Genomic DNA, 144179 nt, shown 5'->3' with positions numbered 1-144179 from the left:
GACAAATAAATCAAGGACCAGAGGGATTGGTCAACTGGCCTAAAGTAACACTCCTGATGTGAGGTAGTGTTGAAAAGAGAAGTCAAATATTGTGATCATACATCACTATTTGTTTTTTTCTACACAATTCCATTTCAGATATGTGTACATGATCTTTTAAATAATTAGAACTCTAAAAACAGTGAAGATTATATATATATATATTTTTTCAAAAGCATAAGAATAGATTTAAAATTTGGATTAGTTTATTTTGTATAAGAAGAAATGAGTATAAGAATGCCAGGAAGGATTCAAGTTAGACATAGGAAGATTATCTGAGGGGGAAATTGAACTATGGCTCAGAGAAGTGGCTGAATTCTTTAAAGAAAAGATGATTTTAAAATGTCTTTCTGAGTTAGTTTAAATGATTAAAGATGTTAAGCATGGTGAAGGTGACAAACAGAAGATGACTTTTCAAGGCCTTTTCTGGGCAGATAAATTTAATCGTGAATATTTATATCATATCATTTCATTGAAATGTAGGTGACAGCCTCAGTGTCTACTTCTTCACCCAAGGACTGTTGTGTCATTGAAACGAATGTGAAAATAATTTTTCAGAAATATTTGTAACAAAAGGGTGAGTTCTTAAATTCCGTATGGTATATAGCATGCAAACAGAAAGGATGCACTTTTCTTGTTTAAGGCCTGGGTAAAACAAATAATTCACAGCAATTATTTCAAAATATAAGCAATATAAGTACAAGAAGCCTTACTAGCATCATCAAAGGATTTTACAATTCTTCAAATGAAAATCATAATTTGACTTTTAGGAAGTCAGTTGCCCTTGCATTTTTTTTCAAGTTCAGTTATTGTTGAGCTTCTTCCAGTTATCTCCTTTTGCCAAGTACAGACGGCAAAATTTAAAGCCACAGCATATAGAAAAATAGATTTGAAGCTTAGCCAGGGCCACTTTGGATATTTCCAGAAAAATAAATACAAACTTTATTTTAGTTGGTGGGGCAGGGGAGGCATGCATAAAAGATAAGTGAATGCATTTTCATGACAACTATAATGGGCTAGCATAGAAACAGTCTTGTGGATTTCAGAAGTTAGAAAGAGATGTAACTATGACCCTTTCCTCTCTACCTACCATCTTTTCTTTAAAAAGGAAGGGGGAGGGCTTCCCTGGTGGCGCTGTGGTTGAGAGTCTGCCTGCCGATGTAGGGGACACGGGTTCGTGCCCCTGTCCGGGAGGATCCCACATGCCGCGGAGTGGCTGGGCCCGTGAGCCGTGGCCGCTGAGCCTGCGCGTCCGGAGCCTGTGCTCCACAACGGGAGAGGCCACAACAGTGAGAGGCCCGCGTACCGCAAAAAAAAAAAAAAAAAAAAAAGAAAAGTAAAAAGGAAGGGGGAAAATGAAGAAAGAATAAATTTCCTCTGAGTTCAAAGGGACGAGCATCTAGAAAAATTAATGTAATTCTGATGTTTTCCCCAGGGATCATTTTGAGGCTAGAATGGCAGTTTTGATGAAGTTGGCTGAAATTACAAGGTTCTTGGTCTGCTTAGGACCCTCAACGCTGGACACACTTATCTACAGTATGTGGGTTTTCACTAAAGTTTTTTGAGGAAGAACAGAGGAGCAGACAACAAGCTCAGAATACTTTCCCAATTTTTGGATAGAATTTCACTTAATACGATTGTGATGCCAGTGCTGTGGATGGGATGGTACAGTTCAACATGTTTGTATAACATGGCTGCATGCCTTTGAGAGTTTTAAATTCTTTCCTGAGAGATTCAGTCACTTGATATTCATTCATCCAAAACCCTCATATTCTCAAATATCTCAGTTTCACCATAAAAGCCAAGCACTGAGTAGAAGGAAGAAAATAAAAATAGATGTAGATATTTCAAAGTTTCTATTTTCCCCTGGATTCTTAAAGACTAATGTGGAGAAATATTTAACACAATAGTCCTGATACTCCAAAATACATAGCTTTCAGTCTCACGCTAGCACACAAAACCGTAGAGTTTGCCTAGTGCCTTGGAATAATCATTTCTTTTCCGTTTTTTAGCATTAGAAAAGACTTTGACTTCATCTCATTTCACCATTGAAGAAATTAAGACTCATAGCCCTCAGGTTATTTAATTTATCCGCAATCAGGTAAAACGAGAATCCAGTCATTATTCTTTCAAGTTCAATGCTCTTTGCACCACGTAATACTACCTCCCTGTTTAACAAGAAGTTCCGATCTGGCTGGGAGTCATAAATATGAGCATTTCTTGTCACCTAGATGTTCAACAGGCAATGTCAAATGAGTTATATTCTTCCTAGGTATTGACTGCATTCTGAAAATCATTCAATTGATAACAATTAGCAGTTTTAGATGAGTGGATGAGTACCATGAAGTGGGGACTGAAGCTAATTAATGAGGAATTCTGGGAAGTCGTGTTCTTCCTTTCCTGTTGGATGGTTAGACATTAAACCTTGGGGCTGTCAATTGAGTAACACCTTTGCATCAGTATTAAATTCACACACAAAGAAAATTAATTACAGGAAAGCTGTCTCAAACCCACTTTGTCAACTCCCTCGACAGGAAATTCTCACTTAGGCAGGAAAAGTCAAGTACCGCTGTCTTAAAATATCCTTGTTTTTATAAGCCTACTTTTTTTTTTTTTTCTACTTCTGAAGGAGAGATGATGGTGTAGAGAGGCTTTTATTTTTTTGGATTAAAGAGAGACAAACACATCTGTCTGAAAGATTAAGGTTTAGTGAAACAACAAACCAGATCTTTAACTAATTCGCATTAGACTGTCATCAAGTTGTATCCCCGCTAAAGCAAATTGTGAGAACTTGAAATGCTCTGTTCAGCACTGAATTCATACGCGTATGCATGATCGCTGGGCCCTGGGAAGAGTCACGTGTTTCTTATTTTAGAAAATGGCTAGCAAAGCAGCACCTACATCCCAGCTAAGAATGGGGAAAATGTAATAATTAGCTGAAGTCACCCAGGCTCATCTAATTTTCGGTGGGAAGCTTCCATTATAACATAATTCCACTTAACTCTTCCTTTTCACATAAATATGTTGAGACATTTTATTTTAAAATTCTAATTACTCGAAAAAAGTTCCTTAGTTTGAGTAAATAATGGATTATGAGGTTTAAATTAAAATATGCTGAAACTGGGCGCTTCGATAACTGTGAAAAGGGTATCTATGGTAGTAATTTGCAAGTCTCTTCTTAGGATCCTCATCATTGTCTGGGAGTAATGCCCTCAGGAACCTCTGTGATGACTCAGTAATGTTTTCTGTGTTACACAGCTTACCCAGCTTTCCAAGGAGGGCATTCTGTTGTTCCTCACAGATTCCTGGGAGTAAAGGCATGGCTCTGGGTTCTTTATGTGTCTGAGTGAAAAGGGTAAGTCATTATACATTTACACTCACATTTCACAAACCCACCACCCACTCAGAATTTTATCTGAGATACAGTTGGAAAGATACCTTATTGGAAAATCTCCATGCATACTTAGGCCTTAGCAGAATAAAAGTGTCAATGCGCGGACTTGACAGAGCATAAACCACATGTTTGTTTATATCTGAAGCTGCTTCGGGTAGCAAATGTTGGTTTTGACCTGAGATTACTAATGTGAAGCCAATGGATCACACTGAGTTTTCAACTGTTCATCCGCCCCAAAACCCATTTAGATTTTGGAAGCAGCTCTTGCTTAAATGGACATTACATCTAATAACTATGTTGATAGGGGAAGACTAGTAAGATTATAATAAATGAAGGAGGCCAGATGTATATATATATTTTTTTGTAAGTTAAATTTTAAGGTTATATGTGACTTCATGTTAACACACAAAAAATAACAGAAGATGTACAACTCATAAAACAATTGATTTACTTGCTAGTTTTGCAAATAAATAATATAGTTACATATGTATATAGATATAAAGTTAAAAATTGAAAACTGTTCAAAGAAGGTATTTTTCATATACTAATCTTCTGCTGATAAAATATTATCCATTTGGAAAAATAATTAACACATTTTCTTTTACCATTCAGCAATAATTTACTTCACCAAACATTCAGTGAGATTTGAATCTATGTGAGTATAATGAATGGGATATAAAACTGAGTACTGAGGAGGGCCAGGCAGTATGAAGGAAGGTAATTAGGAGGGTTTTTAAAGGGTATGAGGAGTTCCATTTTCTAGAACATGTCTCACTGATGTGTAGAAAAAATACCTTCCAACATAGCACATATAAAAATGAAAGATAAAATATATGAAACATCTCTTTTCACAGCATGAATGAAGAATAAGGAAGTAAGAGAAATAATCAGAGATAAGAAAAGAGAGTAGTTCTGCAGAGGTAAGGTAGTATGGGGGTTGGTTTTGGCTTTGAAAGATTTGCCAATTTCTGGTGAGCTAGGGGCTGAATTTTGATGGGTCATGTGTGTGGAGAATAGGAGAGAAAATCTGTGTCCCAGCAATGTGAGAGTTCAAATCAGAGACTCCTCCACTAAGTAAAAACCTGCAACATGTGAGAAGCCCATAGGATGAGAAACTCATTTTTCTAAAGAAAAATGCACCCATTAAAGAAGAGCTACATGTGTCAACTGCTGCCCTGACAAGAGTAGAAAAAAATCCTCCCTGAAATGTGCTAATTATAAGCCCATACTTATAGCTGTGGATGGAATTCACAGTATTTCCATGACTCACAAAATATCAGGGGGAAAATTTAATTTAGTCATGCCAGGTTGAAAACATTCCAAAAGGCCTAGGAGAAGTAAACACAAAGGCTTTCCAGTGAAATATACTTTAAACTAGGATTCAAATTATTGAATACTTCTACTGATAAAGTTTCAAGGAAATTAGCTCCCATTGGAAAATTATGAAAATAAGATTTATGAATGTCCATAGGAACAATCTTAGCTATCAGATCTGCAACGATTTCATATATTGAAATGATAACATGTATGTAAATATTTTGTTTACTTTATTAAAGAAATAGAAGAAAGGTTTGAAAACAAAACATCATAAACAAGAGACCTAAACATTTTTTCCAAACACGTTTCCAAACATATTTGAAAAGTATGAAATTGAACACATGGATATGAAAAATGCAGTAAATAAAAAATTTTAAATTGATGAGTGCATTTTTGTTTCCGAGAACATGGCAGACTAGGCTGTTTGGACAAACCCTGTCATTGAAAATAATTTTAAATGATAGATAAAAATACTTTTAAACTATTAAAATCCATAGAGCAAGAAATTACCAGGTGAAAATATAGGGGAACCTAGAGAGGTAAACAGAGCCCTCAAGCTGCCTCACTCCTTAAATCATTTGATCATCTTGGAAAAGATGGACTTCATTTCATATAAACTTTATAGATGATGAATGAATAAGTTAAAGCCCAGAACTAGTAAGAGATTCTTGTCATATTAAGCTAGAACCTTTTTTTTTTTTTAAATTTAAAATTTTATTTTATTTTTTGTTTCTGCTTTATAACAAAGTGAATCAGTTATACATATACATATGTTCCCATATCTCTTCCCTCTGGCATCTCCCTCCCTCCCACCGTCCCTATCCCACCCCTCCAGGCGGTCACAAAGCACTGAGCTGATCTCCCTGTGCTATGCGGCTGCTAACCTTTAAGAGACTAAGGAAGAAGATGTTTTTCTTAGATAATGGCTAAGAATTTTCTATAAATAATGAGAGGAACAAGTCAGTTTAAAGAAGTCAAATAAATCCCAATACACACATGCACACCTATATACATGCAAGCATAGTTACATGAATAAAAATAAATACATGATAAAATCATAATATTAAGTAAATAAAAGAAATTCTCACCTGGACATAGCATTGTGAAACTGCATCCAGGAGTGAGGGTAGGAAAGGGATTACCTTCAAAGAATGACAAAGGACAGCTTACTTCTCACGGCAACAATAAAGCCAAAAGATAGTAGAATCATATCCTCAAAGTCCTGAAAGAAAACAAATTTAGCTTAGATTTCTATACCTAGCTAAACTATCTTTCAAGAATAAGAGTGAAATAAATGCAAGAGGGAAAGTAGAAGCTGCCAGCCCTCTTGAAACCTAGACTTGGGACTGGCACAGTATTATTTCTGCTGCATGCTGTTGACCAAAGCACATCACATGGCCAGTCCAGATACTACAGAGGGAAAATACCCATCTCTTGATGACTGCAGCAGTATTTGAAAGCAGATAAGGACAACATTGGTGGTGGCCATCTTCAGAGACTATCATCCACAATACAAAGAACTCCTCAGGATCAGTATGACATTGAGAAGTAACATAAGAAAAAGATGAGCAAAAATTTAAAAAATTATACCCGAGTCAAATATCACTTAATAGTAGAGTGGCTAAATATATTGTTTATGTTCTATGAGTGAACTACTATAGAGTAGTAAGAATAAATATACTAAAGCTATACTCAACAGCATGAATACATTTAAAATACAATGTTGAGCAAAAGAAGCCAGATATAAAAGAATGCATACTGCTATCTGCCATTTATATGGAGTTCAAAAACAACCTAATTAAACAATATATTATTTGTTTATAAAAATGCTTAAACTATAAAAAAAATCCAAAAGAATGACTAGATCAAATTCAGAATAGTGCAGGAGAGGGGGGTTGGGGGGTGAACTTCAATTCCTTACTTTGTGGTGTGGGAATGTAAATGTTTATTTCATATTATCATTATTCAAAATTGCATATATATACAGGTTTTTGTATGAACACAAGTTTTCATTTCTCTGGGATAAATGCCCAGGAGTACAATTGCTGGGTTGTATGGTAGTTGAATGTTTGGTTTTTAAGAAAATAATAAACAGGGATTTCTCTGGTGGCACAGTGGTTAAGAATCTGCCTGCCAATGCAGGGGGACACAGGTTCGAGCCCTGGGCTGGGAAGATCCCACATGCCGCAGAGCAACTAAGCCGGTGAGCCACAACTACTGAGCCTGCACGTCTAGAGCCCGTGCTACGCAACAGGAGAAACCACTGCAATGAAAAGCCCGCACAGCAAAACGAAGAGTAGTCCCTGCTTGCTGCAACTAGAAAAAGCCCACGCACAGCAAATGAAGACCCAACGCAGCCAAAAATAAAAAAATTAATTAAGAAAAAAGAAATGAATAAACAGTTTTCCAGAATAGCTAGATCATTTTAAAGTCCCACCAGCAATGTATATGTGATACAGCTTTTTCATATTCTTTCCAGCATTTGGTTTGTCACTATTATTTTATTTTAGTAACACAAATGTTCATAGTAGCTTTTATGTAATATAAACTAGGAGGGGGGAACCCAGATATTCTTTAATGGTTGAATGGTTAAACATGGTGTGGTATATTCATATTATGGAATACAACTCCACAACAACAAAAAACTATTGACACACACAGCTATTCGGATGAATCTCAAAAGAATATACGTTGCACTAAAAAATGCCAATCCCCATGTAAATTGATACAGTCACTATGGAGAACAGTATGGAGGTTCCTTATAAAACTAAAAATAGAACTACCATATGATCCAGCAATCCCACTACTGAGCATATACTCTGAGAAAACCATAATTCAAAAAGCGTCTTGTACCACAATGTTCATTGCAGCTCTATTTACAATACTCAGGACATGGAAGCAACCTAAGTGCCCATCGACAGATGAATGGATAAAGAAGATGTGGCACATATATACAATGGAATATTACTCAGCCATAAAAAGAAACGAAACTGAGTTATTTGTAGTAAGGTGGATGGACCTAGAGTCTGTCATACAGAGCGAAGTAAGTCACAAAGAGAAAAACAAATACCGTATGCTAACACATATTTATGGAATCTAAAAAAAAAAAAGGTTCTGAAGAACCTAGGGGCAGGACAGGAATAAAGATGCAGACATAGAGAATGGAGTTGAGGACATGGGGAGGGGGAAGGGTAAGCTGGGACAAAGTGAGAGAGTGGCATGGACATATATACACTACCAAATGTGAAACAGATAGCTAGCAGGAAGCAGCCGCATAGCACAGGGAGATCGGCTGGGTGCTTTATGACCCCCTAGAGGGGTGGGATAGGGAGGGTGGGAGGGAGACACAAGAGGGAGGAGATATGCAGATATATGTGTATGTATAGCTGATTCACTTTGTTATACAGCAGAAACTAACACACCACTGTAAAGCAATTATACTCCAATAAAGATGTTAAAAAAAAAAAGCCAATCCCCAAAGCCTACATACTGTATGGTTTCATTTATATCACATTATTGAAATGATAAAACTATAGAAATGGAGAGCAGATTACTAGTTGTCAGGGGTTAACAATGCATAGGAGAGAAAGGAGGACAGGAGGGTCATAGGGTGTCTATCAAAGCACAACATGGGATACCTTTGTGGTATGGATGTGTTGCATCTTTCACATGTTCATGTCAATATCCTAGTTGTGATCTTGTACCACAGTTTTGTAAGATGTTACCATTGGGGGGTGGGGCTGGGTAAAGGGTATTGGGATCACTACATTATTCCTTATAGTTGAATGTGAATTATCCCCAAATTAAATGTTAATTTTAAAATGCATATATGTTTTATGTATGATATTGTATATATCATATAGTTCATAGCAAAGGAAAAAGATAAAAGTATGATACCACCATGTTTTGGCTGGACATAGAAAATAAAGACACTTAACACAGTTCTGGTGAGAGCAGAAGTAAGTATCATCACATTTCAGAACAATTTGTCAATTTTTAGTACAGTTGACCATGCAAATTAAGTCTGACTCTAAAATTTAGCAGAAAATCTCTCAGGTGCAAAAGGGGACATGTGCAATGGTGTTTTTTGCAGCATGGTTTATAAAACTAAGATCCTAATAAGAAGGGAAACTAATTTTAAAAATTGACAGTCACACAATTGAGTATCATCATTAAAATTATTAAACTAGAGTTAATACCTCAAAATAGATAAACCTGGGGAAACAAAATTTAAGTAGTACAAAATTTCAGAATATAGAGAGTCTGATATCAATTAAGTAATTTTTAAAACATGCAAAACAGTTCTATATAATGCTTATAGATAGGTATGAATTAAACATATAAAAGAATACACATCAACTTTATAATAATGGTTAGTTCCTTGAAAACCCCTGTCTCAGAGACTTCAAATTACATTCTCCAGGTTACACAAAATTTTTGTTTCAATGTCAGTGATCTTTAAACTAGAATAGCTGTAAAATCAGGGGCTGAGGTATCAAGAGGATATAGATAAATGAAGAGTTGGGAAGTAGTGTTTATAGGATGTGGGAGATATTCCAGAAAGGGAAGCAAAGATGCATACTACAGAAGTTACTATAATTTTGTACAGTGTTTTATTCCTTCCAAAGCACTTTAACATATATTATTTAATATGTGTAAAGAAGGTTGGGCAGGAAGTATTTTTCTCATGTTACCATTAGGAATCTGAGGACCCCAAAGTTAAATGAGTTATCGAAGGTAATACAACTAGCTACTGATATAGTTCAGAATAGAATACCTTTCAGTCTCAGAACTGCAGTGTTTTTCATTGGATGACCTTCTCTCCCCTACTCTGTTGACCCACCTTCCAACTCAGAATATCACATACATTTTTATCTAACACAGTTTATTTTTATGTTCAGGAAAACTCTGAATAGAAAGAAAATAGGGTCATGCATTCCAATGATATCAGACGGGAGCGAAGGAAGTTCATAAATGAAGCTGACAGTAAATCTTCAGCAGTATAGAAGTTTGGGAGTGAGTAAAACACAGCTTCCTTTACTGGGATGATGATACCTGTTAAGAATGCTGCAGAGTGGCATGGACAACGTTGTGGCACACCTAGAAAGTGCCAGATAAAAAAGCAGGAGTCATTTGCTCTTCAGTATTCCAGGGAAAAGCCCATTCTACACACCCTTGCTTGAAGCTTAGGTGTCCTGAGAAAACAAACCTGTCTTAAAATGCAACCCCTGTCAATCTCTCGTCCAGAAATGAAGCACTTGGCCTCATGCGATTGAAGTCGTATAATTACGTTCATTGTGATTTAATAAATATACAGTATATGTGTTATCTGGCTTCACAATTTGATCTTCTTGGGTCTCTACTAATTCATCTGTAAAATGGGAACAGCAAAATATTTACCTTGTAGAGCTTCTGCAAAAATCTAAGAACATAATGCAGGTAGCAAATAGCAAGGTGCCTGGCACACAGAAAGCGTCAGAAAATCATTAGCTTTTCATTCATCTTTTCATGCAAACGTGTTACTATGAGCCCATTTTTATGCAGGCACCCACTCACTTCATTACAAAGTGTCTCCCTTCTCTCCTTCCTCTCTCATTCATAGGATACTCATTCAACATTAAGCCATAGAGAGACCCTACCTGGTTATGGGAATGAGCTCCACTGAGCGCAAGAATAATTTCAGTCTTAACCAAGACTTTAAAACATCAGTTAATGTTGAAAACAGTATTTAGGAAGCACTTAATCACTGCTTTAGTTCCTCCCACCATCTGAAGACATGTTTTATGATCAGGTGAAGAGAGGGGTGTGAACTAGCGGCAGCCGTATAGCTTTGAAGCTCAATACTTTGAGACTCAGTCTTATTCCCACAATACCTGACCACACCCTTACACCCTAACAGTACCGCACCTTTCTTTTCCACATGGAAAATTTCCATTATGAAATGTCCCCACTGCTTAAACTGAAGGGCTTTCTTCTTGAGAAACTCACATATTTAATTGCATCTCGTGCTCTACCAATTTTGAGAAGATGATCTAGATGCTTTTCCTTTTTCCTTTGGTTTCTCCTCATCATCTAGTCATTTTAGTGCTTCTCCAAACAGTTCACTGTGGTTAAGAAAGTTAGATAAGAGTATTTAAAGAATCAAGAGTATTGCTGTTTGAAGAAAATGAATATATATATATATATATATATATATATGAATATCTATTAACCATGCTTGACCACTCTAGCTATGGATCAGAGCGTTCTCTAAAAATCTGAAAGACCCACTGACCAGCTTGTGCTTCAGATACGCTCTTTTAAAATTAGGGTTAACTATTCTTTCAGTAAAGGCCACTCATTTATTCAAGAGTGACTGTCTGACTGGCAGATTAAAGATGGCCATCAATTCTTTGATATTCCTCCCATCAAGAGCTGAGTTTAACTCCCCTCCCCTTGAATCTGTGATACCTGTTGTGATTCTCTTGTAATCAATAGAGTGGGGTGGAAGTGATGCTGTGTGTCTTCAGGCTAAGTCAGAAGATATCAGATGGCTTCTGCTATGACCCCTTAGGCTACTCCCTCTCAGAAACTGGTTGCCAAGCATCGAGAAGCCCAAGCCATGGAGAGGTCACATGTGAACTCGGGTTCGCAGCTCCAGGTGAGCTCCTAGTCAGCAACTAGCAACAGGAGCATCAGCTGCCAGCCAGGGGAGTACAGTTGACCTTTGAACAACAGGCATTGAACTGCGTGCATCCACTTATACACAGATTTTTTTCAATAGTTAATACTAGAGTACTACACGATCTGTGGTTGGCTGAGTCCACGGATGCAGAGCCGTGGATATGGAGGAACCATACATAGGAAGGGCCAACTGTAAACTGTATGTGGATTTTCAACTGTGCAAAGGGTCAGTGCTCCTAACTGCCCACCCCCTTGTTCAAGGGACAACTGTATTCCATTTTGGTCATTTGGTCCAACTGAGCCTTCAGATTACAACAGCCCCAGTGGACATCTGCCATCTGCCTGAGAGACACTAAGCAATAACCACCCACTAAATGATGAGCAAATAAAATGTATTCTTTTAAAACACTTAAATAATTTTATTGAGGTACAATATTATGTCATATTCATCCATATAAAATATACCACACAACACATTTTAGTAAATTTATAGAGTTGTGCAACCACCACCACAAACCTATCTCAGAACATTTCCATCTCCTCAGAAGGATCCCTGATGTCATTTGCAGTAAAACCCTGCTCCCACCCTCAGCCAAAGGCAAAAAGTAATCTGCTTTCTGTCCCTATAGATTTGCATTTTCTGTACATTTCATATTAATGAAATCATACAATATGTAGTCTTTTGCCTATGGCTTATTTCACTTAGAATAATGTTTTTGAGCTTTACCTATTTTGTAGCAGGTAATACTGGATCTATGCTTTTTTAAACATAAGGCTTTTGGAGCCAAAACTGAGGTTGCCAAAGAATGAATTCTCCCTCAAAACTATTACAGAAATTCTGCCTGAGCTTCCAGCCCGCCGACCTGCCCTACATATTTTCACTTGCCAATTGTCTCAGCCCGTTCCTTAAAATAAATCTGTGTGTGTGTGTGTGTGTGTGTGTGTGTGTGTGTCCTATTGGTTTTATTTCTCTAGAGAATCCTGACTGATAGAACTATTAAATATGACATTAACTGTTGGTTTTTCATAGATTCCCATTAGGAGATTGAAGATGCTCCTTTATATTCCTAGTTTTATTTTTTTCAAGACCTGCTGCTGGAATTTGTCAAATAATTCTTCTGTGTCTGTTGAGATGATCGTGTGATTTTGTTCTTTATTCTATTAGTGTTGTCTGTGATACTAATTAAATATTTGCATGTTAAACCAACTTTGCAATCCTGGGATAAATCCCACCTGACTTTACAGTGTAGCGATTTATATATGTTGAATTTGCTACTATTTTGTTGATGATTTTTTCATCCATATTCATGAGGCATTATTGTTCTGCAGTTTCCTTTTTTTGTGTATTGACTTTGTCTTTGGTATCAGGGTAGCACTTGCCACATAAAATGAGTTGGGAAGTGTTCCATCATATTCTATTTTTCTGAAAGAGTTGTAGAAGTATGGATATTATCCTTTAAATTGTTAGAATTCACCAATGAAGTCATCTGGGCCTGGGCTTTTCTTTGTGGGTAGGTTTTTAATTACTAATTTAATTCTTTTACTTACTACAGGTCTACTCAGATTATCTATTTCTTCTTGAGTCAGTTTTATTAATTTTTATCTTTCTAGGGTTTATTCATTTCACCTAAATCAATACCTTTATTGGCATACAGTTGTTCATAGCATTATGTTACAGACATTTTAATTTCTGTAATGCTGTCACGATGTCTTCTCTTTGATGCCTGATTTTGGTCATCTGAGTCTTCTACCTTATTTTTTTTTTTATTTTATTTTTTTTTGTGGTATGCAGGCCTCTCACTGTTGTGGCCTCTCCCGTTGCGGAGCACAGGCTCCAGATGCGCAGGCTCAGCTGCCATGGCTCACGGGCCTAGCCGCTCCGCGGCATGTGGGATCTTCCCGGACCAGGGCACGAACCCGTGTCCCCTGCATTGGCAGGTTGCTTGCATCTTTATGCATCCTTCTCTCTTTATGTTTCCTTCAACATATTGTCTATCTGTATAAATCCATAACATTTTCATTCCAATCATTGTGGGGACAAACACAAATTTCATATAAAGTTTAGTATGTCTTAGTCCATCAGGCTGTATGTTCTGAATCTTAACCAGAAGAAATGCTTATCTTTTCAACTCCTGTGCCACTCCCCAATACCAAGGAAATTAGGGGCAGGAAACATGTATAACAGTATGTTACATGTATAACACTATGTTACATGTACATACTGTGTTGTTTTGTATTGCCTTTTTAAGTAAGATCACAAGACAAAAATGCTTTCAACTTGAAGAGCTCAAGAAAATGGCCCCTGGTCCTAGATTTGGCTCTATCAGCAACTTGCTATTCAAGTTTTGTCTACATCATTTGGATTTAGGGTCTTTTATACCAAAAAAAAGGGGTGGTGCTGGTGGAGGAAGACTAATTTTCCTTACATAGAGACTCAGGAGGCAAATTGCTAGCTTATTATAAAAATGCTTTCAAATGGCAAGTGCTTCTCTGTAAATGTGCATCTTCATTCATTTTTATGTAAAACAGATCACATCAAAAGAGACAATTATTCCTTGAAACTAGATGTTGCTGTCTTGATCACCTCTAAATTGAAATCCTCATGTGTGTGTGGATAGTAGACAGTGGAAGGAAGATTAAAGAATCAGACTTCTATTGGGGTGCTAATTCAATCAGAAGGAGACTCATCACTGAATTTGCTGCTTCAAAACCATTCCAAGGGATCAGAAACTCATGTAGCAAACCTTACAAAACAAAGAGTCTGAATTTCATTTGCCCCACATATGACAGTTTAATTTTATCAGCTATTGATTGGTGTGAATAGCTCTGATGAAGTTCATTATTATAACATCACTGGAAGAGTGATGAGATCTGCAAAAAATCACAAGAATGGGCTATTTCTCAAGAATGCCGTGCCTGTATCACTGTACAGATCTCGTCAACAGGGCAAACTGACCTTTAGTGAAAGAAGCATAGGGCAGAATTCTAGTTCCTGATTTGTGTCTTGTTTGAATCATGAGAGCACGACAGCCACAGCACATATAAAAGTGAAGTTTCCCCTACCTGATCTCTAAATGATGACCTGTACAATTATTCAGAGTCTGAAGCCCATTTGCAAAGCACTGTATGAACTGATACAGCTAAATCAGAACTCCAATTTGTTCTGAAAGAAACATGTGAAACTTCAGATAAAATCAATCTTTTGGGGCAATTTCAAACTGATGACATAAAAGGTAGGCATTGCTATTTTTTTTTTTTTTTTGATAATTCATTGAGTTTTAGTGCCTGAATTGCAAGTGAGCTGATAACTTGGGAAAACATTCATTCTTCTAGTTGATCTGAGTTGCTTGCTCTTGGACCTTTTTTTTTTATGTTTTGTTTTTAAAACTTGTTATTGAAAAGTTTCAGACACAGAACAGTGGGCAAATCAAAAGAGTACAGCTCAATTAATTTTCAGAGAGTGAACGTGCCTCTGTGACTTGCACCCAGATGAAGAAATAGAACACTACAAGAATTCTGGAAGGCCTCTCCTGATCCTTCCTAGTAATTATTCCCATCAAAGGAAATCATCATTATCTAACTTTTGATACTATATATTAGTGTTCGAACTGAATTTAAATGAGTTATGTAGCACGTATTTCTTGTGTTGAGCTTCTTTTGCTTAATGTTGTGTGATTAATCCCTGTTATTGTGTTCATCCTCACTGCTGTGTAATATTCCATTGCATGGACTTACAGTCAGCCCTCTGTATCTGTAGCTTCCATGTCTGCAGATTCAACCAAACACGGATCAAAAATATGTGAAAGCAAAAATTCCAGAAAGTTCCAAAGAGCAAAACTTGAATTATCCACATGCCAGCAACTATTTACAAAGCATTTACTTTGTATTTACTACTATGTACATAGCATTTACATTGTATTAGGTATTATAAGTAACCTAGAGATGATTTAAAGTATATAGATAAAGAACCTAAAAAAGAGTGGATATACGTATATGTATAACTGATTCACTGTGCTGTACAGCAGAAAGTAACACAACATTGTAAATCAACTATACTCCAATAAAAATTAAAAAAAAAGATTATAGGAGGATGTGCATAGATTACATGCATCTACTATGTCAAGAGACTTGAGCATTTGTGGATTTTCCTGTCCATGGGGGGTCCTGGAACCAATCCCCATTGATGCCACAATTTATTTATTCATTCTATTGATAATGGACATTGGTTTGTTTCTAATTATTGGTTATTACCAATAACACCACTACAAACACTCTTGTACCTGTATTTTGGTGAATATGTACCTATCTTGTTTGGGCACATACTTAGGATCGAATTTCCAGGACACAGTCAAGTGACTGCTCTGCTGTGGTAGAAACTGACACACACAGCAGGGTGATTTTACTTCTTGAAATCTAGAGGATGAAAGATACATCTTGCACAGACTCAAATGCAGGAGCTAAACACAGATATAAAGTGAAGATCAGGTTTTGCTTTATAGCAGGTTTGAGAGTCTATGCTTTGCACTTGTGCCAAACTGAGGAGCACAGCATGGTCCTCACCATTATATCCCAGTGTTTCTCGCACTGTTCTAAAAACTGGTTGCTTTTCTGAAGTCACTGAGCGCTCTGCCATACAGAACAATTAAATGCTGCTGGAAGATAGCTTTTTTTTGTTTGTTTTTTTGTTTGTTTTTTTTTTGTTTTTTTGTTTTTGTGGTATGCGGGCCTCTCACTGTTGTGGCCCCTCCCGCCGCGGAGCACAGGCTCCGGACGCGCAGGCTCAGCGGCCACGGCTCACGGGCCCAGCCGCTCCGCAGCATGTGGGATCCTCCCGGACCGGGGCACGAACCCGCATCCCCTGCATCGGCAGGCGGCCTCTCAACCACTGCGCCACCAGGGAAGCCCCAAGATAGCTTTTTGATATACCTAGATTTGATATTTGGTAGCTGAAATCTCCCCTGCTATTATTTATATATTATTTATATATTTTGTTAAGCTCGACAAACATCAAGGAGGCTCTAACAGGAAAAACCTTCCTATCTTTGGGGTCAGAACAGGAGGAGGGGGTGGACTTCAAAGAGTCCAGTTTTGTCTAAATGTTCCAAAAGAATCATAATATGATTGTAGTCAAAAATCTAAGTTACAACCCCTCATTTCATATCAGAAAAAGAATTTCAATTTACATGAGAAAAACGAAGTGCTAAGGGTAAATTTCTGCCATCCAATATATAAATATGTGATGAAGTCTACGGCTTGATCAGAAAAGAATACGAAGCAAAAGGGTTTCTATACACTGGCCTTTTCCAAAATGAAGAGGAGATGCTACTGGAAGACAGTTTTTTGATATAACTTAATTTGGTCCAATCTACTATCTATTTGGATGCAAATTAAATTGCTGGATAACATAAAGTTTGATCATCATCTGGAAGGATGTCAAAACATACCAATAAATGAAACCACTTTTCCTGTATGAAGAATATAGCACATGCAAGGTCTCTTTATAAACCCATGTTTGTAAGGTATGCACTGCCTAATTTATTATATACTATTTATGAACTGCAAAGCTCTGATACACAACTTCAGGAAATGAATAATTTATCAATCTTTGAAAGATATTCTGGTGAATTTCTAAAGGCAGATGGTAGAATTTGCAGTGTACCATACATAATTTCTCAATAATAATAGTATAAAATTAAATGATCATTGAGGAAGATATAGACATGAGATTTTAAGAGTTTACACTGTGATGGAAGGAGCCCCTTCTCTACTTGGTAAAATGGATTTTTATTGCCTGTAAAAATATCCACTGCATTTAGAGAGATTTCTTTAGCAGAGGGGTATAACAGTTATATTTGTATTACCCTTTTAATAATATTGAATTTAACTGACTTAAATTTACTTGATTTATATTCCTACCTAACTCTTCTCAGGGCATATGCTGCAACTTGACTTATATTGATTTCTTAATTTATTGCCTTGTTTAAATTGCCTGGGGAAAAAAAAATGATCATTTTTTACATTTCTAAATCGTAGAGAAGAAAATGGTAAAAAAAAAAAGAAAAAAGAAGAGGGAGGGATAGATTTATCACTTGATATCCCTGTGGTAATGAATGAATGAATGGATGGTCATATTTAATTTGACCACATGAAAGAAAACATTTCTTATAAGATAAAATTTAATTTTTAAAAATCAAAGGCAGGAAAGATTATACAGACAGAGTGGTAAAACAGGAAGCTCATGGATATTGTTGTACCGAGATTTAAAAATATGATCCTATTTAAATGTATGATAAGGTATTTTTAAATTTAATATTATTTAAAGACAACTACAGTCTTTAAGCACACCATGTATATTTTGTTTCTATAAATAAGATACCATGTTTATCACAGACAGGTTAAACTACTCGAGATTTGGTAAATGGGCCCTGTTAAAAAATTCAAAGATGTGGTTTAAAACTTAAAACTCTTACTGAGTCCATGAGAATCAGATGGAAATGACAATCCATTGTCCTTTGTCCTTAAAAAAAAAATGACGAAAAGTAAATCTACTATCATCAGCATATTAAAATGTTAAAAATCTCATTTTCCCTGGGAATAAAAGTGTGGTAAATATTCAGTTAATTGTAGCACTTAGTTTATTCATTAACCCATAAAATTTGCAGTGCTAATATTTATATTTACTGTCATAATGCTAATATTCCCTAAATTCATCTAAAGAAATAATAGTAATAAGAACCATTTATTGAGCATCTATTAAATTGCAAATACTGTAAGAATATACATACATATTTGTGCGTGTGTGTGTGTACATATACATACACACACATCAATGAAAATGCTGTTGATTTTCATTTACACTTGGTCAAATTTATTTGAAATCTTAGGTATGAATTCAAAAATAAGAATTTGAGAGTTACATTAACTCGTAACATACTGAAAACTAAACTGTAAGGCTGTTCTAAGATATTATTTTGCTTTTATATTTAGTTTTATATATAATAATAATAATCATTTATTGAATATGTTTATGTTAAGCACTGTACTTGGCATCCTATATACTTTATTAATAATACTCACATTATGCCCATCTGTAAGAGTATTTCAAATAGGGTGCCTACTCTGTGTCAAGATCTTTGCTATTTTAATTACTACAGTGTTAATTTAGTTACAGATTGTATTCTGATCAGAGAGATTAAAATAAGCAAATACAAACCAAATAAATAATACATAACAAAGGTAGTTTTAAGTATTAAAATGATACTACAAATGATAATAAATGATACTACAACTGATAATAAATAATAAAATAAGTAACAGAACAGGAAAAGGAAAAAGTGAATGATGGGCAGGGCAGCTATTCTAGGTAGAGTGGTCAGGGAAGGCTTCTCTGAGGAGGTGACACTGGAGTGGAGACTCAAAGGCATTGAGAGAGTGAGTTGTATGAAGATCGGGAGGACATCACTCCCTGTAAAGCCTGGTAGTGGCGAGGAGCTGGGCACTTTTAAACAAATACGAAGAAGGCAAGGATAGAGACGGAGTAAGAGGGAAGGCATTTGACATTTATTCTGAATGTGATGGTGGTTCTTCAGAGAGCTTTAACCCAAAAAAGTGACATGATCTGATCAGCATTTAAAAAATCCTCTCCGTGGCTCTGTGGAAAACTGAATGTGGAGGGCAGGAAGCAGGGGGATCAGAGAGCATCTCTAGGTGAGCGAGGGATGTGGCGGCTTGGACTAGGAAGGTCAGTCTTGAAGAAGGTGGGAAATGACTGAATGCTGGATGCATGTTTGCACCAATCAGAGTCTCAATAGCCAAGAGATGGTGCGCCCAAACCTGGATAATTCAAGGAGATTCTATTAGCAAGGAGATTATTTACAGAGGTGTGGGTTTATGGGCACTGCACTTGCGATGCACCTTCACCTTCCTCACACCTTGCTAAGTTACCATGTATATCAAGTTCTCCCCAAATTACACTATTTGAGTTTTCCTTCAGTTTCCTGCCAGGCCTTCATGGATATGTTACTGAACCCCAAGCATAAGCCTGGTCCATTATAAGTTCTCACTAACTATTGTATGAATGAATGAATGAATGAATAAATAAATAAACGAGTGAATCTGTAGAAAAGCTTGTGGTACGGATAAAACAAATATAATTTGCCACAGTACTCGCAGCCTCTCCAAGGGTTTGATTTTGTTATTGTCAAAGTAACTTCTCCCAGCATTGTCATTCATTCACTCCAAAACTTTATCAAGCACAATGTGAGTCACTGGGAAAGTTAACTACACAATCCTGCCCTCAAGTAGCTTCTGCTACTCATTGTGAGACATGATTACTGTCTTTACTCTGATAAGATTATGTGCCAAGGCTCTGGGTATAGAGGAAGATAAATTCCCATAGCCTTGGGGCGCCGTGGGCATTATCAGGAAGGATTCAAAGAGGTGAAATCAATGGCGAGTCTTGAAAGATAAGTAGGAGTTAACCACTACGTCAAAGGAATAAACAGCCAGGGTGAAGGGAGATATGTGGGGAGCCAGACAGAGAAATCTCTGTCGAGAAAATAGCATGTGCAGAAGAGGGGAGATGACGAGCTCTTCTAGGGATTCTAGTTAGCTGGGTTTTGGCTGGAGCATTTGGCCAGAGTGGTGGGGGATGAATTGAGAAAGTTAGTCACCTGATTATTCAGGACCTTATAGTCTTCATTAAGCATCTGCACTTTATCTGTTTGTATTAAGCAGTCATTAAAAGATTTTAAGCAGAGAAACATCACGTTAAAATACACTGCTAGGACAAAATAAGATTGGGGTGAAGTAAGCCGTTAGGAAATTGCTGTAGTAATTCAGATGAGAAAAGCCCTAAACGAGAGCATTTGTAATGGGAATGGAGCCCCCCAAAAAAAAAGTTCAAGAAGGGGATCAACAGGGCTTCATTGCTGAATAGTTGAGGGAAATGGGCATATATGTGAATTTAATTAACACAATTCATAGCAAACCCTGAATCATTCCCCAGGCCTTAGCACTTTCAGTAAATACTTCACCTTTAAAATACACATTGTGCTAGTTAATGAACGTGGTTCTGCAATTGGTGGATTGCAGGAAATATATGAATAGCTTGTTAAAAATTTGTTAAGAGTGGCTGGTGCTATCTGATTGCTCTTAAATCTCACCAAGTACTTTCAGCTTCTCCTAAGATTAGCTCTGGGGAAGGCCATGGCTAGATTAAAATAATGGCAGTTGGTATACAGTTACATTTGCTTTATGTCTGAGAAGGCTTAGGCTTCATTCTCGTGTGGTGGTTTTAAAAAACAATTTGCATAGAGCTATAGAAATGAATGACTCTTTCTGCCATGTGTACCCAGCAACCTTCACGTGGAAACAATGGGATGTATAGCTCATGTTGGACAAACAGGTTCTCATAGTGAGAATTCAGTGGTTACTGATCGTTCATCTGTTGGCTGATACGTTCCTTCAGGTATTCTTACTTGAGAGCTGCGTTTCTCTCACAAATTTATTCTTTTAGGTTGAAGTATGCAAAACATCAGCTTGTCATTTTCCCGGGTGCTGGTGTGGAAACTGGACAGGTATTATTGTTCCCACCAAATCCCCCCGGAATTTCTGAGGTGTAAAATACCTTTCCAGTTCACAGAATTTGACTGATGAAATCTACCATTCTAGGTATGTTTCTCAGATGATTTTACCGGGTGTCTTTTCAGTCCTCCAGAATTTGGAGGGACTTGACTCCACCGAGGCACAAGGTGCCTTTGTCTCTGACTTTGTTGCTGCTGCTGTAATTCATAGATGGGGATAGTTATCTAGAAAATGCTCCCCTAGATCTTCATTTTGTGGTTTGGTTACTACATGTATGTGAGATAGAGATAAAATATTAGATCAAATTTTAAGGATGTTTGTGAACAAGAATTACCCACTTCCTTATGACTTTTCAAAAAATGACTGCTTTTTCAAGATACAGCGTTTTTACACCGTCATTTTGACATGTTCTTGAAAGTACCTTGTTTGCAGTGAATTTTAAACAAATTAGGAATAACTATAAATATGTATTTACAACTTGTAAGCACACGTTTATATTTTAATCCTTCAGAGCTGATTAGATCCTCCAGTTAGCTGGAAGACTGCAGTGATCTTCTGAAAAAAATGAATTCTAACAACGATCAGCACTCACGCTACAGTGTTCAGCATTGACTCATTGTTCTTCCGATTCTATCGTTCAAGATAAAGTAGGTGGGATTTTCAGAGTTTTTAGTGGAGTTTTTCTGTTTTTCGACCCTGCTTTCTTCCCATTCCCCACTCCACTCTCATATGCCATCTCCCAATAGTAGTTCCCTCAAATTTTGCCAGAAATTCTCAATTTTTCTGAGAAGTACTGCATAACTGGAGTGGAGGTGGAAAATGCAAACATTTTTCAAAGTTAATGTACTGAATTAAATGCACACTAAAGATACACATCCTATCAGAGGTTTGCAAGAGAGGAGTTTTTAATGGTTTTGATTTACACTCAAAGGTGGGATGGGAAGAGAGGGCATAGAGCTGAAGGCACAAAATGGTGGCCTGCTGGATGCGGCCATAAATATTTTTTGCATCATATTTTATTTTTTAAGTACAAAGTATTGGTCAAAGCTCTGCTTTTTTCCCACTGATATCCCTTAATTAATTTGCATTACTTGCTTGGCCTCTGTAGGTTCTTTTAGTGTATGGTCCTGCGTTTATGAATACTGAGTGCCTAAAACTTGCACTTGGTGCCAGGATGAGATGGCAGGGCCTGAATTTACCCTCATACATTAAACAAGTACTAGAAAACCAGGCAGCGTATGTGAAACTATGAGTTTCATATATTGGAAAACAAGCAGCACAGAACACTGATTCCCTAGAAGAAGGAAAATGAGCGAGATGGGTCCCACAAGTACTTCAGCTCACCGCTGGGAGAGTCACCAGCACGCACATCAGGCAGGGGACATCCAAAGAGCATCCGGTTGTCTCACTGAGTTGAGTAGATGGGTTCAGAGTTATGGGGGGAATCTGCAAGGCAGAGTCCCAGAGAAAAGGTTGGTACACGTAGAGAGAAAGCAAGCTCTAGAAATCTGCAGAGTGTCTCCTGAGTCTTCGGCTACAGACTCATCTATTCATGTGTGTAAGGAGACAGAGTAGGGAAAGAATTGCTAGAAAGAAACAGGTAAGATAACCATGGACCACACACAGGGATGGTAATATTTTATGTTTCTGCCAGAGAGAGTGAGAAGATCTCCTAACACAGGGGAGGATTGCTTAGTGTCCTCGGAAAGGTTGAGTCTCAGCAGTGGTGCCAGATTAGACCCATCTTAGCACAGTTTAAAAGCAACCCTGGAAAGAATCAAACTTATTCCAAGTAACGTACCTGCATACCTGCATCATAGCAAAAAGCCCAAAAATAATCGAAAAAAAATTCAGCATCCAGCAATGTAAAATTTGTGATTTCCAGCACCCAACAAAAAGTATCTGGCATGCAAAGAAGCAGGAAAATGTAACCCATAAACAAAAGAAAAATCAATTAATAGAGCCAAAAAATAAGAGATGATGACTAGTAAACCAGGATGTTAAACAGAAATTATAAATGTACTTCATATGTGCAGGAATGTAGAAGAAAGAATATAATCAAAAGACAAGAAGATATATATATATATATATATATCTGCATATTTAACATCGTAGGATGAAAAATAAAATATGTGAAATGAAAATAAAACTGGATGTGATTACTAGCAAGTTAGACATTGCTGAAGAAATTAGTCGGCTTGTTAACACAGCAAAATATGCTATCCAAAATGCACTATGGGAAGTAAAAATGACTGAAAAATAAAGACTGAAAAAGAACTCATCAGTGAGTTTTGAGGCAGCATCGAGTAGCTCAAACACCTGTATAATTGGAGTCTTAAATGACAAGGAAAGAGATAAGGGAACAGAAAAAATATTTGAAGAAAAGATGATGGAATTTTTTCAAAACTGACTAAAAATTATACATCTATGGATAAAGGAAGTTCAGTGAACTCTAAACAGAAGTAAAATGAAGAAACTGTGCCAAGACACATTATAATTTAACTGTTGAAAACCAGTGATAAACAGAATATTTTAAATTAGAAGGGGAAGAAACACTGCTGTGTTAGTTTTCTATTGCTGGGTAACAAATCACCACAAACTTGATAGCCAAAAACAACCCCACTTATTATCTCACAGTACGTAGGTCAGAAGTCCAATTGGGCTCAGATGGGACCTCTGCTTGGGGTCTCACAAGGATAAATTCAAGATGCTAGCCTGTGCTCTTACCTGAAGGCTCTAGGGAAGGGACCTCTTTCAAGCTCAGTCAGGTTGATGGTAGTATGTATTTCCTTGTAGTTGGAGGACTAAGGTACCCATTTCCTTGCTGGCTGTCAGCAGGCCTGTTTTCTGCTCCTAGTGGGCAACTTGATTCCCACTGTTCTCTGCTCCCTAGTGGGCAACTTCTCATGCTTAAAATCTCTTTGACTTCTTCTTCTATTACTAGCCTGAGAAAATCCTCCAGTTTTATAGGCCTCTTACGATTACATTATACCTGCCCAGATCATTTCCTTTTTTCATCAACTCAAAGTCAACTGATTAGTAACTGCAAGTACACCTGCAAAATCCCTTTTGCTTTGCCATGTAACTTAATCATGGGAGTGATGTAGCTCTTCATTGTTCACAGTCCTGGAGATTAAGACAGGAAATCTTGGGGAACCATTTTAGAATTACAAAAAGTAAAACACACATTGAGTTCGTTAGGTGACAAAAAAAAAAGTACTGAGTGCCTGAAGGGTAGATGCTTGGAGCAGAGACAAATGTGTTGCAGTAGATAGAACATACAGAACGAGGTCACTAGTTTAATCCAGATATGTCACTTAAGCTAAAAGAGGCCCAGGGTAGAAGGATAGATAGAGTGGAGTTAGATGTGGTCTGACAGATGACAGATAGATAACTGAGGGTAGTGGCAGAACATGATAACTGAAGAAACAGCAGCACAAAGAGAAGTTTGTATCAGGGTTTCCAGCACCACCAGATGAAAAACTCCATGAGAACAATCCATCTCTTTGCCTAGTACAGAACCAGGTGCACAGAAGGCATGGTAGTAAATATTTTTGGTATAAAAAAATGAGTAATGGACCTGGATTGACAGAAAGTACACACAAAAATGAGGATCTGTGATAAGAGGTGATTGATATATCCAGGAAGGCAGGCAGGTCAGACTCATCCGAAAGTCCATTACCTAGGTCAGGACCACTTCTTTGGACGGCAATCATGAGAGGAGATGGTAGGGAAGGAACTAAAGCAATGTCTAATTGGACACCATGCTAGGTAATTTTTACATTCATCAACTCATTTGATCCTCATATCAACTGTGTAATAGAAACATTCTTTTACTCCCATTTTGTAGTTGAGGAAACAAAGTTTTGAACAGCACCAATAAGTAAATTTCCCAAGAGCTCACATTTATCAATCAAAAGAGCTAGGATTCATGCTGCCTAAACTCCAAACTTCCTTTCCCCCATTATCGCATGATGGCTCCCAGCAAAGCAAGCCCCAGTCCTAGGCAATTATCAGCCGGTGAGCGGCTCACCATATACATGATGTCAGACTGTTCATTTGGTCCAAAAACGTTTACTGCACACTTGTGGCAGGCACTATTCTGGGTGCAGTTAGTTGACATTTTCTCCATTAAGTGCAAATCAAATGGTGGTAAAAGAATGCTCCTCTTTCCTACTTACTGCATTCAGGTTGCATACTGTTATTGAAAGACTCCTTTTCATATTCATTTTAACCTGCTTTCTTCTGGATAACATGTGCTGGGAACGCTGAATATTACAGTCTGAAACACTCTCATATTAGGTGCACTAGCCCATTCTGCAGACATGCTGCTCTCCAAAAGTACACAAGGTAGGATGAGCTGGAGGAGAGAGAATGCTGGCAAGAAAGGGGGTGCCTGGGTCACACAGAGACATTTATGCTGCCTTTTGAGTTCAGTGAGGCTGGCAGGTACCCTTTCTCCCAGTGGACAGAGAACCAGCTTTACCGCATCAAAATATTTGCACTGTGTGCACATTAGCTGGAACTGTGACGTGGGAAAGGAGGGCAAGATTGAGACTTTAATTATACCAGAGGACTTGCAGGATGCAAAGGAAAGGTCACAACTACTGAGCCTTTGGGATTTTATAAAAACGTCTAGATTTTGGTAGTTGGAGGAGGAAACATTTTACCGAGAGGAAGCTCATCATGCTTAGGAGACCTGAAATGGAATGGTGGTTGCACTGGGGTGATGCGGGGAGGTCATTAGGGAGAGAAGTGAGAGAAGAGGATGGTTCAGCTGTGACATAAAGGACACTTGTAATAGGACTTAATGAGACCTATGAAAGACCCTTCAAAATGTAGTCATTTCATGTACTTTCATGTAAACATTTTCCTTGTGGTTAGAAATTCTTTCAAAAATGAATGGGAATCTTAATACACATTGCTACATACTGGATCACTATTACTGCTGCTGGGAAATTATGTCTCAAACATATTCATGCATGTTCGTGGAAAAATGGAATAAACATTCAACAAATATGAAAGGTTGTGAATAAATCAGTTCACCTGCTAATTGTTTATTGAAGTTAGGCACCATCATTAGCCTTGGCTTTCAATCAGACCGAGACACATATTGGAGGCTAAGATTTCCTGGGATGCTGGTGCATTTCTCTTTCAGCAAGACCATCTCTAATGTAACACAGTCATAAAAGTACATGAGCATCAACTAATACAAATAAGTAAAACAGATGTAGTCACTGTAGTCCGAATTGACTTATGGTCTAGAATATCCCTTTGGCTGTTTTTACTGTTGACTTATGATGGATGGTAACAGACTGATATGGTTCTGGAAGGGACAAGCCGCTGCTTGTAAAATGGAGCCTGCATCCATCATACACATATTAATTGATTCTTTAATATGAGTTACACAGTTTTTTCTTCTACTTGTTGTGTTTAGACTTGTTGTCCCTAACAGAAATTAAAATGCCTTGTTTAAAAAGCCGGGTAGAAATGGCCTTAAGCATAAGGAAGCAGTCTGGAAAAGTTTAAGCAAATGTTGTTCCCACTTTTTTTATTTTTTAAATAAGTAAACTTCGGTATTTCTTTCCTCATCTTCCAAATGTAATTTAAAACACAAGATACAAAATCAGGCATATTCCGGATTTACATGGTTTTCTTTAGCATCATTTCTAAGTAAAACAGGATGTTATGCTTGGTACCCTTAAAATTAAGTAATACACATGCTATTGTTCTTGTGGAATTCCCTCCTAAGGCAATAAATGCTCTGTTTATTGGGCATGTATTATATAGTTAGCTTGTGGTAGACCATCTGAGTAACACAGAAGAAGCAAAAGACAGGGTCTTTATTCTCAAATGCTTGTGATATAGTTGGAGAGATAGGAAAAAACATGAAACGATCACAAAGCCAGTAAAAGAATAGCATGCTAAATTACATGGTGCAGTAAGGGATGAGGGAGGGCAATTACATTGGAGCCTTGTGAACAGGAGAGTGTATTCTATGTTAAAAGATTCGACAGGGGCTTCCCTGGTGGCGCAGTGGTTGAGAGTCCACCTGCCGATGCAGGGGACACGGGTTCGTGCCCCGGTCCGGGAGGACCCCACATGCCGCGGAGCGGCTGGGCCCGTGAGCCATGGCCGTTGAGCCTGCACGTCCGGAGCCTGCGCTCCGCAACGGGAGAGGCCACGACAGTGAGAGACCCACATACCGCAAAAAAAAAAAAAAAAAGATTCGACAGGAGCAAAGACACAGAAATTAGTATGAGACAATCATATTGTGTTCATAATGATGAGACCCCTGAACCTGAGCTAAATATTGGCATAAGTGAGCTGTGAAAAGTTAAATATAAGGCAAAAAAACTCCATACTTTGTGAAAAGAGAGTTATTTAGAATCCTTTGTATGTGACAGAGTAGAAGAGAAGAAAATGGAGTAAATAAACATTTTTTTTGAAAACTAAGATCCGTTCACATATCAGGGTAGTTTTATCCTGGCATTACTAATCATATGACAAGTTAAAGTCTAGATACTTGAAGAAAAGTTCAATTTTATCTAAAGGGTGTGCATTTTATAAATCGGTTTTAAAATTTTATTAAAGCAATAAGAGTCTAAAAAATAGCATTAAACTCCAGGCTGTCTAAAATCACCAAAACTTGTAACACTCTTTGCTTTGCTTGAATAAGAGTGAGATTTGGATTTGTGTTTCACATCCACATTTATGGTTATTCTCTATCAATGCTAAGGTCTTTAACCTTATGAAGTATAAAGTAAACCTTATAAAGTATAAAATAATAATAAATAATAACTTCCTGCATATTTTGCCTCTAAATCCCCAATTCATCTATACAGCCACCCACTCTTTTGACAACTATTTATTCACTTGCAGTCATGGTGCTGGGCTCTGAGGATACATGCAGATTAACTGAATTCTGATAAACTGGTTAAACACTTTGGTTTGGGTTGGAACTAGAACAGTGAAGCATGGTTGAGGTTGGGCTGTTCTTCTTCTGTCATTTGAAAAGTTCCCTGTAAAGTAAATGGGATTCTAACTGCAGATGAATCTCTACTACACACATCACATAGTAAGTGCACTTTGATGTGAGTGGGTTTTAGGCATTTTCCATTCTATTAGAATTGGAGGAATAAACTAAACACATTTTGTGTTAATGTGATAACATATATTCCATTAACCTATAGAAGACTCACTAGAAATGGGTTGGAGGGATTTTTTTTTTCCCAAAAAGGAAATTTGATTTTGTTTTGCTATAAATTCAACCTCCCTAGTATACTTCCTGTATACAAAAACAACAAGACTCTAACTAGCGAACAGGAAAAACTCTGTCCCTTCTGAATTAGGAGCAACATGAGTCCATTTGTTAAACCTGGGCATAGTTTAACTTAAGAAAAGTCCTTTTCAGCTCAGAAATGATTACAAGAGTGTATGAACAGGCTGTAACTAGATTTGTTACAACTCAATAAAAAAATTGGGGTAAATTATGTATATTAGATGCTAAACAGCATTTGACTTGTCAAAAATACACTCCATTATTTTAATAATTATCTTCATTTTTTAGTAATTATTATGAGGGGAAGGTTAATTACCTGTTTTGGATATTCAAGCAGAACTTGGATTGGGGCAAACACAAAATAAAACATTATCTTTTGTTAGGCCCAAGGTTTAACTACTTGGCTTCAGTGATAAAATAGCATGAGGATTTAAGAACAACTGTGAGAAAACATTGCATAATCATCTTTAAAGTTGGCTTGGAATGATTTACATATGGACTAACTGCCTAGTCAACTCTTTTCAATATCCATTAATGTAAAAAAATAACTTAGGATGAGTCCAGTTATTGAATTCTATGGAAACCAGGAGCTGCTGCCATTGCTGTAATCCAACCCAAAATGTTAAGAAGAACTTAATAGGCTGTTCAGCCTGAACCATCACGCTTTGGGTTAAGAACAGTTTCTGGGCTTCAAGAACTTAAATCAGGGGCTTCCCTGGTGGCGCAGTGGTTGAGAGTCCACCTGCCGATGCAGGGGACACGGGTTCGTGCCCCGGCCCGGGAAGATCCCACATGCCATGGAGCGGCTGGGCCCGTGAGCCATGGCCGCTGAGCCTGCGCGTCCGGAGCCTGTGCTCCGCAACGGGAGAGGCCACAACAGTAAGAGGCCCGCGCACCGCAGGAAAAAAAAAAAAAGAAAAAAAAAAAGAACTTAAATCATTCCAAGGACATGGCAGTAAAAGGTTCATCATGTGTGTGAGTGCTTTTCTTTTCAGAGGCAATTATTCATCCTGTGTGGTGTGGATTATTATGGAAAGATACATCAGCCACTGTAGGGAAAACTCTGAATACTGGGGAGTCTGAGTCATTACAATTTATGGTGAAATTCACTACAAGTTTTATTTCTTTGACAATATTTAATAGGCATTTTATAACATTTGTTGACTATCATTCTCATCCTAAAAAGTATGTCAAAATCCAATTTTAAATTAATTTGGTAGAAAAACTTTGTCAAAGCATCATATATATATCAAGCACATGCATTATAAGCATAAGTATGATTCCTTGTCTTTGTATGGTACTGGACATTTAAGTAAAGAAAATCTCTTTCATGTTGTCTGCCTATATATTTATTCATCCATCTACCTATTTGTCTATATATCAAGTCTCCTATCATTTATAATATGTGATAATAGGTCTCTTACAAGGTACACAGATAGTTTACAAGAAATAAGAAAAATGAAAGGCTGTTATGGACTACAAGAGTAACAATTACTCCCACAATTTTCAGGGCAGAGGTGTTCTTTGAGCTTGTATCTGAGAGCTATCATAAGAACTGAAGTAAATATACAGAGTGGAAGTTTTGGATTCGTGAATTCCTGCATTCTTGTCCTGGTCCTGCCATTTACTTGTGTGATTTTATACAAGTCACCTCAATTCTCTACACTTAAACTTCTTCATCCATTATATGTGAACAATTCCATTTCCACTTCCTGATTCCTAAGGCCATAGCAACTCTACAAGGTGAATATTATTTAGTTACAGTTTAAATATGTAGATATGGACATTTACAGAGGTTAAATAATTTCCCCAAATTTACAAGGATGATACAGGGATTCAAGCCCAGCTCTTATGGATTTTAACTCTACTTTGTTTCTTTTTCCACTACGTCTTGCTTGTTCTCCTAGGAGTATCATGAGGATTAAAGAAAACTATTACAAATTGCTACAGAAACATGATGTGTGTCTGTATTGCTATGAAGATGACTATGATGATGATTATTTTGCAGCAGGATGTGGGGGGAAGGGTGCATGCCAATCAGTGTAAGTCAAATTGCAGAGACCTAACTTAATGTATCATATGTTCATTATGATCATAGTGTTCTACCAGGAAAGCAATTAAATAATAAAACTATTTTAATTTCTATCTTTTACAGTATGGACTTTATTATTTAGCAACTTGTTGACTATCAACTTATTACAAGCATGTGGTATCTCAAGGAACTTCTGGAAATCTTCGTCTTGTTAATCAACAGTGTTCATGCATCTCTTTGGAAGATCCTATTTCATAGACCCTGGCTCTCACCACCAGATGCTTTTGAGTTAGTTATTTCTTTAGCTAATGAAGTTCCCAGTTAACTTTCAAAGATGCTGTATCCTCTGAGCTGTGCAGAGGCTGGTGTATGTCTGAATGAACACCAGGCTGCTAATAGCACAATGTTTACCTACTGTTGAACCTCAAATCAATCACCGAAGAGTCCAAAAGGAAAGCCAATTGTAAACATTTCTGAAAGGTACTGGTTGCTACCATTTATTCTGGATAAAGGAATTCAAAATTGTAATTTAGTTTCTGCTAGAGTTTGGGAGAAAATTACTGATTTGTTATTCTGGGGTATAGGCATAATATTCTTAAATATGTATGTCTTCTTGAACTGTAAGATTTCAGAAATACCATTTTTATTTTTCCATAACTTCTCCAGGGTTTGTTTGGATTAATTCTAAATGGCCTATTGAAAATGGGTAAAATGACTGCTTTGGTTAGTGGCCTAAATATACCCATGCTCTTTCGTACATATAGGTTGCATTGCTGGGGGAAAAAAAAAAATCTCATTTAGCAGTCGGTGTCTGCTTAGGGTGGAAAAGGCCTTTTGTCACTTTAAGTGAATTCCATTAATGATCTAGTCATGGTGGGTTGGTTGAAGGCAGGAATGATGTTTATGTGCAAGTTCAGCTCTCCTTGATCAATTGTAGATACAGGAATGAAAGAGACAAACTTAGGAACTATCAAATCAGTGAACTGAATGATAGGTTCTCTAATCCTGCATGTCATACCTGGCCCATAGTTGGCTTTCCCTTGAATTATGACAAAGATATACCACATTCTCAGGAAAGAATTTGATTCCTATTTAAAAACAATTACCTAAACACACGTTTGTCTAAACATTCCCTTTAAAATGGGCTCCTGGGTTAGTTTACCTGTTGGTAGAAGCACATAGACCACCTAGGAAGTTCTTTCACTAGGACCTGACTCATGATGCTTATAATGGAGACCCTGTACATTTTCCAGTAATACAAAGAGCATGTAGCATTTTTACAGCAAAATTATATTTCTGTCATCACTTAATTCAGAAAAAAAATTGCTTTCAAATGAAGGAATACTGCTATCTCCTTAAAGCAATCTGAAAAATTGCATTGAAGTCATTTTTGTTCTTTTTAATCCTACGGTCTTAGCTAGTAGTTGCAGTAAAAAAAATTTTTCTGTTTTAAGGAAGATGGCTCATAAAAATTGCTGTTTCTAAAGAGATATGTCTTTGTATGTGTTTCTCATAAGACTATGTTATATGTCTATGTTATAAATTCATCCAGAATTTATATAAAATAGTGACACTTAAAGAGGGTCAATGTCCTGGATTTCTTTTCCCTAAAGCTCTCTGTGTCTGTTTCTTTCTCTTTGTCTCTGTCTCTATCTCTATCCCTCTCTCTCTTTTTCTCTCATTTTAAAGACCAAAAGTTATAAATAAAATCAAGGCTAAAATAAATCAGGTTATTAGCAGTTTTTTTAAAGGAGAGAATGTCAACAACTAGCTGCATTCTTTGTAAAAGATGAATGAACAGGAAGATCTTCAAGATGGCGGAGGAGTAAGACGTGGACATCACCATCCTCCCCACAAATACATCAGAAATACATCTTCATGTGGAGTAACACATACAGAACACCTACTGAACGCTGGCAGAAGACCTCAGAATTCCCAAAAGATATATATTTTTTTTGCTTTTTCTCTTTTTGTGAGTGTGTATGTGTGTGCTTCTTTGTGTGATTTTGTCTGTATAGCTTTGCTTTTACCATTTGTCCTAGGGTTCTGTCTGTCCATTTTTTTAAAATTACTTTTTAATTTTTTATTTTTAATAATGTATTTTCTCTTCTAAAAACTTCATTTTATATTTTTCTTCCTTTCTTTTTTTCTCCCTTTTCTTCTGAGCCATGTGGCTGACAGGATCTTGGTGCTCCAGCCGGGTGTCAGGCCTGTGCCTCTGAGGAGGGAGAACCAAGTTCAGGACACTGGTCCACCAGAGACAGACCTCCTGGCTCCACATAGTGAGAGTTCTCCCTGAGATCTCCATCTCAATGCTAAGACCCAGCTCCATTCAACGACCAGCAAGCTACAGTGCTGGACACCCTATGCCAAACAACTAGCAAGACAAGAACACAACCCCACCCATCAGCAGAGGGGCTGCCTAAAATCATAATAAGGTCATAGGCACCCCAAAACACACCACCAGATGCAGTCCTGCCCACCAGAAAGACAAAATCCAGCCTCATCCACCAGAACACAGGCAACAGTCCCCTTCACCAGGAAGCCTACACAACCCACTGAACCAAACTTAGCCACTGGGGGCAGACACTAAAAACAATGGGAAATACGAACCTGCAGCCTGTGAAAAGGAGACCCCAAACACAGTAAGGTAAGCAAAATGAGAAGACAGAGAAACATATAGCAGATGAAGGAGCAAGGTAAAAACCCATCCGATGAAACAAATGAAGAGGAAATAGGCAGTCTACCCAAAAAAGAATTCAGAGTAATGATAGTAAAGATGATCCAAAACCTTGGAAATAGAATGAAGAAAATACAAGACATTTAACATGGACCTAGAAGAACTAAAGAGCGAACAAACAATGATGAACAACAAAATAAATGAAAGTAAAAATTCTCTAGAAGGAATCAATAGCACAATAACTGAGGCAGAAGAACGGATAAGCGACCTGGAAGATAAAATAGTGGAAATAACTACTACAGAGCAGAATAAAGAAATAAGAATGAAAAGAATTGAGGACGGTCTCAGAGACCTCTGGGACAACAGTAAATGCACCAACATTCAAATTATAGGGGTCCCAGAAGAAGAATAGAAAAAAAGTGACTGAGAAAATATTTGAAGACATTATAGTTGAAAACTTCCCTAATATGGGAAAGGAAATAGTCAATCAAGTCCAGGAAGCACAGAGAGTCCCATACAGGATAAATCCAAGGAGAAACATGCCAAAACACATATTAATCAAACTATCAAAAATTAAATACAAAGAAAAAATATTAAAAGCAGCAAGGGAAAAACAACAAATAACATACAAGGGAATCCCCATAAGGTTAACAGCTGATCTTTCAGCAGAAACTCTACAAGCCAGAAGGGAGTGGCAGGACATATTTAAAGCGATGAAAGGGAAGAACCTACAACCAAGATTACTCTACCCAGCAAAGATCTCATTCAGATTCGATGGAGAAATTAAAAATTTACAGACAAGCGAAAGCTAAGAGAATTCAGCACCACCAGACCAGCTTTACAACAAATGCTAAAGGTACTTCTCTAGGCAGGAAATACAAGAGAAGGAAAAGATCTAAATGCTCTCAATAACAAACCCAAAACAATTAAGAAAATGGTAATAGGAACATACATATCTATAATTACCTTAAATGTAAATGGATTAAATGCTCCAACCAAAAGACATAGACTGGCTGAATGGATATAAAAACAAGACCCGTATATATGCTGTCTACAAGACACCCACTTCAGACCTAGGGACACATAGAGACTGACAGTGAGGGGATGGAAAAAGCTATTCCATGCAAATGGAAATCAAAAGAAAACTGGAGTAGCAATTCTCGTATCAGATAAAACAGACTTGAAGATAAAGAATGTTACAAGAGACAAGGAAGGACACTACATAATGATCAAGGGATCAAGCCAAGAATAAGATATAACAATTGTAAATATTTATGCACACAACATAGGAGCACCTCAATACATAAGGCAAATGTTAACAGCCATAAAAGGGGAAATCGACAGTAACACAATCATAGTAGGACTTTAACACCCCATTTTCACCAATGAACAGATCATCCAAAATGAAAATAAATAAGGAAACACAAACTTTAAAAGATACACTAAACAAGATGGACTTAATTGATATTTATAGGACATTCCATCCAAAAACAACAGAATACACTTTCTTCTCAAGTGCTCATGGAACATTCTCCAGGATAGATCATACCTTGGGTCACAAATCAAGCCTTGGTAAATTTAAGAAAACTGAAATCGTATCAAGTATCTTTTCCAACCACAATGCTATGAGACTAGATATCAATTACAGGAAAAAATCTGGAAGAAATACAAACACATGGAGGCTAAACAATATACTCCTAATTAACCAAGAGATCACTGAAGAAATCAAAAAATACCTGGAAACAAATGACAATGAAAACACGATGACCCAAAACCTATGGGATGCAGCAAAAGCAGTTCCAAGAGGGAAGTTTATAGCAATACAATCCTACCTCAAGAACAAGAAACATCTCAAATAAACAACCTAACCTTACACCTAAAGCAATTAGAGAATGAAGAAGAAAAAAACCCCAAAGTTAGCAGAAGGAAAGAAATCATAAAGATCAGATCAGAAATAAATGAAAACAAAATGAAGGAAACGATAGCAAGATCAATAAAACTAAAAGCTGGTTCTTTGAGAAGATAAACAAAATTGATAAAGCATCAGACAGACTCATCAAGAAAAAAAGGGAGAAGATTCAAATCAATAGAATTAGAAATAAAAAAGGAGAAGTAACAACTGACACTGCAGAAATACAAAGGATCATGAGAGATTACTACAAGTATCTATATGCAAAAAAAGGGGACAACCTGGAAGAAAAGGGCAAATTCTTAGAAAAGCACAATCTTCCGAGACTGAACCAGGACGAAATAGAAAATATAAACAGACGAATCACAAGCACTGAAATTGATACTGTGATTAAAAATCTTCCAACAATCAGAAGCCCAGGACCACATGGCTTCACAGGTGAATTCTATCACACATTTAGAGAAGAGCTAATACCTATGCTTCTCAAACTCTTTCAAAATATATATACACTACCAAACGTAAGGTAGATAGCTAGTGGGAAGCAGCCGCATAGCACAGGGAGATCAGCTCAGTGCTTTGTGACCGCCTGGAGGGGTGGGATAGGGAGGGTGGGAGGGAGGGAGACGCAAGCGGGAAGAGAGATGGGAACATATGTATATATATAACTGATTCATTTTGTTGTGAAGCTGAAACTAACATACCATTGTAAAGCAATTATACTCCAATAAAGATGTTTAAAAAAAAAAAAAAACTATCACACCATCTAGTCCCTCAACTGTTTTTTAGTATTTCCATTATTACATTGTTTCAAATAAAAAAAAATATATAGCAGAGGGAGGAACACTCCCAAACTCATTCTATAAGGCCACCATCACCCTGATATCAAAACCAGACAAAGATGTCACAAAGAAAGAAAGCTACAGGTCAATATCATGGATGAACATAGATGCAAAAATCCTCAACAAAATAGTAGCAAACAGAATCCAACAGCACATTAAAAGGATCATACAGCATAATCAAGTGGGGTTTATCCCAGGAATGCAAGGATTCTTCAATATACACAAATCAGTCAATGTGATACACCATATTAAAAAACTGAAGGATAAAAACCATATGATCATCTCAATAGATGCAGAAAAAGCTTTTGACAAAATTCAACACCCATTTATGATAAAAACCCTCCAGAAAGCAGTCATAGAGGGAACCTACCTCAACACAATAAAGGCCATATATGACAAACCCACAGCCAACATCGTTCTCAATGGTGAAATACTGAAACAATTCCCACTAAGATCAGGAAAAAGGCAAGGTTGCCCACTCTCACCACTATTATTCCGCACAGTTTTGTAAGCTTTAGCTGCAGTAATCAGAGAAGAAAAAGAAATAAGAGGAATCTAAATCAGAAAAGAAGAAGTAAAGCTATTACTGATTCCAGATAACATGATACTATATAAAGAGTATCTTAAAGACTCTACCAGAAAACTACTAGAGGTAATCAATGAATTTGGTAAAGTAGCAGGATACAAAATTAATGCACAGAAATCTCTTGCATTCCTATACACTAATGATGAAAAATCTGAAACAGAAATTAAGGAAACACTGCCATTTACCATTGGAACAAGAAGAACAAAATACCTAGGAATAAACTTACCTAAGGAAACAAAAGACCTGTATGCACAAAACTGTAAGACACTGATGAAAGAAATTAAAGATGATACAAACAGATGGAAAGATATATCATGTTCTTGGATTGGAAGAATCAACATTGTGAAAATGACTATACAACCCAAAGCAATCTACAGATTTAATGCAATCCCTATCAAACTACCAATGGCATTTTTCACAGAACTAGAACAAAATATTTCACAGTTTGTATGGAAACACAAATGATCCCAAATAGCCAAAGCAATCTTGAGAAAGAAAAATGGAGCTGGAGGAGTCAGGCTCCTGGATTTCAGACTATACTACAAAGTTATAGTAATCAAGACTGTACGGTACTGGCACAAAAACAGAAATATAGATCATTGGAACAGGATAGAAAGCCCAGAGGTAAACCCACACACATATGGTCACCTTATCTTTGATAAAGGAAACAAGAATATACAATGGAGAAAAGACAGCCTCTTCAATAAGTGGTGCTGGGAGAACTGGACAGCTACATGTAAAAGAATGAAATTAGAGCACTCCCTAACACCATACACAAAAATAAACTCAAAATGGACTAAAGACCTAAATGTAAGGCCAGGTACTATAAAACTCTTAGAGGAAAACATAGGCAGAACACTCTGTGACACAAATCACACCAAGATCCTTTTTGACCCACCTCCTAGAAAAATGGAAATAAAAACAAAAATAAACAAATGGGACCTAATGATACTTAAAAGATTTTGCACAGCAAACCATAAAGAAGACGAAAAGACAACCCTCAGAATGGGAGAAAATATTTGCAAACAAAACAACTGACAAAGGATTAATCTCCAAAATATACAAGCAGCTCATGCAGCTCAATATCAGAAAAACAAACAACCCTATCCAAAAATGGGCAGAAGACCTAAACAGACATTTCTCCAGAGAATATATACAGATTGCCAACAAACACATGGAAGAATGCTCAACATCACTAATCATTAGAGAAATGCAAATCAAAACTACAATGAGGCATCAGCTCACCCCAGTCAGAATGGCCATGATCAAAAAATCTACAAACAATAAATGCTGGAGAGGGTGTGGAGAAAAGCGAACCCTCTTGCAGTGTTGGTGGGAATGTAAATTGATACAGCCACTATGGAGAACAGTATGGAGTTTCGTTAAAAAACTAAAAATAGAACTACCATACGACCCAGCAACCCCACTACCGGGCATATACACCGAGAAAACCATAATTCAAAAAGAGTCATGTACCACAATGTTCATTGCAGCTCTATTTACAGTAGCGAGGATATGGAAGCAACCTAAGTGTTCATGGACAGATGAATGGATAAAGAAGATGTGGCACATATATACAATGGAATATTACTCAGCCATTAAAAAAACAAAATTGATTTATTTGTAATGAGGTGGATGGACCCAGAGTCTGTCCTACAGAGTGAAGTAAGTCAGAAAGAGAAAAATAAATACCGTATGCTAACACATATATATGGAATCTAAAAAAAAAAAACCAAATGGTTCTGAAGTACCTAAGGCCAGGACAGGAATAAAGACGCAGACATACAGAATGGACTTGAGGACACAGGGAGGGGGAAGGGTAAGCTGGGACGAAGTGAGAGAGTGGCATGGACATATATACACTACCAAATGTATAACAGAAAGCTAGTGGGAAGCAGCCACATAACAGAGGGAGATCAGCTCAGTGCTTTGTGACCACCTAGAGGGGTGGGATAGGGAGGGTGGGTGGGAGACACAAGAAGGAGGAGATACGCGGATATATGTATATGTATAGCTGATTCACTTTGTTATACAGCAGAAACTAACACACCATTGTAAAGCAATTATACTCCAATAAAGATGTTAAAAAAAAGATGAAATAGGAACAAAATATTTAATAAATAAAATTTTTAATAAATAATAATTCATTTTATTCTGTAATATTTAAAAGGCAGTTTTAGTCTTCATAGAATTTAGTATTGTTTATTATCCTACTCCAGTAAGATACAGAGTGATCATCTTAATGATTTAAGGGAATTAGAGATCGTCTAGCCTAACCCCTTAATTTTATTGAGGGGAAAGACCCCAAAGTTGTTGTTTCCCCAGTGTGACCTGGCCACTTTATAACAGAGCCAATACGGAGGCCCGTTACTCCTGGCATCCTATTTACAATTTCTGGGTGTGTTATTGGTCTACCTACTCTTCTATTTAAAGAATTCTATGGCTTTGTTATATCATTTTTATTATTATTATTATTTTTTTTTGCGGTACGCGGGCCTTTCACTGTTATGGCCTCTCCCGTTGCGGAGCACAGGCTCCGGACGCGCAGGCTCAGCGGCCATGGCTCATGGGCCCAGCCGCTCCGCGGCATGTGGGATCTTCCCGGACCGGGGCACGAACACGTGTCCCCTGCATCGGCAGGTGGACTCTCAACCACTGTGCCACGAGGAAAGCCCCTGCCCTTTTTTCTTGAATTATTTTAATTTATAAAAGTCTCACCATTTAGTTATTTGGACGCATCTTTATTCACAAATGCCTGGCCCTGAAGAATTATGGTGTAAAACAGCTGACTTCAGAGACGGCAGGCTGACTCTCTGCCATATTTTGGATAATCTTCTCTAGCCCTTTAACTATTAAGTTTGCATTATTGAGTTTGCTGGGGAAAAGTACATTCAAGTAGAAAAATCTGACTTCTGTCCGGATTTCATATAAAATTTCTCTCTTCCTAACTGCTCTTGAAGCACCATGATATTTTTGATTAAGTTTCTTAATTTTCAGTCAATAAATTCATCACTGGGCAATTTATAAAGTTATTACTTCTTCAGGTGACTGAACTTTAGGACACAGATGCACTATTGTTCTGGCCAAGGTAATTGTTTGAAAAGCTGGGGAAGACATTTGCAGATGAGTACATTTTGGGAAACTCCATGTAACATGCAAGTGTAAATAAGCTTCCTATGCATGACTCACTGCCATATCTTTGCAGACAGACCGAGGAGAGGAAATAAAAACTCTGCATTTTGGTAATTCTTTTCTTGCAGAACAACTTGTTAATACACAGAAAGGCATTTCAAATTTCGATTTAAATGGGAATAGGTGAAATCAAATGAATAATTGGAGTGCCATGTTCACATATTAACGGGTATAGACTCTTTGATACTTTACAAAATAGTTCCTAGCATTTTAAGCTGGTGAAGCCAAAGCTACTAGCCTGTCAGACAGGTAAGTGCTATTAAGTTGAAGTGACTAGAGCATAAACTGAGGTTGAAAAGGCTTAAGCTTTGAGTGACAGACACATTTATCATGATGCTGGTCAAAGATAATGAATCAATCAACTCTGTTTGATTAAATCACATCCACATCTTACTTCTTGTGCAAATGAAGGAGTGATTTCTTTGTAGTTATCCTTTAATTCTCACACAGGGATGTGTAATTCATGTCATTCATAGACTTAATCTGAAATTTTTTAAAGTTTCCTTTTTTTTTCAGGACTGCATATTCCTAATTTTAAAACGTTGGAGTGCTAAATGAAACATGTTCTGTCCTCCATTATTTAGTTTGCTAGACAAAATTGTAGAATGTAAAGTACATATGTTTAGTGCTTTTAACTTTAGTTGCTTCCATCATGGGTATTAATTCATATACAGTGCAGGTAAAATTTCACCAAAGAGTATGAAAAGTATTTCAATATTCAAGGCCCACTTGTTTAAGGCAATATTTAATTCATGCTGTTTACCAAATTGCATGACATCTGCTAATTATCAAACACTACATAATTAAGTGCAAGGTAATTTAAAAAGAAGAGCAAACATAAGAAACATACATTTCCTACCGTTGCACCTCTATAATGTATTGAAGCTAATGCACTGAAAGGAGCTATATTTCTGTATCTATTGAACGCGATTGTGGGAAAACGTCCTGCCTTTTCTCTTTAAAGTGGAAGACAAATCTAAAGAGATGCCAATCCAGAAGATCACATTCTGTCTTTGAAGAAAAAAATGTTGATGAGCCTTGCTTGCTTCCACAATTCAAAGAACTGAATGTGTAGAGCAGAAGTGAGAAGGAGGTTGCATATCTAGGAAGACAGCACCTGCAAGTCTAAGTAATCGGAGTTTGAGTCTTGTAATATTTAAATATTTTTCAAATATTGTCTTCACAGAACTATTTCACTCAGTCATTGCAAAAGGTCTTGAAATTAATTACTATGGGATTCTGTTCCCAGATTGACTCAGCTGAAACCTGCAGGTGTATAGCTCGGCAAAGATCATACTCTCTCCCTTTTTTTCCTCCATTCCTGTTATTTGAGTCACCAATTTGAAATGCACCATTACCACCAAATAACTATTTAGCAGTATACAATCACACAATTGTGTGAAGAGACAAACATAATGAAGGACACTAGGGAAATAGGATCCTTTATCCAGGGCACCTATCCGGCACTGGAATGATTGAGAGTTCTGTAGCTTTCGTAACAGAGTATCCTCTCAACAATTACCTTCAGCTAATGGTATGTTAACCTGAACAGGAAATCAAGTCTTGGGATGAATAGATCCATTGGTCCAAGTGACAAGAGAGCCCAGCACAGTTTTCAAATTGTTTCAAAAGAGCCAATGTTCTCATTACATAATTATAGTTCAACTAAATTAAGGAATATTGATACCCTCTTCTGATTTTACATTATTGCCTTTTCACTTCAGTATTAATGATGTATCTTATTGCTTGCATAGGTAAAGTTAGGTATCTAGCATTTATTGTCTCATTCTAACACCCTGCTGTTTCCTGGCTCACATCGTGTTTGTAAGCGAATATAAAATTAGGGTGACCATTTATAAAATATTGCTGTATAAAAATTATTTTAAAATTTGAAATCATTTTCTGTGAATGCTTCTAGAAGCAATATTTTAGCTGAATCCTAAGAGGGACTCAAGAAGATAGCAATGCTAAGTAACGAAGGTCAAGGACTCAAGGAATTCATATTTAAGATACGATTTTTCCCTTAATTACTGTTGAACCACATTTAGCCTTCAGAAGGAGGTTCTTTATTGTCTGTTCAAGTGAGAGAATTGCCCCTTTCTTTAGATCAGTAGTTCAAGTCTTCTGCTAGCCTTGCCACCAGTGAGTGCACTGCTATACTTTGTAAAATGAAATGGGAAAGCTGGACTGCATGACCCAGAGAACCCTCACAGCACTTTCCTAATAAACTTAGGAAGGTCAAATTTGACAAGCCATGAGAAACAGTCATTCCTAGAACTCCCCTGTTTCAAAACACAATTCATAAGACAACTGAAAAACAATTCTTTCAGAAATTAGAATTCAGAAGGCTTCTTCAATTCTAGTAGAAATATTTTGAGGAAAATTTGTAAGTTGTTTTGAGGTGTGCTGTTTTATTATTTTTCCCCAGTCACTTGGCCTTTCATGTAGGAGTACAACTAACTCAAGGGCAGACATGTGAGGTGAGATATACAGTATAAGGAAGAGTGAAAACGTCATGAAATCTACAAAGGGAGCAATTCAGGGTCAAGTTATAGGCAATGAGTTGGCTATATAGATTTTATTGGAAGAATTTCACAATACTAAATATAATTTCCTAAAACCTTCTAAAATCCCACATATCCATTAATAAAATAGATAACAAAATTTTATATATCCATTCTATGCAATGCCATTGCAGCTATTAAAAAGAAGTGAGTTAGATCAATGTGCACCAAAATATATTCATAAGGTATTAAGAAAAACCAGTTGTGATACACTACATAAATCGTGACCCATTAAAAAAAATAAACTCTAGATATGTATGTTTGTATATGTTTACTCAAGCCTAGGAAAAGATCTGGGAGATTAGAAACAGACTTTTAATCTTGGTATTTCACTGGCTATGCCAAACATGGGTTTCAGCATTTTGAAAAGTAATTATTTTAAAGGAGAATTTTTAAAAACTGTCAAAATTTTAAATTTTCTTTGAAACATTTATGTGAAAATGTTTTCTTGAGAGAACACATCTTATTTTTAAGGGCTTAATTCAGTCTGACTGCAGGTTTCTTAACTTCCATAGGATTGTTTCTCCATCTATGTAATGGAATAATAACATCTAACTCAGATGCTTGATGTAGCTATTTACTAACATTATCTAGGATTTCCAGCCAATATACGAGAGTAAATTCATGAGTTGATGTGCTTGTTTATACTCTAAATACCTAGTGATTGTAGTTAAAATCTTTTTTAAAAAGAAATAATAAATGTCATAACCAGGTGATTGAAAAGTTAAATATTTCTCTGGACTATAAGTGGAACTGAAGTACAAAATTCATTATTCTGGTGTACTGTACTACTTCTAGGTACCACTCCCATGGGGTGATGAAAACTAAGAGGACTCTATAAGAGAAAGAGGACAGGTGCTAGTTTCTCGGTTTAAAGTTGGATGTTGAGGGCTGCTACCTGCTTGAAGGAAGCTGAAAAATATTGCTGCCAGCTTATACAGATAATGTGGGTTAGAGGTCTAGGAAGACAGAAGAGCACAAATACATTCCTCCAACAAGAAACTGAATCTAGTCACTTGATTATAATGAAAAAAAATTGAAAATAACAATTAAAGGAGATGAAATTCCAATATATTTGGGAGCTAAACAATACATAACTATGTCACCCATGAGTTTAAAGGAAATCTCAATGGAATTTATAAAAATAGTTTTTACTAAGTGACTAAGAAAGTGCTATTTAACAAAACTTATTAGATGTAGTTAAAGTTATCCTTAGAGGTAAATATACAACTTAAACTGATTTTAAAAATTGAAAATAATTTGTCCAACTAGAAAAATTCACCAGATTAAATATAAAAAACATATACTATAAGAAATAAAAAATAAAAGTAAAAATGAAGTATAAAATGAAGTAATACTAGAGTGCATCAAGGAAATCAAATTATTTTCTGAATTAAATATATATTGGAAATAAATAAATATATACCATGTTCACAATAAGAGAACAAAAATCACAAAGATGGATATTCCAACTGAATTAATCTGCAATTCTAATAAAAATACTGACAGAAAGTTTCATGACATTTAATAAGATGTCTAACATTCATGTGGTGAATGGTTAAGACATCATGAAAGGAAAAGAAAACATTAAGTATAACTTCTCCTCCTGAATATCAAGACCTGCTCTAACACTGTAATGAATAAAATGAGATAATGCTGGAATAGGAACATAAATAAACCCAAACATATGTGGAAAATCCATGTACAATAGATGTAGAATTACCCGTGGATTATGGATCTCTATACTCTTGTTCGTTCTGAGTACTACTTAATGAAGTAGGAAACTTCATGGAATATTACCCACTCTACCTTCCATATTTTGAAAAGATCTGATTGATCAAAGGCTCTAGTGGGGATGACAATGGTGGAAATTTCCCTTTGGACCGAGAAGATATCTTGTGGGATTTGAACTTGAGTTCTTACCCCTGGGCAGCCTAGTTCTATTTGTAAATAGCACAATGTCAAGGTAAGACAAGTGAGCCAAAATGTATATATAGCCTTACTCTTCCTTTCCCTCTTCACTGAAATCAGTGGTCCTACATCTTTCTCAGAATGAACTGACTTTCAAGTGAGAAAAACTGGGTAGAAAGACCAATAGCGGTGGGTGAGTAACTTTCTCCCTACTATGTTCTTTCTTTCCCATGGGAGATTCTGGGGCATTTAGAAGTGAGGAGATTGAGAAAACCAAAGGCGTAGCTAATATTTCTAACTCCTTGTTGACAATCTCATACGTTAGCTCACATAATTAATAAATTACAAGTTTCACATGATTAGAAATTAATCTTGAATTGCTTTAGAAGTCAAAATATTAAACTTCTTTCTGAAACTAAAAAATGTTTAATTAGTGATTAATTAAGGTCTTGCTCAGTCCATGGGACTAATGTCCAGTAAATTTTATATATTTCTACACTCAGAGTCTTCCCTGGCTTAAACTAGAGATTATACTTTCAAGGTCCTTTTAATAAAGATCTTAAATATACAGTTTAGTGACTAAGTTGTTTCTTAGTGCTGCTATGAAGAGGGGAGATCCTTCAGTACTAAGTGAGTCTCAAGATTGTCAAGCCTGGGAACTGATGGATTAGATCATTAGGTAAAATGCCTCTATAAGTAAGATTTGCCAAGTTTCTAATGTTACTCATCTTTAGTGCACCATAAAAATTGCTGTGGATTTACGTGGAGCAATTATTTTGAGTACAAGGAAAAAAACCTCATTACTCAGAGTTATTACTAATAATCACCATCATTAACATTACTGGCAAGAGGGCAGTTATATGGCAAGTTATACTAGGTTAGTACCACAAACAGAAAACAAAAAAACCCTCCCCTGAAGGCCCATAGTCAGTGTACAATTTGCATAGACAGTCTGTAGTAATGAGCTGTCTGTTAAGGAGGTCTGGAGATCTGTTATGAGCTTCGTCAAAGAGGTGAATCTCCCAGTTTCTGTCTTTTAAGCACCTCTGAAGTTCAACTAACTGTAAATGCAATCGCTGCCTTTCTTGTTTTTCAGTTAAGTGAAATTTCAACCTCACACCAATATGGGAAAACTTTGCTAGTCCCTTAGGGGAAATGCATTGTGCAGACAGCAAATATAATACAAAAATTAGCTTCATTCACAAACACATGAACAAGCCTGTTTTCCAGAAAACTGTGTTCTAAGTAAATTTTATTGCTGATAGACATGTTAGTCCAAAATCCTTCCTGAGAAAGCTCAATGACCAAGCAATGTTGTACCTGAATTGCACTAAAATCGAAGTATGAATTGCCCTGTGAGTTGACAGGACAATCTGTAATAAAATACCTGCTTCTTCACTGCCTCTTTGTAGAACATACATTCAATTCCACCTGTATTTTTTTAAAAAGTATATTTTGCTGTAGACCCAACTATAAGTTTCACACATTAAGATTCAAAATTCTATTTTATTATGATGAATTAAAAATATTTCTTGTTTAAACTGAATTTTAAACTTTAAGGGATTTGAAACATTGCGAGAACCTATGACTGATATGTCAGTAGACTTCAGTTTTGACATCTTAACATGTACATGATCAGATGAAAGAAAAGAAATGTACTTACAAACACAAAGATGTTAAAGTGAGATTAAAACCACCAAAGGCTAAAGTGTACTCTGTGCACGATAACTATCTTTGTTAGAATCCCAAGAAAAGAAATGCCTACGTCAGAAAGATGGGTTTGATAAAATATGAGGCAAAACCAATTTGTGGGTTAATTTCAAAGAATTGTACTGTGAACTGAAAATTATCTAAAATCTCTTACTTATTTGGTAATACACTTAGAAATACTGATGACATAGAGTTTCTTATTAAAATCATATGTAAGCCAGGGTTTAAATATATATATATATGTATTTTATTTTATTTTAATTCTTTTTGGTTTTGCTAAGGGTTAAGATGCATATGTTCCCTTCTATTTAGATTGACATTCTTAGAAAACTAATCAGATAACCGTACCAATAAAAAATGTCTGCCACGTAAAAGCCTTTTTCCAGAAATATATTTAAATAACAATTCTGGTATCAGAGAATTTGAGATGAGAAATGCTTATTACATTTTCCTCCCCTGATAAAATAATCATAGATTTCCCCTGGACTTAAAAAAAGTCTTTAACTCATGGATTTTAATTAATCTAATATATTTCCCAGGATTTAAAGTTTGGTTTATCAGATTGCTTATTGACCTTTATTGATTTATCAGATTGTTTACTGCACAATTTATGTTATTTTAAAATATTCATTTAGATGTCTGTCTCTGAAGAGATGCAGTAGAGAATAGTGTTTTAGATGCTTTAGAGATCTGTGGTTGAATTCCAGTACTGTAATTTTACTAGCCAAACAATTGGTTTTATACTACTAATCTCATAAATTTGGTTAAAGGTTTAATACTACTAAGCTCATAAATTTGGTTAAAGGATGAGTTGAGATCATGCACTCATGATCTTAAGTAAGGTACTTGACAGGTAATAAACACAATTATTTCCAGCAATTATTAGTACCAATAAGAGATTGACTGTCTTCATTGCAATAGTCTGGGGGTGGTGGTCAGGTGGGCTTTCCAACCCTGTGTCAGGATTTACCTGTTTGCAAGTGTGCCATGATATTGAACTGTTCAGCCTTCTCTGCACTTGGATTTTAGGGCATCTGGAGCCCTGGACGACCACAAGCTTCCCACAAACTGCCTTATAATTTACCCTAGATAGGATGATTTAAAAATTTTTGTCTTTGAATAAAAGAGACTGGAAATTGTTGGCTAAGGAATCACAGAAGATAAAATTCTACATTTAAAAACTGAGGTAGAAAATAGGTAGAGAAATAATCACTACTTGAGAGTTATTTGTTTGTAGAGATGAGTTTATTATGAACTCCTAGGTGTCTTGATTTCCTTTACTATACGAGCCCCTAGTTTTCTGTCTTAATAGTCACCTCTTAGTAAGCATGATCGAAAGAAGGACTTAAATGAACATCGCTATTTGGGTAAAACTCTATTCATTGCTTCACTCATTTTTTTTCATGTTTATTTTGTGAGATGACTTCAAAATCTTAAAAAGGAATTGCAACTTGAGAGTTTCAATATTCTGAATGGTAAAATGGAAGTACTGTTTAATCTAACTTCTGCTTTGATCTACGTGATTTTTTTCATCAAGAATCTTAGAAATAGTATGAAATAGTCTCCTTTCAGTGTCTCAAAAATTTTACTAAGGCATGTAGACCCGAAAGGAAAAATGCTGGGAAAGGACTGAGCGACTGGGTTCTAATGTCTGCTCTAGATTTCACATGGATCGCTATCACCTAGACCTGGGTGCTTTGGGGAGAGGAGAATGAAATAGTGACACAATTAATTTAAGATAACTAAATGTATAGCTTGTGTTAAGCTAGGTTCATTTGTACTAGAGTCTAGTGTATATGCATTACCAAAGGCTGAGAGAAACCCTATGAGAAAAAAATCTGAAAATTGCATACATTATTTTTTTAACACTATTTTTTTAACACTATATTTTTTAACATTATTTTTTTTAACACTAATTGGCGGTGCTGTCACTTTCGGTAGATTGTCTCAGTTCAATGGGTTAAACACAGATGTTCCTCTGAAGCAGAGTTAGAAAATATCTGAACTAGAAAATTTATTAGATGACATGGGTCATAAGAGTAATTTCCCATCTTTTTCATTTTGGGGGAAAATAGAGAGTTTGAAAAACAAATCACTTACATAATTTCCTTTATCATTATTTCAGTTGGTAGGTTTATCCATAGCCTCGGTATATTCTCTTTCTTCAGCCCCACGTACGGCTTTGGTTTGATTCTTGAGTGTTTCTGAGTAAAACATATATACAAAAATAGGTTAAAGGTTTAATACTACTAAGTATTAACTTAGTATAACTAAGTATATTAACTAAGTATAACTAAGTATAGAACTTTTCTATGGAGACAGCATCAGGGCGCAGCCTTCAGTACTTTGGGGCCCTTAAAACAATATGTTTCTGAAATTCAGATGAACGTCTATTTTCTTGAGGATATTTTATTCATCTGATACCACTACCAGGTATGAAATATATTATTGCTAAAGGTACAAACTACATGGCAAATTATAATTGCATTCACAACAGTGTGGGAAATTTCAGTTATGCAGAGCCATAATTCTAGAAAACACAAATGCTAGAAATAAAGGAATTTGCACTGTTTTTGCCACTCGTCACCACAATAAAACTTCACGTTGGAATAGGTTGTATCACCTATTTTCCTTCTGTGCAACTTACATTTATATTCTAATTGAGAATTTTAGAGACAAAGAGTCTTTTCGTGTCTGCAGTCTGTGCTAATATGCAACGGTCTTTACATATGTCCAATATAAGTTATTTTAAGGCAATTAGGGCATTTATAAAAGTGGGAATGGAAGATAGTCAGCCTCTTCCTTACAATGCACATGAATTGATTGAAGATTTTCTCAGTCACGTGCTTTCTTTTCATTTGCCAGAATAGCTCGAGTACCCTCTCCTCCTCAACCCTGTCCTAACCCTTCAGTTTTCACTTCAGTGACCCTTTAGAGCTTCTCAAATTTCATGACGTCTAGAAACTGCTTCCCCATGAGAAAGGGCTGAATGCATTATCTTGGCAGAGAGACTCTCATAATTACTATCTATTTTTATATTTTATGACTTGACTATTTAAAAAATAATTATCTCATTGACAGATCCAGAAACGTATAAATCCCTCTCTGCCCTTGTCTTACTATTCCTTAAAGTCCTTAAGAGTTCATAACTCACCTCTGAGTCATTTCTAGTTCTTAGTGTTTTTGCTGCCCATATTTTTGATCATTTAAATATCTGTCAGTATTTTTGAAAGTTCACAGGAAGAACAAGAGAGAGGAATATAACTGGGTATTTTTCCCCCTCTTCAGTTCCTCTTATTAAGAATGACTAAAGTTGAGTTTAAGTTGATCTCTGCTATGCTCAGAATAAATGATAGTTGCTTCAAATTCTTGTGCTATAGCTGAAGTAGACACGTTTACTTTCTCATTAGATTATTTAAGATTATCTTGTGTGTAAAGTTGTTAAAATAATGTCACTCAGTGATTAACTTGTGCAATAGCACAAGGATTAAGGATCTAATAGCTTTTTAAGGTAATGATGGATGCTTTACTTGCTTAATACATGCTAGTTTATAATGTTCTATCTAAACTGCTCCTGTTCTTGAGTGGTGCATTATGTAATGGACTTCTAAATAATTCCTACATGTCCATTAATATCCTAGATTAACAGCTTCCATAACATCCTATCTCATCACTGGAAAGTTATTTATCTTCTTGGAAGCCAAATTTCTACATCTATAAAAATGAAGATAATAATACAGACTGGATAGTTATTGTGAAGCTTAATTTCAGTAGGGGGCATTTGTAAAATTCTCAGTAGATGACAGGTAGACACAGGCAATAATAAAAGTTTGCTGTTATGTTGCTAAAGGAGATGAAAGAGGACAACGTGAAGGAGAAAGAGAGAAAAATGACGCAAGTGGTTAGCTGTGCTCGGTGCCTTTGGTCTTTATCAGGTTTTCTCCTTAGAGGAGCACCCCTTATTCAGATCCCAATTCTTTTCCCCAAACTGTGCTCTCTCTAATCTCATTACCTGACTTTGGATGAGAGAAAGTGGTCTGGGGTTAGCGGAAGATGTTTATTAGAAGCCAAATCAGATTGAGTATGGTTTCAAAAGGGACTTGGCAGTGACATTATTTTTAAAAGATGTGATAAGAGAGGCAGAACTGAGCACACGTCCAGGGCAGGATGGTGGAGATAGGTATGGTGAATAAGACATGTGATGGAGATTATCCTGTGAGCTCGGTCATTAATAGTCCTTTTTGGTTTCTTTTTTTTCCCCATACTGTGGATCAAGATCCATTAGTGTGACCTGAAATCCATTTAGTGGGTTATAATCAGAACTTTTTCTTTCCAATAAAGTTAAGTAGAATAGAAAGTATTATGGGGTTAATTATGTGTTATGTGTGTGTGTGAGTAGTTATGTGTGTGTTTCACTTACTATAAGTTGTAAAAAAATCAAAAGAAAAATATTGAGAACATTCTTATCTTCACAACTCTTGGCAATACCAGGCCTTAAAAACATAGAAATATAGAAGAGCATTTTGGCTGAAATATGACTCTTGAAGATTTTAAGTATTCAGTTGGTACAAACCACAGTCAATCACTGACTAATATTTGTTTAAATGTCTCTATGTGGTCCTATTAATGTTTCCAGTGACTGCTTCTGAAAGCAGGGATACTATATTCTTTATGAAAGTTGGACCTTTAAAAATTCAATCAAGTGTGAAATAAAATATTATGATCCTCCCCCACCCTCAACCCCCCCAAAATCAAAAGGCATTTGCTTCAATATCACAGGTAGGACCAGGAAATTTGCTACATAGGTTTGGTAAGCTGACAGCTATGGTCTGAGATGAGCACCTTGGATAGCTCCAAAATAAGCTTAGTGGCTTTGGCCAAATGAAACTAACACTATTTGTTTCTGAAGTCAGCCTTGATCCACAAGATAGTACCCCCTCAAAGTAGATCCTTTAATCTTAAAGTGATAAATGCACTTATGTTAGAGCTTTGTCTTCCTTGAAGGAAGTCTCCTTAGACATTTTTCTTCAGGTGTTAATCTCTGTTTTCCGTAATAGCAATCCAAAAGTCCAAGGAGATCTTTAGACCCACAGTTGGATAAACAGGGATGTTGGTGTCATCCATTGAGTTCCTTGAGTTTGCCTTCAAAAGGTTTCTCTCTCTTCTGGAGTACAAAGTCTTTGCCTAGGTACTTCCCTGCCTTCGAAATAGGACCTATTTATTTCCAGGCAGGTGTACTGTAGTAAGTCAGTGAGATGTAGTACGAAAGTGCTGGATTTACAGTATGTGAAAAAGGTGTTCAGTCTCAGCTCCATCAAGTACTAGCTGCGTAACCTTACGATAATTACTTAAATTGCCTGAAATCTAAGCATTCTCGTCTCTGAAACAGAGCGATTAATATCTTATTTAATTTGTGGATCTTCGGTAAAAAAGAGATGATGTATATAAAGCCACTAGTAAAAGCTAAAGATGCTCACCCGTGTATATTTAAACTTTTATTTTTTTATATCTCATTATGGGATTAAGGTATTTTCTAAAAGTTCAGTTAGATTCAGGATTATCAGGGAAAATGTGGTAATATTTTAAAACTAGACTTTCTTGTTATCCTTTCTTTCTCTCCATGATATGTCCTTCCTAAAAACTTCATTATATTTCCAAGTGGAGACGATCTCATTTTTACATTTGGAAAATTATCTCTACAAGTTTTGGGGATAAACAGTAAATGGAGACTGAGTTTATGCATTGTTGGCTTCTTCTTGCCGTATATCTGGTCTAGAATCCTATCCTATCTGCTTTTAGGTTCATTCTTTAGGCTGTTCACTTGATATTTTTTATTCTTCTTTCTTCCTAAGCTCACATGTGATCTTTCCCAATTCCCCTCCATCTTCCCAAACTGTGTTAAGCCTGGGATCCAGGTTTGATTCTTTTTATGCTCTTTCCATCATTCTCTATTGCTTTTCCACCATCTTCCTCCCAGTTACCCTCCAGTAGGCTGATGGTGCACTGTGTAACATCATGATTTCTGTCCTATGTGGCTCACAGGATAAAATGCAAGTCTACTTCTTTTATATCCATAGTCTCCTCATTAGTAGCTAGAGCTCTGAGGCTCTGGGCCAGGCATTATTTCCATTATCCTTCCCAGGTATTTCTCCTTTGGAATACTAGTTGATATCTCTCATGAGGCTGTTCTTTTCTATTACATACCTGATATCCTCAATAGTACCTGGGTTTCATCGTTTGTTTGTTTAGTGTTTTTGGTCTAAATCATCTTAATCAAATCAGGCAGAATTTGTGTGATTTAATATCACCCAAACCCATGCCCACTTAGAGATGATCAACTGAAGTGTCTATGTGAGTCCTATGCATTAAAGAATGTTTTATTAAGTTTGGTTTCATACTAGATCCTATCCCTAATATGAAGAGGCAGAGATCACTGTTTATAGTGATTACTGTCTATAGTTGTAGAGATCATTGTTTATAGATTACATATTTGTCCCATAAATAGTGTCTGGCATTTTCTGACTTCTTTTTTTTAAACAGCAGACTTAAAAAAAAATTCCTTTGCTTCTTTTTAATACATAAGGAATAAGTTCTTAATAATGTTTCAAAAGCTATAAATCTCCCATTTTCTAAGGGGAATGTGAGGCCTGTACTTGTATTGTCCATAACAAAGGGCTGGAGAAAACAGCAAGTAGACAGATGTCTCTACTCTACTTATGGATGACAGAGAATATAGGGGACATAACAGCTGGAGTAAGGAGATCCGTTGTTGCAAATAAAATTTTGCAATGGAAAACATGAGAGAAAATAGTAAGAATTTTGATAAGAAGGAGAGAGATAAACTTAGAGGGGTCTTTTTTTTTAAGTCAGTAAACATGGTTTCAGGCCACAGATGATCTCTATTATAGAACTTTATTTCCATGAAGAAACAGAAAAATATAGTCTCCATGGTAGTAATTCAGTCACCTCCGATTTATACATTTATCCCTATGAGTAGTGAGTCAAATGAGAAGTTTTCCTTCCCCCTCCCTCTTAATTTCTGTCTCTTCTTGGTATCTCTGGAAGGGAAGAGGGGCGGGCACGTTCCTGGCATCAGGACTTGGGTGATGGCTCTGTCTGATGTTCATCTTGGATTGGACACATCTGCTCTTACAACACACCCACCTCTGGATGGATCTAGTTGCAATATGTTTACTATGCGGTATGATTTGTGCTGTGTACGCTGTTTTAATTCTTCTGTTGGAATCTTGAGGCCTCTTTCCATTGGATGGTGCTCTTGGTCTCTGCTTGGACATGAACATGAAACTTTCAAATGTTTACTTACAGTAGAAGAGAAAATTGTCCTATACCAGCCTTTACTCTCTGTTCTCCAATCAGAGATTTCTCTAGTCTCCTTCTCACAGGGCAGATATTATTATGACCCCTCTGTGTAGGAGAACCACTCTTAATTCATTATGTATTTCCTTCACATTTTGGTTTATTATAAGTTGAGTCTTCCAGCATTTAACATTTCAAATGATAAAGTAGGCTTTTGGAATTCAAAAATGTCTTTTTTTTTTTTAAATCTTGAGCCCCTGGCTTCCTGATCTATCGCTTACCATTGTGTAAACTTGGATAGTTATTAAGACTTGTAACCTTCTGGAATCAGAGACAACAATACCTCGCCTACTGAATTATTTTGCAGATTAAACAAAGGTAACACACAGGAGGCTCTAAGTAGAGCTCCTGACTATAGTAAACTCTCAATAAAGATTAGTAATTGACTTTGAAACAATGAGCACTCTTGAGGGGCATCCAGAAGCAATAGTACAACTGGACTAGTATGGAAACAGTTTTAAACTCAAAATTTGCAACTGAGAAAAATGCAGTAAATTCTTAGCACTTGAAATTATAAATTTTTAATTTTTGCAAAGTGAGTGCAGCATATTGTGATTTATAATTTTGCATAGCTGTGAAGTGGAAAGTACTAGTTATGTGATTATGCAAGAGTGAGTCACTTAGGAAATTAAATTTGCAGTGAGTGATATCCAACATCAGCACCTCAATAGAGCTTTCTGGTTTTTACGCTTATCACTTTTGGTACTTCGGGGACTCACTGAAGCTCTCCGAGTATATACTTCATGCCACTGGTCTAGCATAGTCACAGAAGTTGTTCCTGTTTTAACCACTGCCCTACTCTGTGAAATAGGTAGACAATTTTCTCCTCTTTGACTCAGTTTAGCAAGATCATAATAGAAACAAAGAGAAATACTTGCTTTATTACAGAGTTAACTGGCAATAGAAAATGCATTAAGATCCTTAGATATAATGTTTAAAAATAATTTAAAAGAAATTATTACATTAATATATTCCTATAACAATGTTCTTTGATTATGCTTAACTTAATTACTACTCTTGATGGTGTCTTAAATATACATTCATAGACATGATTATATTCTCCCAAAGTTTGTTTCCATTATCTTCTTATCCATTGCATTTTTGCTAATTAAACTTTTTATGGCATTTTCATTGCCTAGACATAAAAAATACTTATTACACCAAACATTCAATTACAATATAAGGATTCTTGAATTATGATAGATTTAAAACATCTTTGCACCTGCCTTTCTAACCTGTAATTACTTAATCCTATCTATAACTATAGGCTGATTTCAATACGTAAGCCATAAATATTAATTGCTTTATTTTCCAAAATTTAATTTTCCTCCATATTCCATGCTATTAAATCAAAAGGCAGAGATGCTACTTACACTCTTGATTTTAGTCACCAAATTGGAACTTTCCATATTGCATAGTAGTGCATCATCAATATAGCTGGTCATTAAAAAAGAAATTGGATAATCCTTTAACAAAACTAAGGTGCCACAACTCAAGAGGTAAGAACGAAATTTAAGTATGTGAAGTAACCTGACTTTGTGTGACCTGCCATTCTGGGAAACTGTCCAGTCATTTGGAATTGTGAAAATATTCCCAGCTTGCTTTGTTTAGGGAGTTAGGTGTTATGACCATCTTACTCAAATCACACATTTTTAAAATTTAATTAAGAAATGTAGCATAATACAGAAAAGCATGTAACATTTATGCATAGAGTTTAAAGAAGTTTATAAAACAAACCTATGTTTGCACCATCCAGTTTGAGATTTAGAACACTGCCAGTACCTTAAGAACCTCTCTGCTTTTCCACAATTGTGCTCTCCTCCTAATGTCAAGAGCACCACTTGCCTGCATAGTGTGCTGATCATCCCCCTGATTTTATTTAAAATTTTATCACCTATTTATACAGACTCAAAAATATATCTTTAGTTTTGAAAAAAATGAGTAGCAAGCACAAATGAGTAGCTGTATTTTTAGAAAAAGATGCTCACTTTGTTAGATGAAGACTCTCAGAATAAAGCTTAATATAATTTGGTTTCAGCTGTTTGAGCTGCTCTGTGGTGGACAAGGTTATGTGAGTCTTGGGGGTTAAGGAGGAGAACTTATCAATCTTGTGCTTCATTCTTAAAATGACTTAAAATTGTGAACTGAATTGATACGATACACCGGCCTCCAGATATTTAATTTGCAATGCACAGCACTGCAGAGTTGGAGGCGATCTTTATCTACTCTATGCCGATGATGGGGATTCTGTCTGGAAGAGCCCAGCAATTCTGATGCTCAAATGCCTCTAATGATGAATAAACCAACTACTGTAAATGAAAGCCCACCAGTCTGAGCAGTGGTAATTGCTAGAAAGTTCTTCATTTTAATAACCTAGAGTCACCTATTCATTTTTCTAGTATTATTTTCCAAAGACACTCTAATTAGTTCCTTATAAACATGATAACTTTTCAGATCTTTGGAAATCTCTATTTTTTGTGTTTTTATGAGTTTTCTTTTATTGAGATTAATCCCATCCTCTCTTAGTAATTGTATAAGAAAATGTCCTCAAATACTGAATATTTATGAAAATTGCTGTTGAAGATACTGGATTTTTTTTCCTGTTCAGTTTTTTACTTAGCATTTTATCCAACTCTATCAAGTTTATAATAAACAAAATGACAAAAGCACATTTTGTAGACTTCCGTGGAGAAATATAATGAAAATGATGAAAAGCTAGAGGCACAGGCAAAGCTCTACAGAACTCTATGGATCTTACTGCTTGACCATCTTGGGTACAGTTAGTCAATAATCGATGAAATATCCTGATTTTATTTTTATCTCTCTACTGGATTTCAAATTTCATTTTGTTTTTCTGCTCGCTTAAAAAATTTTTTTTTCAAGAACCTCTGTTTAAGTGGCCTCCAACACAGAACCCCATTCACGAAGACTGAGAGTAGAATTGCTCCAGAAGCAGAGGGAGGACCATGGTCCTATTCTCAGGACTTTACCTCCTGAAGTTGTCAAGGGAATTATAAAACTCTAAAACTTTGGATAAAGTTGCTTTAAGATCACTGATCTAGCCTAATTTACTTTGTCCTATCGAAAAAGAGGGAATATATATATATATGAAAAGGACTTTAGAACAACTTCCTATTTTTACATATGAGAAAATTGACATTTAGATGGTGCATTAGTCAGGGTTCTCCAGAGAAACAGAAACAACAGGATAGGTAAATAGATAGATAAAGAGGAGATGTATTACGGAAATCGGCTCACGTGACTATGGAGGCCAAAAAGCCCCAGATATGCTGCCTATAACCTGGAGACCCAGAAGCGCTGGTGGTGTGATTCATTCCTAGTCTGAAGGCATAACTGAGGAACTTTGATAGCAGTACAGCAACATATGGATGGTCCAGCTCAATAAGAGAATTAATTCCCCTTCCTCCATCTTTTTGTTCTATTCGAGCCCTCAATGGGTTGGATGATGCCCACCCACACTGGTGAGGGCAGTTTTCTTCACTCAGTCTATTGTTTCAAACGTTAATCTCTTCCAGTAACACCCACACAAAAACACCCAGAGATAATGTTTTACCAGCTCTCTGGGCATCCCTTAGCCCAGCCGAGGTGACACATAAAATTAACCATCAGAGATGGGCAAATTAATTATATCTTTGAGATATTTTCATAGTAGAGAAAAGCACAAAGAGTAACTATCGATAAGAAACAAGCAGAATGACACAGCTCATATATTTCAAAAAAAGTAGAAGGAAAAGTAAATGAAGAAAAAATATTAATACAATAGAAGGAAAGACAGGAGGAACAAATAATCAGAAAGTACAAATTATGGTAGAATTAATAAAAGGTTAGTAATAGATGTCAATATAAATACAAGGCTAAATTCTCCAGTGGAGAGACAAAGATTATCACACTGAATTAAAAAGGAAAGTTCAGTCAAATTGTCTATATAAATAATACCCTAACATATAGGGACTTAACAAATGAAAGTAAAGAGACTAAGAAAGATAAAACCAGAAAATTAGTGATGTAGTTATAACAATAAATTTTTTTCATTAAAAGCATAATTTGGATAAAATAATTATTAAATAGAAAAGGGATATCTTTTCAGTAACAAAATAATACAGAATTTTTAAAACTTTAACAACATAGTAACAATATGAAGTAAAAATGGGGAGAATTAAAAAAAATTGAAACTGAAAAATTGAGAAATTGAAAACCAGTCACAGTGAGATATTTTTATTATCATTCTCAGAAACTGATAGCTTAAGCAGACCAAAAACGCTAGAGTTTCCCTGTGATATTATGATTTATAGTAAATATATATTTGGTATTTGTCCAGTGTTCCTGACACAAAGCTCCTAAAACCCTTGGAATTTCCTAAGTATTGAGAGCAATCAAGGTATCTCTTGTTATACTAATGAGGTGACTTTTGGACCATTCCTAAGGATGGGGCTGGTTGTCAGAACCAACTTTGTGACTAGAAGGTTGGAACTTTTAGTCCCACCACCCTGACCTCCAGGGAAGGGAGAGGGGCTAGAGATTGAGTTCAATCACCAATGGCCAATGATTTAATCAATCATGACTACGTAATGACACCTCCACGAAAATCCAAAAGGACTGGGTTCAGAGAGATTTTGGGTTGGTGAACCTGTGGAGATTCCAGGAGAGCGGTGTGCTCAGAGTGTACAGAATCTCCAAGCCCTTCTCCCATACGTTGCCCTAGCATCCCTTCCCTCTGGCTCTTCCTGAGTTATATCCTTTCATACCAAACTGGTAATCTAGGGAGTAAAATGTTTCTCTGAGTTCTATGAGCTGCTCTAGCAAACTAATTGAATCCAAGGAAGGAGGGGGCTGTGGGAACCTCTGATTTATAGCCAGCTAATAAGAAGTACAGGTAATTACCTGGGCTTGCAGCTGGTGTCTGAAGGAGGTGGGGTGGAGGGGCAGTCTTCTGAGACTGAGCCTTTGACCTGTGGGATCTGGTGCTATCTCCAGGTAGATAGTGTCCAGATTGAGTTGAATTTTAGGACACCCAGCTGGTGTCCAGAGATTTGCTTCTTCTTGGTGTGGGGGAAATCCCCCACCTCCACACATACACACTGGGATTGAGTCCAGGAAGTCAAAAGATTCCCGTATGTTTTCTAATGGTTCTTTTAGAGCTCACCTTTCATGGTAGTTATTTTCCACTGGATATAGTTTTGATAGCCTTGCTTTGGGAGTAGTTTCATAGTTATCTCTGTCTATGACATGCAAAATTCACAGGTCTCAAACTAGGTTTTAATGTCATATTTCAACACAGAGTCATTATACTCTAATCAGTAGAATCTAATAGATTGAATAGCATGGATCTGAGTCCCACACGCTGTAATGGCACATACTCTTGATTCTGATGTAGTTTGAGGCACTATTTCTACTCATGGTCAGCAGCAGGTCTTTTGCATTAGCTGTGATCTAGGTACCTTGCTTGGGGATATTCTGAATTCCTACTTGTGAAAAGCAAAACATACAAACAAACAAACAAAAACAGTGAGTTGCTGGACCCCAGATTCATGAATGGAATTCAATAATCTATCTCATTTAGAACCAATGGTTACAGTTCCGAAAACTGCCCCACTGTCTCGGCACCACTATAGGCCACAAAAATTGAGCTCCTATTTACTGAAATATTTCCTTTCCATTTCTGACTCCTGGAAATTTCCTTTCTTACTTTCAAACCAAATTATTTGTTTTAAATATGTGTCTATATTCATATTTTTTCGGATTCATATATTTTCATAAAACTGCATGGTGCATGTGTTTGGAACAGAGGGAAAGGGGTCTACAGGTGCTCGATTTATCACTTTGTCTAAGGACTGGTGACATAACTTTTTAAAGTTACATATCACGTCTGAGAAAGAACTCAAACCAGAATCCTGTTCATTTCTCTCTACTTCTACTATATCCCATTGCCTCATGACTTTGAAAGACATTGACCAAAATTTTGCTAAAACTGAAGTTCAAGAGGTCATGGCAAATAAGTTCATCTCTAACCATTTTTCTAAATTCCACGTATAAGTGATATTATACGATATTTGTTTTTCTCTTTCTGACTTACTTCACTCTGTATGACAGTCTCTAGGTGTTTGCAAAGCAGAAATAAAGTCACAGATGCAGAGGACAAACTTATGGTTACCAAGAGGGGAAGGGGGTGGTGGGATGAATTGGGAGACTGGGACTGACATATATACACTACTATGTATCGAATAGATAACTAATGAGAACCTACTGTATAGCACAGGGAACTCTACTTAATGCTCTGTGGTGACCTAAATGGGAAGGAAATCTAAAAAAGAGGGGATATATGTATACGTATGACTGATTCACGTTGCTGTACAGCAAGAAACTAACACAACATTGTAAAGCGACTATACTCCAATAAAAAGAAAAATTTTAAAGTTGCTTAAGAACAACAGCAATTTAAAGAAAGAAATACCAATTTCTAATTTGGTATTGCTATCTATAAAACTTGAATTATAAGAAAATTTAAAAAAAGGTCATGGCAGTCCTCTGATAAACCATTCTAGTAATGTTGTCTAAAAGTGAGATTGGTATAATTTATTTTCAGTGAATTTATGCAAGTTTCCAATGGTCACAGTTTGAGGCTGGCTTTAGGTATATAATTTTCCCTAGAGAACTTTTAGATAAACTTAGATCATGTCTACATTGGCAAAGCAGAGTTATCTAATAAAATATGGTTGTAGAATTGTCTGCATTAACTTTCTAGGCTGTCCAGATGATTGCTCAAGCCTCTGAATTATTGACAGTTTAGATGTGGGTTTATGAAAATAGCATATTTTATTGCCTATTTCTGAGAGATTAAAGTACTGACTTTACTGCATAGATGTGCATCAGATATTATCTCTTTTGATGACCTTAGGGGCCAGTTCTGACCAACCTGAATTGATCACAAGTTTCAAGGAATAAAGGAAAGATTACGAAGAGGGAGTATTTACTATTATCTCCTGAAATAGTGCAGAAATATTTGTGAACATGATTTTTTCAAGTGATTCATAAATTGAATATCAACCTCTCTTTAAACTGCGAACTATTGAGAAACGTGTAATATTTACACTATACTCATGATAAAAAATATACTTGCTCTTGTGAGCTATGTCCTCCCCACTCAACAGTCATTGTTCCTGGATCCAGCATCTCTTTCATGATACAGGATTTTAAAAGTCTAGGAGAAACAGGGTACTCAAAGCAAGTGGAAATAACTGGTGTATTTTATTCATATTTCTAATATTCACATATAATTAGATCTGTGTAGGTACAGTCAGTGTAGCTTTAACAAGGGCAGAAATGCAAAAGCCCTTTACTTTCTCTTGTACCTTCATACAAATATCTCCCTACACTCAAGGTTCCTGTGTAGCCAGTTAGTATTATCAATCATGTCAGTTTATTTCCACCAACATTTAACAGTGCAAGTTCCTGCAAAATGGCTCTTGGTCCATCTCCCTTAATATACTGCTAAAGGATAATTTTTAAATGCTCTGAGGCTTTGATTTCTAAAAGTCATTTGCCAAAACAAAATCTGTTTTGATCTTCAAGCAGGCAATGGGGAAGCCAGCCTCCACGGATGGTTCCTCACTCCAGGTGGATGCCAACCCTTTCCAGAACACCCCGTGGAGGCTCCTGGAGAGAACCTGCCTCTGCCTGCTTGTGCACCATGGGTCCCACCAGCCTGAAGGATGCCAGGAAAGGAGACAACCTCCCTTCTACAAGAAGTTCAGGGTTATCCAGACAGCAGCAACACACTTCTGGCTACCAGCTTTATTTCCAGTTCTACGATCTTTAAAAGTTGCTTCGCTTAAAAGACTTCATAATGTGTATTTGAATGTAAGAATTCTTATGGCATTTCCTTCTGAGAGTGATTTCTAATATTGAAGTTTGGATCAACTCAGGCAGGGTGAACGAAAGGATTCAAATTAACTCTCATTTCTTTTATTTCCAAACACCATCAGAAATTGATTCTGCCCATTTCAACCATGTTAAAGGTTCAACTTATTTTCTAAGAAGGTAAAATCAGTATTCTTCGTGGAATATTTTTCTCTCTTCATTTTATTCTGGGAAACATACATTTCTGTTTTGGCTAATTACTTATGGCACATCCAGAAATCACGTGTTATAATTTCAGGCAAGTTCAAAAGGATCTCTGTCCTTTTACCATATAGCTCCAGCAGAGGCTAAGTTGTTTCTCTTAAGTCTTGTGCCTTCGATAGAACCAGGGTAGCTAATATTTGTTCCCGTTCCCGACATGTTTACCACTTTGTTCGCCTGCTTACTGCCTACTATCTTCTTCTCTAGAGAGACTGGCACCAGTCTGGTTTGGTTTGGGAATATTATCATTTGTTGATAATGTGTTTAAGTTTTTCTCACATGATTTAAGAACGTAATTATAACATATCATCTCAGGGTAATAAAAATGTACAATACACATTAAGTAAAGTTTTATTCAAGCCTTTGGCAGCCTTGAATTCCTTCCAGGTCTTTTTAGGGGAAATTTTCACCCCCAGGGGTTGGGGAACTTGGCAGGGAACATCCATTAAGTGTAACGAGGGCTTGGTTCCCAGGGCTCAGCAGTGAGAGCTTGCCTTTCAAAAATTCCCTTTGATTTCATTTCAACAGATTGAAAAAAATCTCTGCTTTGTGTTTTGGACTTCAGTTTATGATTGGAGGTAACTGGTATTAATCAATTATTTTTGTCCTTATACCATAACGTTGTTTTCTTCTGCATTAGTGTTCCAATATAGTAAAGCCCATTAGTGTCTATAGATATTTCATGAATTAAACAAAAATGTGACAAATGTTTCTTTTTAGCAACTTATGAAGGAGGCTCCTAGGTCCTCAGTGCTTCCTGCCCCATGACTAGGTCGTGTTAATTCTCCTTCAGGGAGGTTAAGCGGGGGCAGTGACAGGTGCGGGAAGAGCAAAACAAGGAAATTCCTGGTTTTCTACTAAAGCACGTAAGTTCATTTAGACAGGAACACTGTTCTGTCAGCCTCATTCTTAGCAGTTTTGCAACAAACCTAAATGTTTATGAAGTTATTCATCTAATACACATATTTTCATCTAATTTTATAAAAAGTAATGTTAAAATGGCTGTTGGAAACCTCACTGATAGTAACGAAATCTGGCAGGGACCTTATCCAAAGGGAAAGATGGGGGAGAACCCTCCTTGGTTCTCTTATGTTGAGCCCCCCAAACACCCTAACCTTCTACCTGAGATTTTTAATTTTATCTGCTTGAGCTCTTAAATAAAACAAAGTGATCTCAGGATAGGGGGTATGATATAACTGAGGTCCTGGAACTTTGAGTATGGGCAATATACTTTTTAAATTACAAAGCATGACAGTCTTCTTTTGACTGGCATTATTTGGGAGTTTGCCAAAATTGCTACATCTATCTGGAAATGTAAAAATGAGAAGGTACAACCTTAACAAGGAAACGGAGCCAGAGTCTTTATCTTTTCCTTCCCTTGATATCCTTTCTCATCAAGCTTATGTTTTACTTTTTCTTTTTTTTTTAAGCTTATGTTTTTCTTGAGGAAAGAATACCTAGCCAGTTTGAAGCTCAAGAAAATGAATTCAAATAGTAATATTTAAATGTTTTTAAAAAGCAAAGAAATGCAAAAAATCTTTTGGAGGTGATGAATATGTTTATTTCCTTGTTTGTGGTGATGGTATCATGAGTGCATGCAAATGTGTAAACTCATCAGAATGTATATATTAAGTATGTGTAATTTTTGTATATTAACTATACCTTAATAAAATTGAAAGAAAACTTTATACCTATATGGGAAATTTTAAAGGATGTTGGAAAGGTTCCATATTGAATATATTCCCCCTGTATGTTGATGCTTGAAATATACCTTAAAATACACCTCTTTTGGCTCAAAGGACTTCTTTTAAGTTAAAATGTAAATACAAATACTATAGAAAAAAAGTCTTATATGCAATAGTAATTTTGCCATAAGGGAATTTATCCATCCTTCTTCTGTATTTTGACAATACGCTAAAACCATGAGATCAAAAGTTGGTACTAGAAGAGGGAATGGTGGCAGGTTTAAAACCCAGAGTTACAGGGCTGGCCTGGCAGAGCAGATCTGGGAGGGACTTCTGGTCGGCCAGAGGGATTGTAATTTGTCACCTAAGAAAGAGATAAAGGAAGGGAGATATCTAGAGGATGGTGTGTGTGAGATTAGGATCCTGAGGACAAAATTGGCTTCATCCACAATTTTGTCTAGAGTTGGTCCTAAGCATTGTTTCAGATTCAGATATAGGAACGTGTTTTGTGCTCACCGCTACTCTGGGTATTATCTACTTTGATCTGCACACACACACACACAAAACTAAACAATGATACTGACATGATTATCCTCATTTTAGGGTTCAGAGACCAATTGTGGGTTGCCTGCTTTGGACACCCTGATGTTATGAACCTGCTTGTCGGAGCCTCTACTTGAAAGTCAACCATTGGAGGTCCCTTACTTTTTATCTATCTCGTGGCCTATTTTTTCAGAAGATAGTGAATGGAATAACTAGCTAGTGAGATAAATTTAGTTGAGGTTCTCGGGCTTGAATTTCTCTTAGTTCAATACTTCTGAAAGGTAATATTTTGAGTTTTTAAAGTTGTTTTCTTCCGTATTCTACTTTGAATTGTATGACTATTGAATAGCCAACTGGAAATGAATGTGTGAGGTGTGAGTAGGAGCTATACTGACGTACCAGAGCTGGCGAGTTCTCTACAGAAGTATCCATGCTTCTTTGTGAGCAAATCCTGAGTCTAGCCTGGTAAAAGGCTGTTTCTCAGCCTCCCTTGCAACAAGAGGATGACATTCTGCTAATGAGACATGAGCAGAAGCATGCAGGGCACCCAGGGATGTCTCCCGAAGGAGGGGTGGATGGGAAGCACGTGTTTGAAGAACACCCCTTCCTCCCTCCTACTGCTGGGAACCAAAGGAGTCTGAAGTGGGAAATTCAGGGCTTTAAGCCATTTTTCTTCTGGGTCTTCTGTGCTATGTAACCCAAACTAATTCTAATTGGAGAGTAACCTTGGAAGGTCCCAGAGCTCGTCACCCACACAGCCCCCTTAAGAACTTCGTCTCAAGTGGCTGGAGTGACTGCATGTGCACTGGAGTCAGGTGACCTGGCAGCTTCATTCATCCAGGGATTGGCCTCTGGCCCCCAAGTGGCCTTCTTTAATCTGGCCTTCAGCCCCGAGGTGCCTGGCACAAGAACTCTGATTGAAGGGCAGTGCTTCCGTGTACGACGGAGGGTAGTTGGGTTTCTGAAGCAGGTAGAGAGAGAAGGCGTAACGAAGGATGGAGCCGTACAGTCAGACCATGTCCTGATCCTCATTCCAGACCTCCAGGGAGCCTGGCTGGACAAACTTCCCTGCAGGCTTCTTGCACTGCCCAGCCTCCCTGCATCTCCTAAGGCCATCAGGGCCACCTATTATGAAGGACACCCCACCACCCAAGGTAACCTACCTATGTATGTTCTCTGTAAGTTCAGAGAACACATCTAAAACAGGGGTGTCCCTGGGGTCCTTCAATATGTTCCCTGGAGGACTCTGTTCTGTTTATGATGCTGCCTGGGACAGGAGTCTAACGAACAACCCTGTAGTAACTACTACGCACCAAAGACTGCAGAAGAAACATCAAACACACTCTTGTCTTTGATATAAGAACAGAGTAAGTCTATGTTGGTTTAAGTTACTTTACATAAATAAATTTATATGAATAATATATGAATATATAATGAATTATTTGATTTGTTTTGCTTCAACATGTGACTTCTCCACAGTGACTCATGAGCCTGCTGCCAAGCACTGTGGTAGAGTGTAGACGTACTGAGCTAGGAATCCTGCAGGTCTGTGAATGAACTAAGTCACACTTCTTGGCCCTGTTACCTAAAACTAGTTAATTAACTGTTTGTGAAACATCTTCACAGGGTCATCATAAGGGACAAAGTAGGTGCTTATGAAAGTGCTTTAGAAAGGGTAAATCTGAACACACCAACATTGGCTGTGCATCACGAGAGTTCAGAGAATTCCTAAATCTAGTTCAACTTAAATAAATTACAGACATAGAAATGGAGGCACTAAGAGATGAGTGTCCTGCCCAAATTCACACAGCTATGCAGGATATAGGTGTCATACTATATATTTCAGCCACATTATATTTCATGTTCATAACATGGTGAGGTAGGTTACATAAGGTCCCACAATTAGAAAAGGCAGAACTGGGGTTCCAACTCAGGATACTTTAAATCCAAAGTGTTTCTTCCTGCTTTAAGGTGCACGCTGTTGAGGGCACTGTAATTGGGTAAGTAGGGTTGGAGGTTGAAAGAGCTTCCTAGGCAGAGGAAATAACTTCAGTGAAGGCATGGAAGGTGTTATATGCAAGTATTCAATTACTTAGTATAATGTGTGAGATGGGATTGTCATAAGATTAGGCCAGGGAAAAAGGCAGGGTCAAATTTTATGCGTAAAGGTTTGGGAACCTTGGAAAGATTTTAAGCAGGAAGCAACACGATACGTGAAGTTCCCTTGGTGACACTGAGGAGGATGGTTTTGAGGGTGATCAGGATGAAGTTAGGGAGACCAGTGAGGAGTTCGTCATTGTAATCCAGGTAAGAGATAATAAGGACCTGTTACAGCATTAATTGTCTGAATGGAGAAGATGAGATAGAACTGATCTTTATCAAGGTGCAATGCAACACAACATAGGAACAAGAAGAGGTTTAGGAAGAACAATGTGGATTTTGAAAATGCAGTCATGAGATTCAAATGAGCAAGGGGTCTAGAATGGAAAGATAAACTTTAAAATCACCAGCATATCCATGGGCAGTTGAAACCAAGAGAGTGGAAGAGATTGCCTTTTGAGAGTATAGAATGATGGAGCTTTGGAAACTCTATCTGTTAGACTCAAAGAAGTAAAAAACAGCCAGGAAGCAGAGGTTAAGGGGATGCTCCCACATAGTCTTCCAGGCTCTCTGCTTCATTTCAGCCCAACCCAGGGGAGTTTAAAATGCCAATGTGGAGTCTTAAACTCAGGTTTAATAATCAGAGTCTCAGAGAGTGTCTCAGCTCTCTGAATTTTGAACAAGCGCCCCAGGCGGGGGAACCAGTGTTCTGGCATCGTAAACCAGATTTTTATGTGTGAATGGAACACTTTAGCTGGCTCTAGGTACAGAACTTCTAGACATGGAAATGAGAGGAGATTTCTAAAAAGTTCGAGGCACTGAGGGATCCTTTTCTCAGATTTAGGAACCTTATCAGACTCAACGCAAGCCACTGGAGTTGCAGCTGTTCTTTGTTTTCCACCAACTGCTAAAAGCTACCACCCTCATTCTGAGCTCATTCTAAGGGATAGGCTTTTCCTGTGGTCAGCAGGAGATAGAATTCATTTATGACAAAGTGTAGTGTTAGAAAGTAGAGTTTGTAGCCATGTCATTACTGTCCTTTTACAAGGGATAAAGAAGAGGCAGGGTACCACGACAGAGCAGTGGGATCCAATTGCCTCAGTCGGCACCTTGTCTGGCTGTGTGACCTGGGGCAGTCACTTAATCTCTCTGAGCCTTACTTTCCTCATCTGTAAATGGGGATAACAGTAATTGTCTCATTGTCTTGTTGTGAGGACTAAATGAGATTATGTATCTAAGGCGTCTAGCCTGTGGAAAGCTCTACTACTAATAAGATAAGCTATTACTAATACTTTTTCTATGGAAACTTAGTGGGGCCAGAAGCTCATAAATTCCCAGTGGGTACTTCACTGAGGTAGTGCTGAGGACTCTGAAATCTTTTCAGGTCCTCAGAGTCCCAGTGGAGGGTATGATCTGGGCAAAGATGATTACATTATTTTTCTGTCTTACACTTATTTTCCTAGAAGATATTTCTCAAGGAAAATGAGAGCCTTTGTAATTTTCAACCTTTAAAAATCAATTATTCCTGAGTTATTTTTGCATTTGTGAAAAGCTCCAAATTAATTTCTACTGAATTTTCTTTTCTGTCATCAACGAGGAGGTCAGCTGGTAGAAAATATGATATTCTAACAACGCTGTGTAGAACCTCAGAGTTCTAATTGCCTTAATTCTCTGTAATTCTATTCTGAGAACCATCTTTTCATACAGTCTTAAACATCTCAGCTTCTTAATATACGCATGAATGACAAAATGTTAATATGCAATTCATGTCGCAGGGTTTACATGTTATAATTCTGCACAGAGAAAAGCCTTAAAATCCAGAAGCCCTGGTCCCAAATGTTCTCCATTCCCATAACACATAAAGAGACAAAACCTCAGAACAGAGGTGCGGTCGTGATATTCCTCTCTCACTCATTGTATACAATATCTCTGCCCTGGCCTTTAGATTTCCCTGTACACCTTAAGAAAACGTGGGGAGATAGATTTGAACCACCGTCTAGAGGTAAATGATGCCACGTTGCGTTACCTGAGTCGTTATCTCCCCAACAGCTTTTTATTTCCTCTCCTTTTTTTTTTTCCAAAAGAGTACATCTTTGGAAATTGAGAATATTCAGTGGACAGAACTCATAAATCAAATCATTATCATTAATAATCAAAGTGAGACGTTGTAAGAAATAGCAAATTAATCACAACTGGCAGGTGAAGCTACTTCCAGTATGTGCTTTCTGCATACTAAAGGGAGCAGAATTTTCCCCAGTGGGTTTTTATTTTTTATTATTTTCTCAGTGAACACTGAACTTTTTGGTTGACAGGGAACTATAACCGAACCCAAATTTCCATACTACCAATATGACTGATTCTGCTTAACGCAAGTTTATTTTCAGAACCACTTTGGATCCATAATAAGCTACGTGATGATTTAATGTACTTTGCTAATACCGACATTGTATATTTAAAACTGGAGGCATGTTTCTAGAGAAGAAAAATAAGCAGTGGTATCACAAATTTGTATTTAGACTCACTACTTATGTCCTGCTTCCTGGGTCATAATTCTTTTCTTTTCTCACTTTTTTTTGATAATAATTATTTGATAGGCTATAATCTTAGTTTAAATGCCTTTTTGGGGAAAACAGAAGAAAAGTTTAAATATAATATCTTCTACTATCATAACAGATGTCAGGAGCATGAATAATGATGATGCCTTGAATTTTGAGAATGCCTTATTTCTCCCAGAAAAAAACAAAACTTATCTAGCATCATGTTTGCCTTTTTGGCTTTCCTGTGAAGGAAGAATTACTTCTTTTAATAGGGAGAAAGTGAGTTAAGAATAGTGAAAATTCTGTCCATGCCACATAGCAATTTTGGGTTCAAATTCTAGCGAACTTGTATTTCCTGAGCCAGCACTAGTCAATGCTGTCAGAATTTTCAGTTTTGACTGTCATTTACTGGCATGTAAATTTTTTAAGATAGTAGAAAATAAATACTAATTTCTGGAATGTAGTTTTACTTCTATATTTAATTAAAATTTACTGAGTGTTAAAAATGCATTAGAGATTTTAGAGGATACAGAAATGTACTAAACTCTAGAGAGAAAGGCAAACAAAAATATTTGGGGATTAGAAGAAAATAGAAATAAAAAGCAAAGTACATTGGAGGATTGAGAAACATAATATTTCAGTAATGCCCGTGTGGTTACGAGAGTCTGTGCTTTTACTAGGCATAACTTAACTACAGAATGAAGGAGAAACACTGAGACTGTCATTTTCTTTTACCCAGAATTATTTTTCCTTTCCATGACTGTTACCAATTACCTTAGCTCAATTCAATAATCCTCATCAGTACTCTAGGAGTTTAACTAGAAAGCAACATTAAGGATCTCAATGTTGGGGTTTTGTGAAAGTAGAATTCTCAAAATCTTTTCAGCAGATTCCTGAATTATTCAAGAGTTGTCAGTATCTATTTCTTTCATATTACCCACATATAGGTATTTTTTTCCATTTGAAAGCATCTCAATTTGGTAAAAAAGCAAACTTAAAGTGATTCTATGATGTGTATAATATTGAAGGCAGAGTGCGAAAGTGGTTTAAAAATAAACAAATGCATTTTCTTTCTCTAACACTACACATGTTGGTTACTATTCCCTGGCAATTCTCTGGACTTTTTTTTTTTTTCAGTTTCTGTTTGTGGCACAATTTGTCGTTCTCCTTGACTTTCTTTCTCTGCTAACCTTTCACCCGGGAAATCATTCAACATGATGAGGCTGTTTCCTAGGTCTGATGAGTTCTTCACTGGGGACTGAGACTCCTCTGGAGCACTTCTCCGATGCCTAGAAGTCCCAAAAGTAGTCTGAAGGGATAAAATCCCAAGTCTCTAATGATACAGAGAATAGATTTCTCAAAAGATGTGATCATTTTCTAACTGAATAGCTCATTACTTCAGTTAACAGTGAGAAAGACATTTGCTCCTTTTGGGAGGGAAGGTGCAACTATAATAATTCAATACTCAACCTTAAGAAGAAAAGCCAAGTAGCAAGTATGGCATAAATTTGTCCTTTTTGTTTGTTTTGCAGTACTTGAGACAACTTGTTAGATGACACCATGTCGCTCTTTCTTATTGGGTCCAGAATATGCTAGAAATGAGAGATGAATACACTTGGTTTCATAACATCTCCTCGATGGATTCTCCAAAGCATCCTATTTATACTCGCTGGACCCTGGAGAATAGCTTTATGGTTTGAAACCGTTGATAGAGGGGCCAATTGGTATAACTTCCAAGGATCACATAGGCAGGTTTCTTGACTGTCTGCTGGGATGTTTATTTTTACCTTTTTCTTTTTTGGGCTGTGTTGGGTCTTCCTTGCTGCAAGTGGGCTTTCTCTAGTTGTGGCGAGCAGTGGTTACTCTTGGTTGCGGTGCATGGGCTTCTCATTTCAGTGGCTTTTCTTGTTGTGAAGTGCGGGCTCTAGGCACGCAGGCTTCAGTAGTTGTGGCTCGCAGGCTCAGCAGCTGTGACTCACTGGCTCTAGAGCGCAGGCTCAGGAGTTGTGGCGCACGGACTTAGTTGCTCCACAGCATGTGGGATCTTCCCGGACCAGGACTCAAACCCATGTCCCCTGCACTGGCAGGTGGATTCTTAACCACTGCCACCAGGGAAGTCCCATTTTTATCATTCTTGACGTGTGAATAAGGAAAAAGGTTATTAACAAAACACCAAATAAGACTGCAAACCATGGACAAGCAAGAAGTAAAACGATTCTCTGACACGATGGATTGGCTAACACAGGTTCTCCTTCCTCCTTCTTTTCCTTTCTTTTCTCTCCCATCCAGGCACATCCTCAAGTCACTCACGCAGGGCTTCAGCAGAAACTTAGGCTTTTGTGGCCGGTTCCTTGGGATTTACCTGCATTGATGTAAAAAGTGCCTGCGAAACAATGCGCGTGAGGTTATTCAATAACACAAGGGACGTAAAGCGGTGCTATATCTCCCTGAATCAGGAACATTAATTAATCATATGATGAGAATGCCACATTCTATTTGCCAGTGCCAGAGGCTGCCAAGGTCTTCTGACTTCAATCATTGCACAAGCTGCTGCAGGAGGAAAACATGAATTTAGTTATTAAATTGGAGGGTGCTTGTCTCCTATCACAGAGAAACTGGAAAACAGCCAGGCCATAATGTTCATGTTATGAGGCTGGGGATCTGGATTGCTTTTACTAAAAGCTTTCTCCACCTTTAGTTACAGAAAAGTGTAAAAATCAGTGTTGGAATGGTACACAAAGCTTGTTTCTCACAAATGCTGATCACAAAACAATCAAGTTTCGTTTTCCTCTCGTTGCACGTGGACTGCAATGGGACGGTGCCTGCGAGGACGGCCCTTTCTCAAGGTGCAGATATTGGTTGCAGAAGTGCCTGCTGCCATGTGTCAGCTGCAGTCATACGACGGGAGCAGAGCCGGGCTTCACAGAAGTGTAACATTTCTGGGGAGCGCGGGTGTGTGCGTGGAGGGCTGTGGCAGAGAGAAATGTGGTGTCTTCCCGTTTGACTTACTTGCCTCATCGTTACATGTTTTCCTGTTCCTTTTCCTTCTCTACCCTCAGCTTTCGAATTCCCACTTGCAAGAATTACCTCAAGGGCCTCTACTGATTGGCTCAATCTGAAGAGACCTTGCTTTGGGTTGTTGCCCCATCCATCTCCTCTTCCTCTTTTTCTTCCTTTCCTTCTCCCATTACTTGAACTCAGTTCCATTTGCGACCCTTTCTCAGGCCACAGATACCATACATATATGCTCCATATTTATGTGTACATCGCCTTTTATCTCCTGCTAAACTTCTTGAGGGTGGAGATAGATTCTCATCAATCTTCGCAATCCTAAGTGTTAAGTAGAGGCCTTTTAACACATTGGTTTTAACCGCTACTTGGAAGGGTGAGAAAAGTGGGGTGGATGTGTAACTATCAGCCCCAGCAATTTATTAGCTAAATGTATCTTTTAGTAAGTCACTTAAGGATCCTGGTCCCCAGGGCTGTCATTGTAAAGAGTATTATTCCACTATATCGTTACTTTACTAATATTGTATGGTCTGATATTGTATGCTCATTTTATTTGGTCTATTCAAAGTATTTGAATAGTGTTTTTCCCAAGACATCTAGAAGTTTTAATAGAAATTCTTTAATAGAAATAGAATAGAAAAGAGTTTAATGGAAAATAGTTTAATAAAGTAGAAGACAAGACCTATAATTTGGGTAGAAGAAGTAACTATGTATTTTTGGTTACATAAATTTTGTAACATAAATATTATTTGTTACATAAATTTTGAATTTATATTCAACGTTGAATGTAATTTTTCTAGATTTTCTTTGTATCTAATAATTCCTGAATTAACCAAATTTGAGAGTGACTAAGTATAGATGCTAATGCATGCTGAATTAATAGATATGCAATTAATTGTAATATATACACATGTTAATATTCATAAAATATTATGTATGGAATCTAATTGGCTTTTCTTTAGAAAATATCATGTTCAGAGCTTCATTGCAAATGATTTTCCAAAGCCAACACATCTTTAAACATTATTTGGGACCCTCACATTTAGCCATGGTCTGCTCCATGTTAAACAATGTTATCTCAAATGTCCTTCCAGCTCCTCAACTTCACTTGAATACCCATCTTTATGTCCTGCTGAACTTTGAAGGAATTAAAAAAAAGAAGCATTTACCTGAAGCTAAAATTTCCATATTTCCTTCTCTCAACACATGTTTCCATACTTGCGTCTAAAGAATTGGATAGGAAGGAGGTTCATGGTGCTTTTTGAGGGGAGCCCTGAGTCTCAGCAAACATAAGCACTTAATATATAAACAACTTTAAAAAATCCAGACCCTGGGGCCAGTAATTAAAGGCAGCACTTCAAAACAAGTTTGTTAGGATTACCTGTGTGAAAAGAGAATCACTGCTTTGAGCTTAAGGGACACTGTTATATTCATTAAAAACTGACTACCACCATTCTGATATTTTGACAGACTACTAGATCATGGAACAGAGTAGACAGCCAAAAAATAAACTTATCCATATAGGGACAACTGATTTTTGACAACGATGTAAGGTCAATCCAGTGAAGAAAAAATACTCTTTCTATAAAAGGTACTGGAAAAATTGGATATCCATGTGCAAAAAAAAAAAAAAAAAATGGTGACTTTGATCCACACCATGCATCATATATAACACATTGACTATGAATCTATAATTCCTCCAAACAAACAAACAAACAAAAAACCTATTCCATCAGCCCTTCATGGACCTACCGTATAAGAGCGAGTTGAGGAAAAGTTTAGACAGTAGCAATCCTACCAACTTGTAGCAAAATAAGAAGGGAGAGTTTATTGGATGAAGAAAATTGAGAAGTTGGAGAGTTTGGGAGAGGTGAGGAAAAGCGTGTTGTCAGAAATTGGACAGCACGGATGGGACAGTTTTGTAAAGGTGACACATACCTAGGCTGCTGAGTTGTTGGCATTACTTGCAATCAGCCAAGACCCATGAGAAGACACACTCAACACCTGAGAAGGAGTAAAGATCAATATTAGTCTCTATTAACTAATACAGCGGACCCCAACCTCTTCGGCACCAGGCCCCGGTTCTGTGGAAGACAATTTTTACACGGACGGGGCGGGGTGGGGGGGATGGTTCAGGCAGTAATGAGAGCGATGGGGGCGGCAGGTGAAGTTTCGGTGGCTTGCCTGCCAGCACTCGCCTCCTGCTGTGCGGCCCGGCTCCCAACAGGCCACGGACCAGTACCGGTGGTCTGCAGCTCGGGGGTTGGGGACCCCCGAACTAATATAATATAACCAGTATCAGAATACAACATACAGAGTGCCTTTTATAACATAGTAGAAACAAATATTTTATCAGGCAGGTAAAATTTGTAATATCGGGGATCTGATAGATTTACAGTTCAGCTATCCTAAACGTTGATAATTCATCAATCTCTTATATATCTAGGACACAGAGAAGAATGACAAATTTAGTTAAAACTGGTCACTGAGAAGCCAAATCCAACTCATAAAGTCCAAGAATTAAAATTCATTTACTACTTAAAGGACTCGGGTTCCAGAGCGTGTTTATACATAATTTGAGCTCAATTCTAACAAACCTGGCAGACCACCTGCATCAAGAACTTAAAAAGAGGAAATATACTTCTAAGGGTAGTTACACTGACAGCAGCAAGTGACAGCTGACGTCTTAGTTCAAGGGAAGGGAAATAATTATAAAAAACAGAAATAGTCACTAAGAATGAAGTCTTCTGGGGCTTTTAGTGAGAATGTTAAATTCCATTTAGAAGTCTTCTGTTTTATAATATCAAGAAATGCTTGATGTATTTTAAAATATTTTAATTAAAATTATTTTCTTAAATGTTGCTTATAAGGGGCAAACTATTATTTAGGAAAACTATTGTGCTGAAAGGTTATTCTCTGAGAGTTCTACATAGCAAGTATTTTACTTTATATCATTTATTTTCTCATGCAATCCGTTGTTTCCTTTTGTGAAGATAAATGTTAATCAAAAATACTTATCAAAAAATTATATGGGTGGGCTTCCCTGGTGGCGCAGTGGTTGAGAGTCCACCTGCCGATACAGGGGACACGGGTTCGTGCCCCGGTCTGCAACGGGAGAGGCCACAACAGTGAGAGGCCCGCGTACAGTAAGAAAAAAAAAACAAAAAACATTATATGGGAAATAGTTTAAGGCACAGGAGAGAATTTTTTTTTTTTTACAAATGACTTTGTTAAGCAAAATCATTTTTGATTTTTAATTCCTTAATGTCATGTTAGCATTTTTAAAAGGGTACTAAATCTAAATATTTTGAGAACTGAATATCTTATTCTAAATTCAGTATCATATGTAATGACTTATCAATTTCCTAATCAATGAAATCCATTTTAAGCATTTTTATGAACAAAGTATTATGTCAGTCACTGTGGGTAATTCAAGTTGACTTAATACCCTGTTCTCAGACCAAAAGACTCACATTGAACGATGGGACAAAGCTATAAAAGCCATCAAAAGCTAACTAAGGAAAAATGGGTGGTTCAGGAATGGAATGGGCAATCTATGCTGCAGAAATCAGAAAGAAATAACTATATTCAGACACAGAACTCAAAAAACATCAAAGCCATCCATCACTGCCCATTTCAAATTTATATGTGGAGTAAAGGAGAAGGCACCCAGGTGGGAATCAAGAGACCTTGGCTTTATTTCTTATTCCTGTAATTTGGGCCGTGCTATTTAACATATAAGAATTCAATTCACAAATCAAGAGAGTTAAATCAGATGCCCCTTTCATGATGAAGATATACCTCTCTATAGACTTCTACTAAAAGTAATAGTTTGTTGACATGAACACCTCTTTATTCATATAAACCAAGTCGCAGATGGTACAGAGTTATTCCGGGACACTGTAAAAACCCCTTACACACATGATTCCTCAGTGCGTTATCTTTAATATGGATATAATGATCACCTTCTTTGCCAAAAGCCAGGAGCTCTGCATACTTTCAAGATCCTTTTCAGGTCAAGGCCCTGTGGGTCTATGAGAATCATTAACTTTATAATCATGCACAAGAGTTTAGTTTAGATGTATGGCATGGAAAAATATATTTCAAAATGCTGTTTAAAAAGGTTGCTACTCCAATGTTGATAATAGCTTCTGCTTCTTGTAGTTTGAAATAAAATGTCAAAATATTGACAAATTTCTTGTTTAGGGGCAACATACCAAGTACATTGCAAAATCCCGTGTCTTAAAATTTTTCTCTTCTCCCTTCTCCTCCCCTACCCTGCTCTCCTCTCCTCTTCTCTCTTCTCCTCTTGCATTGAGGTGCTCAATCACTCTCTCTTAAACTACATTAAAAGGATCTATATGCCAACAGAGAGAATGCAATGGAACATCAACTCAAATTTGGAACCACAGTCTAAGATTAAAAAAACTTTTTAAAGTGATAATTGTCAAGAAAGATACAGTTGCACTTTGATTTATGCAGACACACAAAACGAAGCATGGAAGTTTTGTAAATCAAAGGCTGTTTAAAATTTACTAGTGTTCTGGAAAAATAAATAACTTCTATTGGAAACACTGTTTAAAATTGCTTAAAATTAAGTAATAACTGTCTTCTTTATTGTTAAGGAAAATCTGGATGTCAAACTATCATATTTATTTAGAGAATTAATTTAAAAAGTTAAACCTGTTATTACTTTCACGCATCAAACCACAAAATGTCTGGAACATGTAGTTTTAGTTGACAGGCCTCAAGAAAACTAGTGGGGCTAGAAAAAAACCCCAAACTGCTCAATTTAAATTATCACAGGATTGTAGGGTCCCCCATCTGCACTCTGTATGCTAATGATAAATTCATGTGACAAAGCAACATCTAAATGGTGTGGAAGAAAAAGGGAAAGATGACAAGTACAAGGAACATTTTATAATTTATCAGGGTATTAGTACAGATCTCTGATTTTAATTAAGGAAATACATAATTAACTCAAAGTTATTTAAAATGTTTATGACATTATACTTGAGATAAAACCCATGGGATACCATCAGAGGGGCAATCTTACATTGATGCTGGTTTAGTAAACAGAACACGAAATGTCATGGAATTAATCACTAAATCCCAACTACCTAAGTGGCCATGATACTTTCTGACTCACTTTCCTCATCTGTAAAATGGGACATCTATGCAGGATTGTTGGACAGATTTGCAGCTCTGAGACATGACCCTTAAAGATTTCCTTGAGATCTCTTTACCACCCAACTAAAAAACCTCCCACTAAAGGTGCAAAGTCATCCAATCTTATGCTAAATTCTATAACCTCAGAGATAGTGATGGAGAAACCATCTCCCATGTTTCTATGCATACAATTTTTCTCATCAACCAGTGGATTGAAGAAAAACTTCAATATGCTCTGTTTCCCGTCTTCTTACTTGCCTTCTATTTTCCTACACTACCCCCAAGTCTGGAAGGTTTATTCAAGTCTTAATATTGCAGACAGAAACCAGTGTTATAATCGTGTTTTGGTTTGGTTTGGTTAGGTTTGGTTTTGGCAATAACTTCTTGAATGGCCATAAAATTTTCTGAATTCTATGAAATCTAGTATGTCACTATGGTATCTTGACAAACAATCCCAAGGTTATAAACTTGGAAATGTATGTGAAATAACCTGGTGATAAAACAATTTGATAGTGGTCAGAAAAGTGGGGTTCTAGCCTCGGTTCTGCCTGAGCAAGTCTCAGTGATTCCGGTTATATTTTCCTCAATAGAAAATCCTAGTTGGAATGGTAGTTGAATGGTCTTTAAGGACCTCTAGTTTTAAAAGTCTAGGAGAATATAAGAAACACCAAAGGCAGGGACTTAGTTAATAATATCAAAAAGTATTTGGGCAGGTATGGCTTGCTCAAATTACCTGTATCAATCCTGAACTTTCCTTTTTATGTGTGAACACATAAATAGTAAGTGGGATTATCCTCTACTGGCATCTATACTGCTTTTAGGAATACATGGGAAAGGTATCCTTTTTGAAATCTCAATATTACTCAGGTCTGTTGACATTAATATTAATTATGCTGCCTTGTATAATTCGTTATGCTAGCACTTTATTAAAACAGTGTTAAAGTATTGATAGATTAGCATAGTAGCTGAGCCAAATAACCTGATGTTTTCTGCTAGGAAATAATCACTTATAAGAATTCATAGCTTTGTTCCCATATAATCACTGAGTAGTGACTTTTTTTTTTTCCCGGAGTTTTTTACCTATCACATGCATTGAAGGTAAGATCATACCATCAATTCGTTTTCATAGTGAAGTGTTGGAAATGGTCACCTCTGCAACCATTTAGGGCCCCTGAGCAGTTACTGGTGGGCCCACCAAGATTGGCTTCATGTTGTTTCAATGAGATTGACACTAAGATTGACATTTCAGTGAGATTGACGCATCTATGGTGTCAAACAAATATTCCAGCAGAGAGAAACTCTGAATACTTATGCATCTTGACTGTGCTCACATCACAAACTAAGTATGGTCTTTTTACTTCAATGTTTTAATTCATCTCTATTTTCAAAAATTTTCTATTATTTCAACGAAATTATTTGAAAAAATCATAAGTTTCAAAGTTTTTTTTCACCCAGCTTTATTAAGCCCCTAATTGATGTATAAAATCTGATGAGTTTGGACATATGTACATATTTGTGTCACCATCTCCTCAATCTAGGTAATAAACATATCCTGAAAGTAACATTGCCACAAGGGAGCAAGTTGACTGTGGGACCCTTGATCCCCAGTGTAAAGTTCCCTGAAAATAAACTTGACCAAATGTTTTTATAAAACTAAAATCATCAGTTACATATGTTACTATCTATAGTTATGATTTTTATGCTCTTCAACTGATATAGTGGAAATAGGAGCTAGAATTCTGATTTCAGTTCCTCTCCTTTCAAATACTAGCTCTATGATCTTAGGAAGAAGTTAACGTCTCAGTTACAAAATGTATAAATTGACAAGTACAGCTATAACATAAGGTTATATTTGAAAATCAAATGCTGTAGTTGATGTACGAATCCATTGTAAGCACTCTAAAGGCAATTTAAAAATGGAAGGTATTATTATTTTCCCTGGCTGGTTTCTTCTCATAGTTAAATGAAGGCATTAGTGTAAACCATTGCCCTGCTAAGCTTTGCTCAGTTAATATTTTGTGAATATCATACTTAGGTAGATAAGTTACATTGTGCACATTACTTTTGTAATAATCTGTACTTTGTATAGGAGACATTGCTTCCCTTTATTAGCACAAATATGAGAACAGACCATAACTTGAATTTAAGAAGTTGAGGAAGGTAGAGGGCTAGTGAAACTAGAGTGCATTTCCCCATTCTACCATCATTGTCACAAAAAACAAACAAAAGACAAAGTGAACAGACAATAAACTAGATAGCCAAAAGGCATAAGAGGGGGTGCTGTATTTATAAATTGTAGAGAAATTCAGTTTTATAGCCCATGTTTTCTAAATTCTCACCATGAGACAGGAAATATCACTATCTTCCAGGGCTGACCGCATTGTTGGATTAGTTCTGCCTAGAAATCTAGTTGTGGGGCAAGAGACCCAGTGCTTTTCTAAGGTTCTGAGTGGACAAGAGCCATGCTGCAAATCAGAGAAAGATTTTCTGAAAAAAGCTTCAGCTCTAAGAAGCTCTCCATCGGCAAAGGGGATTGTACAAAGCAGCCTGTTCCGTAAGTGCATTTACAGGATTTGTCTCCTGTGATTAACAACATAAACAATAAAAAAATGATCATTGACATTTGGGGAATGTAGTCTAAAAAGATCCCATTTTAAGTGTGATTTTGAAAGGCACTTTTTGTAATCTCAACATTATTTAGGAAGACTTGAGGAAGGTGGCTTTGGTATTTCTTTTCCCCCGACGTTGTTTGTTTTTCACACAAGAAAACACATCATCCCTTCTGGTTTGTCCTGAGAACAAATTACTCTAAAATGGCTTAGAGAATATGGGAGATTGCTTATCTTGCTATATTTAATAGAATAATACAAAACTGCAAGCTTTGACTACTTAATAAGGAAAAGATCTTCTGCCATCATGTGGAATGTCGGAGAATCTTCCCTTGTTTGATGTTTTTGTTCCTTTGCTGGCTTTTCTATGAAATACATTGAATTTCCTGATGGAAGAGTAATTATTATTTCCACAAATAAAATGTTTAAAAATCATAAGGTAAACAAAGTGAAGGGATTTCAGAAAGTTAAAACTTGATAATTTTGGTTCTACCTTTCCCAGATTTAAGAGACAGATTTAAGGGAAAAAGAAACCTTCCAATTCAGAAAACAATCACAAACTAGAGATGAAAAATATCTTTTGTCTAGCCTCTCTTTATTCCACTGGGGATTTTTTTTTTTTTTAGTTGGGAAAATATTTGCTAGTCTGCCTCAATTGATTGAATGGTTACGGCTGCTTTATCTTGCTACTTCCTTGGGATATTATTTTGTAGCCATAGGTATCTTTTTTGCAGTATCATTCAGTGTTACCAGTGTTTCCTTTTCTTTTAACAATTCTCATCTCAGCCTAGTTATTAAATACATCTCTCCAGTTTCCTCACCCAGATCTCTCTTTTCATCTCATCAATTATTTTCAGGGAGGGGGGTGACCCACTTCTCTCTAATAAAGGTTAGAGGCATCAGCTAGCTTGGAAAAACCTCCTGCTGATAAAATGATAATGCTTGATTCTACCTGCCACACAGGGACCAGTTTCAAAGGAAATTTTTGACCAAGCTGCCATTCAAGCTTAATTTATATGCTAGAAAGAGCCTTCACCAGATGCCACGTATTTCTTGTTGAAGTGATTCATCATATTCCACAAGTAATGCAATCACCTCTCATGTGGGAAGAGCAGTGGGAGAAATGCAAATAAGGAAAGGGACCGCTTTAAATGAAAAGGAGAATGGGTCCAAATTATCCCTTATTATGGGGTGAAAAAAAATGATGTCAGCAGCAGGAAAGACATTGTTAAGAACTGCTGCTGACTTTGCAAGTACCTTTTTTAAACGAAATTTCCAGTTTTTCATGGAGGAATAATCTATATGTAGTTGGACTTATATGGCAGATGCAATTTTCTACTCCTTCATCTAATTTTCCACATAGATTCATCTCTTTTTCCTCCTTTAAGTACCTTATGGAAAACTCACTTTTTTCCTGAATTATAGCATTCTAGGAATGAAGGAGCTAAACCTATTTCTTTAAGTGAGGGGAAAGCTGTTTCCTGCAAATATATCTCAGTAGCCTAGGAGAAATGTTCTGCTAGATTAGGATGATTGAAAAACTCCACTGATAAAGAAGGAGATGAAGTAGTACCTGGAACCGTTTCCCTCATCCTCTCTAGAAGACTGGTCAATCCATCACTGTAAACTATCGCTCACAACTCATATTTTCCACAGGGTCTTCTCCAACTGAATTATATACGATCCACATTATATATATTTTTTATTTTTATTTTTTTAACATCTTTATTGGAGTATAATTGCTTTACAATGGTGCGCTAATTTCTGCTTTACAACAAGGTAAATCAGTTATACATACACACGTGTTCCCATATCTCTTCCCTCTTGCGTCTCCCTCCCTCCCACCCTCCCTATCCCACCCCTCCAGGTGGTCACAAACCAACGAGCGATCTCCCTGTGCTGTGCGGCTGCTTCCCACTAGCAATCTATTTTACGTTTGGTAGTATATATATGTCCATGCCACTCTCTCGCTTTGTCCCAGCTTACCCTTCCCCCTCCCCATATCCTCAAGTCCATTCTCTAGTAGGTCTGTGTCTTTATTCCCATCTTACCCCTAGGTTCTTCATGACCTTTTTTTTTTTTCTTAGATTCCATATATATGTGTTAGCATATGGTATTTGTTTTTCTCTTTCTGACTTACTTCGCTCTGTATGACAGACTCTAGGTCCATCCACCTCACTACAAATAACTCAATTTCGTTTCTTTTTATGGCTGAGTAATATTCCATTGTATATTGTGCCACATATGATCCACATTATAAACACCCAATTCCTTTACCTTCTTCAAACATATGCAATTTATTTTAAATACATCTGTGGACATTGCATGTGTGTGTATGTATGTGTGTGTGAGTGTGTGTGTGTGTGTGTGTGTGTGTGTGTATGCATGTGCACATGTTTTCCAGTAGAGATGACTATGCCAAACTTATGACAGGTGAAATGATTGGAAAAGAACATGGTTATTCAATTTTCATCCAGTATACCTTATTGTATACCTTCTCTGTGTTCCGTACACTTTTCACTGACCCACAGAAATACCTGTGATACCTAGTTACCAAGGATTTATCAAGCAGTTGGAAATTTAGGCAAGCAATTGGTTGGTAAACTTGTGGAGGGCTTTTCTTAGTGCATATTTTACAGAATCAAGTTCAATGTCTCTTATAAAATGAGTGCAGGAGGATAACAACTTATCAAATCGTAGGGGACTTTCTCTCCCCACTTAAAGTTCCTACAGTTATTTGTCTATCATTTGACCACAAGGCCCCTGTTAGCCTGGGAGGAACCGATCTGTGTTTGGAATATATCCTGTTGCTTCAGCTCTTATTAATGATTTTTATCTGGAGTCTTTAGTTATAAGCTGAGTTCCTAGGAGTCAAGGGTGAAATCCTCTCTATTTTGAGTTATGTGTCTGTACTGTTCAGTAAAGTGTTACGTCCACGGGAGATACTCGCTGTGTGTTTATCACAATGACTGTGTGATAAAGAGCTAAGAAAGAGTGCACGTGCACTGCAGAATTGCTTGGGCAAAGGGGCGAAAGACCAAAGAAGAGAAATATAAAAAATAAAAAGAAATGATATCGGAAAGGGCAAATTGTTGATATTTGTTGTCATTGCTATCACAGTGAGACCTATTTAAATAGAAGGGTACAGATAGGAATTTGGTATCAAGTCAATTTACTCTGTGCTCCAAAGTCGTTCTCGGTTCGTGAAATATTTGAAAGCACCCTCGACTTCTGATGTATGGCTTTCTGACTTGAACTGATAAAGCCAGAGGCCAGAGATCTTACCATTCTCTTTCTTTAATTCACCAGTGAACATAATGATCCTGTCCACTAATAATTAGCACTCGTTACGATGATGCCCATTTGTCCTGCATTCTTGGTGGGTTGGCTGGTGTGGTCCCTGGACAGTTTTAAGTTTTCTCAGTTCAAACACTGCCAAGCTGTCAATGCACACCCTTTCAAGTAAAAGCAATGAGTTTACATTTCCACCTCATAAATCAGAACACTCAGGATGCACAATTATCCTTCCTGGAAATTATAAGAATTACATAGCACTTGGGAAAATAGGGACTTCATCATTTATAACTTCATCAACTTTAAACTGTAGATCTCAATGAGTCATTTCCTGATGTTAACAAAAATAAATCCTCATTGTTTTGCACACACACACACACACACACACACACCCAAAAACCCATTAATCTGAGTTATTTGCAGATTTTCTAAGATGAAAAATAAATAAAGCATAGAAACCAGGTGGGTCTCAGTGGGACAACTGTCATTACCCTGACAGGAACAAGTGAAAATGACAGCATTTTAAAATAATGTGTTAAATAAATAAACTTGTAAACTATTTTGAAAGACAACAGAGCAAACTTTAATTATAAAACATAACAATCTATGTGGATGTCCTTTTGTGACACTCGGTACTTACTACTCTTTGGATATTCTTTTCTGTTAAGACCGGGTAGGCCAATTACAGTAATGTAAAGATTTTCAGATGTGACATTGATGACAAAGAGATCTGACCAACTTTTCTTAGGTAAGCTCTGTAAGAAATATACTCTGCTGGACTTTTACTTTTCAAAATACAATATAGAAAATTCCTATTGATTTCCATGTGGCTATCTACTTAGAGGATTTGTGGAAGTGCCTCAGTTCAGCAAACAAGCACAACAATAACACACACACACACACACACACACACACACACACACAAAGAATGGGGCCTGAGTGAAAGAGAAATGGAAATATAGTATACAAGGTTTACATCAGCATGGTTTTATTTTTCAATGTCATGCAGGCCATGCAATAAAGACTAAGATTTTCCTCATTATTAGTTTTTAAAAAGAAGTGTAGAAAAGCAAATTCATTACAAATAAAATTTTCCTCCTAGTATTCTCCAGACATTAACTTGACAAGTAAGATCACCCATGCCCTGAGTCGAAGGTTTTCTAGTTTAAATCAATAAATGAGCTGGAATATTTTAACTGGGATTAGACTAAGGAGCACAAACAGTTCCCAATGGACAGTCACAGCTCCAGCAACTGAAGTTGCTGTTTGGCTCAAACGTCATGTCTCCCCTGCGTGTCTTATTTACCATCCCCCAAAGGTTAGATACAGAGTCCAATAAGAAGCATGTTTATTTGGTGGTACAAAATGCCTCTGGGCCATTCCCAGTTTTCACAACTACTGTCTAAATGTTTTTGAAGACTTCAGATTGCATTGTTGTGTCAAAGTTCAAAGGTAAAGTTTACCATTAGCAAAGTAAGAATTACATAGTGCCCTGGAATCGGTACAGGAATGTTCTAAAGTTTATGTTGTAGCAAGTCCTTGGCAATGTGTGGTGGTGTGTGTATTTTTGGAGTGAATGCTAACACAGGTGTTTTGAGAACACTATGTACTTCAGCTCAGAATTGTTAAGTAACTGTAGCCAAGTAGCATAGCTGATTTGAATTTCGAGTGATCTTTTTAAATATAGATTATCATTGGTACAGAGAGACAAACGATTCACTTGGAGCTTGTATTCAACGATAGTTGTCTTTGCAAAAAATAAAAGTCAAATCCCCTGTGAGAGAGAAGATACTGATGTGCTGAGTCACTTATTTTTATACATAGATTTGCATTAATTAATGAATTAATTCTCAATAGGAATTTCTTAGGTGCTGGGAGAGTAAGGATGAATAAGATTAAAAGGCTCACAATCAAATGGGGAAGAAGGATTTGCAAACCAACAGCTACTATAAGAGAATATGTCTAAGGAACGTGGAGAGGCAAAGAGGGAGCCATTGATTCTGCCTAGAAAGAATGTTACCAGATGGGCTGGTCAAGGAAAGTTGTGTTTTGAATGAATTAGTTTATTTTGGGGTATTCTACATATAGATATATTCTAGATCTATTCTATATCTACATCTATCTCTATCCATTAGGGTTCAATCAAAGAAGCAGAACCAGGAGACATATGTTAAGGGATTTATTACAGTATGCTAAATAAAATAAGCCAGACACTGAAGAACAAATACTGTATGTTTACACTTCTATGCAATACTTAGAAGAGTCAAATTCATAGAGGCAGAGGGTAAAACAGAGGTTAGCAGGGGTTGGTGCAGGGGGAAATGGGGAGTTATTGTCTAATGGGTACAGAGATTCTGCTTGAGATGATGAGAAAGGTCTGGAGAGGGATGGTTGTGATGGCGGCTCAACATTGTGAATGTGCTTAATGCCACTGAACTGTACACTTCAAAATGGTACATTTTATATTATTTTTTTAAATAATATTTTTAAAATATTAATTTTTTTAAACTGTTTTTCTTCTTAAGAAAAGAGTTTTTGCAAGGAATTGTTCTATGCCATTGTGGAGGTTCGCTAGGCAAGTCCAAACTCCACAGGGCGGGCAGTGGGGAGGGATGGGCAGGGACTCCAGGCATGGGCTGAAGCCACCATCCACAGGTACGATCGTTCTTCAGGAAGCCTCGGCATAGCTCTATGGCTTCCAGCGGATTTCACCAGGGCCACCCAGATTATCTGGGATGATCTGCCTCGCTTAAAGCCAACTGATCATAAACTTTAATTGCATTTACAAAATTCCTTCACGGTAACACCCAGATTAGCTTTTGATTTATTAACTAGGGACAATAGCACAGTCGAGTTGACAAATTAAAAGACCATCATGTCATACTTCTAAAAATATATGGATGTCACCTAAGAAGAAAGAGATACAAAGAGAAAAAAGCTGGTATACTCTCTCTCTCTTTATTTAAATGTTAGAACATTCAAACTTTAACAAATCAATTATAATATGTTCTAACAAAAGAACATTACACTGTTTTCAAATGGCGATTAGATTAATTGATAGTGTCTTTCTCTAAACTGTGCTTTTTTGCATGAGAGTTTGTGTTGATATACATGTACTGAAATATCTGAAATCAGTGATTGCTTTTTTCTTTTGTAACCCCACACAATGTATTAAAGAGCTCTTCAAAGAGTATTGAAAAAAAGTTTTCCAGATGGCACTAAGCTCAGGAGCTAATTTTTCTGAACTAAATCCATAACAGACTCAAACAATTCTCAATGCATAGTCAAGTTTACATAAATTATTTTTTTTAAGTCTTATAATTTGTTATCTTAAAATATATTTTAAAAATTAACAGCTTGACTTAAAGATACTTGGCAATAATAAACTGCACATTTAAAATATCCAATTCAGTAAGTTTATTTACCCATGAAACCATCACCATAGTTAAGAGAGTAAACAGATCCATCACTCCCAAAAGTTTTCTCATGCCCTTTTGTAATTCCTCCTCACCACTTTCTCTCCATCCCCTGACAACTGATGATATAATTTCTGTCCCTATAGATTAGTAGTATTTTCTAAAATGTTTATGTAAATGGAGTAATACAGTTCGTATGCTCTCTTTTCTGGCTTCTTTGGCTCAGTATAATTATTCTGAAATGCATGCATACTGTTTGTTGTGTGAATCAGTAGTCTACCCTTTTTATTTCTTCATAGTATGCCATTATATGGAAGAACCACAATTTATTTATACATTTACCAGTTGATGAACATTTGAGTGGTTTCCAGTTTGGGGTCATTACACATAAAACGGTTATGAACATTTGTGTACTAGTCTTCGTGTGGGCATATGTTTTGATTTCCTTGGGTAAATACCTAGCAGTGGAATGGCTGGATCATATGATAGATGTATGCTTATCTTTTTAGTAAACTGTCAAACTGTTTTGCATAGTGGCTGAACCATTTTATTTTCCTACCACAGTGTATGAGAACTCCAGTCCTCCACGAGATCGTCAAACCCTGCTTTGTCGGACAGCTTTTCATTTTTAGCCATTATAAAAGTCTGTACAACTAATATCACTGCATTTTATATTTTCATTTTCCTAGTGGCTAATAATTTTGAGCACATTTTCACATTTCTTTTTGCCATCCATACATTTTCTTTGGAAAAATGTCTGTTCAAAATTGGTGCCCATTATTTATTGGGGTTTTGTTGAGTTTTGGCAATTCTTTACATGTACTGCATGCAAGTGTTCAATCAGATACAATTTGTAAATATTTTCTCCCAGTTGGTGGCTTATCTTGTTATTCTCTGAACAGCGTCTTTTAAAGAGCAGTGGTTTTTAATGGGATGAAATCAAATTCATCAATTGTTTTTCTTTTTTAGTTGAAGTTTTGGCCTCTTATCTAAGATATCTTTGTTTAACCTAAAGTCACAAAAATTTTCTCCAAGAGTCTTTTTAGTTTTGGGTTTTAAATTTAGATCTATGATACATTTTGAGTTAACTTTCATATATGGTTCAAAGTATAGATTAAAGGTATTTATTTTGTTTTGGTTTTGCACAAGAATTGTTCCAATACCACTTATTGATTTCTTCACTCAATTGCTTTTACCCAGATGTCAAAAATCAGTTGTCCCTATATGCATGGGTCTATTTTTAGGCTCTGTTCTATACTCTATACTCTGTTCCCTATTTCATCAGTCTGTCTTGACACCAGTACAACAACATCTTGATTACTGTAGCTTTAAAATAAGTTTTGAAATTTAGTATTGATATTCCTCCAACTTTGTTCATTTTCAAAGTTGCTTCGCATGTCTTAAATCATTCGTATTTCCATATGAATTTTAGAACTAACTTGTCAATTTCTATTTTAAAAAAGAACCTTCTGAGTTTTAAATTAGAACTGCATTGAAGTTATAGATCAATTTGTTGAGAAGTGAAATCTAAAGAATATCAAGTCTTCTGGCATATGAATATAGTATGTCTTCTCATACTTTAGTGTTTAATTTTATGCAACAGTGTTTTATTTTTAGTACACAGGTATTGCACATCTTTTGTCAGATTTATTTCCAAGTCTTTCGTATATTTTAATTATTTTCTAAATTGTATTTTTAATATGTAAATTTCTGACTTCTGGTTCGGCTCTGATAATTAAAGAGCTTAGAAGTTACTCTTCTTCCTTACAAGAAAAAGCTGAACAAATTGCACATCAAGGATATTTCTTGGACTCATCAGAGAACTGAGGTCTCAGAGCATGGAAATATGGAGTGACAGGTGCATCCAGAGTGTCTCAGCGAAGATCTGCTTACCTGCAGCAGAAGGCACTGCAGAAATGTAATAACAGGAACTATTAAATAATTTTGACAAATTGCTAGCAGTTGAATGTGAATTAGCTTGAGAGTAAGAAACCATTTAGGGCTGCAGTCTTGGAGAGGGGTCCTACATTTCTGTGAGTTTTACCTCTAGGAACGCATAAACCCCACCAGGTTTTCATAATGACAGTCCATGCTTGTGGCTCTGAGAGGGGAAGGGGAAGAGTAACCATGTGAAATATGTCCAGTATATTCTCCATAACTTAGGGAGATCACCAGGATCCTCCTGAGTGTCTTATTCATCTAAGAAACTCTATCAAGGTGGTTAGCTGGAGCAGCCATAATGCTAATTTTGCTGTTTTCCAGTCTCATTGATCATTGTCTCTCACAGCGTGAGATCCAGTGCCTTGAAAACTATCATTTCATATATTTTTCCAATTTTTAAGTTGTTTCCAGTTGAGGGTAAATCTGATTTTAGGTATTCCATTTTGGTCATATGAAGAAGTCTTAAATTTTCATTTAATGAGAGCAATTCAGAAATTTCTTTCAGTTACTATTTTAAACCTATATGTGCTTAGCAATTTACAGCAGACCTTGTACTAACAAAGAGAAAGCAGTTTGTGAAATTTGTTATTTATTCCTAGTTACACTTACGTCAGTGATTAGCCGTTGGTTACATCTTATTTGTAGTTTTTTTTTTGCTTGTGATTTGTTTATAGCTCCCATCAACAAATCTTTGTTCTGTAAAGCCTGGGATTAAGGGAACTCTTGAAAACGTTAAGGAGGTGCATTTGATCCAGGTGAAACAGTCTAACATTTATAACCACTGTTGCTTCATCTTTGCAACCCCGTCTAAACTCTGATGTCACTTAGTGTATATAATTTACTTAATATTTACAATAATATATTGAGATTATCTAATTACCTGTCAGGTTCCCTAATTGGACTCTAAACTCATCAAAGGTAGTGATCATATTTTATTAATATGTTTACCTCTGGCATCTAGCCTGACAGTCAGTAAGCTCTTAATGCATCTTTTGAACTAAATTGAATTATTCTAGATCCTGAGTGAGTATATTAGGTTATTGGACTCCCCCTTTCAAATGTAAAAGTTTCTCCTTGTATGTAAAGTATAAAAACCTTTCTCAAATTGTCTACTCTCTTATGCAAAAGAATGGAATTTTTTCAAAATATAAATCTTTCATTATATACTCTGATATTAAAACTACTTCTCTGTGGTTCTTCTCTTCTATTTTGGTTTCTAATTGGTATTTACTTGATTTATAAATCCCTTTGGCATTATTCTTCTTATAAAGGCATTTTGTCTATCTAAATTAAATCTCATTCACTTGATTTTCTTTTACATCTTAAACTCGCGAGATCCATCTGCAATTTTTCTGTTTTTAACTTTCTAGTCTTAAGTATGTCATCTCTTCATTTGCAATCATCTCTAGGGTTTACTCAAATTATTGCTTTTCCTTCTCTTCAAGTTAACCTATTAGAAGGATACTGACCATAGGATTAATGACCTTTTGAAATCTTCCCTGAATTTTGGGTTATTCTTGACTGTGATCATCAGTATTCACTATTTTCAACACGGAAGCATCACTGACGTGCTTCATGGCTATAACAAAAATAAAACGCTCCTTGCTTATTTGTATTTCAGAAAGAAGATGATTAATTCAGCCTAAGTTTGGATCACCACCAGAGATGACCCTGCTATCCAGAGAAGCACAATCTTCAACCTTCAAGAAGCTGTGGACTTATAATGACTACAGAGTTACTTGATTAAAAAAAAAAATCACAGTATCCTTTAGTACCAATTGCTTATTTTGAGGAGGATATAATTTTCTTGAACAACTCAAAAAGCAATTATTATGTTGAGGTAATTATTTAGAACTTGGTACAAATTTTAATACTAGCTTTGTAGGCACTTATTTATATTAAGGATTATTAAATTTGCTCATGGATTATTAATTTTCCTTCCTAGACAACCAAGAGATAGACAAGCCTGCAGGGAATATCAAATTCCATGCAATATTCTCTCACCAAACAGATAACAACTTTTTATCAAAATTCTATAATTCAACTTTAAATTTAAATCTAAGTATTTTTAAGTTATAGCAGTAATTATGCATGTCATTTCTAATGTCTGGAGGGATAGTTTATGTAGGGCTCATAATTTTCCCCTGTTGTAACAAGAATTTCCTAGTTGCTATGAAATCATGAGACTCCTGTGCAAGTTCAATTTGTTTATCATTTTTGTCTCAGACAATAGAGGCTGAAACATAGAGAGAAAGAAGTATATTTGCTAATAAAGCATTCTATGGGAGAGAGAAAGCAGATGGCTCCCATGGGACACTAATGGGATAATATGTGTGAAACTATTCACAAAATTACAAACAACAGGCAAACGTGAAGAATTATTACTAGTCATGCCCACTCTTAGTTTCCAGTCCAAGTTTCCAACTGGAGAAAAGTACCCCAAGCTTTTCTTTTCCATGAGAACCATTCAGAAAATTTAAATGACATTAATGATATATTATCATAATGATGTAATAATACACTAAGTGATAATGAAAAGTATATATGCTATTGAGAAGCTTGTTTGCATATATACATTTATATTTCGATTGCAGTAACAATTCAGTTCAACAGATATTGATAGAGTTGTGTCAGACTCTGTGCTTGACATTGTGACTGAGATATACAAACATATGGTCCCTATATTTGTGGAAATTACAGCCTGTCGGGGGAAGACAGATAATGACTGTTGTAAATAATATGATGTGACGACACATTTTTCTCATTTAAAAGACTTTCCCAGTAGTCATAAAATAATTACTGAACACTAGCAAAATGCCAGTTCCTCTCACAGGCTCTGTGGGGATGGAACACGGAACACAAAAGTCAAGTTCTTCAGGCAAGAGGGAATGATTTAGTTATGGAACTTGGATCTATGTAAATAAAAGAAGAGCATTAGAGAAGAGATAAATGAAGGCAAAATAAAATCGTCTATTTTTCTTATTCTTAACTGAACTAAAAAATAATTACTTAAAGTTATAACAGTAACAAGATATTGTATGATTAGAGCACATAGATAAGTGAAATGAATGTCAGAACGGACGGAGATGAGGAATTTGGAAGTCGGTTATAAGATACTGGCACTACACATAAAACGGTATAGTGCTATTTGAAGGAAGACTTAGATAAAACCATAAATTGTAACTCTAGAACAATCACTAAATTTTTGAAGAAATATATTTGATATCATAAAAAAGGAGATAAAATGGAATTATATAAAATGCTCAATTAAACCAGAGAAGACAGAGAAAGAGGGAAAAAAAGAAACAGAAAAAATGCAACTTCAAGACTTACTATAAACCAACATTAATCAAGAAAGTGTGGGATTGGTGAAAGAATGGACACATAGATCAACAGAACTGAATAGAGAGTCCATAAGTAGACCTACAGAAACACTGTCAAATGGTCTATGACAAAGGAGTAAAAGCCATTCACTAGAGAAAGGATATTTTCAGCAAATGGTGCTGTAATAATTTGATAGTCATATATAAATAAAGAAACCCAGATACAGACCATACGCTTTTCAAAACTCAAATAAAAATATATCATAGACATAACTGTAAAATGCAAAGCTATGAAACTTCTAGAAAAAACAGGAGAAAAGCTGTGTGACGTTGGGTTTAGTGATGAGTTTTTAGATATGACACAAAAAGCACACTCCATGAGAGAAAAAAAATGGTAAATTGGACGTTTAAAGTTAGAAGCTTCTGTAAAACTCGTGTCTGATGAAGGACTTGTATCCAAAATAAACAAAGAGCTCTTAAAACTCAACAATTAGAAAACAAACAACCCAATTAAAATGACCAGAAGATCTGAACAGATATCTCACCAAAAAAAATATACAGATGGTGAATAAGCATAAGAAACAATACTCAACATCATTTGCCCTTAGAGAAATGCATATTATAATAACAATGAGGCCCCACTACACAATGACTAGAATGGCTAACCCTTACTCACCCCACCCCTCCACCAATGTCAACACCAGTTGCTGGCAACAAGGCAGAGCAACAGGAAGTTTTATTTATTACTTGTGGGGGAATGCAAAGGGGAAAACCATGTTGGAGGAGAGTTTGGCAATTTTTAACAAAGCTAAACATAGAGCCTTACCATATTTTCTAGCAATCGTGTGTCCTAGATACTTTCTCAACCCATTAGAAAACCTATGTCCACACAAAAACATGCCTGCGATGTTTATAACAGCTTCATTTGTAATTGCCAAAAAACTGGAGGCAACCACAATATCCTTTAATATAGGGTTGGAGAAACAAACTGTTGTATACCACATGAATCTAAATGCATACTGCTGAATGAAAAAAGCCAGTCTGAAAGGCTGTGTAATTCTATTTATATGATATTCTGGAAAAGGCAGAACTATAGAGATGGTACAGTTCAGTGGTTTCCAGGGGCTCTAGGGTAGGTAGGTTACATAGGTGATATACAGGGGATAGCTGGAGAGTTGTGAAGCTATTTTGTGTGATACTGTAATGGCTAATACGTAACACCATATATTTGTCAAAATCTGTAGAACTTTTCAACAAAAAGAGAGAACCTTAATGGTAGCTACAGATGGTGGTGAAATGTTCTCAGGGGATCAACCGTGGGGTCTGGCTTCAGTGAATAAAAAAATTATAGAATTAGAGAGTGAAAGACTCCAGAAAAAGGGAAACCAATGGGGCTATGTGATAAATTCAGGTGCACCACACATAAGGATGTGGGAGAGGAAGTTGCAGGGAGAGAGAAACTTTCACTCAATGGCAAAAGCCATAGGATAGCGCAAAAGGGAGCATTAGAAAGAGCTGTATTTCTATTACAAATAACAGAATTGTTCTACACTTGGTTAAAAAAAGAAGAACCAGAATTCTCCCTGCGCTTATAAAGATCAGACAAACTGTACTGTTCCCTACATCATACATGCCGTGTGCTATTACAACTCCTTGAAGGATTTAAAGCAAAATATGTATCTTCACTCTCCATTTACTGAGCAGTAAAAAGATCTACGTTTTAAGAAAAACACCCAGAAGAAAAGAATCAGCAGGCATTTCCTGGTTCTACTAGTTCTTTTCAAATTCTTTGCTTGGGTACACTGTTTTTTCTGTTTCAGATCGTTCATAGATAAAATAACTTTGGTTTTAGGGATATTGAGACAATAAGCTATATGATTTGTGTAAACTTTTTTTTTGTTTTTTGCGGTACGCGGGCCTCTCACTGTTGTGGCCTCTCCCGTTGCGGAGCACAGGCTCCGGACGCGCAGGCTCAGTGGCCATGGCTCACGGGCCCAGCCGCTCCGCGGCATGTGGGATCTTCCCGGACCGGGGCACGAACCCGTGTCCCCTGCATCGGCAGGCGGACTCCCAACCACTGCGCCACCAGGGAAGCCCTGTAATCGGTTTTTAACTCAACATTTTTTGAATACCCTTTACTTGAAGCAGCATTGTAATTTACTTTCATCATTCTGGGTCTCTTCCTTACTGATTTTATACCCTTTGAGTGAAATAAGTGCTCTAAGCCTCAGTTTTCTGATCTTTCAACGAGCATAACAGTAATACATGCGTCACTGGATTGTGCTGAAGGTTGCATGAGATAATGCATGGAAAGGCTTTGCTCTTTTCCTGGCACATGGAAAGCATTCAAGAAATAGTGCTTGTGATGTTTATGACAGTGACGATGATGATCAAGATGACGGTTTGTTGTTAAATCCTTCAAGTTTTCTGGCTTCAAAGAGATTTACACCAGTGGGAAGGACCTTTCAGCTATGAGAGTCTTTATTTAGTCATTCTCTTATGCATTCACTCCTTTTCTACATAAAATGTAAAATCTTCATCCTAGTAAGTCAAGGGTCACCCAGCCTTCTTCCCACTACCATTTCTCTTATTCTCCAACTCTCTAATCTGCTTACCCGGTATGTTTCTGATGTCCCAAACAACTTTCTAATTCCTGTCTGCTTTTCTTAGTCCATTTACTCAGGCTGCTGTATGAGACCCATTTACTTTAATAATTTATACACATTCATGTTATTCAGGATCCAATCTCTAACAGGCATCATGTTGGGGGCTTTTATGTATTTTAATTTTTCCAATACACACGTATGGCTGGTATCACTGTGCCTTTTGCGTAAATGTGAAAGTTGAAGCTCTCAAATAACAATGTACCAAAGTAACACAGCTGGGTAGTATGTAAAGAACTGAGATCTGAAATCAAACCGAGTGCTTCTTCTACAAGGTTATGTTGTCACCCACATTTATGATTAAGGATTTCCCCTATTAACATAGTGGTGCTAATTACATTATTGTCTCTCTATTTTAAAAGGATTTAAATAGCTTTGTATTGTCTTTCTCCCCAGTAGATTTTAGTCTCCTCCTGGTAAGATTTCTTTCCCTCCAATGATGCTACTGTCCCATTAATTTTTGCCAATGGCATCAACACCCATGCTGTTGCTAGAAACAATGGATTGTTTTCTGCGTTTGCCAAACGTTCCCTCTCAAATGGCATTTCTTCTTGAAATGCAGTTTTTTCTTGTTTTGCCTCACACCATAACGTCCCTAATTTCACTGTTACCTCTGTGGCTTCTTTGAGGGTCCCTATTCATCTGTTCATATTCTACATGTAAATATTTCTAGATTGTATCTGAGGCCATTTTTCCTTTGCACTAGACACTCTCCCTAGGACATCACATTCACCATTATGGCTTTGATTATTTTCCATAAGTTGGTGACTACCAGCCATAAACGTTTTAGACCTGTATGTCCAGCTGCACATTGGATACCTTTGCTCTGATGTTCCACAGGCATGTAGCTGAACTCATCAACTCTTCTCCCTGCTAATGACAAGACATCCTTTTCTCTCTCTTTTTTTTCCATTTTAATGAACAGCACTACTGTTTACTCAATCAGAAATCTAGATGTCATCCTTGCACCTTTATTTCCCTCTTACACACTTATCTAAACCTGCTCATGTGACCATCTAAATGCATAGAGAGTCAATAATTCCTATCTTACCCAAATTACTAAAACATCTCTGTAACTAGTTTTCCTGCCTCCATTTTTGTCTGACTTCTACTCAGTGATAGACTGTTCACTAGACATTAGAAGTAGAAGCATTCCTTAGTTTGGTTAAACATTTTTACTTCTTTTCATAGCTCTCAACCACATTCTGAGGGTATGCTCACTTGTCTCCTTTTGATGTAAACTCTGATAAAAAGACTGTGTCTAATTCCCAATTTTATTCCTCACAGCTTACTATAGTGCATTGAACACTCAATAAAAATTCGTTAGATAAATAGATGAATGCATTACTCAATGACTACACAGAAATTTGCATGACGCAAAGTCTCCTAACTCCACTTTTTAAGGATACTTGAATATTTTCTGTTTGAGAAGTTTTTAATAAAAGTAGACGTTAAAAATCAAACCGCTCCCTGGTATAAGATTTGTAGATGTGTTATTTACCAAAGGGCAAATGGAATAAAATATTGAGAAGAGTTAGTGTATTATTGCACAGACATGAGGGGGAAGATTGCACTTATTTTCTGAACCACTGCTGGTAGTACTAATAATGTTACATCTAATAAGATAAGTGATCAAATTCATTTACTGAACATTTATACATTCTCTATTCTGGGTACTGGGCTTAGTAGGGTGTCTTCCAAGGGTTCGGTCCTGTGGAAGATGCATATTTTAATCCAAAAATTACATTTCAATTTATTATTGAGTTTATTATGATACTTCAGACTAATTTGAAATTTGTATTTCTGCAATCATTCATCAGTTCATTCAGAAAGATTTAAATGAGCCCCATTATTACCGTAGGAGTTTACCATCAAATTACTAAGTAATTACTACACATTGTGATCAGTGCTTTGACAGAACCATGACAGGAGAGAAACTTCTATACTGGCTGCTCAAGAAGGTTTCCTTGAGAAGATGTTTTGGGGAAATTTTCAAGGAGTAGTAGGAATTAATCAACTGGAGGAAGAGAAAGGCTACTCTAGGTAAGCAGAGGCAATGGCCAGGTATGAAATTATAGAGAAAGCAGGGCATATTTGGAACTACAATATGATGCTTAGAAGACATATGAGAGGGAAAAGAAGAAGGTGCAGTTGGAGATGTTATTCGGGACCAGATCTGGCTGATTCCTGAATGCCACAGTAGTTAAAAGTCCTGTCCATAGTTTTAACAATAAAAATTCAGGGCGTTTGGTGTATTTTGGTACCAGAGAGCTGATTATTGACTCTCATCGTTGTGTATCAGAGTCACAGCTGATCACAAGCTCAGGGAGAAGCATAAAGTCATCAAAGGCAGTCAGGTGAATCTGGCAAAATGAAAGTGATTGTTGTAATATTTTTGGATTCAGTTCAGCTTTTGAATCTTTTACATCTGTGCTTCCAACCGATTCATTTTAGAATTTGTTCTGAGGACAACTTATGGAATTTCTGTAGTTCAAGGACTTGTTGCTAAAGTGGAAACGAGTCAGTTTTGAGAGTGACCTATTGCCTTTGGTGTGTTGATAACTTCCTCTAACTATAAATGATAGAGAAAAAAAAAAGCAACTGCATGTTTCCTATTCACAAAAAGGTATATTGAAGTAAAGCATTTATCATTTCCTTTGACTATCAATAGTTTTGCATTTGCCCTTTCTTCTTTCTTCCAAGTAGACTGAAAACCTGATATTTATTAATTCATCTATCCCACATTATCATTTAACAGAATGTTCTCTGTTCATTTCACAGAATGGGGAAGTAAATACATTCAAATTCTAAAACTCTGGATTTAGAATGTAAGATCAAAGAATTTTGCCAAATACACATTCCTAAGGAAATTTCTTTAATACTTTTTCATTTTCAGTACAAGTTATGTGCAATATTATCAATGGCAATAATTGATATATTAGGGCCTAAATTCAGTGTTGTGGTATCCAAACTCAGGGCTTATTTAACTGGGTTCATTTCTATTTGTTCACCACTCTCAACACTTTGCTGGCAAGGCACTTGGAAGCTAAATTTTATAGGAGGAAATTGCGTTTACTCTTAGTAACTCTCTCCACGGGCAGAGTATTCCTTGAGTGTACTTCGTTCTGACATCTGCACTCTCTGTATCTGATGCTTCTTCAATAGAGAGAGAAAGGCACCATCGGGGCTTCCCACTGAACTCTGCCCCTCCTGGAATGCCACATAGTATTAATCTCCCACCACCTGAGTTTTATTATCCCTGGACTGTCACAAAATGTCAGCAACTCTGTATTCATTTGTGAATAAAAATAGTTTTGCTCTTGATTTCAGGGGATAGACGCTGAGACAGCTTTGGGAAAGAGTCATCCTCATTCATCTTTTTACTCAATAAGAATGTATTTGGTGCCTACCATGTGCCAGGAATGAAAATGCAAGAGCATTGTCTTTGCGGTACTATCTCCTTCTCAACATTCTCAACATGGGAAGCTAAAAGTCTACTGGGTGAGAATTGAGGACATACTTAGAGGCTGAAAGTGCTTTTGTTGTTCAAATCATTCTGCTGCTGTTGTTTCCTGTCCTGTCTATGTGAACACTGACGACAAAGCCCAAATTAATCAGGAGTGTGCCTTCAATTTCTTTCTCAAATTCTTTACAGCAGCCAGTCCTTAACTGCTCAAATAGCCTTTTCAGCTTTGAGTAGTGACCAAGGAAAATATTTTCCTCCTACATTTGTGTAGAGTCATAACCAGCTGTTATTTTTGTCCAGATATCTAAGAACTTCTCTTAATCAATAATTCAGGATCCAGGCTCCTTCTCTTCATGGCGTTCAGAGTCACCTTGCTCATCTGCACTGTTTGGCTGAAGGAGCAAGATGGAGACTGAAGAAGGCTTTCGTAGGGCTGGAAGGGGTCCCAAGCAATTCTGTTCATCTTCCATTAGTTAGACCTGAGTCAGAACTCGTTTCTGTAGCCACATTTAAGTATAAGAAAAGCTGGGCAATGTAGCTATTCTTCCCAAGGGGGAAAAACAGCAAAGGGGATGGATAAATATTTAGCCCATCTCCACCATACCCCACTGATTTTCTATCAGCAATACGGAGGAAGTGGGCTGGAGAGCAGATCCCAGGAGTCTGGCAAGAACACACTGGTTGGCAACACTAAAGGCTTCCCTTGGTGCCCCCTCTTTGGGGGCAGTCAGAGTATATCTCATACAGGCTTATGCCCTTCTGGAAGTATTCACTTTCACTGTAGTGCATCACCTATCTTCTACGAGCTCAGGAGGACTGAGGTAGAAGCAGCACAGACAGAGTATCTAAGCCCAATCAATGAGCCTTCATTTCTTGGGCAACTAGTCTATTCAGGGCACATATAAGCCCTGTGACTCCTTACTTTATATTTTTTTCCCCTCAGCTTTGCTGAAGTATATTTGACCAATAAAATTGTATACATTTAAGGCATACAACATGACAGTTTTTTTTTTTGTTGTTTTTGTTTTTGTGGTACGTGGGCCTCTTACTGTTGTGGCCTCTCCCATTGCGGGGCACAGGCTCCGGACGCGCAGGCTCAGCGGCCATGGCTCACAGGCCCACCTGCTCCGCGGCATGTGGGATCTTCCCGGACCGGGGCACGAACCCATGTCCCCTATATCAGCAGGTGGACTCTCAACCACTGCGCCACCAGGGAAGCCCCTCAACATTTTACTTTTTTAGATTCCACAAATAAGTGAGACTACACAGTAAATGTCTTTCTCTATTTGGCTTCTTTCACTTAGCATAACGTCCTCCAGATTCATCCATGTTTTTGCAAATGTTAGAGTTTCCTTCATTCTTATGGATATTTTATACACACACACACACACACACACACACACACTTGTGTGTGTACGTGTATGTATATATATGTTGTCTTTCTGATAAAACCCATCCTAACAAGTGTCAGATGTGACATGATATCCCATTGTGGTTTTGGTTTGCATTTTCCTGATGATTAATGATTTTGAGCGCCATTGCATATACCTTTTGGTCATTTGTATGTCTTCTTTGGAAAAATGTCTATTCAGGTCATTTGCCCATTTTTAAATAGGATATTTGTGGGATTTTTTGCTGTCTCTTTGATTTAATTGGCATTGTTCCCGTAACTTCAGATGAGGAAACTAAAGGAAAGAGAGTAGTGCTTAAGCGCTCCCTGTACATGAGGCATTTTTTTAGGTGCTTCATGTGCATTATCTTATTTAACTTTCAAAACAATCTTATACTTAAGTACTATTCTCATGCTTTAGATGTTGAAACTGAGTCTCAGAAGCTTTAAACCAGTAGCTTAAGGTTATGTAGATAGTAAACAGTAAGGCAAGATTTTAATCCAGAATGTTCTGATTTCTGAGTTTGTGGTTTATCCAACCATCTTTTTACCTCTCATATCCTCCCACTTCATCCACTGAGCCTTCACAAATGACATCATTTGACATCTGTCTTTCACAAAGTAAACACTTGATGTATACTGATTAAGAAATACCTATGGTGGCTGACTTCTTTCAAGTATACATTTGTGCTGATTAAATTTGTGAAATATTTTATGCACAAATAGCTTCTTTTTTTTCTTCTTGTCTTCCTTTTATCTATCATTATCCTTTACCATTTGCAAATAACCACTCAGAAATTTTTAGTTTTTCAAGTAATTATTTGTGTTGAATTACTCTTGTCTATATGGTCATTTCTTTAACAAATACTTTTAAAAGAACCTCCTATACGTAGGCATTCTGCTACAAACAGGAATGGGGTAGGGGATATAAAGATGATTGTGACCTAATTATTTATCCATGAAAAAATACTTCTTTTCTTGGGGCAAATATACTCAAATACTTAAACAAAACAAGGATTATGTGTCCTTTTAATAGAACTACAGTTCACGAAAGTGTTGATTTTGCATCTTTTCTATACTGCAGGAGAGTGAGTCACCTAGGAATGCACATCAATAGTCTGAAAATTTTGGTGTTCACAGGAAAGTCTGACTTATTTTATGCTCAAGCCATGCTGAGTGTTTTTCACTCCCTCACTCTTTTTTGGGGGGGACGGATTTACTGTTTGTTCACATTCAACTGCTATATTCACATCTCTGGCATTCGAAATCTGAAGAAAACAATTTCACTAATTTAGAGAACATTTTTGGTCATGGCTACCCACTTCATCACAAGACCTCTTTACCTACGAACTCCAGCCAAGGTGTCCTGTCCAGGCCCTTCACTGGTCCTCCATCTCTGCATCAAGACATTGTTCTCCACTTGCAGTGCCTCTAAAGAGGCCACACTACAGAGTTGACTAAGCAGAGGTTTATGGTGCTAATACCAACTTTACTATTGACTAGTTGTATGAAATTTGGCTACTTGACCTCTTTGGACCTCAATTTCCTGAGCAATTAATACAAATTGGAAATTCCATTTTTCGTTCTGGATTGTCCCACCTAGGAATTTTTACTAGCTTCTCTCTGAGTTTTACAAAAGTTTAAATAGGTGGATGTTTTGAAACTCATCAAAACCTAAGATCTTAAGCATACTGACCATTTTCAATAGGGCAGAATGCTGTGGTGAAACCTTCACTGCGTAGGGAATTAGGCAACCACATCAAGGCTAGCTTTGGGGGAAATTCTCTGGGTGCATCACTCAGCCTTTCAGGCTCGGTTTTCAGCCCTTTTAAATAAAGAGAATAAACTGGAGGTCCTCCAAATCTTCAGAATTCAGATGCTTTGAGATACAATATCAACTTAAGTTGTTGAAATTAACATGATAGGATACCATCTTCTGCCTGAATTGGTCACTTTTCATTCTGTGTAAAAGGGATAAAAGTAAACTTTCATAATTCTTTAAAAAATTTTGAGACAATTAGGTGAGAACTTAGCTGGAATATGGAATAAAAGGTAAATTTTTATGCTGCTTTCTCAATTAATTCTCATGATTTTCCTGAACTATACCTAAATAGATAGATATATCATATTGATATTAGTATATTTAAACAAATCTGAACTATACAAATCCAAATTGAACAAATAGATGGAATTATTTTTTCTCACTTCAAAAGCATTTACTTTAATTCATTTGCTATACATGTGTTTTCGTGTTTTGTCAGAGAGTTTGGGAAGCAGCAAAATGTAATATTACAGCTGAAGAGTTACTATAATTTTCTTTAAAAACTAGTTCTATTCAGCATCTTATAGATATTTTATCACTGACTTCAACCTAAACAAAACCAAATTTTCTTTCAAAAAAAACATTTTTGGCAAACTCGAAGGTGGTCGGGGAATTTGTTCATGATTTTTTTTTTTTTTTTTTTTGCATTAACAGCCTGCGTAGATTAAATAAGAGCAAGCTTCAATAATTCAGTGAGGGGTCTTCCCTGGTGGCGCAGTGGTTGAGAGTCCGCCTGCCGATGCAGGGGACACGGGTTCGTGCCCCGGTCCGGGAGGATCCCACATGCCGCGGAGCGGCTGGGCCCGTGAGCCATGGCCGCTGGGCCTGTGCGTCCGGAGCCTGTGCTCCGCAACGGGAGAGGCCACAACAGTGAGAGGCCCACGTACCGCAAAAATAATAATAATAATAATTCAGTGAATATGATGGACTAAATTAGTGGTGCTCTTTCAGGGGATAGTTAAGAGAAACTGAGATGCTTCTGTATGTGATGTGACCAAGGAGAAATTCATAATATTTTCCAAGTAAATTACTAGACTGCATATGTTTAAGAAAAATACTGTAAGTCTACGAAAACGGGGGTGGGGTGGAATAGGGTAATTTCCATGTGCTACAACCCAAACGGGTAAAGCTCTATCACAATTAATCATCCTTATGAGATTGGAAGAGTGTCTATCCCCACCCTAGCTACCCATTTGCAGAGACAGACATTCACCGAGTTCTCCAACACCTTAAACAGATACAAACAGAAGGAAAGCAATTTTCAAGTAGCAATATCAACTCTCAGATCCAGAAATTATAGTAAAGTCTTTTTACATGCTCCCTCTTCATTTGGCGTTCTTCTTCTCTTCTTATTCCCTTTTCTCATCCATCCCTGGCCCCTGTCCATTAAGGTTGTACCGTTGCTCCCCTTTCCAGGCTCTGGTGGCCTCATACTCTCCCCTTGTCAAAATGTGCATTAAAGAAAGTCTCTGAAAGAATTGTTTTTTCTGGGATGTAACAACAACTTAGAGTATTGCCCTGCCCAGGAGATTTGCATTTTAACAGGAATCAAATGCCTGGGGCTCAGAAATGAAACTCTCACTGTGTAATTTCAGGCACCAGTAAGCAGATGGGACATTTATTTGGGTGGCCTGAGGGATTTTCTTGAGCTTCTGTAACTAGGTGGGTCTTCTCCAATTCAGTCTATGTAGAAAGTTATTCCAGACATTGCCAACGTTACCATCATCTGTATTATGTTGTTGATTGTAATATGTCACTAAATTCAGAAACTCACTCTCCAGTATCACCTGTGAAAACTCGTAATGTCTCAATGTCCTGGACAATATAAGTCAAGCTCCCATATTACCTATTCTATATTTCTTTTCACCAGAGTTATCTAGATGTTTCAGTACTCACTGCCTGATTTTCCTCTAGTTCCTCTACCTATCCTTGCATGGAAAAATCAAGATTGTGCAGAGAGGGAAAGGAAGAAGAACGGGAATAATCAACAAAAAATATGAGCAAGCAATGTATGGTACGGAGAACACGAGCTTGATCCTTCAGGTTAATTTATAGGTACCATATAGTTTAGGTGATGTCACTTACAGTAGTGGATTCTTTAAATCAGATAATAATTTTAATCTGCCATTTCCCTGTTCCTTGGACGATGATAACTTTAAGAGTCATACCCCCTAGAGCACAGTTAAATTGATAACACTGAGGTTGCTTTTAGGAGAACTTCGGCTGCATGCCAAAATACAGGGCACCTCAGGATACACCAGTGAAGTACCAAAAAAGAAAAAAAAAAGCAAAGCAACTTCCAGGGAGCTACCTCAAAAGGAGAAGCTTAACTGGTTTGACTGCAACTGCTAATTTGTTCATTGGGACTATCTTCATGATTATGTGACCATCATCAGTTCTACTGCAAATGGATCCGAATCAATGAATTAATGGTGCTTTGATCCATTTAATTATACAGACATTCTTTGAATGACCATAGTTTATTCACTGTTACCACTACCTTTCTAAATTAAAAAATCTTATTTCTGGGTTATATTCCAGATTACCCTAGCCTTTATCACTTCTGAGTCCTCTGTTGTAATAGATTCCACACGACAGTTACCAGTTTAATCTTCTGAAAAGCTACGTTCATTGTGTTATATTGTTCCCGGAAAATCTTTTATAGAAGTTAGTTCCTAAAAAATAAAGCAAAATCTTTACTTTATTATTTAGAACGCTGCAGCCTAAATCCACCTGTCTCTTCAACCTCATTTCTCATGAATCTCCTGTATTAATCCTCTACTCTACCCTAAATTTTTACCCATTCTTCTCCAAATTCCCCTAGAATTTTCTCACTTCACTGTCCCTTTGCTCACTAAATCACTGAGATTTCTTCCTACCCATATCTTTTAATTTTTCAATAAGTAACTCAAGTCATACCTCTTCTAGGAAGCCTTCTATCAAATTCTCAAATATTTCCTCTTCTTTGGCATTCATAACTATTGTTTTCTCTATTATTCAAAGGGTAATTAGTCAAGTGCTGTCTTGTGATACCACATTCATTTTGTCTAAAACTCTTTCCCTCTCCTTATAATTATGTCTTGTAATTATGCATCTTGTCTCCATAGGTCACAGAAAAATGATTCACAAAAGATATGTTCAAGAAATAATTTCTGATGAAGGGATAACTCATAAACATGGCCCGATTAAAGCCATTCATTCCAGGGAAGTAGGAAATACTTTATTTATTAGAATGTGCTGAATTTTTTAGAGCTACCATATGATCCAGCAATCCCACTCCTGGGCGTATATCCAGAGAAAACCATAATTCGAATAGATACATGTACCCCAATGTTCATTGAAGCACTATTTACAATAGCCAGGACATGGAAGCCACCTAAATGTCCATCAACAGAAGAATGGATAAAGAAGATGTGGTACATATATACACTGCAATATTACTCAGCCATAATAAACAATGAAATATTGCCATTTGCAGCAACATGGATGGACCTAGAGATTGTCATACTGAGTGAAGTGAGACAGACAAAGATAAATATCATATGATATTGCTTATATGTGGAATGTAAAAAAAGGGTACAAATGAACTTATATACAAAACAGAAACAGAGTTACGGATGTAGAAAATAAACTTATGGTTACCAGGGGTAACCGGGGGGATGGATAAATTGGAAGATTGGTATTGATGCATACGCTCTACTATATATAAAATAGATAACTGATAGGGACTTACTGTATAGCACAGGGAACTCTACTCAATACTCTGTAATGACCTATATGGGAAAAGAATCTAAAGAAGAGCTGATATATGTATATGTATAACTGATTCACTTTGCTATACACCTGAAACTAACACAATATTTTACATCAACTATACCCCAATAAAAATTAATTAAAAAAAGAATGTGCTGAATTTTTTATGCTACTAGTTTCACGGATCTTTAAGTTTGTTCTTTCCAATGTAATGCATGGGACATCTACTGTCTGCCCAACTGTGTCCTCAAAAATCTCTTGTTATAGAGAAAATTTGCAGGAAACTTCTAACCTGCATGTAAGTATGACTTTTTCCTTAATCCCATTAGAGTAGACATTTAATTGATGTTATGGAAATAATTGGGTACTTGTGTTTGTAAGTTGAATTTTCTACGTGTTTCTTTTTAATCTGTAAAATATGGGATAATTAGAGTATCTTCCTTAGACGTTTATGAAATTTAATAATTTAACAGTGGCTCTTAAGCAGGGTGGGAATTTTAACCTCCAGGAGATATTTGGCAATATCTGGAGACATTTTGTTCCTCACACTTGTATTAAGGGAGATTGCTACTGGCATCTAGTGGGTAGAGGACAGAGATACTGCTAAACGTCTCACAATTCACAGGACAGTCCCCCAAAACAAAGAATTATTTAACCCCATATATCAATAGTGCCAAGGTTGAGAAAGCCTGATATAGATAATGAATTTGAATATATATTTAGATAATTTATTGGATAAATTATGGTTCGTACTTGTCAATTAGTCCAAATATCTCTTGTGGATTAAACTTTTCTGTCATTTAGTTGTGGTTGATCTCCTTGGTCTACCTCTCATACCTGTGGTAAGAACCAGGTAGTTCATGGGGCCAGGACAGATAGATCTGACTTGATGAACCCGTCATGATTTTGTATGTGATACATAAGATTTATTACACAGCCATCAACCAATAATGTAGCAGTCACATACCTACTATTATTATGGTAGGAGTGTCAATGGATGTAGACCCCAATAATTTAAAAGTATTTACAATATTTTTCTTCCTGAAGACAGCAGTCCTGATTGTTATGAGAGTCAATTGTAGACTGAGAGCCCACTGAGAGGAGTGAATGATGGCATATTCCAGTCAGAAGCAACAGTCAATAAATACTCATTCAACTAATATTTCCAATAGTATTCAACAAACACTATTCAAAAATAAGCACTCCACAAGTATTAACTTATATACGACATAAATGGAATTTTAAATTTATTTGCTGAGTAACTAAAAGTCATCCTCCATCTTCCTATCCTTCTTCACATGGTGAACTCCTACTCATCTTTCAAGTCTTACACAGGATTTTCCTCTCTAAAAGTGTCCCCAGATATCTCTCTGCCATTCTTGGCTCTTGGTATAATTAAAAGCTCCTCCTCTAATTCCATAACCTCCTGGAATTTCTCTCTTTGCACTCTTAATTATATTGTATTTACAATTGTAATTAGTTTAATTGTACTTAATTGTTAGTATCTACTCTACTGTGTCTTCCTCCCTGCCCCCCGCAACTCCTGAGCCCCTCTCCCAACAAGACCATGAGCTCCCCTACACAGGGTCTCCGACCTGTTTATAATTGTAGCTTTAGCATCTTGCAAAACGTAGGTGTAATATTTATTGTATGACGGTAAGTATATATGATACACTGAATTCTTATTTCTAGGAAATAATGCTGAATTCCAAAATAGCTACATTAACTTCTGTAATATGCTAAAAAATAGATTCATTCTTCAAAATTCAATGAGGGTTTGGCATCTGGATATTACTCAAGTTTCTTATGATGTGTCTAGGGCATTGTTATTTCATCTCTAAAATAAAACTTATGCAATGGTAAATCCTGCCAAAGCTGCTGATTTCCCTAGTTGCTTTCGTCATTCCCTTCATTGCCAGCTGTGAAGGATGGATGGTAGTCAAGAATTTCTCAGCAATCCATGCATGACAAACTGACAGGACAGCTGGAGGCAAAGAGAGAAGGCTTAAGTTAAGTGGACCTCAGGTAGCTTCTCTTTTTGATTAAAGTAGATGAAAACAGTCTTGCTAAAATCAAACAGAATAAAATGGCCATGAACTGATTATAAAAGTTGGCAAAAAACCCTAAAGGATTTATCAGTAATCATTATGGTACATAATGTATGGTATACTGTATAATATACAGTATATGATGTATAAAATAATAACAGTATATGATTACTATGCATGGAGTTGGGATGTGTGTTATAGGAGGTGTATGCACTAAGTTTGCAGATTTGGGAGACAAACTCGTAGGATTCAAATTTCTACTGTGCCTCTCACTACTTGGTAACTCGGGTAAGCCTTTTACCCCTCTGTGCTTTTGATTTCTCAACTATAAAATGAGAGTAATACAATACCTACCTCATACTGTTACTGTGAATATTAAATGAGATAGAAAAACACAAAGCACCATTTCACTGTTATTAACGTTATTAAATACCAACAGCTTTGCAGAGTCAAATGATTCACTTTCTAATCAATGATACATATTGAATATCCAATCTTAGCTGAGTGGTTATAGTTTCCCCCTTTTTTTCCTGAATAATATCTCTACATAGAGAAAACCCAGTTCTTTATACTTCTTGCCTCTCTTGTGGAATTAGAACTTGATGGTCTGATGACTAGAAAGCTGTTCTCCATCTTCTACTTAATTCCCTTGAGTCATTCATGTGCTCTTTGGCTTCCTAAATGTTTTGAGGCCTGTGTAATACTTTGGATATAGAAAACCAAATGATGACCCTCACAGATTAGGTGAGAGCCTGAGAGATGAGGATAAGACAAGAAAGTGAGGGACACACTCTCAGTTGACACTGTTTACTTCCTTGATAAATGTGGTGTCTTGGTAGGACATTTTTCTCCTTCTCCTCCTTTTTCCACTCTCTGGCTGATATAACTGAGTTGTTGCCAAGCTGTTGTATCTGTTTTTTACTTTTACTCCACTCTTCCTTTCTGTCCCCTGGAACACTACTTTCTTCCCTTGGAATTGACAGCTGGATCAAGTTACTTCTGAAATTCAGGATTAAAAGGAGTTGCTTTTATAAAACCTGTCTGTGATTATCACTCCTGGAAGTTTTTTCTAGTTTGTTAAAAAATAGAGAGGAAGATAAGCAAAATTTAAAAGAGGGAAGGAAGCAGTGATAGGGAGAGAGAGAGAGAAAGAGAATGAATATATCTGTGATGAGAATCTGAAGCAGGAATCAAGTAAGATTGATTGCCTGACTCGCTGGTGAGTCAGGGTGAGTACAATTTTCCTGGTAGCTCAGTGTTTCTTCCCAGAGGGCAGTTAACTCTCTCAGGTTAGCAGGATGATGGCTATGCTTACCACTTTCTAGGAAGGATTCAAGAATTAAGAATCTACTATGATCCAGAATTTAGTGTCCATCAGTCCATAAGTACGTGCGTAATGCAGACTAAATTCTGCATGAATTCTGGTACCCTGATAGGTGTTTAAGAGATAAAAAGATGTATAAGATAACCACTACACTTAAGTAACTTGAAAGCATACTAGACAGGTGATATTACCACTAAATAATTAAAGAATGAGATGCTATAATAAAGGATGCTAAATTATGTGGCATATATAGTAAAGGCTTCAGAAGGTTAAAACAAGAAGAGTACGGTTAATGAGTGTCATCATTTTCAAGGACAACACACTGGAATTTTGAAACACTGTTTTCATCCATTCATTAAGCAACTATTTATTGAGCATCTACTATATGCCAGACACTGTGTCACATGCTTCATTAATGACGTAAGGTATATGAAGTGCTTAGCACAATGCTAGTGATGACGATAATGGTGATAACGATGACGATCATCATCACCATGAGAGGTAACACTGCGTAATGATTACAGAATGGAATTTGAACCTGGACCACCTGGTTCAAATCCTGATTCTGCTCCTTCCTAGCTATATGCCCTTGGGGAAATCATTAGCCTCTCTGTACCTCATTTTACACACCTGTAAAATGAAAGTAGTTATACCTCAAGCCTCCAAGAATTTTTGTGAAGATTACAATTTTGCACTAGATAAAGATGTAGAATAGCACCTTGCTCATATTAATCACTTTAAAAATATGTATCAAATAAGAAATAGATAGTAATGATTTCACCAAATTCTAAGTCCCATGAGAGTAGTGGACCATATAGGTTATATGTCCTGCACTTAGAAAAGTCCACAGCACTTATAAGAAATCAATAAGTATTTGTTGAATGATAATAATATTATTATATTATAATTATTATAATAATTATTATGAACATTATTTTTGGCACCAATTATTATAAACCTTTGGAGAGAGGCATGTATCAATGTTGCAAGTTTGGACAAAGTGATTCTCTACCTGAATTATCTACATTTACAATCATTGTTTTGAATATTTTGACCAAGAAATCAGTTTAAAAATCATACAGCTTCTCATATTATACTAAATGCAATTTGCTACTTTTGTGGAATTTGGTAAACTGTGACACACACACACACACACACACACACACACGTACATGTCTAGAAATTAGTTTAAGTGATTACAGAATATTGAACAGATAATTTTAAAATAATGATAATATCAAGTTCATGTATTTAGTTGTTATTAATTAATTAAAATTTTGTCTTGTCACCTTATAACAAATGATCATTGATTTTATGAGACTGTTTCGATACTGGAGCTTTAAGTAAAGGCTATGTTCTTTTTTTCAATTCTTGTTTGAATTATCCAGAAATTACCACTGCTCTGAATTACTTCAGATTATGTATGGAGAGTTGAGTGGACGGAGGAAGGGGCATATAAATGTATACAATCCTTTCCTCTGCTTGCGTACAACACATCCTCAAGACTGAGGACATGATAGGAACCACGGTCAAACAGCACTTACAGACTTTAACAATAAAACGAATCCTTCTTAGTGAGGAAAGAAAATATAAAACGCCAACTGTCACTCAACAGATAGAGCCTGGGCCAAGAGATGAACAGGCCATAAAGTAAAGACATCTGTGTGTTCTATTGCCTCGGCTACTTGTTTACTTTTAGAACTTGAGAAATAGGGTATTGGCTTCAAGAAAAAGAGTTCTGGTCTCCGTCCTACTTTATATTTTAGTATAAATGGAGAACTCAATATTGAGGACATCCTTTGTGAAACAGGTAAACATTTTCTAACCCTAAGAGCAGCTCTATATATCTGCTCACCAATATATCCCCTGTGTCCACAGAAGGTTCTGATGCATAACAGGAAGTTGGTAATTATTAGTAGAATGTTTCAAATCTTTTTTAATGAAGATTTCCTAGACTTGAGACATTCAACAAATAAATACCTAGATTGACCAATTATTTACACTTTGCCCCATTTGTCTTAGCACAGCCTCTTTCTCTAACTCCTCCTTATTTATATGAACCATTTAAGAGAAAGATGAAGGTGACATTGTGCTTTTTTAACCCTAAATACATACTAAAGTATTGTACTTCCTAAAAATAAGAATACTCTCTAATACACTGTACAATTATAAAAACAAAGTTTAACGTTAATACACTCTCTTATCTAACCCACAGTCTATATTCAAATCCAGTTGTCCCAGTGAAATTCTTTATAGGATCCTGTCCAGGATGGCACGTTACATTTCGTTTCATGAGACTTTAGTCTCATTTAATCTAGAAAAGTTCCTCAGTCCTTCTCTGTCTTCCCTGATTTTGACATTTTTGAAGAATGAAGGTCAGTTATACGGTATAATGTTCCTTGTTCCTATATACAGTTTTAAAAAAGGAAATCACATTAAAGATAAATGGATGGGGACTCTCCTGTCAGTCCAGTGGTTAAGACTTTGCCTTCCAATGCAGGAGGTGCAGGTTTGATCCCTGGTCGGGGAGCTAAGATCCCACATGCCTTGTGCCGAAAAACCAAAACTGGCCCACATCAAAAAAAAAAAAAAAAGATACATGGATGCACAGATTATAGCCACAGGGGTTAGGAAACGGGGCTTCATTTTAATTCTGGGACAACCTTCTTTTTCAGGATTGAGATTCTTCCTCTGTAGCTACAGCACCAAATTATGAACCAGCTGGGTCTGGACAGCCCTGATTCATTGTGTAAGTGTGATCAAATTATTAAACCACTTGGATCTTGATTTCTCTTTCTTTAAAACCAGTGTAATGATCGTGGGCCTTCTTTGCTTCACAAGGATGTTGTATGCAAAAAAGAAGAGATCATTATTACGATATGTGAGGTCTTTGATGAAAGGTAATCTATAAAGCTCAGATCAAGTTATTAATCCTTATTAGATCTATAAATACTCTTCCTGTTTCTGAGGGCACCATATCCCCAAAATCTCATTCTATATTAGACACCACTGCCAACTCCCATGACCTAATTTCGGAACTTGTAACAGCTCTTGCCAAGAGAGTCTGACACAAATGAAGAATCCTCCAGCCTTCAGTCTTCCTTATTCATACTTTCTCTTTAAGAACATTTCTGATTGATGCCCAAGGCATCTATTTCACAATCTTAATTTCAATTTGCCTCACCCTTATGTGGGACTCTTTCCTGCTGATTTTGGAAAAGTCTAACTTTTCCTATTTGCAACTAGATTAGAAAAAGTATTGGGACTGAGACAGTCAAACTGACTGAGTGACTTCCCACTGGGACTAACTCAGCTCAGCCTCTAAGTACTGTCTAAGAAAAGCTTGCTATAAACTTAGGCAGCAAGAGCACGGTCTGTATGTGGGGATAGTCTCAGCTGAGTTCTCTGCAGAGTAAATACACAGAGTATAGGTACAGGATACCATATAGCTGCTCTGGACTGTCCTTAGAATTTAATGGGAGAAGTAGCCTTGTTGCAAAGTCTCTTGAAAAACTGTTCATTAGACCCACAGATTTAACTTGTGAAATCTGCTTGTTTCCCATCCTCCTTTGTAAAACATGCAAGAGGAGCGAGAGATTGTCATTTTCTCACCTAAATATAGACTCACATCTCTTAGTCAAGCTTGATTAATCCTCTTAACACCTCTGTAATGGGGATTGCTGGTACTCAGTTGCAGGACAATTCTTGCAATTGGTTCTTGTCTCAGCAGAAAGCATATAAGAAGCTTCATGGCTAATCCAGAAATTGTCTTATATGCTCTAGCAGCCCATTTGCATTATGAAACTGAATCGCCTGGCTTTAATTCCTGTGTGCACATATTTGCCTGAGCTCCCTGACTCCTTCCTGGCTCTAAACGCAATCGGTTCTGCCTAACTTATAGACAGACTTGATCTCAATGATCTTATTAGTCTTAACCTTCCCTTGATGATCTGAGCTCTGGTTCCTTCTGTTTGTTGTGGCCCGTAGTCCCAGGGCAGCAGAAGTAGAAAAGTTCTGTGCGTCCAAAGAAACCAGAAATGCAAGCATTAGAAAACATTCAGATGTGTACTTGGCTGACCGCTATCAGCCTTCTTTGGGCAACTCTGGGATAGATGCTTAGCCACTCCTGTGAAAACAAGCAAGACTCTTTTGCTGGGCATTTTATCGGGATTATATACATAATAAACAATTCTATGTATTTTCTGTTTTGGCATAGCTATTACTAATGGTCTACAGAAAGAGCTGATGACTCAAATGAACAAGTCCCTTCAATTTCTAATTAAATTTTGTGGAAACCCCAAACTGAGCTGATGATATCATGCCTTAGCCTAAACAGTAATTTTTTACCTTAAAAAAAAGTATAAATGAGGATTGGATAACTAACAAAAATGTATCAGACTATCCAGACTTAAAGTTTCTTCCCCTTTCCACCAGCTTTAGGTCTTAATGACTTTACACACTAGAAAAAGGAAGAAGAAAAAACGTTCTTGGAAAAAACGTATTTGGCTTTAATGTTGTTCCTATCAGTATGTTCACTGTAAGTAACTACTGATATTGTGCTGAGTGTTGTGGGCAAGCATATCACTTAACCCCATTTGTCCTTAACTCAAAAGAGTTGCAGGACATACTGAAATGCCTTTAGTGCATTTCTAAAATGAATTCACTTTCTTTTTATTTTTTCTATTTATTTTGGAATATTTAAATTTCTCAGTTGTGTCACTGAATTTGACCACATGCATAGAGATGGCTTGTGTTGATGTGTGTAAGATACATATTAGGCTACGTATGTATATCAAAAGTAGAAATGGCGAAACAGTGCTCTAAGTTACTGGCCCAAGGGCTTCAGCCATAGCGTGACACCAATGCAAACGAAGGATGAGTCTCTGTTGAGTGCATTTAATACACTTAATATGCTTTCTTGAATTATAGTTACTGTAGAAATTCTCTGATGTTCTCAACTTGCTGTATTTAAGTATGAAGAAGACCCACTTGATTCTTTAGTTTGCAAGGTGAAAAGTTTCACAGTATTCCTCATAACTAAGGGAGTTTTTAAAAAAGGTTTCTATAAGTAAAGGTTAATGGCTTTTTTTTCATGCCAATAAATGCATGTTAACTGCCAAAGCTGAAGCCCAAGAATGTGATATAAAGTTGTGCCCAATTTCAGGAAGATTTAAGATGTTCTTATGAGTCGAGGACGAATTGCTCAATTTGAACAACACTTTATTCTGAATGGTTGTGGAACACTGGCCACTTTTCAGGAAGAAATGGATTTTGGACTTTTCATGCCATCCTCCTCCTGCTTCCCCATTCATCAGACCACATACACATACACACACACACACACACACACACACACACACACACACACTCCAATAAGAATTTAAGAAGAGATTATTTTTCCAAAACGTGATCACTTCTGACATTTTGAAAAATTTCTGAACCAGACACAATGCAGTTGAATGCTTGTAGTGTTCAGAGGGATCTAAAGAAATATCTTCTAGTTATTCCAACACAGTTTAGCAGGGGACGTGAGAGATCACCGAAAGATTGTTTGAAAGTGAAGGATTGAAGAAATGAAAAAGAAAAAGAAAATTCAAACAAAAATGATAAGCCTTTTGTATGCTAGATATTTTGTACATCAGCAACTTAGCATGGCATGTAGTTACTTAGAAAGGAAGAAAGGGTAAGATATATACCTATATCTATGTATTTATATATACACACATATGTATGTGTTCATTGTTTTTCTATTTATAAAATACCTTATATAGACTTTTCTAAGAATAATACATGCTTTACTTTTCTCTAGTTAATGTTTAAAATGTATATTTTGTATTTTGCTAAGTGCCATGTGCTGAAGCAGGAGGGGAAAGTGATCATAAACAAAGAAGCCTAACTACACATTAAAGATGATTTGCCTGTTCTAGCTGAAAATGCAATCATTTCATTCTCATTGAGGATCTAGTTACACAATCTCCCCACATTTCATTTGCTTTGAAAAATATATACTCTGTGCGCTCTCCAGAAGGCAATTGCTTCTCCCCAAAACGTGTTCTACTTCTTTTAAAGCCTCTGGTAAAATTTTTATCTAAGCCATCAGATTTAGCAATTTGTAACTGATCTAATCTATCCACAAAATCCTTGCTTACTGAAATTGCATCCAACAGTTCCTCACTATAAACCTTTTAGTTCGCATAAAACTGAATGACAACCCGTGTCTCCTTCTTTTTATTTTCATCTCGTTGCTTTTCTTTGACCCCCAAAGAAACAAAGATTAGATAAACAATCAGAAATCATGAATCATGTCAGCAACTGCCAGTTATAACATTAGGAAATAATCACTTAGCATTAACATCATTAGAAATAGCCACAATAAGAGCAATCATTAGGTGGAATGTGAATAACTACAGTGTTCTTTCTCATGTGTCCCCGACAGAACATTACAGTTTTTAAAGGTGTATAGGTAGGTGCCAGTGTCTGAAGAAGACTTTCCTTTTATTCATTCATTTTTTAAAATCACTCACTCATTTTCCAAATACTTATTGAGTATCTTCTATGCACTTAATAGTATTGTAGGCGTGGAGGATATAGCAATGAATAAAAAATAGGCATGTACTAAACAATTGTTTAATTAAAAAATGATATTGTTTCAACAATTAACTAACTATAAAACAGAGTGACACAAACATTGGTTACCTAAGCCTATTTTGAATAGGCTTCTATTTGGGAAAATACTTTTTCTTGCCTTCTGCAAGAATTATGAGCTTTGTATCTGACACAGAAGCTGAACTAATACTTGTTTAATGATGACATCTCGGTTGATACTAAGATGAAATCTTTGGCTTTTTAGATTTCTAAATGCCACCTATTAGTTTCTTGAGTCCTATATTAAGCTTATGACAAAGGTCTTTATTCAATTCTAAGCCAAATTATGGCCAGTAACTAAAATGCTCCCAGACAATAAATGTGTTGTGGGAGGTTCACCATTTCTTGGGTGACTTGAGCTCTCTGAATTTTATGACTAGACCTGGATTCTCTACCAGACCCCATAAATGTATAAATTAATGTGCAGAAACCATGACAGCTATGAACTTGGGACCAAAGAATCCAGCTGATTCTTAATATTAAATAAGATGAAATCAATTAAATTAGGAAAATTTTAATGTCTCTCAGTAAGACAGGAAGGACATCTATATTTACTCAATCTAGAAATTGTTTGAAGTCTTGCCATATCCTGAACAACTGGGCTTAGATGCTAAAAAATGAGAGATTATCTTGAGCATAATAGTAGGAATTGTCACCACCTTTTTTGTATCCTATAGCACTTTGTTTAGAGAGGGCATTTTATGGCCATATATGGAACAAGTGGTTGATTGATTGAATAAATTATTCCTCTTAAAAGAGTAAATAGGAGTACTGAAAAGTGTGAACATCAAGCCCAACTTTGAGATTTCCAGACATGACTTGCAATGCCATAACTTATAGCATGTGTGATGCCACGAGGTGAGTCTGCTTTATTTAGAATAAGTATACCATGTATCTCCCCCGCCCTCCCTTTTTTTCCTGCTTTGCTCTGCTCAAGAAAACTTGCAGTTGTCCAGGTATGAGGAGGGTGGCTTTCTTCTGCTTTACATTTTTTTCTGAAGCTACAGCTTTTTCAGAACCCAACTTAATGGAGGGATGGATGCATTTTATTAGACTCTGAATATTGGGTGGTCGTAGAGATTTTACTTATTTCTATTCCTCTTACCCTAAAGTTCAAATTTTCCTGAATTAACATACGCTCTCAGTCCTCCACTTAGCCCTCTGTGTTACTGATTGTTCTAAGATTCTGGCTTGGTGACTTCTTACTATTCTGATAGCTTTCTAATGCTTCCAAAGAAAATTTTTAAAAATATATTTTATCCAGTATCTTTTCTGTTTTCAGTAGAAGGATTGGTATGAAAAACCTAACCTCACCTAATCCCAGAAACAGAAGTTGGAATCATCAATAGCTTTTCTTAATGGATTTCTTTTGGATTGCACCTTCCTGTGATAGTCAGCATGATAATTACCACAAGATGCTCTAAGAGAAATTCTACCCTAGAACTGGCTCATGCCTTAAAATTTCTGTATCCTGGGCTTTTACAAAATGCATAATAAACTACAAGTATGTAGATATGTATATAGGCTACATTTTCATGACTAATATGTTAATATTTATAATAAATAAATAACAAATATGCTAATATTTATAGTTATCAGCATATATAGAATATGCTAAAAATTCTGCTATCACATTGACAAAGTTTGGTTCCTTTGTTAATAGTATGTCTTCTCTGTCATATGCAAAGAGTTTTGAACAAATTTATCCCCAGAACATCAACCAAATTTTGAGTGTATAAAGTAAAATCTTCTTTAACTGGTTCTTCCTCATTCTTTCCATAACACTTTATAGCGCCATTTTCCATTCTGAACTAGCAGCATCTTTGAGTTATTTGCATTTTCCCAAAGTCATCGTGTTGTAATGATACCATTATCCAAATAAAGTACAATGCCAATTAATCCCTCTCCTCCAGGATAAATGCCCTTTAGTTGCATTAGTTTATTCAGCCTGTATTTATTGGATGCCTAGTATGTGTTAGGTGCAATGATAGACATTGACAAGTAGGCTAGATACAGGAAATTTGTTACACAGCTAGACTACTTTAACTGTCTCCATCAGAGTCTCTTTTTCTATTATTTGTGAGAAAACTGTACAGTGGAATAACTAATGTGTTACCTTCAACATGATTTCCTTTTCATATGACGCTCCCTAATAATTTCCCAATAATAATCAAATGAGGACAAGCGAGTCAGCTGTCTTTGAATTCACTTTTAAATGATTCATGGAGATAATTACCTAAACAGGAAAATATGGGATACATTATATTTCATTTCTTCATATTAAAGGTTGCTTAAGAATACCTCTACTTAAATGAAAGCTGCCAGTATTAACGTTTTTGGGGGGCAGATTTAATCAAACAACAGTTGAGTTGACTTATTTCCTACTTCCATAATCTTTAATGTTCCTCTTTGCTCTTCAGGCTGAAAATTTTTATTTCAGTGTAATGTGTCACATGTATCAGTTGAGCTATAAATAGATTACTATACAGTACACAATATTTAGAACATTAAGATCCAGTTTTGTCTGCATATACTGAAAAGACTGAGTTGAAAAACAACAGATTGTGTTGAATAAACTAGGATATAGTAGAGGCTTGAATATAATATCACTCCTCTACCTCATTTATCCTATAGGTCTGAACTTACACATCATTAAAATACGTAAGAACAATATGATAGGAACTGAGTATTTATATGAATGTTCCTTAATCAAGTGTGGTCTTTCAAATCTACTCTGGAATTTCTTTCTACATTGAAATTTCAGGCTAGATTGGTGCATAAAAAGTATATATTTTGAAATATTATGCTTCTATCAGAAAGTTTTCCTCATTTTAATAGTGAATAAATCATTTTATACTATTATAGAAATGGAATGAGCAAAATTTTAGATGTAGCTGTCATTCTTAAGACTTCCTACACACACCCAAATTTAGAACTAAGAAACATAAACTTTTATAAATCATCCCCATAGGAAATTCCTCTGCAAATTATAGTTTAGATCTCATTTGATAATAATATTAAGTTTGAAACTTAACAATTCTACTTCATTTCTTGTATTTGAAACACCTTGCAAAAGCATTAACTAATTAATCAAATTAGATAACAATTCTTTACGAACTGAGCATCATATTGAATCATTTCCTTCAGAATATCAAGATGGTATATGTATATGTGTCACTTTTGAGGTAATAATTATAGCTATGTGCAGTAAAGTATTTATTACCTTATCTAATTAATACACATTTTGGCATGTCAGGGTTTGTGGGTAATTATAGTTTTCTGTTGGGTAATAATTTGTATGATTTATGAAGCCTATGAAACAACTCTATGAGCCAAAAAGCTGTCTGGAATAATTACTGTTAAGCAGTGTGATCAACAGGTACACCCAGCCAAGAGAACGCAGCCCTGAGGATAAGAGCCTCAAACAAACAGAAACAATCTGAGGTGTTCACTTCTCAGCCTGTTTTTTTCTCACCTGAAAAAAAAAAAAAGGCCCACCCACTGTTTTCAGCTGATTGCTTAAGTATATGCAGTTATTTTCCAAAGTTAATGTGCTGATGTGGAGGACTTCATAAAAGAAATAAGTATAACTATCATGGATCATATAAATTTGTAATTATTTCAGGAAAGACTAAATGCAGACACATTTAATTTAAGAATGCCAATACATTCTGTGGCTACTGAAAACTCTCAACTAGAATATGATGAACTCCTACTCTCCACTTCTCAACTTTTGTCAATTCAATAAGCTCTGAGTCTTATTTCCTTCTGGAACCGAGACACCTGGTTATATTGTCCCAGTAGGAATTGCGGGTGTAGTTTGTTTCCTAAGAAGCTTTGCTTATATTCAGGAGTTGACTGTCGCAGAAACTTGAGGGTTGGAAAAGAGCTCAACTATCATCATCCATATTTATACAACAGTTTTCAGGAAGTTGGTGGGTTGTTGTAGAATATAATGCAGGTTATTCTTTATCAGACACTACTTTTCTTTTGCTAAGTTTATTTTGACCTTCCCATCAGTCATCCTCTTTTGCTCCATATTAATGCCCTCAAGGTAGGGAATGTTTTAATTGGCATTCAGCACATACACTGAACCAGGAGATCCTATCTTACATAAAGAAGCAGCTGGTAAATTTCTGTGAACTGTTCTCAATATGTGGAAGGTTCTTAAATTAGTTTCATCTTTCTCAGGGAGACTCATACATTTATATCCTGTAGGAGTATATTGAATTTTTAGTTATTAACTCTAGGTAGAGCCAAGTTCTTATTATTTTTTTTAAACTTGAAGACTAAAAGATAATGTCGGATAATACAGACTGTTGAAAGCAATGTCACAGGGTATTCCATTTTAAAATTAATGCTAAATTGTAGAGTCAGTAATCTACCGCATAATAGATACTTATGCGTAAGTTGGAAAGTTATACTACACGAGAATACCAAGAGCTCTAGGAACGGTCTGGAACCGAAATTGGAGATTTCTCCTGACATAGTCCACAAAGCAGCCACCTTCACTGGCCTCACCTTTATCAAGTGTTTGTTTTACGGTGAATCAAGGCAAAGAGAAGAAAGAGATGAGATGGGACAAGGAATGCAAACAGAGGTCTGAGAAACCCATAGCACATACCACCCTTAGTCCCTAACTTATTTTGAACTGGGCAGCCTCCTCTTACGGTAAAAGTCATCCAAAATGAACACTCCCTCCTTTTGACTCTCAAAATGTACTTTCAGGGGAAAAATGGAATAAACAAAAGAAAAATCACAGCAAAGAAAATTTCTTAATTCCAAACAGGCTCTTTTTGGTAAGAAGTGTGAGTTTTAGGAAGAATATGTTAATGAATGCCCCCAATTTAGAAGCTACATGTAAGCTCATTCTATTGTACCAGGCAAAACAGAGTTCAGGTCAAATGATGACGCTAGAAAGAGAAAACTTCTGTGCTTTTAAGTATTTTAAGTGGAATTTGATAGGTGGATACTTGAGTAAAGATGTGTAGTTTGTCACAGGGCCTGGCATGGTAGCAGCACCCAAAATTTGTAGTTCTCTTCCCTCTTCTCCTCTGACACCCACACTCTTCCCCCTCCCCCTCCACACACACACACACACACACACACACACACACACACACACACACCACATACCTCCTGTGAAAGACAATGGCTGCAAGGAGGTTCAAACCCCTCTAGGAAAACAAACGAAAAGAGGTAAACTAAAGTTCAGAAATCCAAAGGTTTATCAGGTCAAAGATAGGAGTGAAACCAAAAGTTATGTCAGGCTATAAGGGGATGTAAGTATAGAATAAAAACACATCATTAATTCTTATGATTGCAATGTTATCTACCTGCTCATCATGGATTAGACAAAACCGTGTGTTAAGACCTAGGTTAGAATTACACATGTGTAGTATGGATGGATATATACATATATACACACAGAGGAACATACTATTATATATATTTATATGTATTTAATCCTATGGGAGCCATTACATATATAGTTCTTAACAAAGCTTGTATGTTAAAAAATAGTTTTATGTCTTCAAGACTTTTGCTGTCATTTCTGGATAATCATTCTTTTTGCTTTTTGCAGCCATATGTTTATTGATTAGTTTCTATATCTTTAATATTTGCCATTTACCAACTTTTGAGGTTTTTATTCAAAGGTTTTATTTTATAAGCATTTTAATTAAGAGCATGTATGATATTTTCTTTTTAAAGTTCTGGGTTTGCTTAAAAACTGGTTTATTAACCGTAACACTTTGAAAATATAAAAATGAGTACTATTAAAATATGGACCCTATTGATGTTCCCTTACAGAATATTTTAGACGTGGAAAAGTTTCATTCACCTTGTCTATTTTCCCCCATTAGTTTCCTGTTCCATTGCATCATCCAGTAGTGTTATATGCATTAATTCTTGCCAAGGGGCATAACACAGAGCAGAGCGTGAGCAGAGTCTACACCTGCTGTCTCTAGTCAACAGGGTCCTGTTGTTTCTTATTAAACAGTGGTCCACACAGTGGTGTTGCTGGGAATTTGCTTGTTCTTTCCAAGAACTGTCTTCTTTCACTTCAAGAGTCAAAACCTCTATTTCATTTTGTTTTGCTCTCTCTTAAGTGTCTTTCACAGGGAGTAGAAACACATACAAAAATTCGGTGTAACTTTTGGAATTTTTTTTCACTTTGCTAATAATCATTTTCTGAAGTGTAGCTTCCTTGCTTTGAAGATGCAACATCTTTTGACGTTAGTTATTATCATTGCTCACTTTCTAGCAGTGACTCCATAAAAACAAGAACAAAAAGAAGATGAATGACTTGAACTGGACTCTTGCCTAGTTGACGAGCCTGCTTTGCAAGTTAGGTGACTCATCTCCACAGTGTTATATCCCAATTCACCTTGGAGTTTCTTCATCTTATATTTTCTATCAATTGACTAGAGGTTGGGGCTGTGATGGGATCTGATTCGAGTCTTTCCGAATTGCAGTAGACCTATTATCACCTACATCTATTATCACAGGGTGTTTTAGGGGTTTGCTTGGAAATTCTTCCTGTGCTATGTTCTCTACCTCCTGACCATAGTGGTGAATCATCTAGATTACAAGGCATTAACTATAGCCAATAACTTTGGTTCTTTAAAACACTTACTCAGTTTACCTCAATGTACTGCAGTTAGATCCATCTGATAATCTTCATGTATTGTTAATTTACCAAAGTAAATAATCATATTCTGATCTGCTGTGTCTCTTTGCTGCCAAACTTTAGTCACAGAGTGCTTGCCAAAAAATATTAAATTTTTAAAGTTAATACTGTAGGGTGTCTGAGTGGAGAGTGCAGAGTGGAGTGGATAATTATGCTGATGGGACAATTCGAAGAGTTAAAAGACTCATTCCTCAATCATTTGAAAGTGCTCCATATAATTTTTGTTTGGGAATTTAAAAAAAAAACTTATTATATGGTTAATTGGAAAGCATTTTTATCCTCTTTGGTGCCTGACAGACTAAGTAATGTTAGAAGCTGAACATGGTAAACCTTGGAAAAACACTTTTTAAAGTAAGATATTATGCAATTTTAAATGTAAAGATTAAAATTTTTTATTTTAGTTTTATAATTTGAAAACACTTTTGTTTCAGGTGCTTCTGAAAGAATACAGCAGTATCTAAGAAATGGTACAACTACCTTGGGAAACTGTTCAGCAGTTTCTTATAAAATATAAACATAGACTTATGATATAACCCAGTCATTTCAGTCCTAGCTGTTTACCCAAAAGAAATAAAAACATAAGTCCAAACAAAGAGGTGTACAGAAATATTCACAGCAGCTTTGTTTGTAGTAGCTCAAACTGGAAACAACTCAAATGTTCATCAACAAGTGAATGTATCAGAAAACTGTGGTATAGCTATATAGTCAAAAGCTACTTAGCAATAAAAAGGAATGAACTATTGATACATAAAACAACATGGAAGAATCTCAAAATAATTATACTGCGTGAAAGAAAATGCAAACTAATCTATAATGACAGAGAGCACACCAGTGGTTGCCTGGGGATGAAGGGGTGAGAGTAGAAGGAGAGATTACAAAGGGGGATGAGGAAACTTTTGGGGTGATACTCACTAGCTTGTTTTGATGGTAATTTCATGGATGTATACATATGTCAGGACATCAAATTGTATGCTTTAAACATGGGCAACTTATTGTATGTCAATTACACTTCAATAAAACTTTTTAGAGACGGTAAACAAAAAGGAGAATATATAACCACATATATCCTTTTATCAATAAGTAAGGTTTTAAGAAACTGAGTTTAGAAGGCTCATCATTGCTATGATCTGGGAGAGTTTTATGCCTTTCTCAAATGCCAAAATTACCTGGAGATTTCCCATTCTTGCCTCTCCCTCCATCACATGGTGGGAGGCAAACATAGCTGCACAAGTCAATAATATAACTGCTTGACCATATTGTTATCCTATATGTGGAAAGAGGTATTACTTAGGGCACACTGATAAGAGCAATTCGATTTCCAGGCTACCAAGAATACACTAGAATATGTCCTTAACCTACGTATTTATGAATAAAAGGAACAAATTGCAGTATTGATAGGATGGAGGAAAAGAAGAAATTTACGTTTTATCTAAGTTACAATGAATCTAAGTTACCTCTTACCTCATGGCTTGGGATTTCATCTTCTAATACTGACAATGTTTTCATATGTCTCATGCTCATTCATTTATTCATATAGTCAATAAGTATCCTAAGTGCCTATCTTGCACCAGGCCCTATTCTAGAAGTTGGGATACATGGAGCTCATCTTATAGTAAGATACTGCATAACTAATAGCGATGCCTATTAAGACAGATTTTGGAGACTGGTTAATCATTCAATTTCCATTTCACATATAAATTATTCCACCCCTACTCTCTTCCAGGCACTATAGACAGGATGCAAAAATGAACTAGATTTTATCTAGCTTCATGGAGATAATTCAACAACAAAGATCCACATTAGATAAGCAATTACAAGCATGACAAATGTTACAGAGTCACAAGTATAAGATTCTGTGAAAACACACAGCAAGGGAATTTCTCTGATTTTTGAGGTAAAGGAAATACTGGCTAATAAATAAAATCTACTCTGAGAGATGACTTGAAGGATGAAGCCAATACTTGAGTGATGGTTAGTTCTATAACTAACCCATATTCAACACCTACCAATTTTGTTCTCATTGGTTCACTTGTCTATAATGTTTGTGCACATTTCTTCTAAAGCCAGGGGATTCTTATAATGGTGAGCACATATTACTCACCCTCGTATGTTTTTCCTTACAGTGCCTAGATCCATATGTTTGTTCCTATTTTTGTTTCATAATGATGATAATAATAATAGATGGAATAACTGATACTCAGAAGTCTTGGTCGAGGTTCTCAGTTAACAAGTGAGGAGGGCTGTATTTAATTGGAACTGTCCTTCCAAGTAATTATGAACATATTAAATTATCTTTGATATAGAGCTTATTGCATACATTTTCAAAAACATGTTAATATATGTATGAGCTATGGAAATTCTCCATTCGCAAGAGCATTTGGTCAGATTATTCCATCAACTGACAGTGTTAAATAATATTTGTTTAATGACTATTGTTTTCTTTGTGCCTACGACAATTTAGTGTCTTTGTACAACTAAAACACTTTCAAATCAAGCAAGAGTGAGGTTTATTCCAGAAATACCTTCATTTCTCTTCTTTTTATGGGAGAAATTTTTACACTGAAATCTTTAATAATTATTTACTTGGCCCTAGATGACAATGTTTTATGTATCTTAGAGCACGAATTAATATTTCTCTAAAGAAAAGACGGTTTATACCTTGCAATGAGAAATGATTTTTGACCGGTTCTTGGTATGTTACAGTTCTAAAGGAAACATTTAAAACCAAGTATTATAAGAAATACAAAACAGAGTTTACATATGGACTAAAAGATACTAATAATAATAACTTACATTTATTAATTCTACACTATCTTGCAGGCTTCATTTTAGGATTTTCCATTTATTAATGTATGTAATCCTTGCAGCAATCTTTTAAAAGTTTACCCATTTTACAGATGAGAAGCCTGAGGCTCTGGTTAAAAGACTTATTCTAGGTAATAAAGCTAGTAAGTTGAGAAGCTAAGATTTTCACCTGTATACAGTCTGGCTCCAGAGCCCATGCTCTTAACTTCTGTGCAAAAAGTGTCTTTAAGGCTACCCTTAGTGGTAGGAGCCACTGCCATACTGGGTGAAGTTCAAGGAATTTACTCCTTAGCAGGCAGCAAGAATACGGGCTCTTCTTTGCATATAGGAGATGACAGCTCCTTTAAACATGATCTACTAATATCTCAGATGGGACCCAGTGGGTTCACACCGATGGTTTAGATTTTTTAAATTACAATACATTTTGTTTAGAAGAGGGATTAAAGTATTTGCCAAAATGATTTGTGTTGACAAAATGGCTTAGTACGTTTGGCAGATTTATTTTGGAGGATGGAATAAATTAAGGTGTCTAGCAAAAGATGTGCTACAGCCACTGAAACAATTTCAAGTATTTCAGAAACTCTATTTTTATTCACTTTGCAAAATGTGCTTAGTTGAACTGCCAGTCTCTGTTACATTTCCATTTCTAAGCAATTAATTAAAATCCCAAATCAGTTTTTTCTTGATCATGCCAGCAGGAGTTGGTTACCATGGAAATATGAAGATCAGCTGTATTTGGAAGAGACAAAAAAATGGCTTGCATTGGTCTTTTATTTTGGAAACATAAGTGATGGTCTAGAGTAGCTTGTTGGCTCAGTAATAGGAAGATCCGCTCTCCCAGTAGCAAGTGTGGCAGCGACAACTGGACCTTACTGACAGTCTGAGGATGACATTTTACCTTCCAGGGATATCATTTGGCCAGTTGAAAAAGTCATTAACTCAGCTTTTTCATGTCTTCTATCTACAGATTAAACCCCCAAATGTAATTGATTACAGAGTATTCTGTTGTAGCTAAGCAGGATTTCAAATCAATAATTGGTTATATTTTGCGAAGACCCATGAAAAACTATTTATGATTATTTTTTTCATACGTCAGGCCAGTGTGCTTTAGACAGAAAGCTTATTTCCAGACAATAGTGCAGACTGAGAATGACTGTGATTGAAACCATACTTTTTTACATTTTGGAAAATGGAAGATTATGGGATATCATCTTTGGGTATTTAATTAAAACCCAATTCAGTAGTGCTGCCTTAAAGACAGTGCTTTAAGAAGAAAATTATAGTGAATAATACTAATATGCCTGTATTAAAAAATATCAGAGTTGTACTGAAAAATCTAAACCTTGTTAAAGAAGACATGATTTTAAAGATGTAGATGATAATAATAACTTTCAATATTTATTAATGGTTATGTGCCAAGCACTGTTCCTAGTGGTTTAAAAGTATAAACTCAGTGTTTCTCAGTGACACCATGAGGAAGATTCTAATATTCATAGATGTGGTGACTGTTTTAAATTACTTGAATTTATCTGAGTGAAGAGATTCCGTACTTTCATGTGCTACTAATTAGCTGTCTGTGAAATCAGAAGATGGGTAACAGCTTTCTGCTATGCTAGGCTTATACAGGTCCTGTATGAAAATTTATATTTGTCTGTTAGCTAGTGTTTCTCTGAAAATCATTAGGAAAAATTCGGATATTAAAAAGAAAGAGGGTACAAATCAAGATTTCATGTATTGCTCTAGCATGAAACCCCAGTGGGAACCATCCAGGAGAAGCTCCTGTCTGTATATAGTGATAATTAGGAAACTGGGAATTTTTCAGTGAAGTTTTTCCTTATTGCTATAGGCAGTCAAAATAATGTTGCCGTTTGACTCTATGAAATGCTGTTACGTTTTCCATATAAGAAAGTCCTCAAGGCATATCTACATGTCTTATACCTATATGTATTTTAGAGTGATAATTATTTAAGATGAGTGGTAGTCTTTTTAGTTAGTATTTGGAAGAAAATAACATAGCCACAATTCCCTTTCATTTACTATAAGATGAACAGAAAGTTGAGGCACCTCTGGCAACACAAACCATATGGGTGTCTAGAATTTGGGAGCCATATCACACATGATATATATGCTGTATGACTCACAGCATCTCTCCAGATGCCTGCTGGATAGGTAGATATTTCAAACACATGCAGAGTAGGAAAGGTGATATAATATGCTGCTATCTGTTGCTATATACACCATTCCTGCCGATCTAAGGTCTCCCTATATAATGGCCTGGAAGTCTGAATCAATATTTCCCAGCCTGTATCTCAATATGTCTTGCCTATAGGATCTTTGTTTAGGCTTCCTTTTGTACCTTCTAAAATCCTATATATTTATCAAGTGCATACTAAATAAATACCACACCACTATTCAGTAAGGAGAAATCCAAGAAGAATAAGACCTGTCTACTGATTTCTAGGGGTATAAGATTTTATCATATTGCCTATAGCACAGAATATGGTGATTTGAATGCCTTGATGACTTAGGAATTCTTGTTGTTACATTGATCTCACAGCGAAGGTCCAATACGCTATAGACAAACATAAACAGAATGTATAAACTGACATCTACTTATTTAATTTCCACTGAGCCCATGTTATCTTCCAAACACAGTACTAGGTACTGAGGAATGCAAAGATATGTAAGATATTGAAATGAAAGGTGATATACTGTCATTATGAAAAATACTATTTCTGATGCCTAGCTAACTGTTTAAATTCTTACTCCTTTACTTACTGTGGAAACTAATCTCCAAAGGCAGATTCTCAATGAAACATACTTCCCAGTGTGAAAGCCCTCATTAGACCCCTCTGTCCTGAATCTGGGCTGACCCTGTGACTCATATTTCAAACAACAAAAGGCAACAGAAGTGACTTTCAGGGCCAGATCATAAGAACTCTTGCAGCTTCAACCTGGAATTCTTGGGATGTTTTCTCTGGGGACACTCTCTAGCACATTCACCCTGAGACTTCAATGCTATGTGGAAGTCCAAACCAGCCAAACAGGGAGCCACATAGAGGGAGAGAAATAAACCCTACAAGGTCTCAGCTGCTTTAGCCTCCCCACTGAGGCACCAGAGATGTGAGCAAAGTAGCCAGTATCTTTGTCCATCCCAGTCGGGCCTTCAGATGACTCCCAGCCCAACTGTAACCTCTACAAACAGTCAAGAACCTCTCAGCTGAGACACATCAGCCCACAAAACAGCATGAAATAATAATAATGATTGTTTTAAGCAACCAAGTTTTAGGGTAATCTGTTGTATAGCAATAGATCATTGGAACACTTAGATGCTGTGTGACCTTAGACAAGTTCAATTCCCTTTGCTCAGTAACCTTATTGATAAAATAGCGATAGAGTAATACACCTCCTAGGGTTGTTGTGTCTGACCTTCAAGAGGGCATTAGCTCTCATTATCTGTCCCATGTGGTAGCCACCGGCCATCTGTGGCTACTGGGCATTTGAAATATGGCTAGTCCCAACTGAGGGTGCTATAAGAATAAAATATGGGAGAAGGCGGAAGATGGCGGAAGAGTAAGACGCGGAGATCACCTTCCTCCCCACAGATACACCAGAAATACATCTACACGTGGAACAACTCCTACAGAACACCTACTGAAGGCTGGCAGAAGACCTCAGACCTCCCAAAAGGCAAGAAACTCCCCACGTACCTGGGTAGGGCAAAAGAAAAAACAGAGACAAAAGAATAGGGACGGCACCTGCACCAGTGGGAGGGAGCTGTGAAGGAGGAAAAGTTTCCACACTCTAGGAAGCCCCTTCGCGGGCGGAGACTGCGGGAGGCGGAGGGGGGAGCTTCGAAGCCGCGGAGGAGTGCACAGCAACGGGTGCGGAGGGCAAAGCGGGGAGATTCCCGCACAGAGGATCGGTGCCGACCGGCACTCACCAGCCCGAGAGGCTTGTCTGCTCACCCGCCGGGGCGGGCGGGGCTGCGAGCTGAGGCCGGAGCGCAGGGAGAGGACTGGGGTTGGCGGCTTGAACATAGCCTGAAGGGGTTAGTGCACCACAGCTAGCCGGGAGGGAGTCCGGGGAAAAGCCTGCACCTGCAGAAGAGGCAGGAGACTTTTCCTTCCCTCTTTGTTTCCTGGGGCGTGAGGAGAGGGGTTTAAGAACGCTGCTTAAAGGAACTCCAGAGACGGGCGCGAGCCGCGGCTAAAAGCGCGAACCCCAGAGACGGGCGCGAGCCGCGGCTGAAAGCGCGGAATCCAGAGACGGGCGCGAGCCGCGGCTGAAAGCGCGGAATCCAGAGACGGGCGCGAGCCGCTGCTGAAAGCGCGGAATCCAGAGACGGGCGCGAGCCGCGGCTAAAAGCGCGGACCCCAGAGGCGGGCGGGAGACGTTAAGGCTGCCGCTGCCGCCACCGAGGGGCCTGTGTGCGAGCACAGGTCACTCTCCACACCCCTCTTCCGCGGAGCCTGTGCAGCCCGCCACTGCCGGGTTCCCGGGATCCAGGGACAACTTCCCCGGGAGAGCGCACAGCGCGCCTCAGGCTGGTGAAAAGTCACGCCGGCCTTTGCCACCGCAGGCCCGCCCCGCACTCTGTGCCCCTCCGTCCCCGCCGGCCTGAGTGCGCCAGAGCCCCCAATCAGCGGCTCTTTTAACCCCATCCTGTCTGAGCAAAAAACAGACGCCCTCCAGCGATCTACACGCAGTGGCAGGGCCAAATCCAAAGCTTAGCCCTGGGAGCTGTGAGAACAAAGAAGAGAAAGGGAAATCTCTCCCAGCAGCCTCAGAAGCAGCGGATTAAAGCTCCACAATCAACTTGATGTACCTGCATCTGTGGAATACCTGAATAGACAACCAATCATCCCAAATTAAGGAAGTGGACTTTAGGAGCAAGATCTATGATTTTTTCCCCTTTCCTCTTTTTGTGAATGTGTATGTGTATGCTTCTGTGTGAGATCTTGTCTGTATAGTCTTGCTTCCACCATTTGTCCTAGGGTTCTATCCGTCCATGTTTTTTTTTTAAATTTTTTTTCTTAATAATTAATTTTAATAACCTTATTATACTTTACCTTCGTTCTTTCTTTCTTTCTTTCCGTCCTTCCTTCCCTCCTTTAGACAACGAATCATCCCAAATTGAGGAGGTGGTCTCTGACAGCAAGATTTAGGATTTTTCCCCATTTACCTCTTTTAGTGAGGGTGTATGTGTATGCTTCTGTGTAAGATTTTGTCTGTATAGCTTTGCTTCCAACATTTGTCCTAAGGTTCTTTCCGTCCCCTTTTTTTTTTTTTTTCCTAAATAAGAAGTTTTTAATTCAATAACTTTATTATACTTTATTTTATTTTTACTGTATCTTCTTTCTTTCTGTCTTTTTTCCTTCTTTCCCTCCTTCCTTCCTTCCTCCCTCCCTCCCTCCCTCCTTTCTTTCCTTCTTGCCTTCTTTCCTTCTTTGCTTCTTTCTTTCTTTCTTCCTTCCTTCCTACCCTCCTTTCCTTCTTTCTTTCCTCATACTTCTACTAATTCCCTCTACTTTTTCTCCCTTTTATCCTGAGCCTGTGGATGAAAAGCTTTTGGTGCTCCAGCCAGGAGGCAGGGCTCTACCTCTGAGGTAGGACAGCCAACTTCAGGACACTGATCAACAAGAGACCTCCCAGCTCCACATAATATCAAACGGCGAAAATCTCCCAGAGACCTCCATCTTAACACCAGCACCCAGCTTCACTCAACGACCAACAAGCCACAGTGCTGGAAAACCTATGCCAAACAACTAGCAAAACAGGAACACAACCCCACCCATTAGCAGAGAGGCTTCCTAAAATCATAATAAGGCCACAGACACCCCCAAACACACCACCAGACGTGAACCTGCCCACTAGAGAGACAAGATCCAGCCTCATCCACCACAACACAGGCACTAGCCCCCTCCACCAGGAAGCCTACACAACCCACTGAACCAACCTTAGCCACTGGAGACAGACATCAAAAACAGGAGGAACTACAAACCTACAGCCTGCAAAAAGGAGACCCCAAACACAGTAAGATAAGCAAAATGAGAAGACAGAAAAACACACAGCAGATAAAGGAGCAAGATAAAAATGCACCAGACCTAACAAATGAAGAGGAAATAGGCAGTCTACCTGAAAGAGAATTCAGAATAATGATAGTAAGGTTGATCCGAAATCTTGGAGATAGAATGGACAATAGATTGGACAAAATGCAAGAATCAGTTAACAAGGACCTAGAAGAACTAAAGATGAAACAAGCAATGATGAACAACACAATAAATGAAATTAAAAGTACTCTAGATGGGATCAATAGCAGAATAACTGAGGCAGAAGAACGGATAAGTGACCTGGAAGATAAAATAGTGGAAATAACTACTGCAGAGCAGAATAAAGAAAAAAGAATGAAAAGAACTGAGGACAGTCTCAGAGACCTCTGGGACAACATTAAACGCACCAACATTCGAATTATAGGGGTTCCAGAAGAAGAAGAGAAAAAGAAAGGGACTGAGAAAATATTTGAAGAGATTATAGTTGAAAACTTCCCTAATATGGGAAAGGAAATAGTTGATCAAGTCCAGGAAGCACAGAGAGTCCCATACAAGATAAATACAAGGAGAAATACGCCAAGACACATATTAATCAAACTGTCAAAAATTAAATACAAAGAAAGCATATTAAAAGCAGCAAGGGAAAAACAACAAATAACACATAAGGGAATCCCCATAAGGTTAACAGCTGATCTCTCAGCAGAAACCCTACAAGCCAGAAGGGAGTGGCAGGACATACTGAAAGTGATGAAGGAGAAAAACATGCAGCCAAGACTACTCTACCCAGCAAGGATCTCATTCAGATTTGATGGAGAAATTAAAACCTTTACAGACAAGCAAAAGCTGAGAGAGTTCAGCACCACCAAACCAGCTTTACAACAAATGCTAAAGGATCTTCTCTAGGCAAGAAACACAAGAGAAGGAAAAGACCTATAATAACGAACCCAAAACAATTTAGAAAATGGGAATAGGAACATACATATCGATAATTACCTTAAATGTAAATGGACTAAATGCTCCCACCAAAAGACACAGATTAGCTGAATGGATACAAAAACAAGACCCTTATATATGCTGTCTACAAGAGACCCACTTCAGACCTAGAGACACATACAGACTGAAAGTAAGGGGATGGAAAAAGATATTCCATGCAAATGGAAGCCAAAAGAAAGCTGGAGTAGCAATTCTCATATCAGACAAAATAGACTTTAAAATAAGGACTATTAAAAGAGACAAAGAAGGACACTACATAATGATCAAGGGATCGATCCAAGAAGAAGATATAACAATTGTAAATATTTATGCACCCAACATAGGAGCACCTCAATACATAAGGCAAATACTAACAGCCATAAAAGGGGAAATCGACAGTAACACATTCATAGTAGGGGACTTAAACACCCCACTTTCACCCATGGACAGATCATCCAAAATGAAAATAAATAAGGAAACACAAGCTTTAAATGATACACTAAACAAGATGGACTTAATTGATATTTATAGGACACTCCATCCAAAAACAACAGAATACACATTTTTCTCAAGTGCTCATGGAACATTCTCCAGGATAGATCATATCTTAGGTCACAAATCAAGCCTTGGTAAATTTAAGAAAATTGAAATTGTATCAAGTATCTTTTCTGACCACAACGCCATGAGACTAGATATCAATTACAGGAAAAGATCTGTAAAAAATACAAACACATGGAGGCTAAACAATACACTACTTAATAATGAAGAGATCACTGAAGAAATCAAAGAGGAAATCAAAAAATACCTAGAAACAAATGACAATGGAGACACAACGACCCAAAACCTGTATGCAGCAAAAGCAGTTCTAAGGGGGAAGTTTATAGCAATACAAGCCCACCTTAAGAAGCAGGAAACATCTCGAATAAACAACCTAACCTTGCACCTCAAGCAATTAGAGAAAGAAGAACAAAAAAACCCCAAAGCTAGCAGAAGGAAAGAAATCATAAAAATCAGATCAGAAATAAATGAAAAAGAAATGAAGGAAACAATAGCAAAGATCAATAAAACTAAAAGCTGGTTCTTTGAGAAGATAAACAAAATAGATAAACCACTAGCCAGACTCATCAAGAAAAAAAGGGAGAAGACTCAAATCAATAGAATTAGAAATGAAAAAGGAGAGGTAACAACTGACACTGCAGAGATAAAAGAGATCATGAGAGATTACTACAAGCAACTCTATGCCAATAAAATGGACAATCTGGAAGAAATGGACAAATTCTTAGAAATGCACAACCTGCCAAGACTGAATCAGGAAGAAATAGAAAATATGAACAGACCAATCACAAGCACTGAAATTGAAACTGTGATTAAAAATCTTCCAACAAAGAAAAGCCCAGGACCAGATGGCTTCACAGGCGAATTCTATCAAACATTTAGAGAAGAGCTAACACCTATCCTTCTCAAACTCTTCCAAAATATAGCAGAGGGAGGACCACTCCCTAACTCCTTCTATGAGGCCACCATCACCTTGATACCAAAACCAGACAAGGATGTCACAAAGAAAGAAAACTACAGGCCAATATCACTGATGAACATAGATGCAAAAATCCTCAACAAAATACTAGCAAACAGAATCCAACAGCACATTAAAAGGATCATACACCATGATCAAGTGGGGTTTATTCCAGGAATGCAAGGATTCTTCAATATACGCAAATCTATCAATGTGATAAACCATATTAACAAATTGAAGGAGAAAAACCATATGATCATCTCAATAGATGCAGAGAAAGCTTTTGACAAAATTCAACACCCATTTATGATAAAAACCCTGCAGAAAGTAGGCATAGAGGGAACTTTCCTCAACATAATAAAGGCCATATATGACAAGCCCACAGCAAACATCATCCTCAAAGGTGAAAAACTGAAAGCATTTCCACTAAGATCAGGAACAAGACAAGGTTGCCCACTCTCACCACTATTATTCAACATTGTTTTGGAAGTTTTAGCCACAGCAATCATAGAAGAAAAGGAAATAAAAGGAATCCAAATTGGAAAAGAAGAAGTAAAGCTGTCACTGTTTGCAGATGACATGATCCTATACATAGAGAACCCTAAAGATGCTACCAGAAAACTACTAGAGCTAATCAATGAATTTGGTAAAGTGGCAGGATACAAAATTAATGCACAGAAATCTCTGGCATTCCTATACACTAATGATGAAAAATCTGAAAGTGAAATCAAGAAAACACTCCCATTTACCATTGCAACAAAAAGAATAAAATATCTAGGAATAAACCTACCTAAGGAGACAAAAGACCTGTATGCAGAAAATTATAAGACACTGATGAAAGAAATTAAAGATGATATAAATAGATGGAGAGATATACCATGTTCTTGGATTGGAAGAATCAACATTGTGAAAATGACTCTACTACCCAAAGCAATCTATAGATTCAATGCAATCCCTATCAAACTACCACTGGCATTTTTCACAGAACTAGAACAAAAAATTTCACAATTTGTATGGAAACACAAAAGACCCCGAATAGCCAAAGCAATCTTGAGAACGAAAGAAGGAACTGGAGGAATCAGGCTCCCTGACTTCAGACTATACTACAGAGCTACAGTCATCAAGACGGTATGGTACTGGCACAAAAACAGAAAGATAGATCAATGGAACAGGATAGAAAGCCCAGAGATAAACCCATGCACATATGGACACCTTATCTTTGATAAAGGTAGCAGTAATGTACAATGGAGAAAGGACAGCCTCTTCAATAAGTGGTGCTGGGAAAACTGGACAGGTACATGTAAAAGTATGAGATTAGATCACTCCCTAACACCATACACAAAAATAAGCTCAAAATGGATTAAAGACCTAAATGTAAGGCCAGAAACTATCAAACTCTTAGAGGAAAACATAGGCAGAACACTCTATGACATAAATCAAAGCAAGATCCTTTCTGACCCACCTCCTAGAGTAATGGAAATAAAAACAAAAATAAACAAATGGGACCTAATGAAACTTCAAAGCTTTTGCACAGCAAAGGAAACCATAAACAAGACCAAAAGACAACCCTCAGAATGGGAGAAAATATTTGCAAATGAAGCAACCGACAAAGGATTAATCTCCAAAATTTACAAGCAGCTCATGCAGCTCAATAACAAGAAAACAAACAACCCAATCCAAAAATGGGCAGAAGACCTAAATAGACATTTCTCCAAAGAAGATATACAGACTGCCAACAAACACATGAAAGAATGCTCAACATCATTAATCATTAGAGAAATGCAAATCAAAACTACAATGAGATATCATCTCACACCAGTCAGAATGGCCATCATCAAAAAATCTAGAAACAATAAATGCTGGAGAGGATGTGGAGAAAAGGGAACACTCTTGCACTGCTGGTGGGAATGTGAATTGGTTCAGCCACTATGGAGAACAGTATGGAGGTTCCTTAAAAAACTACAAATAGAACTACCATATGACCCAGCAATCCCACTACTGGGCATATACCCTGAGAAAACCAAAATTCAAAAAGAGTCATGTACCAAAATGTTCATTGCAGCTCTATTTACAATAGCCCGGAGATGGAAACAACCTAAGTGCCCGTCATCGGATGAATGGATAAAGAAGATGTGGCACATATATACAATGGAATATTACTCAGCCATAAAAAGAAATGAAATTGAGCTATTTGTAATGAGGTGGATAGACCTAGAGTCTGTCATACAGAGTGAAGTAAGTCAGAAAGAAAAAGACAAATACCGTATGCTAACACATATATATGGAATTTAAGAAAAAAATGTCATGAAGAACCTAGGGGTAAAGCAGGAATAAAGACGCAGACCTCTTAGAGAACGGACTTGAGGTTATGGGGAGGGGGAAGGGTGAGCTGTGACAGGGCGAGAGAGAGTCATGGGCATATACACACTAACAAACGCAGTAAGGTAGATAGCTAGTGGGAAGCAGCCGCATGGCACAGGGATATTGGCTCGGTGCTTTGTGACAGCCTGGAGGGGTGGGATGGGGAGGGTGGGAGGGAGGGAGACGTAACAGGGAAGACATATGGGAACATATGTTTATGTATGACTGATTCACTTTGTTATAAAGCAGAAACCAACACACCATTGTAAAGCAATTATACCCCAATAAAGATGTTAAAAAAAAAAAAAAAAAGAATAAAATATGCAATGAATTTTAAATTCTTAATGAAAAAAATGTAAAATATCTCACTAATATTTAAAAACTTTGTTTACATGTTGAAATGATAATATTTTAAATATACTATGTAACGTGCAATGTTTTATTAAAATTTATTTTAGCTTTTTAAAGTGTTCTTTCTGGAAAAAAATTACATACGTGGTTTGCATTTGTGGCTCTTGTATTTCTATTGGATAGCACTCTGGAATATCAATATCCTAAGGGCAGAACTTTATTCACTGCTATAACTTCACTGCCTCTAAAAGTGTCTGGCAAATAGATGCGGAATAAGTATTTATTGAATAAGTGACTACTGCCTGTCTGCAACCAAATTAGATTTTTGTCATATTAGTTATATCTTCCTAACCTTCTTTAAATAGTTTTGTGTAGTGAACCCACACTGAATCTACTCATAGGTAATCCATGAGTATTTGATAATTCCCAAGATGTTACTCTATTTGAAAATGCTAGATTGTTTTTGAAGACTTTTAGGGTCATCCAATAACATTTTCACTGAAATGTGTTAAGATAAGGTCGCCTTCACACATGCAAGGACATGGAAAAATTGCAAGAATTTATGAAAATTCTTAGTCTGATTTGCTTAACTTAGGAAAATTGTTGCATAAAGACATTATATTTGCATTCTTTTGGATGACTTTTGGTGTTAACTCAAATGGGGCTAGGTGGGGCCACATTTCTGTGAAGTAAACTTGAGTTGTACTACATGATTTTCCATGCAACCCTGTAGCTCAGTGACTGCATGACCTCCACGCTTAAGCAGCACGTCATTTATGTTGAAAAACAGGAATGAATTTACTGTTCCCTATTCATATAGCTCCTATGTCCTTTGTGGATGAAACAATTTTTTTATCGCAATTGACAACATCAAATTAGTTTAAACGGCAACTTTTTTTCTTTTTTTTTGTAGCTACTGGGAGCAGTTAGCAGAATTTTATTCTAGGAATAGCTAAAGCACCAAGATCTGGGAAGATAAAAATAAAGGCAGCTCCGGAGACTTCAGGAACTAGAATCACATCTTCACATACCATTCTGACTGTCTCTCCAGCTATTTCTTCAGCTGATTTTCTACATCTGCTTTATCCTTTCAGGACAACTTCCTATGAGGTTGGAATACACACCAGCTCCATGGGGAACACGGCATCCCAAATTCCCTTTCAGCGAGAAAGGCTGCTCTTCTCCTAGATGCAGTTTGAAATATCTTGGGAAATAACCTAGCTTGGACTGTGCATGCATTGCTGGATTATCACTGTGGGCAAGGATGCAGCTCCCATTATAACCACATCATTTCAAAGCCCAGGGGAGAAGCAGTTTTTTTTTTTTTTTTTTAATGGGGTGATATTTGGAGAAGCAGAGAAAGGAATAGGAACTGTTTAGACAAAACATGACAAGTCCACTGTAGTATGCAGTAACCAACAAATTACTTGACTTCATATTTTAAAGTATGGGGATATTATTGCTGATATGTGAATTCTTCCCATGTAAACAGTTTAAGAGTGGAAAAGTGGCTATACCTCTTTTACAGAGAAACACATTTTTTATTTGAAATGTGTGCATTTTAATATCGTATTTAATTTTGGATATTTACCAATGAGGAAAGGAAGCAAGGATGTTTTCTGTTCCTGACATTGGGTTTAGCAGGGCAGGAATAATGTTATCTATTAATGAGCAGAGATGTTAGCTGAAGAGGTCTGGCTACATTCCAGTTTGGTTAATTAAATCCTACCTGCTTAAATTCTGTCTTTATTTTCAAATGAATATTCACTGTTATTTCTCATTTGAAAAATTATTTGATGTTATGAGTTTGGGACTACTAGCTTATTCGTGAGGTAAGGAATTTCAGTTTACTTTGAGTTCAAAATGCCCTAGCTCCAGTTCAATGTTATACAAATTTTTTGTGTTGACTTTGAAATACTTCTCTTAGGGCTATAGTGGTGGAACTGTATATTTTTCCAATGATAATGCACCCTTTTAAAATCCTTTTTCTGTTTCTCTTGGTGATGGCAAAGTATCAAACACTACGCCTGATGCAAACCAAACTTGATCTGACCCATTAGATATGGTACTTTTAACCCAATGATACTTGGATTAATGAGTAATGTCTAAAATGAGCGTGTTGCAAGTTGAGAACGGATCAAATCAAAATTAATTTGTCTAATTAATGACTCTAGTCATTACTGTGTGAGAACCTATTTCATGGAATCCACCATACAATGTGTCCAATCGATATTTTGCAGTTAAATAAAAGATGCAAGTTTTGACTTCTTTTTCTTTTTGTTTTTGTTGTATAAAAACATTTAACATTGGATCTACTCTCATGAGATTTTTAGGTATACAATACAATATTGTTAACTACAGGTACAATGTTGTACAGCAGATCTCTAGAACTTATTCATCTTGCATAACTGAAACTTTATACCCCTTGGTTAGAACTTCCCCACCTCCCCTCTCCCAGCCCCTGGAAAACACCATTCTGCTCTCTGTTTCTATGAATCTGATTACTTTAGATTCCTCATATAAGCAGAATCATACAGTATTCATCTTACTGTGACTGGCCTATTTCACTTAGCATAATGTCCTCTATATTCATGCATGTGTCACAGTGGCAGAATTTCCTTATTTTTTAAGGCTGAGTAGTATTCTATTGTACATATGTAGCTGAAAGGATGGTGATAGAATGGGGGCCTATGGAGGTGTCTGTAAGCTCGCTTTTGTATACGTTTTGTTTAAAGTCTCTATGTGACAGGCACCAAGAGCTATCAAGGAGGCAATGATATGATAAGAGGCTCTGTGATAGGAGAGCATTGAGCAAGAGATTTTCACAAAGAATGGAACCACAATTCAATAGTGTCTATAAAACATTCCTATTTTGAAATGAGAGAGGAAGACAGTGAGTCAGAGTAGTAGAGAAATCAAATATCATGACACTCATTTAGGTTACATAGAGAATAAGATCAAAGATAGATGAAGAGAGACGCACAGATAAATCTATAGATTTGGAGTTGAGTGTAAGGCCAGCCATCCTAATACAGTCATCCCTCATTATCCCTGGGGGAGTGGTTCCAGGACCCCCATGATACCAAAATCCAAAGGTGCTTAAGTCCCTTACAAAAAATGGCTAGTACGCTCAGACCCTCTATCTTTGGATTCCATACCCCGGGATTCAACCAATAGATTTTCTATCTGCAGTGGGTTGAATTCATGGATTTGGAGCCCGCAGATAACAGAGGGCCTGCTGTATACGTACGCCATTTATGGTCCCTGTCCAAAGTAATGTAAATATCAGAATCTTACATTTTAGTTAGGAGCTTAAGATCCAATGTCTTTAAAATTTATCTTTTCCTTCCTTCTCTATTACAGGATGAAATTGAATGGATTTTGGAGCGGGAAGTTTTCAGTTCAATAATTGAATACTTCCTCTTTTGCCACTCTGGAATAACAAAAGTGATCTGAAGAAGAGATAGCTAAAATAAATTTCTGAGTACTTTTTACTCTTTCTTAGTGGTCAGATAAAATATTTGCCCCAAAATATGTCTATGTGTATGTATGTACATACACACACATATATATATGTGTGTGTGTATATATATACATATATATGTGTGTGTATATATACACACACACACACACATACACACATGAAGGCATCCTTTGCTTCCCTTCTAAGCATTAACAAACAACAAAAAGCTTTCTAACAAGGGGGACACTTTAAAATGTTTCCAAGTAATGTCTCCATCCTTGTCGCTATATTACATTTAATACCTGCTAAGATAAGCAATTGCACAGGTGAATGTTATGTACTGTACTGCAGAGGTTTACAGGAATTTGCAGAGATATATCATGGGAAAACAATAATGTCAGAATTAGAGACAATGTCTTTCTATTCTGAATTCAAACTATTGTAGATTCACATGAATGACTTGTTTATTTTCACCCAAATCCCCCTCTTAAACGTTTCCCGTGCCAATAGGATCTACAAAGCCAGATAGGATTTTAATATGGGATGACAAGCTTAAAATTTGTCATACTTTGTGTTACACATTGAATATATCTTTCTTTCTCCTCTTTTATTTACAGTATATTGCAATTCTTGCAATATATTTCCGACTCTATTTTGCATTTCAGTAGCAAATCAATTTGAATTTAACAAGTGAGCTCTACATTATTTGCACATAAAACATTTCAGTTTAAATTCCACAGAGCCCTACCTAGGCCAGTGCATTTGTTTGCTAAAGCTGCCTTAACAAACAGCACAGACTGAGTGGTTTAAACGGCAGAAATTTACCGTCTCATAGTTCTGGAGGCTAAAGTCCCAGACGAAGGTATCAGCGCGGCTGGTTCCTCCTTAGAGCTATGAGGGAAGACTCAGTTGCAGGTCTCTCTCTTTGGCTTATAGGTGGCATTCTTCTCCCTGTGTTTCTTCACATCATCTTCTCTCTCTGTGGGTCCAAATTTCCCCTTTTTATAAGAACAGCAGTCATTTTGGATTAGGGCCCATCTAATGACCTCATTTTAACTTGATTATCCGTGTAAAGAACCTGTCTCCAAATACTGTCACAATTTTGAGGTACTGGTGCCTAAGATGTCAACATAAGACTTTTAGGGAGCACAACTCAACCTGTAACAGCCAGAGACTTGAAAATAAAACAAATCTATGTAGGTGTATATATAGTTATAGGCATATGGGTGTGGGCACAGGCACGTGCGTGTATACAAATTGTATATATATGTGTGGGTGTATATATACAAACATATATGTGATTATGTATTTTTCATTATATTTTATTTTCTTGGAAAATCAATAGTAAATGAAAATTTCAGAATAATAACATTTTATATATGCCTATTCCATTAAAATTTTAAAAGTTACTGTGTCTTTGAATCCTCACCACACTCTGTTTGCATATTTTTTAATATAGATTTTCCTATGCTCTAGTGTAGAAAAACATGAGTATCCACTCTTTCAAATTAATCCACTGATCTATTGGCATGTGAAGAAAGGATTGAAAACAACAAATAGAAAATAGTACGGATTAGGTACCCATCCCCTGAGAAGATCATTGCCCAATGACAGTTTGTTCAAAATGAGGGGATGCCACAGTGATAAACACTTTGGTCATTTCTATAGAATCTGATGATAAACTGTACACTACTGCACTACAGGAAGGTAGCACCAAAGACAATTTTGAAAAACACCCATCATCCCATTTTCCACACTTGCAGTAAACATAAAACAATCTTTACAGTAATTTTAACTAAACACTGATAACATGGAATAATGTTTCAAACACCATCCCTGATGGTTACATATCTCCCAAGATTTAATCATGTTTTTGGTCTATTACAGCAATCTACTTCTTTTTACAGTTTCATTAATGTAAACTTTATATACTATAAAATTCAGCCATTTATAATCATTTGATGATTTTTAGCAAATTTACAGTTTCGCAAGCTTCCCTACAATCCAGTTTTAGAACATCTCCAACACTCCACAAATTTTTAGAACATTTTTTAGAACATCTCCATCACTCCACTCCACTCTGCAGCTGCTTTTCAGTCAATCCCGTTCTAACCTCCAGCCCCAAGGAATTACTGATCTGCTTTCTTTTTTTTTAAATTTAATTTATTTGTTTTTTATACAGCAGGTTCTTATTAGTTATTTTATACATATTAGTGTATATATGTCAATCCCAATCTCCCAATTCATCCCACCACCACCCCACCACCCTGCTTTCCTCCCTCGGTATCCATACATTAGTTCTCTACATCTGTGTCTCTATTTCTGCCTTGCAAACTGGTTCATCTGTACCATTTTTCTAGATTCCACATATATGCATTAATATACGATATTTGTTTTTCTCTTTCTGACTTCACTCAGTATGACAGTCTCTAGGTCCATCCATGTCTCTGCAAATTACCCAACTTCAGGGGGCTTCCCTGGTGGTGCAGTGGTTTAGAGTTCGCCTGCCGATGCAGGGGACACGGGTTCGTGCCCCGGTCCGGGAAGATCCCACATGCCGCGGAGCGGCTGGGCCCGTGAGCCATGGCCGCTGAGCCTGCGCGTCCAAAGCCTGTGCTGCGCAACGGGAGAGGCCACAACAGTGAGAGGCCCGTGTACCAAAAAACAAAAAAAAAACAAACAACAACAACAAAAATTACCCAATTTCATTCCTTTTTTTGGCTGAGTAATATTCCATTGTATATATGTACCACATCTTCTTTATCGATTCATCTGTTGATGGGCATTTAGGTTCCTTCCATGACCTGGCTATTGTAAATAGTGCTGCAATGAACATTGGGGTGCAGGTGTCATTCTGAATTATGGTTTTCTCAGGGTATATGCCCAGTGGTGGGATTGCTGGGTCGTATGGTAGTTCTATTTTTAGTTTTTTAAGGAATCTTCATACTGTTCTCCATAGTGGCTGTATCAATTTACATTCCCACCAAAAGTGCAAGAGGGTTCTCTTTTCTCCACACCCTCTCCAGCATTTGTTGTTTGTAGATTTTCTTATGATGCCCATTCTAACTGGGGTGAGGTAATACCTCATTGTAGTTTTGATTTGCATTTCTGTAATAATTAGTGATGCTGAGCAGCGTTTCATGTGCCTCTTGGCCATTGTATGTCTTCTTTGGAGAAATGTCTATTTAGGTCTTCTGCGCATTTTTCAATTGGGTTGTTTGTTCTTTTAATATTGAGCTGCATGAGCTGTTTATATATTTTGGAAATAAATCCTTTGTCTGTTGATTCATTTGCAAATATTTTCTCCCATTCTGAGGGTTGTCTTTTCGTCTTGTTCATAGTTTCCTTTGCTGTGCAAAAGCTTTTAAGTTTTACTAGGTCACATGTGTTTGTTTTTGTTTTTATTTCCATTACTCTAGAAGGTGGGTCAGAAAAGATCTTGCTGTGATTTATGTCAAAAAGTGTTCTTCCTATGTTTTCCTCTAAGTGTTTTATAATGTCCAGTCTTACATTTAGGTCTTTAATCCATTTGGAGTTTTTTTTGTGTGTGTATGGTGTTAGGGAGTGTTCTAATTTCATTCTTTTACATGTAGCTGTCTAGTTTTCCCAGCACCACTTATTGAAGAGACTGTCTTTCTCCACTGTATATCCTTGCCTCCTTTGTCATAGATTAGTTGACCATAGGTGCGTGGGTTTTTCTCTGGGTTTTCTATCCTGTTCCATTGACCTATATTTCTGTTTTTGTGCCAGTACCATACTGTCTTGATTACTGTAGCATAGTGTGAAGTCTGGGAGCCTGATTCCTCCAGCTCCGTTTTTCTTTCTCAAGATTGCTTTGGCTATTTGGGGTCTTTTGTGTTTCCATACAAATTGTGCAATTTTTTGTTCTAGTTCCATGAAAAATGCCATTGATAGTTTGATAGGGATTGCATTGAATCTGTAGATTGCTTTGGGTAGTATGGTCATTTTCACAATATTGATTCTTCTAATCCAAGAACATGGTATATCTCTCCATCTGTTTGTGTCATCTTTGATTTCTTTCATCAGTGTCTTATAGTTTTCTGAGTAAAGGTCTTTTACCTCCTTGGGTAGGTTTACTCCTAGTTATTTTATTCTTTTTGTTGCAATGGTGAATGGGATATCGTTTCCTTAATTTCTCTTTCTGATCTTTTGTTGTTACTGTATAGGAATGCAAGAGATTTCTGTGTATTAATTCTGTATCCTGCAACTTTACCAAATTCATTGGTTAGCTCTAGTAGTTTTCTGGTGGCATCTTTAGGATTATCTACGTATAGTATCATGTCATCTGAAAACAGTGACAGTTTTACTTCTTCTTTTCCAATCTGTATTCCTTTTGTTTCTTTTTCTTCTCTGATTGCCATGGCTAGGACTTCCAAAACTATGTTGAATAATAGTGGTGCGAGTGACATCCTTGTCTTGTTCCTGATCTTAGAGGAAATGCTTTCAGTTTTTCACCATTGAGAATGATGTTTGCTGTGGGTTTGTCATATATGGCCTTTATTTTGTTGAGGTAGGTTCCCTCTATGCCCACTTTCTGGAGAGTTTTTATCATAAATGGGTGTTGAATTTTGGCAAAAGCTTTTTCTGCATCTATTCAGATGATCACATGGTTTTTATTCTTCAGTTTGTTAATATGGTGTATCACATTGATTGATTTGCATATACTGAAGAATGCTTGCATTCCTAGGATAAATCCCACCTGATTATGGTGTATGATCCTTTTAATGTGTCATTGGATTCTGTTTGCTAGTATTTTGTTGAGAATTTTTGCATCTATATTCATCAGTGATATTGGTCTGTAATTTTCTTTTTTTGTAGCATCTTTTTCTGGTTTTGGTATCAGGGTGATGGTAGCCTCGTAGAAGCAGTTTGGGAGTGTTCCTTCCTCTGCAATTTTTTGGAAGAGTTTGAGAAGGATGGGTGCCAGCTCTTCTCTAAATGTTCGATAGAATTCACATGTGAAACCATCTGGTCCTGGACTTTTGTTTGTTGGAAGATTTTTAATCAGAGTTTCAATTTCATTACTTTTGATTGGTCTGTTCATATTTTCTGTTTCTTCCTGGTTCAGTCTTGGAAGGTTATACCTTTCTAGAATTTGTCCATTTCTTCCAGGTTGTCCATTTTATTGGCATAGAGTTGCTTATAGTAGTCTCTTATGATGCTTTGTATTTCTGCAGTGTCCACTGTAACTTCTCCTCTTTCATTTCTAATTTTATTGATTTGAGTCCTTGCTCTCTTTTTCTTGATGAGTCTGGCTAAATGTTTATCAATTTTGTTTACCTTCTCAAAGAACCAACTTTTAGTTTTATTGATCTTTCTTACTGTTTTCTTTGTTTCTACTTCATTTATTTCTGCTCTGATCTTTACAATTTCTTTCTTTCTTCTAACTTTGGGTTTTGTTTGTTCTTCTTTCTCTAGTTCCTTTAGGTGTAATGTTAAATTGTTTATTTGAGATTTTCCTTGTTTCCTGAGGTAGGATTGTATGGCTATAAACTTCCCTCTTAGAACTGCTTTTGCTGCATCCCATAGGTTTTGGATAGTCATGTTTCATTGTCATTTGTTTGTAGGTATTTTTTGATTTCCCCTTTGATTTCTTCAGTGATCTCTTGGCTCTTTAGTAGCATATTGCTTAGCCTCCTTGTGTTTCTGTTTTTTATGGTTTTTTCCTGTAATTTATTTCTAATCTCATAGCACTGTTGTTGGAAAAGATGCTTGATACAATTTCAATTTTCTTAAATTTTTGAGGCTTGATTTGTGACCCAAGATGTGATCTACCCTGGAGAATGTTCCATGTGCACTTGAGAAGTGCTCCTCTGTTGGGTGCATATATATTTATAATTGTTATATCTTCTTCTTGGATTGATCCCTTTATCATTACGTAGTGTCCTTCCTTGGCTATTGTTACATTCTTTATTTTAACATCTATTTTATCTGATATGAGTATTGCTACTCCAGCTTTCTTTTGATTTCCATTTGCATGCAATATCTTTTTC

This window comes from Orcinus orca, chromosome 2 (genome assembly GCF_937001465.1).
Source record: "Orcinus orca chromosome 2, mOrcOrc1.1, whole genome shotgun sequence".
NCBI classification, from domain to species: domain Eukaryota; kingdom Metazoa; phylum Chordata; class Mammalia; order Artiodactyla; family Delphinidae; genus Orcinus; species Orcinus orca.
The sequence above is the reverse complement of the archived record's forward strand: the minus strand, read 5'-3'. Positions refer to the sequence as shown.